The following is a 144,179-nucleotide window of genomic DNA, read 5'->3' on the forward strand; positions in this document are numbered from 1 at the left end:
TAATGTGACTTCCTTCACCTAACACAAATGTATTTAACTGAGTTTTGTTAAGAAAATTAATTATAGTAATATCTTGTAATCATAAATGTTATTAATAGTATATCTATGAGTCTTTTTGGAACTGGTCCATGAAAATTTGGCGTCATTTGTTAGTATGTAGACCTATCTACTTTAAACATAGTTCGGTATATATTTATATCTTAAAGTATTTTGTTGTATTTTGGTCACGCTTCTTAGCATGCAAACCATTAAGAAATACTCAATTACTATGTTCCATTTAGACACGTTTTGGTTAACAATGCTCTCAAACTTTTAATATTTCTGGCTTTGGAAAGTAAAATCATTTGTTTTATATTCATTTATACAAAGGCTATAGACTCTGTTTTCCTTTCCTTTATTCCAGTGAGCATTGAACGAAATTGTACTCTTTACAAGGAAAATCCTAGTTATTCAAAGTAGTGCCAGGTTTTCCAATAGTCTTATAACAGTCTTGACCAGTAAATGCATTTGAAATAGAATACTATTAGTCTGATTGGTAATTAAAAGCATAAAAATATAAAATCATAGTGTCAAAACAAATGAAAACCACCTTTTATTGTAATGACATTAGGTCGTCTGTAGTTAGCAGTTGCATGATTTTCATTATAAAATGACATTGAAAGATAGCCAAATTGTTATTGTTTTAACATGCATCAAAATTTCATTGTGCTACAGTAACTAATTAACAAGTATTAAGTTAAAATGAACGGATTTAGGAGATTTTAACAACTACTTTTAAAAAATATTCACTGTCCATCCACAATGTAGACACATTGGGCGATCCATCTATTACATTTCAGTTGAAAGTTTCAACATTCAGTTTGATGCTTGCTATTTTGAAGTGTTATATAAACATAAGCGATCACAAACATGTTTAACACCGCCACATTCTTTATGTGCCTGTCCCTGCAGGAGCCCATAGTTCAGTGGTTGTCGTTGGTTCATGTCTGTCATATTTGTTTTTCGTAAATTGATTTGTTATAAATTAGGCCGTTTGTTTTCTCAATTGAATTGTTTCATATTTTTTCATGTCGGAGCCTTTTATGGCCGACGGTATAGGTTTTTTTTGCATTGTTGAAGGTCGTATAACTGCCTATAATTGCTTACATCCACTTCTTTTGAACTTTGGTTGATAGTTGTCTCATTGGCAATCATACCACATCTCCTTATTTTTATATAAAGAATGTGGTATGATTACCAATGAGACAACTCTCTACCAGAGACCAAATAACGTAGAAGTTAACAACTACAAGTCGCTGTACGCCTTCATCAATGAGCAAAGGCCATACCGCATAGCAAGTTATAAAAGGACCCGAAAAGACAAATGTAAAACAATTCAACCGAGAAAACTAACGGCCTGATTTATGTACAAAACAATAAACGAAAACAAATATGATATACAGCAACAAACGACAACCACTGAATTACAGGCTCTTGACTTGGACAGATATATATATGTATATATATATACAGAATTTTGCGGGTTAAACATTTTTGCGGGCGTCCTCTCCCTTTATCATGGGACATTGGCAAAATAGCACAGCATAAGAACAAACTATAAAAAAAAATCAGTTGAAAAGGGCTAAATCATCAGATCGATAAAAAGTACAAAAACAACAACAAACAACTAACACATACACTAAAAACACAAAATACAAATCAGACAGTACTCGCAGTTACTAAAGGATAGTTCCAAGCCAATAAAAAAAATCAAAAAAATCATGTATCTAAGGCTAAAATATCAATAAGTACACATCCTACATCCAATAGATTCGGGTAAAGACGTCATTAACAGTGAGAGGAAAACATGAGCATGAGCAATGCCAGAATATATGTATCGACATAATGTTGGACCGTGAATGCTCATTTAGGTGTATAGCAATAATATTTAGTTGGGCTTAATTTATTGATAACAAAATCAATATTTATACCAATAAAAACAATATCAAAAGATCTAACTTCAGTGTTAGATTGGTAACCTTTTAGAATAAGTTTATTTAAAGGATCGACAAATCTACCCAGGATTGTATCTTAATTTAAGGGATCGATAAACAACATCACCCTAAAAATTATGATGTCACATTACTTAAAACCGTTTTCAAAATTCCATCGTAGATACAAATATTTGGTTTAAAAGCTTGGCTGTTCTTGTGTAGAAAACTTATTACAAACAAATCTTTGTATCTATGAAAGAATTTAGTAAAGATTTCAAGAAATTTGTGGTAACGAAATCCTTGGCTTAATAGTTTTCCAGTAAAACACAGATTACGTTAATTAAAATCCAAAACGTCACTACGGACACGGGCATAGCGAAAGAGTTGGGATATATAAACATCGTAAGAAGGGACCAAAGGAACATCACCATTAACAAAAGGGAAAATTAACAATAGAGAACGAAAAGTCGTCCCTTTGTGATACATTTGTAGAGATTCACGTGTTAAACTGAAAATATCTAAATCTAGGAAAGGACTGTTATTGTCGTTTATATTTGATTAACAAAAGTAAGTTCCTTTTGGTAAATTTGGGTAGTATATTTAGAGAATTCTTAATTAGTTAACGAAAAAATATCAAGATAACGGTCCGTGTTGTTACATCAAGAGATTTTTTATCAGATTTTCCCCGTTTACACCATTTTTGCAATAAAAAAATTATAATGAAACAACGTTTTTTAAAAAGGCCTGACGGCACTGTTCCTAAATTTGGAAAGAACAGATACTAAAGCTTATAATAAAGTTTACTTTTCAGCACATATATTGTTTTCATGATTAAGGAACAAAAATGTGGAAAAATGTTTCTACATTAAGGTGAATTCTGAAATGCAGTTGAGGAAAAAATATCTTAAGTTTGTAAAAATATTCTCTTTTGAAATTAAGTTACTAAGCAAATTCAAACGGAACTTATCCCGATGTAAACCTTGAATGTGAATAGATTCAGTAGACCGCAAATACATGTACGAAAATCAAGAGGACCTTTTCTTAAAATTGTTTTATAAAATAGTAAAAATCTTTTATATAACGGATAACCTACTTTATAAAAATATTTATCTTGAATTTTTGAACCTGCACAGACAGACTTTTAAATTGTTATTTTCAAGAAAAGACCATATTTCTATATTGAATTGTTCACGTCAGAAGAGCATATCGGTGTACTTGCACACTTAGATGTGGAAAATAGGTATATTTTGGGAAATTGTAACATGCTGAGGACTTTGTGGAACACTCCGAAAATTGGTTATCTGAAAGATCTTTAGAGTTTGTAAGTACATGATTTTTTTCCAATTCTTTTTTATAAATATGCAGCAAAGATTAACATTTTTTATATTTCAGTTTCACAAGTTCTAATGCAATTATCTCGTTAAACAATAAACATAAAACATCGTGTATTTGTTTGTATATTTCAAATAACACAGATTAACAAATAATTTCTTTAAAATGTACGATTGTTGTTTGGAATAACTTTTAATCAGTCGTTTCACCGACATTGTTTTATCATTGATTTTCTCGACTTCTTCATTTCTATTGTTCTCAGTCACTAGATTTCCCACTGTAAAGAGACTGAATAGTGCTTTTTGTATTTGCTCGGCTATTCTTTTCTTGGCTTTAACAAAAGAACTATTGTAACTTAAAGTAACTCCTAAATAAGAGTAAGCATGGTAAAACGTGATAAGGTTGGGTGATGTTTGGATTTTCTCTCACAAAAAATTACAAATTTCGTTTTATTTAAGTTAACTTTCAACTTCCAGTTCGTACAATAGGCTTTAAAACTATCCAAAGCGTTCTGTAAAGACTCCGTAGTTTCTGCGAGAATTGTGGTGTCATCAGCATAAAACAATGTTAATATTTTGACATACATATGAAGATTATCAAAACATAGACTTTCAATTTTTACAATTATCAATTTGAAGAAAAGAACTTCAAGGTCATTTAAATTAATTGCAAATAGGAAGGGAGACAGATTCTCTCCTTGTATTACTCCTATGTCACATTTAAAGAACGCAGAACATTCTTGTCTACTTTTAACACAAGATGAAACATTATCATGCAAATTATATTTGGCTACTTTTTTATGTCCTTTTTGGTTTATAGCTCTTCAACGTTTTCGGTCCTTATACATCCTTGGCTTTCAAATATTTGGCCTTGAGCATTCCTGATGAAGGTAAATCCAGAAAAGCGCTTCGAACGCATGAAATTAATAACGTGTTGTTTTCAATTTTTTTTATACAATACTTTGAATATTTTTGCATTTTGTATCTTAATCCACAATGAGACTTTGATATTATATCGAATGCCCTTTAGAAATCAACAATGTATGCTGTTATTACTAGCGCTGTGTGCTTAGCATATATGAATTGACCATCCTTTTAGATTAAAATCATTTTGGAAGAAACATATGGAACGCCACAGCTGTCTTATGTGGAACTCTGATATTACTTTATGTTGTTTTATTATTACTTGAAGATATTTTGTCTTTACTTAATATGGTTTTGACATTACGTAATGATGTTTTGATATAAATCAATATGGAATTGTCATTACTTAATGATATTTCGATATTACACGATATGGTTTCGTATTGACTTGATATAGTTTTGTCATTATTCAATATGGTTTTGTCATTACTCGATGTGGTTTCACCATTATTTAATGTGGTTGTGTCATTAGTCAATGTGGTTTTAACATTACTTGATGTGAATGTGACTTAACGTTATGTAGTTGTTTCATTACATGATGTGGTTTTGTTATTTCGTAATGATGATTTGCCTATTCTTTATATGGTTTTAACATTACGCAATGATGTTTCAAAATTTGACGATTTTACACTACATGATGTGTTTGTTTCATTATTTGATGTGGTCCTGTCATTCTTTGATGTGGTTATCCCATTACTTGATGAGGTAAAACCACGTGACCAATTCGGAAAAAAATATGTTCTATTTTTAAACAGATTTCAATATATCGTTTGTTTTATGTGCTTTGGATGGGTATCGCTATCCATTGAGTTAAAGTTCAAATTAAAGTTCGAGTGGTTGTTCAGAGTTATTTGGTATGAAAAAGGGGAACGGCAGACAATAATTAGAAAAAAAGTATTAAAAAGTTTACAGTATTTCGGACATAATTGGGATATCCCCAAACCACTTGGTCCTGTTGTTTTTATCCTAAGTTCTCAAACGGAAGCAGTATTTTTGTAATAAATTTGTAAAATATTCCACGGAACCATGCGTCTCGCCTGATATTGCTGCTGTAAGTGTAAAAGCGTCATGTTGATCGGCTGTACATTTATCTAAACATTTATCGGTAAAAAAAAAATAAAAAAAAAAATGTTTTTCTGTAGATGCTTTTTCTTGAAATTGAGGAATAACTCCTATACAAGTTTTAAAACACTTCATTGAGGTTTACAAATTTATCATGTCAAAACAGTTTAATTCGGTTTTATTTAACTAAAACAAAACTGTATGGTTTTCAACAATGAGCAAAACCCATACCCTATAGTAAGCTATAAAAGGTTCCGAAATGAAAAATGTAAAAAACTAGAAACCTAACGATCTATAGATACATAGATACTTTATTCTCTAAAAACTAAATACAAGTTTACAGAGAAACATTCAATATAAATACAGATACAATAGTCGAGGTAAAACAAATACAGTATGATATTCTAAAAGTACAAAATTATGATGGCATACATGTTTAGTAACATGTATAATGAAAGGTTAAACTCAATAGAAATAAAAAATGGAGATGGAGACGCCGACGCCACTATCGACGACGAAATATAGGTGTGTTGTGTCTCACTGCCGCTACATTGATGTCGCAGGCTCGACACAAATCAAAAGACTTGAACTTTATTGTTAACAATGAAACACTTCAAATCAACTCACACTAAAGTTACAGGGAAACGGGGCTCGGACTAAGCGACAAAGCAATCAATCCTATAAAATAAGAATTCTCCGAATTTTTTTTTAGCGTAAATGATCATTTGAACTTATACGAATATCAATCTTTTATTTGTAATCAATTGAATTCCCTGATCTACCTCGCACTAATTGAAAAATAAACTTATTGGAATATCGGTTTCACATGTGACGACGGACATATTCCAGTGGTCGTAACCATAATACCGTCATCTTTTCCTTGAATGTAAACTACCAAATAAAACCAAATCACTGGGTTTGTACTTTCTCGAATAACACGACGGGTGCCTTTCTGGAGCATCCGAGATCACCCCGATGGATTTATATTACCCAGTCATACCGATCTATTGAATCAGCCAAATGAAACTGTTTTGTATGCCACCGCAACTGAAAGTTGGGGGGCATATTGTTTTACCCCTTTCCGTCCGTCCGTCCGTCCGTCTGTCCGTCCCATTATGGGTATATAGTTATTCCGCATAACTCCTCCTACAGTTTGAAACCTAGGAAGTTTTCTCTTTACTGTCTGTTTGTACATATATTGAAGGTGTGCATGTGGTCAGGGTTTAATGTTTATTAATATTTGCTCTTTTGGGAGATAGTTGAACTTTGTAATTTTTTGGGAAATTTACTTGTATAAGAAGAGCGTTTCCAGATAACTCCTCCTACAGTTTGAATGCTAGGAAGTTTTCACTCTGCTGGCTGTTTGTACATATATTGAAGGTGTGCATGTGGTCAGGGTTTTTATTTTTATTATCTTTTGCTCTTTTTGGGAGATAATTGAACTTTTTTTTTCATTTTTGGGGTATAAGCGGTTAAATGAGTTGAGTGCGGGGGCATCACTTTGTCTAGTTTACATTTTTTTTTCGTGTTGTGCTGTTACACAACTGTAACAGTCCGATGTAAGGTTAGGATTTAGCGCTCACATAATGTTAAACTCCGCCACGTGCACTTTCTTTATGTTTCAATTGTTGTCGTTGTATAAATGTGTTTCATTTTTTTTTGTAGATTGTTTATTTATAAATATGACCGTTTGTTTTTTCATTTGAATTTTTTCACATGGTGCATGGTGGCCTTTTGTAGCTGACTAAACGGTGTGTTGAAGGCTGTATGGTTGCCTATATATTTTTATTTTAACTTGTACCAAAAACATATCCATAAAAAGTCTATTTGTGTTCTTATAATGTTTTTTGTATCAATGCTCAGTATGAGACTTTATCATGTAGTCATAGAAATATGACAGAAATAAGCGAAACAAAAAACTGTATGCTTGTATCATCCATTTGTGTTAAGAGGTTCATAAAACACTGATAACTTGTACAAAAATTCTGTACGAATTATAATTTGTACAACATTACAATTTGCACACAACATATATATTAACAAATGTAAATACGTTAACAAAATTTTGTTGTTTAAAAAAAAAAAAAAAAATGTTATGAACAGAATCACCCATAAGTCCCGTAAAGGACGAAAACGCTAGACTTTTAACAAATATATACTGTTTATTTTTAGTCTGTGGATGGCCACAGAAATACTTCTTGTATATAAAAGTAAATATGATAAATACTATTTTTAATTGAGTTTTTTAAAAGGTTTTGTAGAAAATGAGGCGGTGATCAATTGCACCAAAAAAGTACGTTCTTATTAAGATATCACACGCTTCAATCAATTAAACTACATCAATAGTAAAACAAATTTAATTTTTGGATGATTTATATGAAAAACTAAAAGATGTGATATGATTGTCAATGAGACAAATATCCACCAGTATATAAAACATCGTAAATGTAAGCAGGAATAGGTCACTGTACGGCCTTTAACGACGAGCAAAACCTTTACACTCTTGTCTAGTCACGCATCAAAATAACGCGTTGCCTGATCTTTCACGATCAATTCTGATGAAAAATTAAACAAAATACTTCTTTTAAACATATAATCTAAACCTTTCTGAAAAAAAAAATTCTTCCAATTTACTCTACTATCTAACACACAAAAGATTTAGTTTCAAATATAGCATGATTTATTGAAATTTGATAATTTGATAAAATACTTATTTTTCTTTAAAGAATCGCATAAGGTTATGTGTCGCCTTTTGTGTTTTCTTAAAAAGTACTACATTTTTTCTTTACCTCAGTGCGCAGTATTATAAAGGGAGTTTTATATCAGTTTGAAAGACATGATTTTGTCTGCCTTTTGATAACACAACGGATATCATATTTTACAGTTGAATTGTACTTAATTGCACTCACACTCCCATACCAGAGCTTTCACAATCCGATCGGAATGCTTGACCACCGTTACTTAATCATTCAAGATCATTTTTCTCGATATACCGAATGACAACTGTGAAACTGTAATTCGTTCGTAGTTTGTGATTGAAATATTTTTTTACATTGGATTTGAATGAAAAGAGATTGACAGAATACGTCAAAGAGGCAGAAACATAACGAAACATAAGATTATTAAAGACACATTTAGAGGTCAACATACTGTCTCCAACAATAGAAAGATGTCTCTACAATATGTCAAGGTATAAATATCTCCGAGTCTTTTATAAAAACGTTTAGATTAGAAAAAAAGAAAGATTTTCCATATACACTTAATATCCAAATGTCAAAAACATTAGACAGTTATCAATGATCTTGTACCTTTTAAAGCAAAATGTTAAAAAAAAATCATGAAGAAGGAAGATTTATATGCTTTTCCTTAATATCTATATAAAATTTTATATTGTGTATATATCAATATGATATTGTATGTACTTTATATAAAAATAAGAAGACGTGGTATGATTGCCAATGAGACAACTCTCCACAAGAGACCAAATGACACAGAAATTAACAACTATAGGTCACCGCACGGCCTTCAACAATAATTACATTACATGTATGTTTCATTATAGTACGTTATTTTGATTGGCTAACAGCAATTTCGTGTCATTTTGAAATTAACCTTCATTTCAAAATGAAATGTAACATTCATGATGACACGAGCTTCCACAATAAAGTGCACAGGTAAATAAAAGAAAAACTTGATAGAAAACGTGTTTTCATGATCCTAGCAAAAAAATGTAATTATAAGTATTGAATGCTTCTTTTGGTAATTCTATAGGGTTGTAAAAGCGTTGACCGTGCGCACATTTTTAGAATGAAGCGCTTCCGCGTTTCATACCAAATATATTTCGGTCAACGCTTTTACACCGCAATAAATTTACAAAAAGCATTCAATTCTTAAATAAAACCCATACCGCATAGTCAGCTATAAAAGGCCCCGAAATGACTAATATAAAACAATTCAAACGAGAAAACTAACGGCCTGATTTACGTTCAAAATAATGAACGAAAAACAAATATGATATACAGCAACAAACGAACCACTGAATTACAGGCTCCTGACTTGGGACAGGCACATATATATGTTATTATTATTTTGAGGACTCTCAGGAAGATTAGTTTTAACTAATGGGATTATCCTCTTGAAATAAAGATTATTTATTTATTTTATTTGTTTATGAAGCTCTAGATTTGGGGTAGGCATGCACACGAACATGACTGTGACAGTGCTAAACTAAGTTTTTAAGATCTCCGTTGACTTCCTTACAACGAGAAAAATACAATATATTTGATTGTGTTCGTTTAAACTACCAAAATTGCACAGGATATGGAAAACACTAATTTAAAATGAATATAACTATTTCATTTTAATCATATGCATACACCGATTTTAATTCATAAAGGCAGTAGAGAAATACGCACATGGAAAATACACTGAATTACGACCATACGAAAGAAAGCATCAGTTTATAGACATATCTGAAAACTGGCTGCTAGCGGACTGGATGCTAGCGAGCGGCTGCTAGCTTGAGTCTAGCGTTTTATTGGTAGAAATTATAATACAATAAAAAAACGTCGGAGTTTCCAATGCAAACCATAAGAAACGTGATAAGTTGAACTCTATCAAACATAACGTTAAGATAAATGTTATAACAGTAATGCTAATTGTATTACATGCAACATCAAGATAATTGACAGACTCATATCTCCAAAATATTTGTAATTTTTTAACCTACATGGAATATTTTGTAAAAGTATAATACCATTCCCATTTGCAGATTGAAGACTTCAAAATAAACGGCCAGCTACTTCATATTGATATAATAACATGCCATATATAACTAGCAATTTCTAACTCTGTCAATTGTTACCATGCTAGTCATTATTTTTCTGGTGTTTCCAAAACAAAAGCAATTCATTCCCTTGTTGCATTAATCACCGAACTGCCCACCATTCTGTACTTTAAAATCGACTTATTGGAAATACAATTATATTTGTTACTCGTTTAATTAGTTAACTGACATATAGGCATGTTTTATTAGTTTAATTAAGTCTAATATGGAAATATTCAAACATCCTTGGTGTTTGCATTGTCTTAAAACAATATATAGTCTGCCTCTGGCACCAGTTTCGTAAGACGGTAATTGTACACTATTATTAAATTCCATGCCGCTTTGTTAAAATGCCATTCTAAGTCTGTGATGAGGTTCGTTTTATAAATAAAACCAACAGGTTTGAAAACGTCAAAAGTAGTTATTCCAGCTTGATAATTACTTTATGAGAAACTATAGGTACAGCTTGCATGTCGACTGGCAAACAAAATTATCCAATTCAGCATTTAAATTAAAAGTCTAACTGTATTGCAAGTGATAGAAATTTAGGAAGTAGTAATACAGATAAAAAAAATCTTTGTAATAGTTCCCTATTTCCTTTGTTGGATATTTGTTCGTGCGTACAGTTGATGCGTATGTACAATCGTAGTGCTCTGATTGTTGATTATGAGAAAAGAGCTTAATTTTTTAATTAAGACAGTTAGAAGATTGAAAACGGTTAATTCTGTTTGTTAATTACGTTGGGGGGGAGGTATTTCTAGTTTGCCTTAATTTATGATTGTGTCTGATAATCAAGGTCATGATGAATTTGCTGCATTTGATGCGCTTTTTAGGTTTAATTCATCTGGAAATATTACGCCAAAAAATTGCACAACCAGTCGACGAAAACATGTAGGCCTAATGTTTTAATATGAATAAGAACCTACTATTTAAAAGTTATTCAGTATTCTTAAGTTTTGTTTGATTCTTATTGTTGTTACTAGATCAATGTTTAGGTTCACTTCTGGTTTTATGACGCTTTGTGTTTGACGGGATGTTGAAATTCGTTATCTTAAATTAAACCTGGTTGTTGGACGATTAATGAGGAGCACAAATGGCCTGTAACTGGTCGATGTGTTTACAGATGTCTACTCGGACTTCTCACATGTTTCCGTAAGACATTGTTGAAACATTCCGCTACGTTTTTCTCAGACTGTAGTCTTTAAATTCGAAGCCCCGTACTAAAAGAGTATCACACCATCTGCACGTGATTACAAATTATGGAGAAGCCCACTTAGTGACTTGATTTAAGAGAAGATTTGTGTTCTGAATACAAGATATGTTGTATGTAAATTTTGCTGTTCATTTTTATATGAAAGAAATTTACATGTACCTGTTGCTAGTGTAATAGTTAACATGAGTGGATTGTAAATATAAATAAGAAGATGTGGTATGAGTGCCAATGAGACAACTCTCCATCCAAGTCACAATGTATAAAAAGTAAACAGTTATAGGTCAAAGTACGGCCTCCTACACGGAGCCTTGCCTCACACCGAACAGCAAGCTATAAAGGGCCCCACAATGATCAACGTAAAACAATTTAAACAGGAAAACCAACGGTCTAATTTATATAAAAAACGAGAAACACTCATGAACCACACCAACAAACGACAACCACTGAACAATAGGCCCTGTAAGCCTATTTCTCTTTGTATGAAAAGCAAAATTACATTTTAAGCTATCATATACTAGTGCATTGTTTAGGATCATATTCTCAAAAATTGTAAAGCTTTAAAAAATGAAAACAACACGTCCGAAGCGCTTTTCTGGATCTACCTTCACCCGGAACGCTCAAAGCCAAATAATTGAAAGCCTAGGATATATATTAAAAGAACCGAAACAGTTGCAGAGCTATATGACCAGAAAGTACCAAAAAAATAGCCAAATTCACCTAAGGTCAACTTTATGGAACATGTCATACAAGTAATGCCAGTACATGTAAAAGGTTCATTGTTGTTATACTTTGCTAATCCTCAAGTATCATTCGGAAGTGTTCATATTAAGGGCATACGATACAGTTTTGATCCCATAATGAAATTTTAATGAAAATTTGCATATAGGCTATTTTTTACCTGATTTAATCAAATATGTAATAAAAAATATACCTTCATGTGCTACTTTTTGAGTAAATTGAAGTCGAAATTTCAGATATTTGCTCAAAATTCGGATTTGTGGACGTATTTTTCCTTTCGACAGAAATTCATAACTTTTTTGTTTTAAAAGATAAACACAAGCTGTTGTTTGTTAAATTATTTGTAAATTCTGTTTTATATAAATGTCCTATAAATTTGTACATTTTATTTTTACAAATAACTCATATTTATCAAATGTTCATGAATGTAGAAAAAAACTCATTTTTTGCTGTATATTTATCAAATTTAAAGAAATTGCATTATTGACTTTTTCATGAAAATTGGTACACATAATCTTCATACATTGGAGTAAAGACTATTTTTAGTCAATTCTAAAGTAAGAAATACCTTTCACGAGTGTGAGGAATGTCTTCTTTCGGCAAATGGATCACAGCGGAAGGCCTCCCAGAATTCTCATGGGAGCTTTTAAATTGATATAAAGTAATGGCTTATAGTTACGTTTTAACATTCTTTGAAGACGTCAGCATATGATGCATCTCAAGAAAGCTGAGCTATAAAAAAAATATCAGAGTGTATGTATGTACTTAATATCGGAGGGGGCAATTGGATATGTACTTAGTGTGACTTTCTATATAAAAAAAACTGTAATACTAATGACTTCAAAGCTTATATGAGTCAGTAACTTTCTAAGTATAGACATATTTGATGAAATACTTCATATACAGATTCCAATCTCAAGACGAGATATAGTGGTCAACTACAGCTTACCAGTGACTATTGAGACGGAAATTGAACGGTGAAAAAAAATTCAAAAGAAGCCAGAAAAGCATAAATTGCTAGATTGTTTCTGTCAAATAAATGGATTTTTTGTAACAATATTTACATAATTTGCGTGGAGTTTGTTATATAACATTTACATTTGTTTTTTATTTGATGACAAAAGCCATTAGATTTATTCTTTATGACGGAGAACGTCAAAATCTCCATTATTATGTCAATATTTTAAAAAAATCAGACATTATCTGAAGAATTGAAAATAAATGTACTTTAATATGAAAAAGTTCAAGTACTCCCATTCAACTAGATACCTACTTCGATAGAATTGTCTCCCCCGTTAAAATGATTTAGTTGTTGTAATTACGAAAACGGTAATCATTGTTCGAGATCACGTGCTGTCATGAGAGCCCCTGAAAATAGTTAATTATGTATATATTGTGTCAATACGTTCCTACATGCCTTCTATCGTTTAATATGATTCATATATAGTGTTATGCTTTTGTTCAAGTTCTATCTAAATTAATGTCTGATTATCAGAACAAAATTTTCGAATGTTAAATTACAGACTAAAGAATTTTCGAAATATTTCGTGAAAGGGCAGATTAAACCATTTCAAAATTTGAAGAACACTTATCTCAAGTAACATGCAGAAAATTTGAAAATTGTTTGGACGGATGCACTTTCCAACACCAACCTTCTTTCCCCGTTTTCGACGTTAATGTTCCTTCGATCCCTTCTTACGATGTTGTATATTTCACAACGTGTTCGTTATGTCCGTATCTGTTGAGACGTTTTAGATTTCAATGAACATGATTTATGTGGAAAATTATTAGGCCAGGGATTTCGTTACCACTAATAAATTAGAACTAAATTATTTCATAGATGCAAAGATTTGGTTTGAAAAATCGGCTGTACCTGTCGAATTATGACTAAAACGGTATTTTGCATCCTAATTGTTCGGTGATGTTATTTATAGAGCCCGTCAACTAAAATACATTCCACGTAAACTCATTGATCCTTTGAATAAACTTATTCTTAAAGGTTATCAATTTAACATCGTTGTAAAATAATTAAATATTGTTTTTGTCGGTACCAACATAGATTTTGTTTTTGAAATATTAAAACATAACTAAATATTTATGTACCGTATAGAGTACTACTCATGATACTACATTCGATACTGTTTACGTACAATTTAGCATTGCACAAGGTCGTGCGTTTCTCAGACTGTTTATGACGTCTTTAACCTCAATCAGTTGGATGTGTACAGATTGATACTTTAGCTTGGTAGAACATGGTTTATAGTTGTGATTGGCTTGGAACTAGCTTTCAGTTACTGCGAGTATTTTTATATCGGTGCTTTGGGTCTGTTGTTTTTATGTTAGTCGTCTTTATGCTTCGTAGCGATCAATTGAGTTAAGCCATTTGCAACAGATTTTTACAGTTTGTTTAACGTTGTGCTGTTACACCACTGTCCCAGGTTGGGGAGGACTGAGCGCTCACAAACATGTTTAACCCCGTCACATTCTGTATGTGTCTGTCACAAGCCTGTAGTTTGTAACTCAGTGGTTGTCTTTTGTTGCTGTCATATTTGTTTATTGTATTTTAGTTTGTTCTTGTGTTTAAACACGCCACATTCTTTATGTGACTGTCCCAAATCAGGAGCCTGTAATTAAGTGGTTGTTAATTATGCCGTTAGTTTTCTCGTTTGAATTGTTTCACACTTTTCATTTCGAGGCCTTTTACAGCTCATTATTCGGTATGGGTTTTTCTTATTGTTGAAGATCGTACGGTGGTTAATGATTGCTTGGGTATATTGTAATGTAAAGTTTGAAGGTTGCCAATTATCAAAATTCTGGAATCTTTAGCGAGGTTATGTACAAATGTTGTATGTTTATGAAAAAAATGGAAGCCATATTATGATGCCCTTAAATTCTCAAATCAGAACGGTGCCTTTATGATTCGTTGATTTATCTTTGATTAATAGATGTAACTTACTGTTTCTCAATTGATACCGTTCTAACAAACTTTACTAGAATTGGTATCAAATCATTTGAAATCCAATGGTTCCATTTAAAAGCTATGGAGTGTATGTTCCAAAAATACATAGTTGCTACGTACCTTTTTTCAAAAATATTTACCAAAATTGAAATTGAAAGAGACAATTTATTGTATAATCAATTTGACATATGATCGGCAGGAATAGCTAATTATGTGATTTAAAACAATTTGAACACACAATTAAATTTTTCCAACAGATTTCTATGAGAAACCCCATTCTCTTTTGACTTAAAATTCCTTACAATTTGCAACCTTCAGGAGAAATTGGGCTATGGTTTCTGAGAACTGCCACATACCAGTTCATGTGGTGAAAAAAGAAAGAATAATAATTAGAATTGCAATTTCAAGCCACTGCTGATTTCACCCGACCTTGCAGTTAATGGTATCGATAGCCTACAAACATTAACTGCACACATATGCAAGACAAGTCACATTTATGAAAAGTTTTATTTAGTTTGGTGCACTTCCCTATGTTTCACAATTTGGCTGTTTCCATTGCAATGTCGGCCATTTTAGAAATTCCAAACATCAAATTCAAATCTGAACATGACAGATCACATTTGTGCAAAGTTTCATTAAGTTTGGAACATATTTCAATTTTTCACATTTTTGCTGTTTCCATGGCGTTGAACAGTGGCTAAGTTTGATATTTTTAGTTTCATTTCAAATCTATACATTACAGTTAACAATTCCATAAATTTACAATGGGTTTGATGTAAAAAAACAAAATACGATAATGCTACTTTTAAGCATGTATTTGCATTTTTGTAGATCTTCTTTAGCTGATTTTTTTTTTATATTTACGGTTTCGGCCTTTCTATTATAGCTTTCGAGATAAAAGGCACAAACTCGAAAATTAATAGAAAATCGTCATATAGGAGCAATAACTCTTCCAGTGTTTCCATGGTAATGGTGGCCATTTCGGAATTTTTGAATACTGTCTACACCTCTACATATGACAGCCAACTTCCATTATAATGGTGGCCATTTTTTAAATTCCAAAGTCAAACTGCAAATCTACATATGGGTGGTTATCGTTTTGATGACGTGAGAGACGTCAACACTGGTCCAATAATCTTTGAGAACTAAGCAAGACAAAAACAATGAATAGCTCACCTGGCAAACATATATCTTGTTTTGTTGATCATTTTTGCTGTTAATCGGCAAAACCACAAAATTAGTCCAAAATCTTTATTGAACGACAGCAATTCCTAAAATGAGTTGACCAATGAATACCGTCATATGAGAATTTGTAGATCTTGTATCATTTTGGCTGTTTACATACCTATTATAACTTTCGAGATAATAGGCCAAAACTCGAGAAAAAAATAATTAAATATTGTTATTTAAGGACACCAACTCCTACAATGAGTCATCTGATGGTTTTGGTCATATTTGCATTTTTGTAGTTTTTTTTAAAGGTGTCAGACCACCAATTCAAAATCCCTATCTATTCAAACAAATTTTGAAATTTTCACAGCTTTCTAAATATTTTACCTTAAGTTTAACTTCAGAGAAACCAGGTATATCCTGAATTGTATATGTATCACCTTTCTACATGCCAATTTTTAACCAATGTTTAAAGTCTTGTAGCGAAATAATACCTTTCGGAAGTCAAGTACTACTAAAAACAACCCCTGGTTTTCTTGAAATCTTAAATAAGTATACTATGGAGCGCATTAATCCTCAATTTTTAATGCAAACTCATGGACAAGTAAATTGTGGCTCGAAATGGTCTACATATATTTCTCTTTCACAAAACTTTCATTTCTGCAAACTTGTTTGTTAGTTTAAGTGAACTATGACATCAAAAGCACCATTTTTTTTGTCAGGGAAGGGCTTCTTTTACATACATTCTAAATTGAAGTCGGTGAACTGGTGGTCTGACACCTCTATAGCTGATCATTTTTATATTTACAGTTTCTACCTTTCTATTATAGTTTTCAAGATAAAAGGCACAATTTAAAGCCATGGTGCCATATTTGTTGACTGACCAGAATAAATAACACAAAAGCTATACTAGATACCCCATGGATCATTCATTCCAAATTTTTAACAAGAGTGCACACGCTGAAATGTCTCACCTTCTTTACTTATCATTGATATTATGTTGATAGTCCTAAATATAAAGCTTTATTACAACTGTCACATAAACTTAACATTGACCAATGAACCATGAAAATGAGGTCAAGGTCAGATGAACCATGCTAGGCAGGCATGTACAGCTAACAATTCTTCCATACAACAAATATAGTTGACCTATTGCTTATAATTTAAGAAAAACAGACCAAAACACAAAAACTTAACACTGACCACTGAACCATGAAAATGAGGTCAAGGTCAGATGACACCTGCCAGCTAGACATGTACACCTTACAATCATTCCATACACCAAATATAGTAGACCTATTGCATACAGTATAAGAAAAACAGACCAAAACACAAAAACTTAACTATAACCACTGAACCATGAAAATGAGGTCAAGGTCAGATGACACCTGCCAGTTGGACATGTACACCTTACAGTCCTTCCATACACTGAATATACTAGACCTATTGCTTATAGTATCTGAGATATGGGCTTGACCACCAAAACTTAACCTTGTTCACTGATCCATGAAAAGAGGTCGAGGTCAAGTGAAAACTGTCTGACGGGCATGAGGACCTTGCAAGGTACGCACATACCAAATATAGTTATCCTATTACTTATAATAAGAGAGAATTTAACATTACAAAAAATCTTAATCTTTTTTTGAAGTAGTCACTGAACCATGAAAATGAGGTCAAGGACATTGGACATGTGACTGACGGAAACTTCGTAACATGAGGCATCCATATACAAAGTATGAAGCATCCAGATCTTCCACCTTCTAAAATATAAAGCTTTTAAGAAGTTAGCTAACGCCGCCGCCGGATCACCATCCCTATGTCAAGCTTTCTGCAACAAAAGTCGCAGGCTCGACAAAAATTGGTTCAATAGTTTCAGAGGAATATAGAAATAAGTCACCTGACTTTCATTCACACTGACATAATGAAGAAACAGAGGAATAGCAATACATGTATGTCATCCAACATTTGTTTTAAGGTGACATAATAACAAAGGAAAAGATCAGAGGAATGACAATAGTCAGGTGACATTATAATGAGACTTATATATGCAAGATGGTAAAACTACTATTTCCATTAAAGAAAAGGTAAATTTAGGAAGTGATATTGCCCTTTAAATCAAATCAGATGAAAGCTGTCTTACATAACTCACTCATGCATAACTTTCATTCCTTGTTCTAGTTTGGTTATATTTTTGGTCCTTTTATGTTATTACATCTCTTCAATGTTTGTATTAAGCTTTGGATTTTCAAATATTTTAGCCTTAAGCATCACTGATGAGGCATTGATTGTGGAAATGTGGACTTGGTGCAGAATAATTGGTAATGCTTTATGTAATTAATACTTAAAAAAAACAATCTTCAGAATATAGGCTATCCATTGGTTAAATTTTTAAACCAACATCGTCCAGGTGAAAAAATGAAACGTGTTGATAATATTAAAAATGTCAATAAAAAGTCTTCAGTCCTGTTTTGCATATTTATTAAAAAAATATATTCAAATAAACTTAAATAACTAGTTATCAATTGCATAATACAATGTGAGTTAAAAAAACTATCAACTTTTTTAACAAGATGAACACCTTTATAAATATAATATAGTATAAATACATGATCCCAAGAAGCTGAAAACTATTATAATATTCACATTATGAAATGAGCTGCATCGGATAGAAATTGACCTTATGCCAGTACATGTATACATGTATAGGTGTAATACCACCAAATCATAGTACGTCACATCCGGTTGCATACGAAAAATGGTAGAAAAAAATATTCCCTTGAATTTGACAGTAGTAGGAAATTAATCCTACATTTCATTGCAGTAAAAAATTTCTGAGTCATAAACATATATCTTGGGTGTTTCAAAGAACCCTTATTTTTTTATTTGGTATTTCTATAGAACATTTTGGAAACTTGAGGTTACATGGTTACTCAAGCTTGTACACAGGAAAAAAGGGGAGAAAATTTGATTGGTTTACTTCCAGTGATGGTTTTCTTATATGCAATGAAATGTTATGTGAAATTTTGTCTATAGTACTGGACAGGATAAAACTTTACTCATGCCAAGTATTTCTTTATTTGAAACAAAGATAAATTCTGTACAATTTTTTGAAAAGTGCAAATTTAACAAAGACTAATAGGGGAAAATCAATGGTGGTATTACACCTACTATGGGAAGCTGCACATGCACCTTTGACCTTGTGTGTACTCTCATTTGTTAAAATTTCATGCTATTTAAGTGAAATATTACAAAAATGAAATATTCTGAGTAGATCGAGTCTCAAAAACACATTTTATGAGAAAATTGCTTTGAAATAGGACTCTACCATGAATATTAGTAGACTGAGCAAGCCATACTCAATGTTTTGGGGAGCTTTTTCTGACTTTTTCTCCTTATTTCTTATATTTTGCTATAATAGAAAACTTTTTCCTAAGTAGTACTTTAATAAATATATAGTTATTAGTAAATGAAATTATTTTTGAAGCAGTAACAATAAATTATTCACTAAAAGGGAAGCTTTTTATGTCCCTCTCTGGAACGTGGCGTAAATTTAAGTTTTACGTAAAGACTTATTGAAACCTCCATGGAGTCAGTCAACTTTAATACGGATAGTTCATTCAGCTTGAATACTTCAATTACTCATTTATTATCACATTTCTTTCATAAATGAGTGAAAGTTACCCCAAAATTTTTATTTATTGGCCCAAAAAATTGAAATTTTGAGAAAATGAGAGGCATAAATGTACCAAAAGGGACCTTATAATGAAGACAAAGAGGTCCATTAGTGGTATTTATCATCCTAGAGTCATCTTTTGTATTCAACTGTTTGTAGGCAGATATGATAACTGTTTGATCATTTATTGGTCCACACTATATTCTATCATGATGCGGCTTGATTTGAAGAAATTTTGCAAATTTAACAAAGACTAATAGGGGAAAATCAATGGTGGTATTACACCTATAAGTATTTGATTGATTTTGGAACATTAAAATACAAAATAAAAGATAAATGTTTTGTAGGGTTCTTATATCAACTCAATTTTCAAACAGCTACAGATTTTGCATAGAGATTTTTTCAACCCAAAATAAGTTAACAGATGTATAGATATTCATTTGCATAATCTCGATTTCTATGCAAGGCAGCTCAAATCCTTAACAGATTTAATTTCCAGTCTTTCTGAATACATAAAATTCTATCTTAAAATTACAATGTATTGTTCAAAACAATATGTATTTATTCAAACTGGCAGAAATAAAGGGCTGTTTTCAGTTTTGGCATGATACCACTACAGCAAATCAAGATGGACTTCTTTTGAGTCCATTTATCTAAAAGCAACATATTAACAGATGTATAGATATTCATTTGCATAATCTCGATTTCTATCGGACACAGCTCAAATCCTTAACATTGTGGATTAACTAATTACCCCTGTATTTAATTTTGTTCATGTTTAAGACTGATTGGCAACTATATATCAATACCTATAATTGAACATAATCAACCATGATAAAATAGAGGAGCAATGATAAACAAATAGAAAAGTAAGGAGACTTCAAGACAGATATATTTTACCTTGTAGGTCATGTCAGAAGGCACACCAGATTTAATAGATCACTTTTATAATGCCTCCTAGTGATGCAAGTATCAATGGAAATGAAAACTAGGGGAGTAGTCATGGTAGCACAGAGTTACTAGCAACTCCCACCAAAACAACAATTGTAAATAAAATAGGAGAAACAATACACAATGTGTAAATGTCAAATATGGTGTGAAGTTAGTAAAAGAGGAAGACTGTTTTAAAATTGGAACACATAACCAAAATTTTTATTATTTATATCAACAAATTGAGATCAGGATATACACTGTATGATTATCAACAAGAAATAATTGAAATAACTGCAAGATCAAAAAAGTGATTGTGGAGAACCAGAAATGATTGTAAATAACCTTTTAAAATGTGATAATATCTATAAAAATTTACTGACCACTAATATCTAAACTAAAAGACTCCAATAGCAAAATATGTCTCAATCTAACTTATTCTGTTTCATGACCTCTTGCAAAAATTGGTTTGGTGATGGTAATCTTAGGTTACTGAACAGAAAACTTAAAGTTGACATAAGTGGTAGTCAAAAACTAAAATTATGTAATGTCTCAAGTTCATTAAATAGAAACTTCAAAATTATACTTCTTTTTAATATTTGATCCCATCACCAATGACCACCAGATTTATATGGACAAAAATATTTGAGTTTTAAGCCAATTTTATGGCAAAAGTTCCTTCAAAGAATCATCATCTTTCACGAGCAGCCATCAAATTTGTACAAAAAAATTTAAAACTAACTTCTCATACCATAAACATATTAAGAATTTTCAAGGAACTTTAGTTTTTTTAACCTTTTTGCTAGAGAATACATATATTTCCTTAAATAGTAAAATATATCTTAATAATAAAGAAAAATACTGCTCCCAAGGCCATGCAATGATAAAAGTACAGAGGACTATGTGAAATGTAAGCATATGTCTCTTAAATATGTTTCATGTATATTTTTACACAATTCAAAATGTAAGCATTAGGGAAGTAAGTCATAAAGCGAAAGAAAAATAACAATGAAATACAACAATAAATATTACATCATAAACACCAACATTTATACAGATTACCAAAACATACACCCAAAAATGAAAATAATCAAATTTAATATATATACCTGAAACAACCCATTAAACATAGATGTTATACATATAGCAAAATAGACTAATAAACAAAAACTTGTCAAAAACATATACAAGAAAGAAATACCAATTTATCCAACATTGCATGTATGTAAAATCATTATTTTTGACAAGTGTTATGCTTAATTTTTCTATTTATTTTGGAAAAATATTTCAATTTTCCTACCATCCATGATTGATTATACCTGTAAAAAATAACAATATATTACATATCATTTCACTGAAAAATCATAAATATGTCTGTGCAAAACCATAAAAATAAACTATCTAGCAACACTATTAAGTATGTATGTAATAACCACTCTTAAAGACATGTATGCTAAATAACTTTGATCCAGATATCACAGAAAGCGAAAAAATTTTCATTCATATCAAAATATTGTGCATATAAAAAACTAGTATACTAACAGCAATTATTCAATTCATACATATATTACAATCATGCTAAGTTTAACATTTTACAGAATTATGCTGACACCAGCAGTATATAGTATATCGCATAAAAAAGTCTCTTATTCCGAGAGACAAAATAATTTTGTATCTAGTATTTCAAAACTAGGACACAGAATCAATAAATGCAAAATAGAAAATCTTCAGTAGGTATCTAACAAAAAAATTATGTTGTAGGTATATTCAAAAGTTGTTGACAGCAATTGTCAGTGTAACTAAAAAGAACAACATTAGCATTGAATTCAAATATCCTTCTTATACATTACTACTGCCTATACTGACAATAATTCAATAAATATTGCAAGCCATTCCAAATAGAATGTTATGTGAAAACTGAGGACGGAATAAAACAGAAACTAAACAAATGATGTTTACGAAATCATCATAAATCTCCACTCTCTCTGCTTGTTTTTGGTTTAACTTTCTCTTGTTTATTATCAGTTTTTTTAGCAGAAGATATCTTTTCTGAATTTTCATTAGAATTCTTCTGATGTTGAGATACTTTAGATTTTTGAATGTTATCTGACTTCTTTTGATGTTTTGCTGTTTTATCGTTGGGTTTCTTGTCATCTTTATGATTTTTAGTACCAGATTTATTTTCTGCAGCTTTCTGATCAAGTGATAGCTGGTCAGTGCAGAGACAGGCATTCTTCTGAGCTTTCTTAAATGGTGTACAACCCAAAGCTAATGTTCCTCGGTACATGATTTCTGCTGTAGCTTCACAACCTACAATAATCACAGATACCAATATTAATATTGCTCAGATGATTCATTGTAACTGAAAAGTTTTAAATGGTTGAGATATTCAAACTAGGGAAAATCTTTATAATCAATTGATCAAATGAGACATTCCATCTCGTAATTGAATGTTTAAAAAATCTGACAATAGTTCAAACAGTTAGATTAACAGTACATGGAAAGTTTGTTAACAATTACTTGAAGCTATAATAAAATTTATGCATTTTTCAATGCATGTTTAAAAAATGCTGCATACGACCCTTTAATAAATTGTTGTCAATCAGGTTTTTTTAGCAATAGTAGGAAAAACATTTGCGAGCAAAATTAGAGCAAACAGAATTGGGGTAGAGACTAAGATAAGGAAACCAAGGAATAGTATGATTTGGCTAGATTAAAAAACATAATCAAAGGGCAATAACTTAAATAAATAAAGATATATGTATGATGAAATGAACCTCCCAAGACGATAACCAATTTTTATCAGCTATAGTTGGAGGAGAGGAGAAGGTTGTTGTGCAATGCTAGGTGGCTTTGCCATACAGGTTAGAGGAAAATGTATAGGTTCCATCCCAAGTTGGGGAGGAAGTAAAGAATCAAAACCACTGTAACATTGTTATGTTGATTTTCTAGGCACTATATTATGACATGAAACACATACCTTTTCCAAACATGTATTTTGGCACTTGGAAATCAAAAACAGGGAATACAATTAGTCAATTCTCATAACTTCCAAAGTATATACATGTACCATATAATGCCCTTATTTAAGACAATTTTCACAATTCAATAGAATAAAAAACTACCACTTTTGAATAATGCTTCTAAAGAAAGTGTCAGTATATCTTCAGTCCTGCAAATTCAGAATTTTTTTAGGATGTTTTTACTATTGCAGCAAGTAAACTTTCTCAAAAAAATTAAAACTTGTATCATAAATTTCAATAGAATTATTAATACGCAGAATTTTTAGAAATCAGAATAATAAATCTCATATTTTTGTTCTTTGTTCAATAATCACAATCATAAATGCATCAAAATATTCCTTTATTACAGGGATACATATAAAGATAATTAGGAGATGTGGTATGATTGCCAATGAGACAATTGTCCACCAGAAACTAAAGGTTAAGTTTGAAAGCAACTATAATCTTGTTTAATCTGCTTAAAGAGTAGCAGACAAAATCAAAGATTCAATTAAAGAAATAGTGTATATATGATAACAATATTATATGTCCAAGTTTAGAAATAAGAAGGTAAAATTAGCTTACAAATGCATTTTTGTAAACAGATTAATTTCAATCCATGTATTGAGCAAGTTATCAGTTCATTACGAAGTAAACAATCATCTACATTTATTATATAAATAAAATTATTTCTTTGCCCTTGCAGAATTCCACAAAATTTATTATGTGTGAACTTTTCAAGTACAATTGTGCTTGGATTTGATCTTTAAGCAATTCTTATGTAAACTGCAAAAAGATCTTATTACACAAATGTACATGTCCATTATGAACTACATATAAAGATCATCAAATAACAACATTTTTTTAATTTTCAGCATTGATGGCAAATTAAAATTTAGGAACAACTGTACATTTGAGAATTCACAATAGTATTTACATTAGATGTAGAAATTTAAGCTAACAAGTAAAGACTCTAACCTTCAGCCTCTTCTTTATTTAAATCATCCCCAAGTTTATCACACATCTCCATCAAACATTGTCTGAAGTCCTTATCACATTTCTCTTTATCAGTATTACATGTGTCATAACATATGTCATGTGTGTCACAACATTCTGTCATCTGTGGCAAGTTCCCTGTATCAAACTATAATATAATAAGAGAACATTACTGTCTTATTGTCAACAGGCCTTATGCTACATTTGTAGAAAATTAATGTTCAGAATTTTCAGGAATTAGCTATGTGCTTAATTTATAGTAAATAGATATAAGAAGATGTGGTATGAGTGCCAATGAGACAACTCTCCATCCAAGTCACAATTTGTAAAAGTAAACCATTATAGGTCAAAGTACGGCCTTCAACACGGAGCCTAGTGGCAAACAGGAAAACCAACGGTCTAATCTATATAAAAAACGTGAAACAAGAAACACTTAAGAACCACATCAACAAACGACAACCACTGAACATCAGGTTTCTGACTTAGGACAGGTGCAAACAAATGCAGCGGGTTTAAACGTTTTAATAAGCGCCAACCTTCACCCTAACCTGAAATAGTAGTGTAACATTACAACATAGAAAGACACACTATAAAATATCAATTGAAATGGCTTAACTCAATCAAAAGACATATTAACAAAAACAACGAACATACACTGAACGAATAAATTTGATCAATGACACAATGTAAATACAAAATTAATAAAACAAGGGGTTAGATGTTTAACAATATCAGAAAGACAACCATAACCTTGGACAAAATGTTGCCAAATAAAATAACGTACTGAAAGCTAGTTAAAAGCCAAAAACAATTAATAATAAAAAATCATGCATCAGAGACAAAAATCAACTAAAACACATCGCAGGGATTTAGTGTTTTAATGTCATGGACAGTCAAAGAAGACATGACTCGTGCTGTTCACAAGTAACATGAACAAGTCTTGTGCTAAATTTGTAGTAAAGTTCACAAGTTATATTTACAAGAATTAGCCTTGTGCTACATTTATAGTAATGTTAACATGCCATTAGGCTTTGAATTTGCCTTGTGCAAATTTGTAGTAATGTTAACAATTACATGAATTAGGCTTTGAACTTGCCTTGTGCTACATTTGTACATTGTAGTTACATTTGTAGTAATGTTTACTGTTACATGATTTAGGCTTTGAGTTTGCCTTGTGCACATTTGTAGTAACATTATGTTTGTAGTTATGTTCACAAGTTAAATAAATTTGCCTTGTGCTACATTTGTAGTAATATATATTCCTTATTGCCTCCAGAACGAGAATGAAAAATAAAGCAAGGAAAAGTTAGACAAATTAAATTAATTGATGTAAAAAACATAGATCAGCCAAAATTCAAGCAGTTGCTAGATTTTCTGATTTCCCCTACCTCAATTCCAAATGATCCACATCCATTAGATGTCGGTTTATGGTTAGGGTGTGGCTTGGCTTTAACTCCTGAAATGAAAAGAAAAATTGCTAAGGATTTACGTTTTTTTTGTAAGTAAAATTATCCTTTACAAACATGCTTAATAATATATATGTAGGACTCTGAACCGTGATGGTACTCCGAACCGCGATGGTCACACTAATGTGCGATGGTTTAACGCTGAAGTGTGTTGGTTAACACGCTGAAGTGCAATGGTGACATTAACTTGTTGATAACTACACTGAAGGGCGACCGATTACATGAATAATATTTTCAATATTTTTCATGTTCACGTCGATGTAGAAAATAATCTGATTGTTAGAAGCACGTTTTAAGGATTTGAAGTAAATCATCGAGAGTAGCAAAATAAAATAGGAAGATCTCTCTTTTTGTATGAAACTGTAACTAAGGACATGCATGATGTGAAATATATTTTTGTATTTCAAATGTTGCAAACACCGCTTAAGGAGGCGTAAATTAAAGATATATATGAAACTATAATACTAGCAGTGTACTTACCGGTATAGATGAAAAAATGTGATAGTTGTTTGAAGTGCAAATACTTCTTGGTTGGTCAGAACAAAACAAAATAAATGAAAAATCTATTCGGCTGCTGTGAATCAAAACAAGGAATAATATGGATCACCAATGTTTTTTACTGCAATGCAACTAAAGAAAATATTGAATGAATGGTATTTATATACTAACTTATAAAAAATTCAAGCTCTCATAAAAATTGTCCATCTGTAGATTTTAGACTAGCCATCACGCGTCTTATAGACCATTGCACATCAGAGAAAGGACCTTCGCACTTTGGCGCAGACCATCGCACTTCAGCGTCCCCATCGCACCTCCAAGTCCTACACACACATATATATATATACAAGTCTAAATTGAAAACAACGTTCAAACCTATGATTGCGTTGGATAAAAACCGCAATTTTTATAAGTGTGCATGCAAAACAAATGTCTTGTTAGAGAGACCAAAAAAGTGAAAAAGTATATTTTAACAAAACGCATTTGACTAACAGGTCTAACAACAAATGTTCTTAAACCCTGCTGACTGCCATTGGCGATTGCCAAATAAACGGATCACCGATGTAATAAATGGATCTTAATTATAAATTTAATACTGATATATATATAAATAGTACATTTGCAACATGAAAATTAGCATATTTCATGAAGAGAAACACACTCTTGGTTTAAAAGAGGAAAATTTCAGAAGTTGCATTTCAAATACATGTGGTATTGAAAATCATTCACACACTTCAACACATCTTCCATTTAAACTATCCAGTTAAATTTTAAAGACATGTACATGTATCAGATTTTAATGATTTATGATATACAGGAACATGTATTGTTATCTCCAATATTACATATCTCTAAATTTAGACCTGTATTTTTAAGGAGTAATATCATTTATGATGAATTTTTTAATCTGGACTGAATTTTTTCCCTTTTTTCTTTTCTGTTTTCATTGTCATGAATGTAGTTCTGTTCTGTATGAATTACTTATAATTAGTCCACATTGCACAAAATCAATCAATGTTTTTTAACATGTTCACAATTGTTAATCCTGTAAATAATCAACTAAGGAGTCAGTGACAAATATTGGAGTGTAAAATGGCATGATTTCCAGAACCTGCTCTTTGAGATTCCTTTCATTGATACAGCATTAATTAGACAGGTCAGAGTTGGTCCTTTACTCTTCTTCTTTGAATTAGGAACAAATAAAACATCATCCTGTTGTATTTTGAATAAGTGGATTTATAATATATATTTTTTTGGCACAAATGAAATCTGCTAGTTATTTTATTGATTTACATGTATCAGTGCTTTAATTATTTTTAATTAGTTTTGGATATTCAATTATTTTGGTCTCCAGCATCCCTGAAGAGACATTTATTGTCAGTGCATTTGGTGCAGTAACATTAGAACCACTAATGTTATTATATATAAACTGTTGACACAGAGATATGTCTCACCTGTCAGCACAAAATTCTGAAAAAGACAATCAATGGACAGCAACTGTCACATCGTTAAATAATTCAAAGACGCTGGACCATGAACTAGTGGGCAGGGCCTCATAATAGTCGACAAACTGAGATGAACAGACAGTAATGTAACTTTATAGAAAATATTGTTGTCTATTGTAAGTTGTTCTTATCGAACTAACTTAAGCAGAAAAATTAACATTGAAAATTGGTAGTTAATTGAAAGTCATTGGACCATGACCTACACTACCCTACTTGGAAAGCGCCTTGAAATAGTTGTCAATCTGATATGTACTGATAGTAATGCAACTTTATAGAAAATATCATAGATCTATCACAAGTAGTTCCTATCAAACTAACTACAGCAGTAAACTTAACAATTGTTGATGCCTATAACTTTGCCAAAAAAGCAATACCTATGTCTCGCCTTCCGCAACAAGTCGCAGTAGAGACAAAAATGCCAAAAATCATATACATTGTACACAATATTGAGTAATCCCTTTGATTTTCTGCCTTATACATGTACCTATAAAAGCTGAAGCATGTCAGTTCATTTTAAGTTTTCAATAAAATGCTCCGCTGGGGCGCAGCTTGATACGACCGCAGAGGTCAAACCCTGAAAAGTTGGGGCAAGTATGGACACAACATTCAAGCTTGATACAGCACTGAATTTGGATTGTAATTAAATATTTGACACAGCATAGGTTTCTGACACAGAATGAAAGTGGTCTAAGAACTTATAATTTTTTAATTTACCTATTCATACATGTGATGGACTGTGAAACTCAGATCAGGAGATTGAGAAATTTTGGTCAGGAGATTAGGACTCAGATCAGGAGGTTTTTAATCGACATAAATTTTGTCGTAAATGTAACCGTGTGCTGTAAAAATGGTCTTTTAAAGTGTGTTTTCTTCAACTTTCCATCCAATTTATTATGTTTATAGTACCCTTGTACTTATAAAGTTTCTCCATCTTTATATTTTACATGTTCAATCTAACATTTTTTTTTTCAGTATGTTCTTTAAATTTTTTACTTCATATTCTATAAAACATTTATTGCAACCAGAACATTTGTTTAACTATCTGCAAATAGCTTTTGTTTGCATACTCAGAAAATCATTCTAACTGTAAAACAAGGGTCATAGTTATTATATAAATTTCAATTTAAGCCTTGAAAGGAAGTATAGAATCCTCAAATAATTTTCAAATTATTATTTTTTTATTTGTCCTAAGACATTTAAAATCATTTATTTACCATCCTTTTATGATTATTTGTTCAATTTATATTTTATTTATATTCTTTTAAAAATTTTCATTATTAAAAGGAAAGTAACTTAAAACAAGATAAATCAAGGGAAGTAACCCAATAAATACACAGTTTTTGTTACACAACGGCAGTTAGCCTGAGGTAAAAAATCATTGATTACCAGTATGTTTGACACCCAAACTGACAAGTGAAGCCATATAATTATGCATGTTAATTGATTTACAGGTAAAATATAACTTCAGGTAATGTGAGTTACACCAGATGCCTGAGATGATATGTTGGGCAGAAATTTTTCATTCATGAAAAATTTCATACACGGGATTATAATTTTCCTCTTCAACCGGAAGTCGGGAGGAGACTCCTGAAAACAGGATTATTGTACTCCTGTCGGGAGGTTCACATGTATGCTATTCAAACCATATCATTATTATTTGCTTTTATATATAAATCAGAAATAACCAATTTAAAATGGAAAATTTTAAAGAAAAAAAAGGAAAAAAAAATCCCCCCCCCCCAAATTTTTTGAACCCCCTTATGATTCATCGCCCCCACACTCAATCCCAGCTTTCCCTTTGTGGTATGGTACCTTGCAGTACAATTTTAGAGAGATCCATTCACTTGAACACAAGTTATTGTCTGGAAACTAGAAAAATGCTTGTTTTTTTGTCCCTTTTTGGCCCCTAATTCCTAAACGTTTAGGGCAATTACCCCCAAACTCCAACCCAGCTTTCCCTTTGTGATATGGAACCTTGCAGTACAATTTCATAAAGATCCATACACTTACAAACAAGTTATTGTCCTGAAACTAGAAAAATGCTTGTTTTTTGCCCCTTTTTGGCCCCTAATTCCCAAAATTTGGAGGAAATTACCCCCAAAAATCAATCCCAGTATTCCCTTTGTGATATGGAACCTTGTGATACAATGTCAGAGAGATCCATACACTTACACACAAGTTATTGTCATGAAACTAGAAAAATGCTTGTTTTTTGCCCCTTTTTTGCCCCTTATTCCTAAAATTTGGAGGCAATTACCCCCAAAATCAATCCCAGCATTCCCTTTGTGATATGGAACCTTGTGGTACAATGTCAGAGAGATCCATATACTTACACACAAGTTATGTCTGGAAGTTACAAAAATGCTTATTTTTGGCCCCTTTTTGGCCCCTAATTCCTTAACTGTTAGTACCATAACCCCCAAAATCAATCCCCACCTTCCTTTTGTGGTATTGAACCTTATGGTAAAATTTCATTGAGATCCATTCACTTAAACTAAAGTTAGAGTGCGAAAACTAATGTGTATTCGGACGACGACGCTGGACGACGACGACAACGACGACGACGACGACGCCAACGTCATACCAATATACGACCACAAAAATTTTTTTGCGGTCATATAAAAATGGGTAACACTGGGCAAAAGAATTTTTTCAGCTTATTTTTACACAGATTGGTAGAGATACATGTAATGTACAATGTAGTTTCATAGTAGTATTGAGAAAGATTTATACATTGTACTGGCATGTTTGTCACTAATTAAAGTAACAAGAATCATATGTAAGGAACATTCCTATAATTTAACAATTTTTCATTGTTGCTAAAAAGTGTTTACACAATTTCAGAATACATTGTACTGACACGTTTTTCACTATTTAAAAAGTACATATAAATATTTAGATTATAATACCAATTTGTCTATATTACAATAAATAGTCTTTTCATTTCTACAATTGTGGGTGACATACCCCTTCGGGTGTTTATTTAGTAATATGATTGTATAACAATACAATACTCTTACAAAAAGTTTTTGACAAATCTGTGTTTATATAATCTAAATAATTTAATGTACTTATTAATTAGTGAAAAACATGTCATGATCAGTACAATGTATTCTGAAATTGTGTAAACACTTTTTAGCAACAATGAAAAATTGTTAAATTATAGGAATGTTCCTTACATATAATTTTTGTCACTTGAAATATTAGTTATATATTTATAAAAAAAAATTTGGCTTCATGTTAAAGTTTGACCAATTTAAACAGAAGGAAAGTTTCATAAATATTTTAGGATGATTGTTAACTATAAACAAAATTAACTAATGCTTTTAAGAAATCTTTTCACATTTGTCTATATGTGTGTTCTTGTATTTCTTAGCGTTTCTGGACCAATACATTCTCAGACTTGTACACTTTAAATAAGGGTCTCTAACAGGTAAACTTATATGTCATAGCAGGGACAGTCTATACCAGTCTATACTAAGTATAGACTGTCCCTGGTCATAGGTATCTTTTAATTGGTAACTGACTAGAACAACCATGGTCAAACTGGTACATGGTGTAAAAGACATAAGGGTGAAGTGGTGTATGGCCAAAATGTCTTAAAAGCAAGAAAACTTCCCATGGGTGCTTTTAAAACCTTAAGCACAATAACTTACTGGCTAGCACACTACTGAAATTGATATATAACACTGTTATCAAGACAGGAATAACTGATCTATGTATCCAAATGCTTTTGTGATCTTTTGGTCACCAAATTTCATAAATTGTATATGCCTTACATGCTATGAGAGAAGTAAGATTTGAAAAGGAATATTATTTAACAAAAAGTCAAATGCATTGTATCATAAAGTGTGCATTTGCTGTGAAATACAAGGATACAAGACTTTCTTACATTGCACTTGGATAAGAAAATAATAACTTTTCCATTTGACTTTGGTACTTGATTTACATATTTTTGTTAGCAGAGAATAACTTGCTGACAAAAAAAATAGTCTCATTCGAAAAAAAAATTGAAACAATCATTTAACAGTTATTCCATAATGAACATAAGTATGAAAGACAAAGACTTAGACACCAACATCTGCCTCTAATTCCACTGCATTGAACTTTTATTGACACTTATGCCTTAGGGAGCTACCATTTGATTTTTATGGGGGGGGGGGGGGCTAGGATGAAAAATGTTGTCCTGTTTTTTTTTAGTTGTAACCTCTGTCCTGCCTTTTTATTTTTAACTCTATTCAGTCCTGCCTTTTTTTTTATTACATGTAGTTTATCCTGACTTTTTTTACAGAAATTGTCATCTTGCCTTTTTTTATTGCCAAGTTGGTTGCTCATCATGCCTTTTTTTTTGCCAAGTTGCTCATCCTGCCATTTTTTTTACTCAAAACTCCTGTCCTGCCTTTTTTTCAAATTTCATCCTATATATATGTATATAGTGACTATTAATTTCATCATATATATATATATAGTGACTATTAATTTTTCACATCTTTATCTTGTGTCTGTGGATAATTATTTCAAAACTTCAAAGGGCTTTTCAAACAGATTGTATTTTTATAAGAATATATCCACCCACTATAACTTGATCTCAGAATGGGTCCTGTTGTTTTAAAATATAGAACTTTATCTTGTTTGGTATTTTTCCTCCACAATTACATGTACTTGACAAAAGCATAATTAATACTTCACTACTTCAGAAATATCAGAGAAATGATCATTAAAAATACTAATGATCAGAGGGGTCATAATGGTGAGGACTTAGCAATTTTCTTTACTTTTAAATAATCATCATATTGTGTTCACTGTTCGGTACATGTATATATTTCTCTTTTAAAGATTTTTTTAATATTTATAATTGTCCATTTACGAATATTCCAAATTCATACATGTAATTAATTGATACAAATTCTTCACAATGAATATAATTATATAGTTAAATTTTTTTCCCATTTGTTTCTTCACATCTGTTCGTGGAAACAATTTACTTTCCCTGCCTTATGACTAAAAAAAGCATGGCCGAAACATCTATGGACCACCTGGTAGTGTGGCCAAAACATCTTGCATCAAAGCAAATATTAACAGAAAAAATTGTCACTTAGTGAAAAATTCATGAAATCATTATTTGAAGAAGGAAACATGAAAATCAATTCAAAAGGCAATTACAATAATTAACTTATCACTAAACAATAAGTAATACATGTAATAGAATGATTTGTTTAAGTACAAAAATGTGGTTACAATATTATGATTTCCCGAGAACTCTAAAAAACTCAATATGAACCAGAGAACTGATAGATATAAACCAAAAACTCTATTTTATATGGTGTTATACTGCTTTTATTGATAATTATGACTTTAATTTGAGATATTTGTCTTTTTACTTAATAAAGTATAATTTAACTTTAGGAATTCAACTTGTGTGTCTTGAATGCAAGTTCCTTGTTTACTACAATGTGGCGGACGTAATTGTTCAAAAGGTACATGTAGGTAACCATTACATTGTGTTTATATGTTATAAATTTTAAACAATATAGTTATTCATTTTGATTAGGAATATTTACAACTACAAAGGTACCCTTCACATGGCACAAGCATACTTTATCAGTCCGTGATCAAGTTTGAATAAGTACGTCCACCTGAGACTGAGAGTCCAGATGGAAATTTGCATAAAAGAACACAAATCGTATTCATGAAGTTTAAATTGTACTCTTTTAAATAGAAATGACATATATCTCAAAATTATAGACTTTATTATCTATAAAAGCAGAATTATTCCATATATAGTAAAGTTTTCTGGTATTATGGGGATGAAGTCCCCAATAACAGTAGAAAAATCAATAAAAAAAAAAAAAATCAATCTACAATGTACATGTACTAATGAACTCAAAATCGCTAACTTTTTATTTTCTAACTTTTTTATTTTCCCGCATTTGCGCAGAAATTTCTTTCTTTCTTCCGGTCTCGTTTGTAAAATATGAAGGAGCATCATATTGTCTGCTTTTTTGGTAATTCTTTGATATGAAAAAAAAAATGTAACCTGATGATAGCGTTTCTTTGTTTACATTGAAAATGACAACTTAAATCTTAACAAAAGGACCCATACGTTTCTGTATTTCCGTTTCTTCTTTAACAGATTCGGAAGTTAAAATATGCTTAAATTAAAAAAATAATATAAGAATACAGACTTCGTCCCCTTTCACAGGTAACGCCTGCCTCATATTATCTATCAGTTCTCAGGTTCATATAGACCTTATCACTATTTGGATATCTGCAACACTTGACCTGGAAATCTGCGACACTTGAACTACTGACATCATACAACAATCACTTTTCCTTTGTGGCATCAGACATTTTCTATTGTGACATCAAATTTTAAGAGAACCTTTGTGAAGTCCACTTATGGCGGACAAATAGCGATAAGGTGTATTGAATTTTTGAGAGTTCTTGTCGTTGTACTGCAAACTGTAGTTCTTCTGACTGCTAAGCACAGGCATTTGTGTCATGAGATGGTTATTAAGGCCCATAGAGGGAGGGGCATTTACTAGTCCTATAATATATACCTTTGCATTATATTTTCGTTAATTAATGTTTTTTATACTGATATTTTCATTTTTTTTATGCGAGTGGCACATAGATAATCAGAAATTAGAAAATTAAAACTAAATAAAAACAAAATATCAAAAATAAACAGATATAGAAAAAAATGCCCCCGAGGTTTTATATAATAGGACTAGGGCTAGTTGTGGAACCATAGCTCTTAGACTTACATGTAGGTCCTTATGATATTTTTTGACAATTCTCAGATATTTCCTTATAGTGATTAACTTATACTAAAGGACCAGCTGCATGTAGATATACATAAAAGAGAACCGAATAGTCAACCTGATGACGGTGGTCACTAACCGGTAATAAAATAGAATTAAATACAGTACCGTTTCTACATTTGTATTTGCATTCGATCGTTTTCCCTTCAGCTAAATCAGCCAATCCGTCTATTGCCTCGCCAAACGAGGTCATGAGGTCTTCCAGTCCTTCTGTAAGTCCTCCACCTAAGGCCTGCTTCAAAGCATCCTCTTCATAACAGTAACAAGACAAACAAAAAATCGAGACAGTAAATATTTGCGCGTACATGTTGAGAGAATTCAAAACGGCCTTTTGGTTATTTGTCAGATTTGTTTACTTTTCTTATCATTGCGGATTTTAAAATTTGGATATTTTTTCCCTTTATCAAAAACGTCAAACAGACTCTGATTCGTAATCAAACGTTCTCAATTTTAATTGGCTACTGTGTGATGCAACTTAAACCCTACACGTTTAAAAAAAAAAAGAAGCAAAAGAGAAAGAAAACTGAACCGCTCGCTTGTATGGAATGTTTGAAACCCACACACCTCAAATAATTTACTTTAACCCAGTTTACAACCGTTGTCAGTGGTTGTAAAGGGTTATTTTCGTGGAACGTGTTTGCTATATCCATTTCCGTGACGTGTTTTCTTCTTCATCTGATACGGAAATCCGTCAATATTTTGAAGATTGTTTGAGGTTGGATTTAAAGTTAATAATTCTGTAATTACACATTTTCTTTTCTTTTTTGAAACCGTGTTTACAAGTTTTGTTGAACTTTTAATTTTTTTACATCATATTTTATGTATATAAAGATAAAAACAACAAGCACATTTAGTTTATAGATGAGAGAAAGTTTAAAGGAGGACCTCATGAGTGAGTCGAGTCCATCCTAAAAGTTGTCATTGAAATTTTGGTTAGAGATTTCGAGTTGTAGTTTATTCTAATCTTTTAAAATGAATGAGAATTTAAAACTGTCACGGCTTTGTTGCATTGAACTTCGGTTGTTGGTAAGAATAAGAAGAATAAGAATAAGAATATTTATTGAATCCAATTAAAGGGCCCGTTTCCGAGCATATACATATATATATAGTATTAACAGAGACATATAATACAATGTCTCTGGTATTAATTATACAGTAATTTTTAAGACATATTACATTTAAAATAAATGATTAAATAACTATACTCCATACCAGATGGTGTTTGAAAATAAATAAAATAGAATATTAACCCTCTCTAATACATAAAAATAAATAAACTACATCACTACTACATGAATATTTAGTTAGTTACTGGAATGCAAATTTTCTCTTATTTCAATACAAGTACTTGTAAATCTTGACACTGACATATTAACATTTTCAGACTCACGTGACATTAACCAAATAAATTGTTCATACTTTGAAATATAAGGGAAGTTTTTACATTGAATGCATGCTTCATTAAGAATAAAATTCCGTTCCTTTTCATATGTTGGTATGATTGTTGATGAGTTGATTTAGTGACTGTACGAGTTTATGCCATACGGTATATTTTGTTAATAGTGAGCAAAAAGGTAAAACATGCTACACAGAGGAACAAATGATAAGTATGCTGGAGTTTCTTATTGACAACATATTTGTTGAATTTGGAGGTAGACTTTTTCAACAAATTGTCGGCATTCTTATGGGAACGAACTGTGCGCATCTCCTTGCCGACCTCTTCTTATTTTCACATGAGTCGGAGTTCCTTCAGACACTTGTCAAAAACAAGAAGATCAAAGAAGCCAGATCATTTAATTTCACATTCAGATATATTGATGATGTTCTTTCCATTAACAATCCAAACTTTTCTGATTTGGTTCGATAAATATATCCTCCAGAACTAGAAATTAAAGAAACAACAGACACGGCTTCCTTTTTTAGACTTATACCTGTAATTTGACATAAGCGGTCATCTCAGTACCAAAATCTATGACAAACGAGACGATTTTAAATTATCAATCACCCCTACCTTAGAAGAAATATACCAACTTCACCTGCATATGGGATATACATTTCCCAACTCATTCGGTATTCAAGAGCTTGCAGCTACTACTCAGACTTTATAAAAAGTGAACAGTGTCTGAGCAGAGAGTTGATGAACCAGGGTTATGTCAAAGAAAGTCTCGTCCTTAAATGTTTCAATCTATTTGCCTTTGGCTAAAAAGATAATAATTTGTTACAATTGAAAATAGTAAAATTAACAGCTTTAATCATCTCATCACAATTGCAGATATGTGTAAATGTTATAGTAAATTCAGCCCGGTAGAAAAAAGTGTCAACAGACTTATTGATAGTACATGTTTATAATTTTACTAGGAAAATGAGTCCATTGTTAGTAAAATATGTCTGTCACTTACTTTTGTAGGCAATTTTTCAGATACTTCATTTTTTTTTGGCAAAAAAATGAACATGGACTGGTTACCTAGGAACGAAACTCCGGCTTCCTATTTACACACAGAATACAAAACACTTGGATTGCTGTTTATTGTTTGACAGAAATCAGTTTACACAGAAGTCCATGCCATCTTTTTTACTTGAAAATTTCTCCCTTTACAACTTGATTTAAGATAAGATAAGATAAGAAAAGAACATCTTTATTCAGAATCAAAAGGTCCACGTACTAGTAGTATACAGTCATTAAAGATGGCATATTTTGGTATAAATATTGATTTACTCATAGGGTCTTTGCATCGGAAATAAACACATTATTGGCATGATACGGGTTATGTTCTTCTCATATATTATATGATGGTATGATACTAAACCCTAACGGGAGGGATTGTGCTTGATTTTCATATGATGAAGACATAATCTTCCAATCAGTTTAATTGAGGTCTGGAGCTGGTATGTCAGTAACTGCTAGTAGTCCTTTGTTAATTTATGTATCATTGTCATTTTGCTTAGTTTCTTTTGTTACCTATTCTGACATCGGACTCGGACTTCTTTTAAACTGAGTTTTACTGTGCGTATTGCTGTGTGTTTGTTTAAACTACATTGGCAAGAGGTATAGGGGAAGGGTTGAGATCTCACAAAACATGTTTAACCCCGCCGCATTTTTGCGCCTGTCCCAAGTCAGGAGCCTCTGGCCTTTGTTAGTCTTGAATGTTTTTTAATTTTAGTTCATTTATATGTTTTTGAGTTTAGTGTGACGTCCATTTTCATTGAACTAGTACACTTTTTTGTTTAGGGGCCAGCTGAAGCCCGACTCCGGGTGCGGGATTTTCTCGCTGTGTTGAAGACCCATTGGTGGCCTTCGGCTGTTTTCTGCTCTTTGAGCGGGCTGTTTTCTCTTTGACTAATTCCCCATTTCCATTCTCAATTTTAAACATAACAGAAAATTTTCTGTCTAAATAGGATACAGTATTCAAATATTTACAGCATTAATTGTAGTTAAAAAATCGGATATAACTCATTGTACCATATTCTTAACCATGTTGAAGAATACAATTACGCATGTATTAACCAAATATTCTCAAACGATGCTACAGACAAAATTGAAACATTGAATTTCCCAAAACTTCCTTGAAAGATTTATAACCCCGCCACATTCTGTAGGTGCCTGTCCCGAGTCAGGAGCCTGTAATCCAGTTGTTGTCGTTTGTTGCTGTTTATCATATCTTTTTCGTTTATTGTTTTGTACATAAACTAGTTGTCTCACTGGCAATCATACCATATCTTTTTTATTTTTATATAACTTCATTTATGACAAACATATTACTCTCACTACATCTATATACAAATCCCAATAATATCACGAAAGCATCATTTTAAAATCACTCGCATTTGAATTACATTTAGACCATACAGATACAAGATAGACATTCATATAATAAGATTGAAAAAGTTGAATCTAAACACCCGTAGAACATTAAATTTGTTAAATTTTCGCTTCAACATATTAACCTTCCTTCATATAATTTGATAACAAACATCATTTAAATCATCACCAGCCGTATGTTGAAAATATTCAAATATATCAACATATTCTAATAAATTGCCACATGAATAAACTTTGTCCAAATTTTAAATCTTTTAAAATATACTTGTCTTGAAAATCATGCACATATATTTCTCGACATTAACACAAAATATGTTTATAAGCATATTCTTCGCAAATAGATACAAGTATTGTCAGCCCAGCAACTGTGCCATTAGCATAACTAAAATTATTCATTACTGTTCCATTTAAATAACAAACCAACGTTAGCATTTGCTAATCTAATATATAAAAATCAAACAAGTATGGTTCCATTAATGAACACCATATTACATTTGTTGAAATGATCTTTAATTTTGTTTTAAATTTGATCAATCATTGTTTTCTTAACATCCAGTTGCAAATATTCCATGCATTTTCAGGAAGATTTTTTAAAAAACATTAAAATATACTAAAACACTTTTGAAAATGAATAAATAGTTTGATAAATGAAAACGGAAAATTTAAGTTTCCTAGTTAGAAGAGTCCATATTATCAATTTCGCTTAGAAAATAAGTACCTTCAAATTTCATTTCTTTAAAATTCTGTTTATTTATTTTAAATTTGAATAGTAAAATAATAAAAAATAAGTTTCCTAGTTATGAACATGATAAAAGTCTATGTTTAATTTTACTAGGAAAATAAGTCCGAAATAATTTTAAAAAATTCAGAAACACGTTTTGTGGAAATATTTTAATGAAATATCAACGTATGCTTAACAAAATTTGGAAACATTGAAATGACACATTTAATTGTTAACATAAGAGAAAATAATACGAATAATGCATTATATATGACGTTTACATCTTCTTGATTTTTTTTTAGAACAAGAAATTTCCAGTAAAATTGAGGACATGCATGGATATATTGAACATAGGAAAATAAATCTGTGGACTTCTTACTAGGACGAATGTATCGCTTACATTTGAAATAACTAGCACAATTTCCCCTTTTCGGTACAGAACACCTGTTGATAATATTGTGTGGAAGTGTAATGTAGAGAGTCAAAAGGTCATAACTGTCATATCAACTAATTATCGTTTTAATTCATACAGTGTAATCTTCATAATTGTAGATGATTTAAGATTCATCAATCTTATAATTGTTGGTCTCCTTATAATAGAAAAAACAAAGAATATGGGGTATCCATCCATGACACAAAATTAGTACATGCTCAGCAAAATACACACAAAAAGCAAATGAACAGCGGTTTTATTGCTGTTCTTCATCTCAAAGTCTCAGTGAGGCCTTAAATACATAGCAAAAAAAAAAACAAAAAAAAAAACAAAAACTCTCGCCTCACTTGAAGTTTAAGATGGTACCTAGCACCGGTTTGAGCGGAAGTCTTTGCAAAACGAGTCGGAAAGATTTATAAGATGTAACACCACCAAATCGGACCCGGTAAAAAAAGAACATACTAGAAAGTAGTAGTGGTAAAAATAATTAAAATATAAATATATATTACAAATATATTGCATCTACACATTATGTCGAGATTGATATTTGATATTATGTTAAATTAATCTAAATTAATCTAATGATAATTTGTTTTAAATTTTCTTCTTCCTGACATTGTGGTGGTCATATTTGATGGCTGTTTTGGATGTCATAAATATCAATTTTCATACACATGTCACTGGAAGAATAGAAATGCCGTCAATTTACTCAAGTTAAAATTGCGCTATGTGCATATGTGTGAAAACAAAACGCTTAAAATAGTTCTATAGCTTATTGTTGACCTTGTACTAACTTAGAGTCAGTTGTATTTACTGTAATGCCCTCAGTACTTCAGTCCAGAACTTTTCCTCCTCGTATTGTTTTCTTGGCCATTCAATGTATGTTGTAGAATTAATTAGGAATCGCAAAGAAGGTGACATTAACTCTTTTGATACAGTCTCCAACATTACTACTATCATTGTGTCGGTTTCTTTATTTAGAAACTTTTCCTGAGCTATCCTCATTTCAAAAAGACACCAATCACTTCTCAGCATATCACGTGACATGAGAAGCAAGATTTTTCTACTTGCGGCTATGTTTTCTGCAATATTGTCAATTATAAGCTGCCCGGCCTTAAAATCGCGATGATGAATGCATAGTTTCAAACCTGATTCTTTTTCAACTTTGTCTATCAGTTGCGTTCTGACCCAGTTACTGTCATAATCACAATAAATAACAAACGCATCATACACATACTGCGAAGAATCTTCAGTAAGGGAATGATACACCAGACCCCTGCGCTTGGTCGTAGAAAGGTATATCCAATACCGTATGTGCCAACGACATCTATAAACAATACTAGAAACAATCACTACAACTATACCAATCACGGAAATTGACGTCACTATAATAAGAAAAACTTTATCTTCGTTATTACATTCTGTATTTGTAGGATTGTAATCTGTAAGATACGTCCCTACTCTATATGGAGGTGAGTAACATCTATATCCAGGAAAGACATCTGCAAACAACGACGGCCTTTTTCTGACCAAATTTCGAAACCACAGATTTTCACATGTGCATGAAAAAGGATTTGATCTCAAGTCTATTTCTGTTAATTGATTCAGAGTTCGTAAAGGGAAGAATGAGTCGTTAACAATACTTATAGAATTACTATCTAATTTCAACGTTTTTAAGGTAAAATAGTCTTTAAAAACAATGTTTCCATCCCATCCAGATATATTGTTGTTACTTGCAACGAATTCCTGCAAGTGTGGCATCTTGTTGAAAAAACCAGCGGGTAGAGTTGACATACCGCAGTTTTTTAACCAGAGCTTTTTCAGGAATTTTACCGGTAAAAGCATTATTGTTAAAACATCGGATGTGTCAACTATATTGCCACTTAAATCTAGCTCTCGTAAATTTGGAACTGATTTGAAAATATTATATTTGTCAAAATAAAAGTGACTGAAGACAGATTTAAACATGAATCTATTTCCAGAAAAGTTTAAGGAATTAAGACTTTTGCTATGGAAGGATAAACTTTTAACTGTATTCAAGCCGTTACCAAGGTTGGCAATAGACAAATATGAAAGTGAGGGAAGATTGATAAATGTATCGTTGGATATCCGCCTCACTGGATTGTTGTCAAGCATTAGTATTTTTAGCTTATCTAGGCAAGATAGTCGATTTTCTAGGTTAAGAATCATATTGTTCTCAAGCCTCAGAATTTCGATTTCAGGGAAATAGCAATTTGACTCCTCTCCAAAAAATCCTCTTCGGAGAGCGATGCCATTATTTTGAAGGATTAGTTCTTTTATATTCCTCAAGAATCCGGGTTCCACAAATTTGATACTTCCGTGGCTGACATCAAAAAATTGCAAAACTACACATTTGCTCATTTCGTTGAAAGACAATAATGTGGTGTATGAATACCTTAAAGATAGATGCGTTAAATTATATTTACTGCATAATTCATTTAATACACTGCCGTTTCCAATGAATATCCATGGATTTTTATTCAGTATCAATGTTGAAAACAATGTTGATCGTATACTCATAATAGCAGTTACAGCAACGCTTAAGTTCATTGGGTTTCGACTTAAATCAAGCAAACGGAGATACAATAAATCATTCAGTGAATCTGAATTTGCATGAAGTATATTATCATTTGCAAGCGACAGGTTTTCTAATTTGTGAGTTTCCAAGGTGGCGAATGTGCTTCTCTTTAAGTGGTATAGAAAATTCCCAGAGAAGTCTAGGGAAGTAACATAAGATGGTAGTACAGGAATCCTGAGAAGATTTGTGCATTTTGCATAATGACTTTCTTCGCTACAAACACACCGGGATGCATTTGGGCATGTTGTCGTTATTGTTTGCACGGTATGCGGTATGAAGACAAGGAATAAAAGCATCATGGTTGTCCTAAAAAGGACATATTAATGTACATTTATTTAACAATAATCGTTGGTGACGCCTTCTTCATATCTTTTCATATATATTTGAAATTCAACAGATGTTTTAATAGCTCATAAATATCACCAATTGCACTAAAATGGTATTTGGTTTAAACGATGAAATTTATTTGGCTCACTGAAAAAACAAAAACATTCTCACAAGTCCTTTCATGATTTAGCAATTAAAAAGTGTAGAATAAAAAAAAACATATTGTTAATATTTGCATTTTCCTTAGAGCATAAACATGAATACATTATAAATTATGCTCATATGATTTGATATGTACGTAAATAATGAATTACAAAAAATACTTACAAAATGAAATGAATTATATTGATATATTGATTTAGCCTTGTACAAATTATGGTAAAATTTTGAAGTGTTTGTTTCCTTGAAAGTCATGTGAAATACTACAATTGAATTAATTTCTGTGACAAGTCAAGTGATTAAAAGGGCAGTATTTACTAATATCAAAATATTATGATGAAGGGAAAGTACTCTAATATTTTTTGCCGGCTATAAGTATAAGTTCTAAATTAGTTTCTGAGAAAAAAATGAATTTCGACTAAAATGACACGCACTGAATGTCCTTCCCCTGATTTTTATAGTTTGTTCATATGTTGTGCAGTTACACCACTGTCCCATGTTAGTGGGAGGGTTGGGCGCCTGCAAACATGTTTAACCCCGCCACATTCTGTATGTGCCTGTCCCAAGTCAGGATTCTGTAATTCAGTGGTTGTCGTTTGTTGCTGTATATCATATTTGTTTTTCGTTCATTGTTTTGTACATAAACCAGGCCGTTAGTTTTGTAGTTTGAATTGTTTTACATTTGTCATTTCGGGGCCTTTTATAGCTGATTTTGCGGTATGGGTTTTGCTCATTGTTGAAGGCCGTACAGTGACCTATAGTTGTTAACTTCATAGTCATTTTGTCTGTGGTGGAGAGTAGTCTCATTGGCAATCATACCACATCTTCTTATTTTTACAAGTGTTGGTACTTACCAGTATACGGGTATCACATGTCAATTACAATAATGCTGAAACTGCAGCATGTCCTTATTGTTATTAATGTTTCTAATCTAGTATCCAGCCAACAGTGCATATATCAATATTTAAACAAGAAAAACGCTCAAGAACAGTCTTAACTATAAATTTTTCAAATACGGAAATTTAACACAAAGAAAAACTGTCAGGAAGAGGGCATATTTCTTTTGATACACATAAGTGTATTACACCTGTGTTTCATATCCATTGAAAACAATGTAAAATTTGACTAAAGATTTCCTTGTGATAATCATAAATGGGGAAGCTAAGATGTGCACTGAAAGTATTTTCATTATTTTTTCAATCAATTGTGAGTTCAAACCTTTTCATTGGAGCATGTAATACAGTGGTTGTTGTTTTTGCTGTATATCATATTTGTTTTTCGTTCATTGTGTTTTGTTTTTTCGTTTGAATTGTATTACATTTGTCATTTCGGGGCTTTTTATAGCTATTTATTTAGGTATACGTTTTGCTCATTGTTGAAGGCCGTATGGTGACCTTATAGTTGTTAACTTCTATGTCATTTGGTCTCTGGTGGAGAGTTGTTTCGTTGGCAATCATACCACATCTTCTTATTTTTATAAATACAATCTTCGACAAAAGACATTCTTATACAATATGGCAGGTTCTAAATCGTCCCGAATCTATTAAAGCTGTGACTAAATTTAAAAGAAATAATCAAACATGTGCCATCAACATCCAATTCTCCTAATAACGAAAATCGTTATGATATATATCATCATCGAATGCGACTTTCAAGTATCACTGCGTTTGCTTGTCACGAATAACACTACGATGGCGTTCACAACCGGTTCTTGTTAAGGTGTGTGTTGTTCAATCTTTTATTTTTTGGGGTTGTTGCTTGTCTTTTTGTCATTTTCTTTTAAAAAAGGACGCGAAGTGTTGTCTATCTTTTTTTTTAAATGATTTATGATTATGGATCTTATTACTTTTTTATAATAATTTATACGAACTAAAATATTTGAATTTCTTCAATCGCAGTCAATGAAATACACATGTATTGCAATACATATTAAAACGTTCAAAACACATATAAACATTACTATTCCTTATTCTTATAAGAATGTTTAATGCAAATACAAGATACAAGTTTCTTGTACCGGATCGCAAACAAAGATTTATTTTGTAAAAGCAAAATCATTGATGAAATTCTAGTAACAAATACACTGAACTAGAACTTTAAAATAGCTGGACAATTCTATTGAAGGTTTTTAGTTCAAGGGATTGACCTTTTAACAGAAATCACTGCTTCAATTTTAACTTATTGTTTGTACTGATGTAAACCGACTTGTTTCTCAAGTTTTACTTCTATGTAGCAGAATTTGTATTGAGCATTTTTAAAGACAAGGAGAAAACAAATAGCTAGCAAAATCGTTTTATTTAACTATCAGATGTATAGATGATTTCTTTTCACTCAGTAATAATTTTAGTGAGTACTTATGTTTCATACTATGATTCTAAAATATTGTCATTTTTAAAATTAATGTAAAACAGGATTTGTTTACCCTTTCGAAGCACAAGAGATGCCTCCTAGCTTTCGTTTGGGTTCTTGTTGCTAGGTCTTTTGTTTTGTACGTAGTGTTTGTGTACTTGACTTTTCGCCGTTTGTTTTTGTCATGGCGTTGTCAGTTTCACTCCGACTCGACTTAATTTTATGCTTTACTTTGGCATAAATAATAAACTACTTTTTCAAATTAAAAAAGTTCTATTTTCAAACGCATGTACAAGTCAAGACAACAAACAACTGTAAAACTAGTATATAAACCAAATACGGACTTATGCCGCAATACGCAAAACCCAATAACTGGTTAAGGAGAGATAACTCTCTTAAACATATGGTAACTTTGCAAAACGTCTTGACCATACCAAACTGACATTAAACATCCCCCCCCCCCCCCATAAAAAAATAAACAAACTCAATGGTCAAGACGTTTTGGTCATTTAAAAAATCTTTAAAAAATCCAATACTTTCATAAACAAGCATGCCTATAGTTACGTCTTCAATCTATTATTCATTATTCAATCAACTATCAAATGTATGCATGCTATACTCAAAATCACTATCTACGGCATATTCCACTATAAAATTGGTTATACAGAGCAAACTTTTATATATGATGACACCAGCAGAGACCTTGGCTCTTATTAAATGGAAATACAATAAAAGCAACACATTGAATCAGATACACTGCCTCAACAAATATAACCATAAAAAATAGGTTTATTTCTGGTATTGTTCACCAAATCAATCATTACAAATGACAACACTGTTGCTCTTGAAAACGCAGTATTTTTCTCTTTAATTGCTATAAATGCAATATTTTCTGTTTACCAAACATCAAAAATGACCATTCATTTAAAAACAAACTCTAAAATACAATTTCGCATTCAACAAAATGAATTACTAAAATTCAAAACTTTTACTACTAAATTTACTTCATGACTCTCAAATAGTAAGCCTGAAAAATATACAATTAAGAATAAAACTTCAACAAAAAATTCAAGAACAGTTACTTGAAAAAAAAAATCTTTTGAAAACTGCTATCATAACAATACTGAAGCAAATATTCTCTCAATATTTTGTTTAAATAGGCACTTATTACAGATTAATAATAAAACAAAACTATTCAGTACAGAATGTACATCTTTCCGCCAAACTGACATCCATTGCATTGTCAAGTACTTTATTCTTACAAATTTCACTTTCTATCTATCAAATGTCATAGACGTATATATACACATATTATTACTTTTAGACATAAACCAAAACATTGTTCTTTAAAAAAAAGACGGAATGCAATCATTTCCCGAATAATTCAACATTTAATATCTAGTCCTACAAATATTTCTTGAATGTTCTAGCTTTCACAAAATTAACATCTGTGTAATACGAGAAAAAAAATTCATATGAAGTATTCACGATAAACAAATCAGCATTTGCATAAAACACAAATGAACAATGTATTCAAAAGAAAATATCATTAAAATTGAGAATGGAAATAGGGAATGTGTCAAAGAGACAACAACCCGACCATAGAGCAGACAACAGCCGAAGGCCACGAATGGGTCTTCAATGCAGCGAGAAACTCCCGCACCCGAAGGCGTCCTTCAGCTGGCCCCTAAACAAATATGTATACTAGTTCAGTGATAATGGACGTCATACTAAACTCCAAATTATACACAGGAAACTAAAATTAAAAATGATACAAGACTAACAAAGGCCAGAGGCTCCTGACTTGGGACAGGCGCAAAAATGCGGCGGGGTTAAACATGTTTTTTGAGATCTCAACCCTCCCCCTATACCTCTAGCCAATGTAGAAAAAACAAACGCACAACAGTACGTACAGTAAAATTCAGTATAAGAGAAGTCCGAGTGCGATGTCAGAATAGGAAACAAAAGAAAATAAACAAAATGACAATAATACATAAATAACAACAGACTACTAGCAGTTACTGACATGCCAGCTCCAGACCTCAATTAAACTGATTAACCAAAAGATTATGTCTTCATCATATGAATATCAGGCACAATCCCTCCTGTTAGAGGTTTAGTATTATACCGTCATAAAATATATGAGAAGAACATAACCCGTGTCATGCCAACAACTGGTTTTAGAATAAATGTGTTTAATTCCGATGCAAAGACCCTATAAGTGAATTAATATTAAAGCCAAAATATGCAATCTTTAATAACCTGACAACAGTAATGTAACTATATCCCTTCTTAATAAGTCTGTTTAAAGGTTTTGTTAGCTTTTGAGGTGAATACTGACATTTTTGTGCTTTGTAAAGAATATTACCATAAAAGATTGGATGTGAAATACCCGAACGTATAAGATATCTGCATGTTGAGTTATATTTACGAATGATGTCCTTATACCGATGATAAAATTTAGTAAATGTTTTGACTAGTTTATGATATCGAAAACCCTGGTGTAATAATTTTTCAGTAATACACAAATTTCTCTCGCTAAAATCTCATACGTTGTTACATACACGAGCGAATCGTACAAGTTGAGATATATAAACACCATAAGATGGTGACAAGGGAACGTCACCATCTAAAAATGGATAATTAACGATAGCAAATGAAAAATCATCTCTTTTATCATAAATTTTTGTATTAAGCTTCCCGTTAATGATATAGATACCAAGATCGAGGAAAGGACAGTGGTAATTGTTAGTATTAGCTTTATTTAAAGTAAGTTCAACAGGATAAATTTCTTAATAAGAATATGAGGCAAAGTGGTATATAGGGTAGAAAAATCAAAACTTTGAACCGATTCAAAATCACCAATATTTGCATGCAATTTATAAAGTACTTCCAACGAGTTTTTGACACTCCAAAAGTAATTAATTCCACTATTTTCAAAGGCCTTATTTGAACAATTTATTATCAGGTTTTTGATTGTACCAAGTGTACTAGTAAGTAGAATAGACAATTTAGTAGTGGAACAATGACTTGAAGACGAAATAAATCTATATTTGTAAGGTGATTTGTGTAGCTTCGGAAGCCAGTACATAGTTGGGACTTTCATTGTATTTGGTTCTGCTTGTAAAGAAGTAGCTAATAGTTTATGTTTGTTACAGATATCGTTTTCTGAAAATGAAGTCAGTTGGAATGTTGGTGAATTGGTGATTTCATTTTGCAGAACCTCAATGTAAAATATACGTCAAACTATAATAATATTATTAGCAGCTTTATCAGCCGGGACAAAAACAAATTCCTTGGCTAGTTCTTTTAGTTTATGTTTGATACGAGAAATAGGATTTTTATGGTTGTTGTTAAGAGTATAATGTTCTTTAAAATGTTGTATACGTATATCAACTATCTTCATTATTGAATTAAAAAAAGAGTCCAAAGATTTTTTGTCAGCTTTTTCCCGTTTTATCCATTTCAAACAATAAGCACGAAGTGAGTCGTTGATGATATTGCGACACTCATTCCAATTAATAATTGACGGGAGACGATATTTAGGTCCTTTACTGAGGAATGATTTTAACTCTCGGTCGCGAACGATGTTAAGGTCTCCTGTTATAACATGGGAAATGGGGCCATAAGTGTTTTCTGAATTACTATAATTACATGACGTAGGTGTATTTTCACTGATATTTACATCTTTACAGACTTGGCTATAATTAAACACAAATTTCCGGGTAGATTTCTTGTAAATATAACAAATAAGAGGGAGTTCAGTATTATCAAAATATCCAGGAATTTGTTCTTTAACAGAATGGTCGTTAAAAATACCGGCAAAATTTACAAAATCAAAACCTTTATTGACATACTTTATTTTAATAAAATGTTTTTTATGATCTTCAGGGCGATCAATTTTGGGAAACACTTTAGAATAACAATATGCCATTATAATTTGAACGATTTCGTACTTAGGACTGCAATATGAAATTGTGTTGCAATCCTCTAAAATTTTATTAAATTTATTTATAGGTAAAGAGCAGAGCTTGGTTAATAGATAATGTCTGCCGTTGTTTTTTGAAATAGAAATTAGGTCCGAAATATTTGTATGGTTGGTCCGAAATTTTCTTTGATTGCGATTTTTTCTACTTCCACGAGAACGGTTTTTACGAACAGTTTTAGAAACTATATCCAAAATGTTAACAGAATCGTTTCTTGATATATTACCAATTCCCATGATATTATCATTAAGACCGAGAGGGTAGACTGTCTGTAATCTTTTAATCCAATTTAATTCAATTATTTTCCGTGATCGTACAAACTTTGAATGAGATTCACCAGGCTGCTTATTTACTACTTCTAAAGGTTGAACTGTTAAATATCTAATAGGATGATTGTGCTTTTTAAGATGCTGATAAATGATACTTTTGAATTTATTGGGTCTTTTAAAACGATACAGGTGTTCTTGCGTGCGTTTAGATAAATATCGTCCAGTTTCACCTACGTACTGAATACCGCATCCCGGTTTGTTTCATGTGAGTAAATAAATAATACTGTTTGTTTTTCAAGTTATATCAGTTTCAAAATTTAAAGAAAATGTGCGACCATTAAACGTAGACCTTACCGTATTGTTGGTGGAAAGACGGGGACATGTAAGTCATTTTTTGGCATGACACTTATCGATAGAAGGGTAACCACGATTTTTATTGTTAAAAATGTCAGCGATTGTAGTATTTTTAGATTTGTTTTTGGTATGTGGATTTCATTAGAAAGGAGCAAAGACTGGCGTCCAGAATATGAACCAGCACACAATAACTTGAATTATGTGAATATGATAAAACTGTTCGGCTAAAGACGTCAAACGCTATCCGTCATACTTTACCCGAAAAATAAAACAAAAGATAGGGTATATCAGGGTAGCGAATGACGTCTGACTAAATAGAAGAATGGGGCTGAATGTTGAAATACTACTTTTTGATAAGTATCCCTAAAGTAATGAACATACTTAGAGAAGTTCTCGCTCGGACACACATATGGCGGTGGTTTTGACTGTACAATCTTTTGAGTATGCGAATTTAACTGCTCGTATGGTATCCATAAGGCGTATAGTGCCGGTTTGCCCTTAAACTGCACACGATATTCTGTCTCATTTCTTTTCCGTTGAGCTAATTTTCACTTCACTTTAAAATAAGCGTCTGATTGTGTTGTAACTCCATCAGAAGACTTTGTATCCAAACGTGAACTTTGAAAACGTACAGGACGTTTTCGATTTCGTGTAGAACGACGTACAATCGGTTGAGTCTGTTCAGATTGTAACGGTGTAATAGCTTCTTTTTCACTGTCGGAAGTATAATAATCTGGTTCATGATTAATTTCGGCGGTGTGCACTTCTGGTAAAAATAGTCTGACGGATTCGGTACACGAACATATGCAACTTTAAGTCTATCTAAATGAGCATCATTTTTCCGAACTTTGCCAGGTAGACGGTATTCTTAGATTAACAATATGAGGCGACTTGATAGCATGCACAATAAAAGGTCCACTACATTTTGGCTGAAACTTGCGGCCTGGCCCGCACGGGTCTTTAAGCATGTAAACATAGTCTCCAACAGATAATTGCAACGGATTTGTCTTTTTACTGTAGCGATTCATCATCAATTCTCATGATCGTTGTGCATTTGTTCGAATTTCCTCTTTTAGTATATCGATCTTTTTGGCCTGTTTTTCTACATAGTCACGATAATCGTCAGGTAAAGTTGAGAAATCGGTTTGATGTAACAAACAAAGCGGAAATTTAGGTCTTGTACCTAATATGATCTCATAAGACGAATAGTTTGTAGAGGAATTTACTGATGCATTCATTGAAAACGTTACGGCAGTTAGCACACTGTCCCATTGCGTTCCTTTTTGAATGTACGGAGTAAGTCTCTCGGCTAACGTTCGATGAATTCTCTCACAGGCTCTTAAACAATGGTGTATCATGCTATGAGTAAAATTTTGCCGTATTTCTAACAATTTACAAACTTTCTTAGACCATTTTGAGATAAACGCGCTTCCGTTATCAGAAATAATTGTATCACGAACACCAAATTGACAAAACATATCAAAAAGAGCATATGAAAATGTCATTGCATCACGATTTGGAATAGGCACATTATATACAAATTTAATAAACATATCTATAACTGATGACATGTCTGTATACGATCTTTGCGATGTCGTTAAAGGTCAATTTCTTCTATTTTAAGTTTGTTCTGTCATTTCGGGAAAGATAGAACTTGAATTCTCACCGTCCACATCACTTTCAATGCAACGAGATAAAGCATCCGCTACTTGCATTTGCGCAGCTGGCTTGTAACGAATTTAGAAATTGTACTGTTGTAATATTGCAAGCCAACGATCATATATCGCTCCTTTCAGTTGTTTTTCAATTAGCGGTCGCAATGCCTTGTGGTCACACTCAACGATGAATCTATTGCCTCTTAGGTAACTTGAACAATCAGTAATGCTTGTAACGACTCCCAATAACTCGAGTTTGGTTGGACCGTATGACCTTTGCCAATGATTTAAAGCTTTTGAGCCAAAACGGACGACTCTAATTTTTTCAAAGTTTTTATTTTCATCAGGATGCTTTTGATACAACATATAACCTATCCCTTTTGAAGATGAATCAACGGCCAAATAAAACGGGAAGTTGAATTAAGGAAAAGCTAAGATTTCCGAGTTGAGTAAACGTGTTTTACGTTCATTTAATGCCAATTCTTGTTCTTTGTTCCATTGAAATAAGGCGCTTTTTGCAATAATTTTGTCAATGGTAGAGTTATTTCACTGTAGTTCGGAATAAACTTTCGGAACCATCCAAAGAAACTTAAAGCTCTGCGAAGTGCTTTCAAATTGCGAGGTGACGGATATGTTTGTAAAGCTTGTACACGATCTGGGGCGGTTTTATGCCTTCTACCGAAATGTGGTGACCAAGAAATATACATGACTGTTCTGCAAATTGACACTTTTTCGGATTCAGTTTAAGACCAGTACTTCTAAAACGATTGAAAACATTAGTAAGGTCATTAAGATGTTCTTGAAATGTCTCGGAACAGATCAATGCATCGTCCAAATAGCAAAGACAAGACCTGAAAGTTAACACGGACAAAAGTTTGTCTATCAAAAGTTGAAACGAGTTCGGTGCTGAGCTAAGTCCCATTGGTAATCGATTAAATTTATATGTCCCAAAACGTATTGAAGGCCGTATATTTCGAACTTGTAGGGTCTATTTTCATTTGGAAAAATCCGGAACTCATATCAATGGATGTTATGAAATATGGCTTTCTTTGTGAAAAAGATTCTGCTAGGTCTTGTAAATCAGGAATTTTATATGAAAAAATTTTGTACTTTGACCTATAATGGTTTACTTTTATAAATTTTTACTTGGATGGAGAGTTGTCTCATTGGCACTCATACAACATCTTCTTATATCTATTGACACTGAGAGTTCAAATATCTGAAGTCGCAGCAAAAACGAAATTGCGAAAGACTAGAGTCCTTGTCATATGGTGGTCCATGTTTTGTTCCATGTACACGCTTAGTAACTAACACAATCGGACTTGTTATTGGTAAATCCTCATCTGGAAACACAGGAGAAATAATTCCTTGCTCAAGCAAATTATCCAAATGATGCCTTAAAACGTCTTTTTTATCGGGGGACAAACGACAAGGTTTCTGATACTTCGGTTTGGCATCAGGTTTTAATAATATTTTATGTTTAACTAAATCTGTAAATCCTAAAGAAGGATCTGACTTTGGTCACAAAAATGTTTTTATTGTTGTACAAAGACTTGTGTAAATCGTTAAGCTGCAATTTGTCCAAATCAGACTTTTGAAACAGAAAATTGGCAATAAAATCCGTGAATGCATTGTCAAATGTACTGTTATTGTCAGATTGTACAGTAGAATCAAGCTTAACCAGGTCACTATTGTTTGGTACTCTTATATCGTTTACACCATTTGTATCATTTATCAAATTCACGTTTTGAACGCGATGGTTGCTAGTATCGTCAAACGGAAGCAGCGAGTGTTCAGATGTAATTTCGTCAAACATAGCTAATGCTTTTCCTTTATTCAAGTCAATACTACAACTGTTTGGATTTAATATTTTTATCGGAATAAGTTTACCTTTTGACACAGAAACTACTCCTTTAGAAATAACCAATCCTCTAGATAAAATATATTTATTAGACGTACAAATTCCTTGTTTTCCATAATAAATATTTGACGGAACTTTTCCCCATATAATTGTCTCAGTATTTGGTAGAATCGTTGTTCTTTTTGTACAATAAACATTTGCCATTTTTGGAACAGCGGACATTTCGCTAAAATCAATCAACATTTCATTCTCAATTAAATAATTTGTTCCCAAAATAATAGGATGTGATGACATTTTCAAAATAAAAGTAAAAACACGATGATTGGCTCTTGAAATATTCATTTGTATGAAAGCCGTACCAACAACTTCAATCTTTTGATTCTTATCTAAAACGATAGACTCACGAACATCTGCATTGAAATCTGACTTCTTGCTATACGGCAACGAATTGTAAAGTTGTTCTGAAATAGTGTTCACTGAACTTCCTGTATCAATCAATGCAGAAACTTTCAAAGAATCAAAACGAACAGTTAGATATATAAATTTCGAGTCCGAAGAAATAAAGGAATCAGTACCACAGTCATTTTCGGATGAAGTCATTACATTTTCATCAGTACATGTATTCTCAACACAAAAATCATTATTTACATTCATACATTTATTTACACGAGATCGAGATCTACTCCGAATCCTTGAAGCACTAACGGATGGTCTCCTAGTGGAGCGTGCTGTGTGGCCCCCAGGAGGAAAGATTTTAGCTTCAGAAATTGACCACATTCTTATGCCCCGAATGTCCCGTCTGTCTGCATATTTGACACTGCATCGTTGGTGTACATTATTTTGAGCTGTTTGTCCGAAAAGAATACACTGCAAAGCAACATGTCAATTTTGAGTACATAACTGGCATATGTTTTGAGGAGAGAGATTTCCCGTGCCGTTCCAATTACAGTTTCCTTTGAAATGTCCTATTCCATTACATTTATAGCAGAGCAAATTTCGGTGTGGTGCGCCTGGATATGTGTTTCGATAAAAAAAAACTATTGAAGCCCCCTGGTGGTTTTACATTGTTGTCTGTTTGTTTTAGTGTTTTCATGGCATTCATGAGGTCTGTCAGTTGATGCATTTGATGTTTTAAAAAATAGAAATTTCGGACTGGCTTGTTGAAATATTTCGTGCAGCGGCAACAGTATTTTCACATTCCCTATATTTATACGCTTCGCCGGATTTCGCTAGTGTCAAAGTGCCTGATGCATCTTTTGGTTTACTTGCGCGGACTTAAAATGAAAGTTTGTCAGGCAACCAATTAACAAATTTCGACATGACTTCATGTCCGGGTTTGGAAAACAAGTCCGCTTTTTCTACGAGCTGACAATAAAAATCTTCAATTTCTTGTCCGGGGTTCATTTTCAAACTATTGAATAACTGATTTTCAATAACAACGGATGGATTTTCCCAGTTAAATTTAACATATTTAGCGTTAAAAAGTTCTTAAATTGTGTTTCAGTCTAAACCAGAAGTTAGTCCGTTGTACCATGTTATATCATACATTTATTTACACGAGATCGAGATCTACTCCGAATCCTTGAAGCACTAACGGATGGTCTCCTAGGGGAGCGTGCTGTGTGGCCCCCAGGAGGAAAGAGTTTACCTTCAGAAATTGACCACATTCTTTTGCCGAATGGCCCGTCTGTCTGCATATTTGACACTGCATCGTTGGTGTACATTATTTTGAGCTGTTTGTCCGAAAAGAATACACTGCAAAGCAACATGTCAATTTTGAGTACATAACTGGCATATGTTTTGAGGAGAGAGATTTCCCGTACCGTTCCAATTACAGTTTCCTTCGAAATGTCCTATTCCATTATATTTATAGCAGGGCAAATTTCGGTGTGGTGCGCCTGGATATGTGTTTCGATAAAAAAAAACTATTGAAGCCCCCTGGTGGTTTTACATTGTTGTCTGTTTGTTTTAGTGTTTTCATGGCATTCATGAGGTCTGTCAGTTGATGCATTTGATGTTTTAAAAAATAGAAATTTCGGACTGGCTTGTTGAAATATTTCGTGCAGCGGCAACAGTATTTTCACATTCCCTATATTTATACGCTTCGCCGGATTTCGCTAGTGTCAAAGTGCCTGATGCATCTTTTGGTTTACTTGCGCGGACTTAAAATGAAAGTTTGTCAGGCAACCAATTAACAAATTTCGACATGACTTCATGTCCGGGTTTGGAAAACAAGTCCGCTTTTTCTACGAGCTGACAATAAAAATCTTCAATTTCTTGTCCGGGGTTCATTTTCAAACTATTGAATAACTGATTTTCAATAACAACGGATGGATTTTCCCAGTTAAATTTAACATATTTAGCGTTAAAAAGTTCTTAAATTGTGTTCCAGTCTAAACCAGAAGTTAGTCCGTTGTACCATGTTATATCATACATTTATTTACACGAGATCGAGATCTACTCCGAATCCTTGAAGCACTAACGGATGGTCTCCTAGGGGAGCGTGCTGTGTGGCCGCCAGTCTAAACCAGAAGTTAGTCCGTTGTACCATGTTAGCGCGGGGCCCTGAAGATGGAGGTGAAATGCAACTAAAACTTTGGCATCATCAAGCTCGTGGAGCGTAAAGAGAGGATTCAAATTCTTTTAAAAATTTTGAGCCGTTGTCTTTGGGGTATCCTGAAATATTTTTACAGGAGGCTTATTTATCCATTATATTTTTCTTTGGTGGTTTAATTTTGGATGGTTGTACGTCGTGTATAGAAAAAGCTAAATCATCGCAGGCAGGTAAAGAATTAGAATTTTCGGAATCATGATATATCGATGGTTTAGCCGTCAGGTATTTATCAACAAAAGTGTCGTCTAGAATAGTTATTTCTCGATGCGAGGGATTCGTGTACAATTCTTCCTCACTTCCACTGTATCTCAATTTATCATCATCCCAATCGTAATACATCGAAACTACAATTCAAAGCAATCTTTTCTTATTTTTCGAGGGAGACAAATTCACACAAGGAAATGCTTTCCACGTGTTCACCCGCATGGTCGTTTACATGCTGGCGATAACTTCACAGGATCGTGCTTAAATGTTGTTTTGTTTTAAGTATATTGTGTATAAATGTTCTTACTTAAAAACCGGGTGTTCCACCATTTTATGCTTTACTTTGGCATAAATAATAAACTACTTTTTCAAATTAATAAAGTTCTATTACACAAACGCATGTACATGTATGGTCACAATAAATCAAGATAACAAACAACTGTAAAACTATTATATAAACTAAATGCGGACTTATGCCGCAATACGCAAAACCCAATATCTGGTTAAGAAGAGATAACTCTCTTAAAAATATGCTTTACAAAAAGTCTTGACCATACCAAACTGACATATATCATTAAAAGTTTTGAATGTCAATTTGGTTTAGTTTTAGTTTAAACATATTTTATTTGCTAAAATGGATGAGACATTAGTTAATCATACGTATGAAGTTTTAATACAATAATATATATATAAGTATATATAATTAATAATAATATTATGAGCATGCATGTAAAACGAACAAATTCATTAGATATTATACGAACTATACATAAAAAGAAAAAAAGAAAAAGTAGCAAATCGTCTGTTTTCTTTGATGATGACTCTGATCATCAGTATACTATCAAAATAACTTCAAGATTACACTTTACTGATCAACATGATAGATTGTTTGTTTTTTTGTTTGTCACATTGTTGTTATTGGTAAGCAGTTCATATCGCTTCATATGCAAATTATTAATAAGCTCTCTACACACTACTTCTATCTGTTCAGCAATACTATGCTTAAGATCACTGTTTTGTTTATCTATGGCATAATAGAAAAGATTAACACTCAGTTGAATTAAATCTAAACTATCGCCAAAGCAAGATTTTGCTAAAAGTTCACTACCTCTACCAACTATTATCTACATCAATCTTTTCCTGTCTATTTCAAGTGATTCACACGTCAGTAGAAAATGTGATAAAAAATCAGGACTCTTGTTGCATAGCTTACATGTTGGACTGACCTTATTCTAATTGAATGCAGCTCGATTAGATTGAATGATATATGTTCCTGTTGCAATTTTGATTCGTGTAGGAATCCTTACAATGTCTCTATTGTTTGCTGTCTTTAGGTAATCAATTGGGGTATTTTCAGATGGTATATTGACAGTTCATACATTAAAGGGTTGTGTACATCTTTGCATCATCAAGAATCTTGTTGGTCCAGTAATTCTGCACTTTGTTGTTTATAAAAGATTTCCATTTTGTTTTTGTTAGCCGATTGTTCAAAAGTTTTCTATATTTTCTATCTTATATTGTAAACAGAGCTTTTTAATATCAATGAACCAACTATTACTGTTGAAGGACTTAGTTTTAGCTGCTTTTCTACCATTCTACATTCATTGGAAGTTTTTTATGGTCTAGTGATGGCCCCAAATAATGTCAAAATTTTTATATGTCTTTCATCTTCAATAGGTATCATGACCGAAAGTATATATATGGCTGAGTCTGCTGTATTAGTAGATAAAGATGGTAGCTTTTTTATTGACCTCTTATGATACAGATTAAGAGTTGTTAGTGATTTGCCTTTGGGAATCAATTTTTCTAGTCCATAAGTTAGAATTGGTAGTACAAAAGTTTTAACTAGTGACAGTTTTGTTCCTGGGTCTAATCCATTGGTGTCATGTAGATCTGATCCCATTAAGCTACATAAAGTGCAAATATTTAAAATTTTAACAGACGGTTTTATTTTTCCAATATTTTGTCATTATTAATCATTAAATTAGTTTATTTACTGACGTTGTATGTGTTTTCTCGATAAGACGTCCTTAACGATCCTGTACTAGATCTTTCACGATCCAATCGCAATACTTGACCACCGTTATTTATTTATTTAATCTTTCACGATCATGTTTCTCGATATACCGAATGACAGTCGTGACCATACTCTTAACAATGTTATACAATGTATCATGTATTAACCAAATGAGTTTCGAATATTTTCAAGCGACGCAACAGACTAAATAAAACATTACATAACTTCCTTGAAAGACATAATATGCTTAACTCCGCTACATTCTGTATATGCCTGTCCCGAGCCAGAAGCCTGTAATTCAGTTGTTGTCGTGTATTGTTTTGTACATATACAAGGCCGTTATATTTCTCGTATGAATCATTTTACATTTGTCATGTCGGGAGCCATTGGAGCTTGCTATGGAGTTTACTCATTGTTGAGTATGATGACCTATGGTTAATAACTTTTATGTGATTTGGTCTCGGAAGGGGGGAGATGTCTCACTGGCAATATACCACATCTTTTTATTTTTATATAATTTCATTCATGACAAACATATTATTCGCACTATATATAAATATATATAGAAATCTCATTAATGTCATGAAAGCATTATTTTAAATTACTCGCTTTGAATTACATTTAGACCATACAGATACACATGCAATAGAAATTCATACAAGAAGATTGAAAAAGTCGAATTTTAACACCCGTAGAACATTTGCTAAATTTTCGCTTCAGCATATTAACCTTCCTGCATCTAAATTGATAACAGACATTATTTAAATCATTACCAACTGTAATATGTTGAAAATATTCAAAAACACCAACAATGTCTAAAAAAAAAATGCCTCATAAATAAACTTTGGACACATTATAAATCTTCATATACTTTGTCTTGAAAATCATGCACATTTTTCTTCTTCTTGACATTACACAAAATATCATATTCATTAACATATTTTTCGCAAATAGATAAAAGTATTTTCAACCCAACAACTGATGGACTTATTATACACCTTTCATCAGCATAAGTAAAATGATTCATGACTGCTACAATCTAAATAACATTCCAACATTAGCATTTGTTAATCTAATGTATAAAAATTAAACAAGTAAAGTGACAAAATGCACCCTTGACGAACATCATATTGCATTTATTGAAAAAACCTTTAGTTCTATTTTAAATTTGATTACTCGTTGTTTGCTAAACATCCAGCTGCAAATATTATATGCATAATCATGACGATTTTAAAATTTATATCAAAACTATTTTGAAAATGAATAAATACTTTAAATGAAAATGAAAAAATTAAGTTTCATAGTTAGAAGGGTCCATGTTATCCATTTAGCTAGGAAAATAGGTCCTTTCAAAAAATCATTTATTTAAAATTCTATATACTAGTTCAAATTTGTTTAATGAATATTTGAATATTAAAATCATAAAAATAAAGTTTCCTATTTATAAACATGATTCAAGTCTATGTTCAATTTTGCAAGAAAATTAAGGTATAATTTAAAAAAAATACTAAACATGTTTTTTTTGGAAATAATGAAAGATAAATGCATGCCTACCAAAATTTGCAAACATTAAAATAAAATATTGCATTGTCTACATAAGGGAAAATAATACGAATAAATGCATTATATATGACTGTTTTCATCTAACTGAATATCTTTCAGAACAAGAATGTTTCCGGTAAAATTGAGGACATAGCTATTTTGTACATAGGGAAATAAATCTGGGAACTTTTATAAATGGCTTGAATTGAACATTCTTGTAAACTATGTCGCTGTTGACTTTAATACAAACAATTTATGTCCACCCAACACATCTTAGCAGGACTAATGTATCGCTTACATTTGAAATAACTAGCACAATTTCTTCTTTTCAGTACAGAAAAGGCTTTATATGATTTGCAGGCAAATGATTTTGCAATTCAACTTTTCAAGAACGTGTAATCTAGAGATTCAAAAAGTCATAACTGTCATATTAACTCTTTATCGTTTTATTCAGGTAATTTGAAATATGAAATACCTTCCTATACTCAATTCTTCATTCTGGTAAGTTGAGCTTAAAAGTCTAAACTGTTCACCTTCTTTTGTATGTTTTGGTTTAAGTGTGTTGTCAGCATGCTGTCTCATTGATTCATATCTGGATGTTATATTTTTTTACTTTTTTTGCTTTTGACCGATTTCTTGAAAGAATAGAATTTTTTTTTGTTACGACAGAATAGACGTGATATTTTGATATTATAAATATAATATAAATCTATTAAGATATGGTAAAAAAAATTAAAATATATATATTAGAAATAATTATTGCATCTACACATTATGTCAGAATGAATGATAATTCATATTAAGTTTTCTATTTCATGGCATTGTGGTGGTCAAATTTAATGACGGCTTTGGTTGTCATAATTATAAAAACTGTTGACTGCTCAACATATTTTCATACACATGTCATTGCAAGAATAGAAATGCCGTCAACTAAATCAAGTCAACAATGTGTGTTGGAATAAAAAGCTCAAAATAGTTCTACAGCTCCATGTTGACCGTGTTGTACTAACTTAGAATCAGTTGTATTTAACGTAAAGCCCTCAGTACTTCAGTCCAAAACCGTTCCTCTTCGTATTGTTTTCTTGGCCATTCAATGTATGTTGTTGAATTTATTAGGAATCGCAAAGAAGGTGACATTAACTCTTTTGGTACAGTCTCCAACATAACTACTATCATTGTGTCAGTTTCTTTGTTTAGAAACTTTTCCTGAGCTATCCTCATTTCAAAAAGACACCAATCACTTCTCAGCATATCACGTGACATCAGAAACAAGATTTTTCTACTTGCGGCTATGTTTTCAGCAATGTTGTCAATTATAAGCTGCCCGGCCTTAAAATCGCGATGATGAATGCATAGTTTCAAACCTGATTCTTTTTCGACTTTATCTATAAGCTGCGTTCTGACCCAGTTCCTGTCATAATCACAATAAATAACAAACGCATCATACACATACTGCGAAGAATCTTCAGTAAGGGAATGATACACCAGTCCCCTACGCTTGGTCGTAGACAGATATATCCAATACCGTATGTGCCAACGACATCTATAGACAATACTAGAAACAATCACTACAATTATTCCTGTAACAGAAATTGCCGTCACTACGATAAGAAAAACGTTGTAACATTCACTATATTTTGGGCTATAATCTGAGAGATATGTTACTTTGTATGGAGACAAGAAACACCTGTATCCAAAAGGAACACCTGCAAACAATGACGACCTTTGCTTGATCAAATTTCGAAACCACAGATTTTCACATGTGCATGAAAAAGGATTTGATCTCAAGTCAATTTCTGTTAATTGATTCAGTGTTCGTAAAGGGAAGAATGTGTCGTCAACAATACTTATAGAATTACTATCTAATTTCAACGTTTTTAAGGTAAAATAGTCTCCGAAAACAGTATTTCCATCCCATGAAGAAATATTATTGTTACTTGCAACGAATTCTTGCAAGTTAGGCATCTTGCTGAAAAAACCAGTGGGTAGAGTTGACATACTGCAATTTTTTAACCAGAGCTTTTTCAGGAATTTTACCGGTAAAAGCATTATTTTTAATTCGTCGGATGTGTCAACTATATTGCCACTTAAATCTAGCTCCCTTAGATTTGGAACTGATTTGAAAATATTATACTTGTAAGAGAGAGATTTAAACATGAATCGATTTCCAGAAAAGTTCAAGGAATAAAGACTTTTGCTATGGAAGGCTAAACTCTTTACTGTGCTCAAGCCGTTACCGAGGTTGGCAATGGACAAATATGAAAGTGACGGAAGATGGATAAATGTGTAGTTGCTAATCCATCTCACTGGATTGTTGTCAAGTAATAATATTTTCAGCTTATTTAGGCAAGATAATCGATTTTCAAGGTTAAAAATCATATTGTTCTCAAGCCTCAGAATTTCGATTTCAGGAAAATAGCAATTTGACTTCTTTCCAAAAAATCCTCTTCGGAGAGTGATGGCATTATTTTGAAGGTTTAGTTCCTTCATATTCTTCAAGAATCCGGATTGAACTAATTTGATACGTCCTTGACTGACATCGAAAAATTGCAAAACTACACATTTGCTCATTTCGTTGAAAGACAATAATGTGGTGTATGAATAAATTAAAGATACATGCGTTAAATTATATGTAGTGCATAATGAATTTAATGTACTGCCGATTCCATTCAACGTCAATGGATTCATATTCAGTATCAATGTTGAAAACAATGTTGATCGTATACTCATAATAGCAGTTACAACAACGCTTAATTTCATGGGGTTTCGACTTAAATCAAGCAAACGGAGATACGATAAATCCTTCAATGAATCTGAATTTGCATTACGTATATTGTCATTTGCAAGCGACAGGTTTTCTAATTTGAGAGTTTCCAAGGTGGTGAATGTGCTTCGCTTTAAGTGGTTTAGAAAATTTCCAGAGAAGTCTAGGGAAGTAACATAAGATGGTAATACAGGAATCCTGAGGAGATTTGTGCATTTTGCATAATGACTTTCTTCGCTACAAACACACCGGGATGCATTTGGGCATGGTGTCGTTATTGTTTGCACGGTATTCGGTATGAAGACAAGGAATAAAAGCATCATGGTTGTCCTAAAAAGAACATATAAATGTAATAATCGTTGGTGAAGCCTTCTCCATATCTTTTCATATATATTTGAAATGTATATATAGCTCATTAATGTCTACAATTGCACTAAAATGGATTGGTTTAAAAGATGAAAATTATTTAGCTCACTGAGAAAAAAAAAAAGGAAATCATTCTCAGAAGTTCCTTCACGATTTAACAATTTAAAAGTGTAGAATAAAAAAAAAAACATATTGATAATACTCGCATTTTACTTAGACCATAAACATGAAGACATTTTATGCTCATATGATATAATATTTACGGAAATAATGAATTACAAATAAATACTTACAAATTAAGATGAATTATACTGATATCAAACAATATTGTACAATATAAAGGTATTGATTAAGCCCTTGTACAAATAATGGTAAAATTTTGAAGTGGTTGTTTCCTTGAAAGTCATGTGAAATACTATAATTGATTTAATTTCTGAGAAAAGTCCAGTGATCAAAAGGCAGTATTTAATAATATCAAAATATTATGATGAAGGGGAAATAGTTTAATATTTTTGTCGGCTATAAGTTAAAGTTCTAAATTAGTTTCTGAGAAAAAATTAATTTCGACTAAAATGACACGCACTGAATGTCCATGCCCTGAATCAGATTTTTTTTTGCAAATCTTTCAGATTGGACCACTTTGAGCTAAGCCGCAACTTCTATATTACATGTAATTTAATACGTTCTATGTGATGTAAAAGCTTAGTACTGGGAATGCTAACTTGCTTTACTAAACTTTAGAGGGATATATTAAAACACTAGTATTCTACTTGACACTATCATGACTAAGGAGATACTGTGTCACTTGACAAATGATATCGTCCTATATCAAAGCCACTTTCTCGTCATCCTTTCCTAATTAATGATTATGAAGAAAAAGAGATATGGTGCATACGTAAACGAAACAGCAATCCAAAGACAACCAAAAACATCTTAAAAGAATACAAATACAATCTTCAAAAATAGACATTCATATACAATATAGCAAGCTCTAAAATCGTCTCGAATCTATAAAAGTTGTGACTAAATTTATAAGAAACAACCAAAGATGTACCATCATCACCAAATTCTCCAAATAACGTTATGATATTACATCATCTAAAGCGACTTTAAAGTGTTTGCTTGTCACGAATTACACGATGGAGGAGGCGCTCACTGCCGGTTCTTGTTCAGGTGTCACTTGTTTAATCTTTATGTTTTGGGGTTGTTGCTTGTCTTTTCATCTTTTCCTTTTAAAGAAAGTTGTTGTCTTTCCTTCTTTAAATATGGTTTATGACTACCCCATGAATCTTGTTACATTTTATACAATGATTTATACGAACTTAAAATATTTGAATTTCTTCAATCCGTCAATGAAATACACAGTATTGCAATTCATATTAAAACGCTCAAAACACTAATATACATAACTATTCCTTATTTATTCTTATAAGAAGTGTAAATGCAGATACAAGATATAAGTTTCTTGTACCTGATCGTAAACAAAAATTTATTTTGTAAAAACAAAATCATCGATGAAATTCTAGTAACAAATACACTTTAAAATAGCTTGACAAATCTATTGATGGTTTTTAGTTCAGTGGATTGACATTCTATCAGAAATTAATACTTCAATAACTTATTGTTTGTACTAATGTAAACCGACTTCGTTTTTAAGTTTTACTTATATCTAACAAAATTTGTATTGAGCTTTCTTAAAGACAAGGAGGAAACTAATATCTAGCAAAATCGTTTTATTTAACTATCAGATATATAGATGAGTTCTTTTCACTCAGTAATAATTTTAGTGAGTATTCATATTTTATACTATGATTCAAATCAAGAATATTTTAGAGATCAGTCTGTTAGCTTCATATCTAAGTCATATTTTTGAAAATATTGTCATTTTTAAAATTGATGTAAAGCAGGATCTGTTTACCATTTCGAAGCACCTGAGAAGCTCCTAGTGTTCGTTTGGGTTTTTGTTGTCAGGTCTGTTTTGTGTACTTGACTTTTTTCTTCTTTTTTGTTTGTTAATGAGAGTATTGTTCCTGGGTCTAATCCATTGCCATGTAGACCTGGTCCAATAAGATATATAAAGTGCGTCTTGCTTTTTTGATGTTCTCTTCAACTGAATTTTTTCTGGTTTATGTATTTCAATGTGTGTTGCTGTTTTATCTGCTGGAATTGGCTTATCATCCATAATCCAAAGTCCTTCTCTTTTTATTGTTTTGAGGTTGTTCTTATTGGTAAAATTGCGCTTTTAGTTGTTTGTAATAAATATCCTTCTCTACGACTGAAATCAAAAGCAATATCAACCATGGACTGTATTTCTAGTGAATTTGATGTTTTAATAGCACATCATAAGCACAGGTAGGTGCATAACAGTTTGATTTACCAATCTTTCTGGCGAGTCCCGTTTCACACAAGAAGTCCAGTAAAAGGTTCATATATATTTTATATAAGTCAGCAGATACAGCTCCACCTTGACGTACTCCTTGATCTACCATGAAAGGTTCAGAAAGGTGAACATTCCACTTAATACATGTAGCAAGTTTGAACGTTAAATTCAGTTGCCTTGTATGTCTGTGATGTATGTTTACACAGGTTTGGCTGCTGGATCCCATTTATGGCCACGTGAACCAACTTTGTCTGTTTGGGTTACTCAGCCAATTTGGAAATATTACTGAACATTAAACAACTGTCATATGAGTGGGCGTTTTAGGTAGCTAGACAACCAGGTTTAACCCACCATTTTCTTAGGAAAATGCCTGTGCCAGTCAGGAATATGACTGTTGTTTTCCTGCGGGTTGTTTTTAAACGATGTTTCGTTTTTTATTTTGACAAAAATCAACAAGGATCCTCATTTTATAGATATGACTGTGCATAAAAACTAACGGAAATCAGATGAAACAATCTAAATCTTATAGTTTGTTCTTATGTTGTGCTGTAACACCACTGTCCCAGGTTAGGGGAGGGTTGAGCGCTCATAATCATGTTTAACCCCGCCACATTCTTAACATATCAGGAGCATGTAGTTCAGTGGTTGTCGTTGGTTCATGTCTGTCGTATTTGTTTTTTCGTTAATTGTCTTGTTATAAATTAGGCCGTTAGTTTTCTCAATTGTATTGTTTCATATTTTTCATGTCGGAGCCTTTTAAAGTCGACTATACGGTATAGGTTGTTTTATTGTTATATACGGTTGCCTTTAATTGCTTACATCCACTCCATTTGAACTTTGGTGGATAGTTGTCTCATTTGCAATCATACCATACTTCCTTATTTTTATATTAACTATTCATACGACATAAAACATATGCAGGACGGACAGAACGACTTATATTGCAAGGCAACTACTCGGTGTGGTATTATCAAATAATCAGATCCAATGGCAATGAACCATCATTGCCCTATGCACAAACAAAAGTGAAGCGGAATAAGCCATGCAAATCCACCTTTTGCTATACCAATTACAAATTTAAATTATCATAAAATTGAGAATGGAAATGGGGAATGTGTCAAAAAGACAACAACCCGACCACAGAACAGACAACAGCAGAAGGCCACCAACAGGTCTTCAATGCAGCGAGAAATTCCCGCACCCGGAGGCGTCCTTCAGCTGGCCCCTAAACAAATATATATACTAGTTCAGTGATAATGAACGCCATACTAAACTCCAAATTGTACACAAGAAACTAAAATTAAAAATAATACAAGACTAACAAAGGCTAGAGGCTCCTGACTTGGGACAGGCGCAAAAATGCGGCGGGGTTAAACATGTTTATGAGATCTCAACCCTCCCCCTATACCTCTAGCCAATGTAGAAAAGTAAACGCATAACAATACGCACATTAAAATTCAGTTCAAGAGAAGTCCGAGTCTGATGTCAGAAGATGTAACCAAAGAAAATAAACAAAATGACAATAATACATAAATAACAACAGACTACTAGCAGTTAACTGACATGCCAGCTCCAGACTTCAATTAAACTGATTGAAAGATTATGTCTTCATCATATGAATATCAGGCACAATCCTTCCCGTTAGGGGTTTAGTATCATACCATCATAACATATATGAGAAGAACATAACCCGTGTCATGCCAACAACTGGTTTTTAAATAAATGTGTTTAGTGCCGATGCAAAGACCCTATAAGTGAATCAATATTAACGCCAAAATATGCAATCTTTAATGACCTGACAACAGTATCGTAACTATATCCCTTCTTAATAAGTCTATTTAAAGGTTTTGTTAGTTTCAGAGGTGAATACTGACATTTTTGTGCTTTATAAAGAATATTTCCATAAAAAATTGGATGTGAAATACCTGAACGTATAAGAAGTCTGCATGTTGAGCTATATTTACGAATGATGTCCTTATACCGATGATAAAATTTAGTAAATGTTTTGACTAGTTTGTGATATCGAAAACCCTGGTGTAATAATTTTTCAGTAATACATACATTTCTCTCGTTAAAATCTAAAACATTGTTACATACACGAGCAAATCGTACAAGTTGAGATATATAAACACCGTAAGATGGTGACAAGGGAACGTCACCATCTAAAAATGGATAATTAACGATAGGAAATGAAAAATCATCTCTTTTATCATATATTTTAGTATTAAGCTTTCCGTTAATGATATAGATATCAAGATCGAGGAAAGGGCAGTGGTCATTGTTAGTATTAGCTTTATTTAAAGTAAGTTCAACAGGATAAATTTCTTTAGTATACATACTGAAGTCGTCATTATTGAGAGCCAAAATATCATCCAAATATCTAAAAGTATTATTAAATTTGTGTATCAGATGTTGTTTCGATGGGTCTTTACTGATTTTTGTCATAAATTGTAACTCATAGCAATACAAAAAAAGGTCCGCAATAAGTGGTGCACAGTTAGTCCCCATTGGAATTCCGATAACCTGACGATATACGGAATCTCCAAAGCGAACAAAAATGTTATCTAGTAAAAATTCAAGGGCATATATAGTATCAAAGCATGTCCAATTGACTTAGTTTTTTTGTTTATTGCTACTAAAAAATGACCTAAAAGAGTTTGAACATATATATTCACATTCTGACTTTTTAAATGCCCATTTAATTAGGTGTGTGAATTTTTTCTTAATGAGAATGTGAGGCAATGTGGTATATAGGGTAGAAAAATCAAAACTTTGAACAGATTCAAAATCACCAATATATGCATGCAATTTATCAAGTACTTCCAACGAGTTCTTGACACTCCAAAAGTAATTTGCTATACCAATTACAAATTTAAATTATCATGACTGTGTTTAAAGAATGATTTGCTCGTTTCCGTGGAATTTTGCAATAACGAATAAGCGGCAACAGATTTTTCACGATCCCTTTCACGATCTTCAAAAAGTGGTACCCGATCTTTTACGATCTGATATATAAAATGTTTGCAAATATTTCGATTTTTGCAAATTTTCAGTTTTAACTGAAAACAAATTACTATAAGAACTAAATGAAACAGTAATATGGAACGATATCTTTAGGAGAAAAGTAGTTGATGCATTCAAAATATAAAAAAAAAATCATGTTTGTTTACATTTCATTTCTTTGTAATTTTGATGAGCAATCTGCCTTTTGTAGTTTTGTAAAAACGGTGTACTTTTAAACATTGATTTTTCTCGGATACTGATCATAATGTTGAACAATTTTGACAGACAGTTTTATTTTTCCAATAGTTTGTCATTATAAATCTTAAAATTATATTATTTACTGACGTTGCATGAGATTTCCTTAAGGTTCCTTTACAAGATCTTTCACGATCCAATCGCAATACTTGACCACCGTTATTCATTAATTTATTCTTTCACGATCATGTTTCTCGATAGACAGAATGACATACTCTTAACAATGTAGAAGAATACAATGAATTATGTATTAACCAAAAGAGTTTCGAATATTTTCAAGTGACGCAACAGAATAAATTAAAACATCCCAAAACTTCCTTGAAAGACATAACATGTTTCACTCCGACACATTCTGTATGTGCCTGTCCCGAGCCAGAAGCCTGTAATTCAGGGGTTGTCGTTTATTGTTTTGTACATAAATAAGGCTGATAGATTTCTCGTTATAATTATTTTACACTTGTCATGTTGCTCATTGTTGATTATGATGACACTTGGTTGATAACTTTTACGTTATTTGGTCTCCCTGTTAATATACCACATCTTTTTAGTTTTATATAACTTCATTCATGACAAACATATTATTCGCACAATATCTATATACAAATCCCATTAATATCACGAAAGCATTATTCTAAATTACTCGTAATTGAATTACATTTGGACCATACATATACAAAATAGATATTCATACAATAAGATTGAAAAAGTTGAATCCTAACAACAGAACATTTGTTAAATTTTCGATTCAGCATATTAACCTTGCTGCATCTAAATTGATAACAGACATTATTTAAGTCATTACCAACCGTAATATGTTGAAAAATCAATTTCTAATAAATTGCCACATAAATAAACTTTGAACACATTATAAAAATGAAAACAACACATTTTAAAATCTTCATATACTTTGTCTTGAAAATCAAGCAAATTTCTTTTCTTGACATTAAACAAAATATCATATTCTATTATATTTCATAAAAATATTTTATTATATTTCATTAAAATATTTTTTTGCAAATAGATAAAAGTATTTTCAGAAAACTTGTCTTCAGCATAACTAAAATTATTCATGATTGCTACTATTTAAATAACAAACAAAGATCTAATATATAAAAATTAAACAAGTACAGTGACAAAATGCACCCTTGATGAACACCATACTGCACAAAACCTTTTAATCTATTTTAAATCTTATTACCGATTGTTTGCTTAACATCCAGTTGCAACTATTATATGCATATTCAGGACGATTTAAAAATTTATATCAAAACTATTTTGAAAATGAATAAATACTTTAAATGATAATGTAAGTTTTCTAGTTAGAAGAGTCCATATTATCCATTTCGCTAAGAAAATAAGTCCCTTTTCACATCTTTAAATCCTATATACTATTTAATTTTTGTTAAATGAATATTTGAATAGTAAGATAACAAAAATAAAGTTTATAAACATGATACAAGTCTATTTTCAATAAATCCGGTTTTATTCTAAAAAAAATACCGAAACATGTTTTTTGGAATTAATGAAAAATAAATGTATGCTTACTAAAATAAAATATTTCATTGTCAACATAAGGGAAAATTATACGAATAATGCATTATATATGACTGTTTACATTTAACTGAATATCTTTCAGAACAAGAATTGTTCCTTTAAACTTGAGGACATGGACATTTTGTACATAGGAAAATAAATCTGTGGTCTTTTATAACTGGTCTTTATATGATTTGCAGGCAAATGATTCTGCAATTGCACTTTCCAATGGACAATTTATTTAAATAAGAAAACTTCTGTTGATGGGATTGTGTGAAAGTGTAATGTAGAGAATAAAAAAAGCCATAACTGTCATATTAACCCTTTATCGTTTTATTCAGATAATTTGAAATAGGAAATACCATCCTATACTCAATTATTCATTCTGGTAAGTTGAGCGTCTAATCTGTTGACCTTCTTGTGTATGTTTTGGTTTAAGTGTGTTGTAAGTTTGTTGTCTCAATGGTGTATAAACCGCATATTTTTTTCATATCTGGATGCTATATTTTCACTTTTTTGCTTTTGACAGATTTCTTGAAAGAATTGACATTTTTTTTACGACAGAATAGACCTGATAGCTTTTATTTTGACAATATAAATCTATGAAAATATGGTAAAAAAAACCAAAATATGAATATATATTACAAATACACTACAATTACACATCACATTGAAGAATTGAGAATGAAACGGGGAATGTGTCAAAGAGACAACAACCCCACCAAAGAGTAGAAAACAGCCGAATGCCACCAATGGGTCTTCAACGCAACGAGAACTCCCGCATCGGGGTCGGGCTTCAGCTGGCCCAGTAAAATGTCAAGATACATATTTAATATTATGTAAAATGAATCTTCTGATAATTTGTTTTAAATTTTCTTCTTCCTGGCATTGTGGTGGTCACATTAGATGACGGCTTTGGTTGTCATAATTATAAAAACCGTTGACTGCACAACATATTTTCATACACATGGAAGATTAGAAATGTCGTCAACCTAGTCAAGACAACAATGTGTGTTGTAATAAAAAGCTGTAAATAGTTCTACAGCTTCATGTTGACCGTGTGGTACTAATTTAGAATCAGTTATATTTAATGTAACGCCCTCAGAACTTCAGTCCAAAACCGTTCCTCCTCGTATTGTTTTCTAGGCCATTCAATTTATGTTTTAGAATTAATTAGGAATCACAATGAAGGTGATACAGTCTCTAGCATTACTACTATCAATGTGTCGGTTTCTTTATTTAGAAACTGTTCCTGAGCTATCCTCATTTCAAAAAGACACCAATCACTTCTCAGCATATCACGTGACATGAGGAGCAAGATTTTTCTACTCTCGGCTACGTTTTCAGCCATGTTGTCAATTATAAGCTGGTCGGCCTTAAAATCGCGATGATGACTGCAGAGTTTCAACCCCGATTCTTTTTCAACTTCATCTATAAGCTGAGTTCTAACCCAGCTCCTGTCATAGTCACAATAAATAACAAAAGCATCTAACATACTGCGAAAAATCTTCCGTAAATGAATGATACACCAGTCTCCTACGCTTGGTCGTAGATAGATATATCCAATACCGTATGTACCAACGACATCTATAGACAATACTAGAAACAATCACTACAACTATACCAATCACAGAAATTGACGTCACTATAATAAGAAAAACTATATCTTTGTTATTACATTCTTTATTTGTAGGATTGTAATCTGTAAGATACGTCCCTACTCTTTATGGAGGTGAGTAACATCTATATCCAGGCTAGACATCTGTAAACAACGACGGCCTTTTTCTGATGAACTTTCGAAACCACAGATGTTTACACGTACATGAAAACTGATTTAATCTCAAGTAAATTTTTGTTAATCGATTTAATGATTTTAAATGGAAGAATGATTGTTCAATAATACTAATAGAATTGCTATATAATGCAAACGTTTGTATAGTACAGTTGTCTCCAAAAACAGTATTTCAATTCCATGCAGAAATGTTATTGTAACTTGCTATGAATTCTTGTAAATGTGGCATCTTGTCAAAAAACCAAGTTGGTAGAGTGAACATATATAACTTGGATGGAGAGTTGTCTCATTGGCACTCATACCACATCTTGCAATGGACAACAGGGAAAGTGACGGAAGATACTTAAATATTCCGTTAGATATCTGTCTTACTGAATTGTTGTCAAGTATTAGAATTTTAAGGCTATCTAATCACGAGAATCGATCGTCAAAGTCATAAATGTAATTGTTCTCAAGTCTTAGAACTTCGATTTCAGGGAAATAACAATTTGACTTATTTCCGAAAAACCCTCTTCTGATAGATAAATAATAGATAAATAATTATTTTGAAGGTTTAGTTCTTTCATCTCATGTACGAAACCGGTACTAACCGGATACTTCCGTGGCTTCCATCTAAAAACTGCAAATGCGGAAAAAAATTTGCTTATTTCGTTTAAAGATAAATTTTGCAGATATAATTATTGATATATATAAGATAAATGTGTTAAATTACTAGTATATACATTGCATAACAAATTTACTATAGTACCGTTTCTACGGTATCTCCACGGCATCATATCCAGTATCAATGTTGAAAAAAATAATGATCGTAAACAGTTACAGCAATGCTAGATGGCATGCGACTATTATGACTTAAGTCAAGCAAACGGAGATGCTGTAAGTTGTTAAGTGCATCTGTCTCTGCTCTTGATATAAAATGTTTGCCAAGCAACAGACTCTCTAATTTGAGGTTTCCCAAGGCAGTGAATGTGCTCCGGTGTAGCCGATTCCCAAAGAAGTCAAGAGAGGTAACATATGATGGTAGTTCAGGTGCATGGTGTCGTAAATGTTTGTATTGCATATTGTATGAAGACAATGAATAAACGCATCATAATTGTCCTAAAAATAACGAATATATGTACATTTATTCAACAATACTCATTGAAAAAAGAATATATAGCATTTTCTCGTCATGTTGAGCTATAAGTTTAACAAAGCTATACATTTCATATCTTTTAATTCATTTAAATGGCATATCGTTTGCAGTTCGTATTTCGTGAAATTCTTCAGACTTTCTTGTGTAGTATAAACCATAATTTATTCTAAATCTGCCAAATTACAATATACCGAAACTATTTGACGTTTAATGTGTGGTTTTGATAATATGTTTCTCGTAAAAAGAGAGAGAAGATACAAAAAGGCGGGTGATTACAATAATTACAGACATGACTAGAAACGACGAAAAGTCAAAAAACAATAACAAAGACAGTAAACTAAAGATTGATTTACACAAAAACTAGGGGTGAACTCTAGCGCTCGGAAGGATAAGCAGTTCCTTCACCAGTAGTGGCACACGTTGTGTAACTCATTTCAACTGAATTACGGTGACAAGTCTATTTCGGTAAGTGATAGTACGAGGTTCTAAAAATCCGCAAATGCAAAAGTTAAACATTTTAAAGCGCTTTGGTGCGTTTCATTACTAGCTCACTGTGAACAGAACACGTTTGTTCTACTTTCCTAATGATTTTGATTTTAAGCACTGCAGCAATGTTTCAATACAGTATATCATACATGTGCTTTTCAGATTGAGTAAAACGAAACAAACAAATATAGAAAAAATATAAACCCTAAAACATTTCTTAGATATTTTTTTCCCACGATTTCGTTTTTGAGAAGTGTAGGGTCAAAAGCATTGCAGTATTTGCATATAATATATAAAATATATATATATACAATAAGATATTTTATGATTTTTTTCGTAAATAAAGAATTATTTAAAAATTACTTACAGGTTGATTTGAATCATATTGACACTAAACTATAATGTACAAAATAAAAATATTTTTTATAACTATTGCACCAATAATGGTAAAGTTATAAAGTGTCCGCTTCCTAGAAAGTCGTATGAAATATTTTTGCGTCTGTCATTTATTGGAAGATGTTCATTGTTGTTCTGCGGTTTGCATGTTGTGTCGACTATTATATTATTTGTTTGTGCGTTTCTCTGTGATGTGAGTTCTTGCGTGTGTTTGTGCTGCATTTCTGTCACGTAGTGTTGTCATTTTAGCGATATTTTTTAACATTGCCATAAAAGCGGGAAGCTTGGCTAGCCATAAAACCAGGTTCAACCCACCATTTTTTCTGAAAATGTCCTGTACCAAGTCAGGAATATGGCAGTTGTTATCAAATAGTTTGTTTCTATGTATGTTGGTGTTTGTTTTTGTTGCACTTCAGTTTTCCTCTTATAGTTTTTCCCTCGGTTTTAGTTTGTAACCCGGATTTGTTTTCTCTTAATCGATTTATGACTTTTGAACACCGGTATACTACTGTTGCCTTTATTCGTGACAAGTCCAGTGGGGAAAAAGGACATTATTCCGGATTTATTGATTCAAACTGGAAGTACTTTCACATACTTGTCTACTATGTAAGTATTATTTCTAATTTAGTTTTTGAGAAAAAGATGATTGCAATAAATTTTCGAGAAAGTGATACGCACTGAATGTCTCTCCAATGAATCAGAATCGTCAACTTGCAAAGCTTTCACGTTGAGATAAAGTTTAGCCACTTTGCCGTCCTCTTTGTCTAGATTATGATTATGAAAAAAATTAATATACGTATATGTGGTATACGTAAATGAGACAGCAACACAAGAAAAATGAAGAAAAAAACCCGAAACATATCTGGAGGAGACATCCAATCTTCAACAATGGATATGACAATAGAATTGATGGTACTAGTTTTTGGCACCAGATGCGCGATTTGCCAATCAAAGTCTCTTCGGTTGTGCTCAATGCCAAAATATTTAAAAGTCCAACTACTGATAAAAACGTTGAAGAACAGATAAAACCGAAATCAAGGATAGTTAAGTAAATTGACATTTTCACCTGTAAATGTTAAAGCTTTTCAGTTTTAATAAACTGAATCATCTTTTTATATAAAAAAATTAAATCGGAAAATATTGATTCGATTATTACTTGATACTCTACAATTAGTGCAATATCGTTTCGACTGTGCCTATAAAAAACCTATAATTTTACCGATATTCATTCGTAAATTGGTATGTACTACATAACCTCATCTTGCTCAAATTTGTTTTTTTTAAAGTTTGCATTGATTTCAGTTTATCTCATCTGGATTGCGTTGCTGTCGTGAAGTATATGGAGTAATAATTTCTGTAAAGTTATACGAAGGCAGCTGGATTGTACCTTGGAACACTACAAACATGTTTAAATCAAGAAAGCGATTTGAACACAAGAAGTTATAAGTAAAACATTGTTTTTAAGCCAACATTACAATATTTCATAAAAAAAATATAAATAACAACTTATGCATTTCTCAAAATTGCAGACATGTGGGTAAAGATGTGTGCAAGATGCAGGAAAAGGTAAGCAGCAAACATCAAATTAACAAGAAGGAATGACTCGGGAAGAATATACTAAAATTCATAATGCTAAGATGAATTATGTCCGAAATAAATGAGCTGAGGGGCACTAGTACAATGTGTAAAAATGGCATTTTTAGAATTAATATTGATTCACTCATATGGTCTTTGCATCGGAAATGAACACATATATTCTAAAACCAGCTGTTGGTATGATACGGGTTATGTTCTTCTCGTATATTTTATGATATTATGATACTAAACCCCTAACGGGAGGGATTGTGCTTGATTTTCATATGATGAAGACATAATCTTTCAATCAATTAAATTGAGGTCCGGAGCTGTCATGTCAGTAACTGCTAGTAGTCCTTTGTTAATTTATGTTGATCATTGTCATTTTGCTTAGTTTCTTCTGTTACCTATTCTAACATCGGACTCTGAATTTTACTGTGCGTATTGCTGTGTGTTTGTTTATTCTACATTGGCTAAATGTATAGGGGGAGGGTTGAGATCTCATAAAACATGTTTAACCCCGCCGCTTTATTGCGCCTGCCGAAGTCAGGAACCTCTGGTCTTGTATGGTTTTTTTTAATTTTGGTTCATTTATATGTTTCGAAGTTTAGTGTGACGTCCATTTTCTCTGAACCAGTATACATTTTTGTTTATGGGCCAGGCTAAAGTTGTGTTGAAGACCCATTGGTGGCCTTGAGCTGTTTCCTGCTCTTTGGTCGAGTTGTTGTCTCTTTGACACATTCCCAGATTCCATTCTCAATTTTATGTTGATCATTAATCCCTGTAACAGTTTCTTATATTGTTCAGTCATCATAACGGCATTTGTATTCTGACAATGTTATATGTTGCCGTTGCCTGCCTTTTGATTTATTTTTAATTAATCAACTGGTTTAAGACAGACACAGCTCTACAGAATTTTCACTTTTTTTAATGATTAAGATGGGAATCTAAAGTATATTGATTATGAATAAAAAATGCAGATATTTTGTTTAAAACAAAATAATTAAAAAGTTCATATATTCAAATGTGTCTTTATATTAAGTGATGAAAAATCCCCGAGCAGTGATGTTGATTTCACACAATTATAATTCAATGCATCTTGGAATGCAAATGTCAAGTAAAATGTTGCAGTGCTATATAAGTTACTGTTTACAACTTTTTTAATTATTTCGCACCTCCAGTCTTAAAACATAAAAAAACATTACAAATATATAGTTTTGAAAAAAGCAAATAAATAAAATAATTTTGTCTTTCTTACAAAACATATGGAACTGAAGACGGTATGAATGTGTTTGCACAAACTGAGGCTTCAGAATAAAAAAGAAATCATTATCAATGCGTTGTGGACTCTGAAGTCTACTATAAATCATATGTAGACCATAACTGAATTTTATTGAATTTCTATTTTTAGAGTAATATGAATAATGGTAATAATGGTAATTATTTCTACCAGAGACCGAATGACGAAGTTTTAAGCAACCTAAGGTCACCATGCGACATTCGATAATGAGCATACCGTATAGTAAGCCATAAAGTGTCTGTTTGATAAATATGAAAACAATGAATTAATTTGATTTACAATTGAGAACGTGAATGAAGCAGAAATCCCATTTGAACCAAAGCCGACAGCACAACATTTAGTATAAACAACGCAAACCTCAAGGAAAATGAAAATAATAAGAAAATGTAAATGTAAAATAATTTCCCTACAAGTTGTTTTATCAAAAACACCCACACTTTTTTTTTCTCTTCATCATATTCAGATTTATAAACTTGTATTCACTGAGATAACAAAAAATGTTATTGCTGTAACTTGTGTTTGTTTTATTGCATTAACAGATGAATATTTGACTCAGTCAATGCACTAACCTTAGTTTCGCCTTCGGTTTCGTATATGTTGAAGATGACTAATACCAAACCTGTACAAGGAATGAGCTCTAAATTGCCCCGAATGTAAAAAAGTTAGAATACATTTTACAGGAACAATCAAAGATGTGCAATCAACACCATATTCCCCAAATAACGAAAAAGAATAAGATATGACTTCACCAAATGTGACTTACTAGTATCACTGGTAAACTTTCTTGAGCATATGATGTTTTATTGCTCCATGGTGTTTCCTTAAATTTTTATATAATTTATATGACAATCATTTTGAATTATTAGAATATTCAATTCAATCTGTTGATACCGATATTTTGGCATTGCACAAGGTCGTGTTTTTCTCTGACTGTTAATGATGTCTTTACACTAAATCCATTGGATGTTGGATGTGTACTGATTGGTATTTTAGTCTTATATACATATTTTTTTATATTAATTGTTTTTGGCCTTGAACTAGCTGTCAGTAACTGCGAATACTATCAGATCTGTACTTAGTGTCGTTTTTGTTGTTAGGGATGAGGGATGGATGAATACTTTGCCACGTCCTGTCTGTGTTTTTGTTTGATGTTTTTCTCCTTTGTATCGATCTGGTGGGTTAAACCTTTTTCAAATGATTTTTATAGTTTGTTCTTATGTTGTGCTGTTACACCACTGTCCCAGGTTAGGGGAGGGTTGAGCGCTCAGAAACATGTTTCACCACGCCACATTCTTTATGTGCCTGTCCCAAGTCAGGAGCCTGTAGTTCAGTGGTTGTCGTTGGTTCATGTATATCATATTTATTTTTCGTTAATCGTATTGTTATAAATTATGCCACTAGTTTTCTCAATTGAAATATTTCATATTTTTCAGTCGGGGCCTTTTAAAGCCAACTATACGGTATGGAGGTTTCTCATTGTTGAAGGCCGTACGGTTGCCTATAACTGCTTACATCCACTTCATTTGAACTTTGGTGGATAGCTGTCTCATTGGCAATCATACCACATCTCCATATTTTTATAATCAGTCAATAAAATACACAGGTATTGCAATACATACCAAAACGCTCAACTTTAAACACTTAGAGCGTATTTGTCGCAGTCAAGCTAGTTTCAGTTCACGATCTCGGTTTTTAATGTTTTATAGCACATCTATCCGCACCTTGTCAAAACATATCAGAAAATTTTCTAGCTGTGGAACCGCAGCTTTCTAGTATGCTGCTAGAAAGTTGTGTAAAAAGTTACAAAATAAAATTTATAATTCTGTATTTAGTTATATGGAATTTACCTCATAATGGTGATGTAAAGAAACATTTTTCAATGGAGAATTTTTTTTCTAGAAAGACATATTTTCATAAATATTTATCTCACGGTGAGATTTCTTTTCATAGGATTCAACTTTTGAATGCTGGCTTGAAACCTCAGTTTTCTCTAACTTCTTATTCTATTTATGAAATTAAAACCTCATGAAACTACTGACTTTGTAAGTCGATTCACTATTTCAAACTTTAAATTAAGGTACACAACAGAAAAAAAATATAGATCTGGACGACCATTTAAAACTATTACGATAGATAAAGTGTGATCCAATAATATAATAATTAGGAGTTAGATGAAAGTGTTTTCCATCTTTAAATTTGATGACATTATTTAACGACTAATCGGACGTATGTATTGAGTTGATGTCTCATTGACGTTTACCCTACAACATAAAGCTACTATTTTAAATCTCTACATCACCCGTCATTTATCGATTGTGTCCAATTCCTGACTGTAACATTTTCACTGTGTATGGAGTAGCATGGATGGTGATGCATACATAGCAGGAAACGCTGACACTTTCGACGCAACTGGTCTCGCTCCTTTGGAAGTTCATGTTATTCCCTCAGTTTTGCGTTTTACCCTGATTTGTATCTTCTTATTTATAAGATTTAAACATAGGTAAACTACAGTAACTGTTGCCTCTAATTCAAACGAATCCAAGATCATACCAAATTTAAGGTGTCAAAGCAAAGAGCATGACAACACCGGTTCTAATGTCAGATTGACATGACAGATCTATAACAGAGTAAAACAAATAAGAATTCACCAAAGGGGCAGTAAAATATATGTCGATGAAAGAAATACAGCTTTAATGAGATAAAATTATAAAAAAGAAACACCATTCCAGAAAACTAAACAATGAAAGCCATGACACAGTGTCTCCTTTATACGGACTTAAAGATGTTATGAAGTGAATTTCCCTATTGTTATATATCAACTTTTCTTGCGTATGGACTTTACATTTCGCTGTTTATTTACGATTCAAGAGATTTTGTGTCAAGTACTTGTCATACGTACATCGATCTTCTTAAACTACTGGCAGGGTTATATTTACACGACTACGTAAATGTCCTCAACGAAAAACTTCTATTGTCGCAACAACAGATGTTGTATTCGAGGCAGGAATTCTTAACTATTTTCATTCGATCGTCACTGGTGGGTCTTTTATAGATGAAACGCGAATCTGTCGTACATAATTTTGAAGCCTGTTGGATTTTCTAATATTTTGGCCTCGAGCATCACTAAAGAAACATTAATTGTCGAAATGCGCATCTGGTGCAGTAAAGTTCGTACCGTTTATATTATTACTACCACTGGGACGATACCTCTGCTGGTGGCCTGTTAGTCCCCGAGGTTATCACCCGCCCAGTAGCCAGTACTTCAGACTGGCATGAAAATACGGATATTGTTTTGATTGAAATTTTCTGTTATAAAATTTTAGAAATCATTTTCAATTAAGGAATATATCTCCCTCATGCAAAGCTCTGATTCCTTGTCCGGTTTTGGCTATACTTTATGTCCTTTTGGTTGATCAGCTCTTCAACGTTTATATTATAGGGTTTGGGTTTTCTAATAGTTTGGCCTCGAGTATCACTGAAGAGACATTATTTGTTGAAACTCGCATCTGGTGCAGTAAAATTGGAACCTTTTATATTATTAACTATAACTACCCACCCGGTTTACCCAATATCACTTTGTTTTTGCGAAAGTTGGCATTGCCAAGCATAGATTTGCCTGGAGTCTATCTTTTGTATTCATGTGGTAGTCTTTAAGTTTTTAGCTGCCTATGCCGTTTATATTCCTGTGAATTCTGATATTTTTATATCCCTGATAACTTTTCCTCTTTGCTCAAATCGCTACAAGTTATTTATTTTGTATAAATGTTTGATCTGAAATCTTTGATGAGAAACTTATTGAATAAATAAATGATTTTTTTACTATTATGTGTATGGTTTTCTTTTTTTTAAATTGACAGTTTTTACATTTATTTTTTATCAATGTGAAAAAAACTGAGAATAATAATGAAAGTAAATATAACGATGACGAAGAGAACATTTAAGTAATATGTATAGTGTAAATAAGTGTTAAAGGAAACACAAATCTACAAAAAATATAAAATAATCAAAACACCAAAGTGGCAACGCCCATTTCTTTACACTTGTTGAAAGGTTTCATTCTATATACTTTAGAACTCATGTACCCTAGTAGTAAGATCAAGACATCGGTTTGTAGCTTAGAATTATGTTTTTCCACAATCCCGTCTTTTTTCCCTGTTCGTGACTGTTGTTTGTGCGCTTGTTTATACTTCTGTTTTTGTTTTCATGTTCATTAAACCTTTTTATTTACATGACAACAAACTGAGAATAACAATGACATTATAGTTATGGAAGTTTCACAACTATCATACAATTGGGAGGTTTAGCTAGCAATAGAACCAGGTTTAACCCACCATTTTCTTCGGAAAATGCCTGTACCAAGTAAAAAATATAGCAGTTTTTTTCAACTGGTCCTGTTGGTTGACAACGTTTGATTTTGTCAGTTTTTAAGGAAATTCCCCTTTTTTGATTTAACTTAAAGAGTTCGGTATTTTGTTATACTTTTTTTTCTTGATAATTGATATCTGTATGTTACGTTTATATTTTAATTAATTGGTTTCGAAGGCAAAAGAGAGTCTTTAGTTTTCTATGTTGTGATTTGCATACTGTTGTTTGTCTTATGGTCGTTTTTCGTTATTTTGCAATGGCGTTGTCCGTTTGTTTCGAAAGTCAACTTATGAGTTTGAATGTCCCTTTGGTATCTTTCGCCTGTCTTTTAAAATTAATTCTACAATTATTTTATTTACGGTTAAGCAGATGTAAAATTATTGTCATCTCATACTTTATGAAATTTATCTGAACATTGAATTTTATTCTTTGCCTTGCTTTAGTGGTAATCTAGTTTGAATTGTTGCCCTTTGTACATGTTTCGTGCTTTGTTAAAATTAAATTTAACATTTGAACTAACTTGGTCGGACTTCTTTTAAATGTTACTGATAATTTTCATATTCACTATTCAATGTTAGTATGTTTTTCCATAATTACAACAAAATTGAATGATTGAATGTTCATACATGTGACATTATAAGCAGAACGGATTTTTTTTATGGAATTGTTTGTGGTCATTTTTTTTCAAGAATCAATTATATTGTGCTTGTAGAAAAAAGAAATTTTAAGTATGTATTGTAAAAATATATCAAAGATCCCAGGCTTATTTCTTAGGACACCAAACACGTGTTTCGTCTACACAAGACCCATCAGTGGTGCTCGACTAAAACAGTTGGAAGGCCAAATTAAAAAGTTAGTTGACAAGCATTTAAAACCAAAAATTTTGAAACATTGTGCCAAATACGGTCAAGGTAATATGTGCCTTGGGATAAAAAAGCCTTAGTGTTTCGAATAATTCAACATTTTATAACCGTAAGTTTACAGAAATTGTACATATCAATAACAGTCCATGTCAACACAAAAATGTTGACTATATACTGGAATGGTAACACCCTTGGAAACGAAACGTCCACCAGGAGTGGCATCGACCCAATGATTCTAAAGACTCATCAAAGATGCAAGGCTTATAACTTGCTACGCAAGTATCGCGCTTAAGGTAGAAAAACATTAGTGTTTTGAATAAGTCAACATTCTATAAACAGAAAATTTACAAAAATTCTTGCAAAAAATGCTGTTTTAAAACTAATATAAAGTCAGGATTATTTAAAAGAGTTGGTCTAAAAATGTGATTCCTTGTTCTGCGCAGAGTGATAATTTGGAAAAAGTTATGACTAAACAATAACTTGCTACTGGATCCTGCTTTAAAATCGCATGACAGGTAAAGCTTAGCCTGTCACCACACCTTGTAATGGTTTTTGAGGGTCGTATGATTTTCAATGTTTATCTGTCCGTTAATAACAGGAATCATTAGATTGTCAATGTTTATCTTCCCGTTCCTGACAGGAATCATTATATTGTCAATGTTTATGTTACAATGTTCGTGCAAAGTATATATTGTCCCTGATGCTTATACAGTTTATTCCTGATTTGGTACATACTGATCCCTTCAATTATATACATTACATCAAATTATTTGCAAAATAAATATATATATATATGAGCATGCTTTTTTGAAAGAAACAAGTATATAAAGAAAGTTAACAGCATAAAACTGCACAGTGCGATTTTGAAAATGCTAAACAAAAGAAACAAGTCTTACCTCAAAATAGTTTAACTGCATTTCTATGATATATATTCAAAAAGTTAAAATTTGAGTGTTCTGCAGAATTTGATTACCAGTTTAAAATAGTCACGATTTTTCTTCACATCTATAGTCATTAATACGGCAAAACACCAGTTTAAAATGGTTTTCATTTATTTTGGTATCGACAGGGTATCTTGTGTTTTATTCAATGATACCGGATGGAAAGTCTTCCTTTGAAATAGGATTAAATTTCCTAACACTCGAATACTTGATCAGTACAGTTAATTTTGGGAACCCCAAGTGTGGATAAGTATAAAAATATGGTCATTCAGGGTCTTCCTCCGACCGACAGTAAAACCCATACCAAAATAGGTATTCTGTTTGCCTATGCGGGATATATAAATACACAGCCACGTCCGATCAGAATGGGGACATTAAATCCGATGCCTCATGTAGAGACAGTGCTTTCTACTGTTGAAGAATCATTGCAACAAATCTTTTAGTGGTCTGTAGGTGGCCTGTTGTTAGGCAAAATTTCTGGCTTAATCGAATAAACTCTAATTTTTAAAAGGTAGTCAAAATTTCCCGCCTTTCATCCCGATTGACACCTACCTTGCATAAACTACCTATTGCTTTTGTTGTAAATATGCGCTTGTCCTGAACATGAAAACAATATTTGCCACTGGATGTGAAGAACAATAATCAATCAATCAAAGCCGGGCGTCAAAGTTATTGTGAAACTACCTATTCTAGAGGTGGCGTGAATCAGATGTGGATACTAAAAAATTCCAAAGCTCTTTTAGAGTACATACAATCCTAGACTCTTTCATCTTGCAATAGTATTAAAACATTTGACTTTTCTACACTTTACACATGTATTTCCCATTCCAAACTAAAAGACAAATTGAAAGAGTTGGTCATGCTTTGCTTCATAAAAAACGTAGATACAAGTTTCTTGCCTTAGGGAGGGATAAATCGTACTTTGTAAAAAAATTCACTCTGATTCAAACAGGAGTGTAAAAATGGGGTAAATTATTCAGGAATAAATCTCATGGTCAGGATTGATTTGTATTCGATTGACAGAAAATTTCACATCTGACAGTCATCAATATAATGAGCATTTCATTATCAGAACCATATTAAGGGGATGGTAAATTTTTCCTGAGAAGTGGCATTAGAAAACTGTCAAAACATGGAATTTAAGATATTTTATAAAAGACAGATTTTCGGTCTTGAAAGACAAAATTGCACTCCAGGGATATTGTTGTGATTTCTAAGGAGGGTTCAAATAATGTCATGGCAAATTGACACAAGTTGTTACAAACAGGTAATAATAGCCAACTTGAGTGAATGGTTCCAGCTATTCTTAGGAATAAAGAGACATTTTTTTTATCATACCATTTTTGGTTAATGTAAAGCTACTTAAAGTTTTACCGTTCTTAATAATACAACTTATATCATAAACAAAAGTTTAATATTCACATGCCTATCACTAAAATGTCCACTGTACACAACCGTGAACTGAAGCTACTTAGGCTTTCAACTATATGTTAAAAAATTACAGAGCAAAAATGGATGTATTCCTGCAATAAAATCTTTACTTTGAATATAATTCCATTATGACAGTTTCATGCATTCTAATGTTTTCTTTTTATGTTATAGATGTTGGAGAAATAACTAGATAACATCTATACAGGATGAATAAAGAAAAAAGATGATATTTGGTATTAGATTTAATTTTTAAATATTGTTAATGTTATTTGCATGAATTAATTACTTTATCAAATAATAAAAAAATGCTATCAAATGTATCTAACCTGCGCAATTCAGCAATTGCATTAAAGAAGAAATAGCAATTATGCCATTGTGTTTTAATACTTTATGAAGTCAATCCAAGATTTCACAGTCACAAAATATGTGACACAAAAACACTCAACATTGGTCTCTAATTTTTATATTTAGATAAATCAGATTGATGTGTGTGAAAGATGATATATTCTTTGGATACGTATACACAGAATATTTAAAACAAATATGATATAAATTAAGGATTTGTCGCATATTTTTCAATTATTATATATGAATATTTTAAGTATGACATATAATAATAAAGGTTGAATTCATTGTCAAAAGTCAATATCCTCCCTTGATTTTTGATCAGTTAAAGATAATTAAGGTGCTTGTATTTCAACATTATTTAAATTTTATTTTTAGTTATACATTTTGTACTTATAAATTATTAACCTTTACTGTTTAGTCCATTTTTGGTAATATCCTTTTGGCGTGGATCGGTACTTATACATCCCGCCATTGTGCTATGGTCATTTTTTGTATTCTTGTTTTTCATTTTTGCTTATGTGCTTTGTCTATAAGCCATTTTGTTGTTTTTTTGTTGACATATTTGTTTGTTTTTATAGTGATTAAGTTTATAACACAATGTTGACTGTTGTACCCCTATGTTTGACATTTTTACCTGTTATGTCTGTTTGTTTTATTCACACATTGTTGTCAATATAATGAAATTTTAAGCGACTGTCATACAAGTGTGAGGTTTAGCTAGCTATAAAATCAGGTTTAATCCACAATTTTCTACATAAGGAAATGCCTGTACCAAGTCAGGAATATGACAGTTGTTTTCATTCGTTTGATGTGTATGAACTTTTGATTTTGTCATTTGATAAGGGACTTTCCGTTTTGAATTTTCCTTGGAGTTCGGTATTTTGTTATTTTACTTTTTATTACGTTGGAAGGACGTGTTTTTCAACAAACAATCGGCATTCCAATTGTGCTCCTCTTTTTGTCGACTTGTTCCTTTATTCATATGAGGCCGAGAGGCCTTACAGGAACTTCTTAGGAAGAAAGAAAAGAATGTATCCTTTAATTTCACATTCCGCTATATAGATGATCTTCTTTCACTAAATAATTCAAAGACAAAATAGATGATTTCAGCTTCCATTTCTATGTAGATATAAGAAGATGTGGTATGAGTGCCAATGAGACAACTCTCCATCCAAGTCACACTTTGTAAAAGTAAACCATTATAGGTCAAAGTACGGACTTCAACACGGATCCTTGGATCACATCGAACAGCAAGCTATAAATGTAGCAACGTATACGGAGTATATATCTCCCAGTTGATACGATATTCCGGGGCTTGTGTTTCCTATCATGATTTCCTTGATAGAGGGTTGCTGCTCACAAGGAAGCCATTAAACCAAGAGTTCCAAGTGGTGAAGTTGAAATCATCCCTTCGTAAATTTTACGGGCGCCATCACGAGTTGGTTGACCGTTATGGAATATCTGTTTCACAGAGGACGAAGGATATGTTCCAATCTCGTCCCCTTTTCCCCGTATGTGACCTACCGAATTAGAAATATCAGCGGGTTTGTACTTACACGAGCAACACGACGGGTGCCACATGTGGAGCAGGATCTGCTTGCCTTTCCGGAGCTCATAAGATCACCCCCAGTTTTTGGTGGGGTTCGTGTTGCTCGGTCTTTGGTTTTATATGTTGTTGTGTGTACTGTTGTTTGTCTGTTTGTCTTTACTTTTTTTAGCCATGGCGTTGTCAGTTTATTTTCGACTTTGAGTTTGAATGTCCCTTTGGTATCCTTCGCCTATCTTCTTGGACTTTAACTTTCCTGAGCTGATAAGTATTAGACAAAAGCTTCAATTTCATAGCGTTTTTCTTTCTTTTTGATAATTTCTTGGACTTTAACTTTCCTGAACTGATAAGTATCAGACAAAAGCTTCAATTTCATAGCGTTTTTCTTTTATTTTGATAGCTTCTTGGACTTTCACTTTCCTGATGTGATAAGTATTAGACAAAAGCTTGCCCGTTTCGCTATAACAGTCATGGGTTTTGTCGTAAATTCTTTTTAGACGGCTACTTTATCTTCTGCTTTTAATCAAAATTTCTTTGACCCAAAACTTACGATAGCGCTTTGATTTGCTTGTTTTTTCCAATAGAAAATTCTGCGGCATCAAGAACGGTTTTTTTCCCATTGACCCTATTAAATATCAGGAGACATCTTCATAATAGGCTCTGATGCCTTAAATTTTTGTTTTAGGTATGCCAATCAGTACTATCGTTAATTTTCCAAATGAAAGCAGATCACTGAACTAGTATATATATTTGTTTAGGGGCCAGCTGAAGGACGCCTCCGGGTGCGGGAATTTCTCGCTGCATTGAAGACCTGTTGGTGACCTTCTGCTGTTGTCTGTTTTATGGTCGGGTTGTTGTCTCTGTGACACATTCCCCATTTCCATTCTCAATTTTATTTGTTTTGGTTTACTTTTTATACAACACATATTTGTATTTATTTCAGTCTGTATTATAACCTGTCACTAATAGTATATAAATCGAAACTGGTCCGTGTAGTGCTGCACAGGGAAGAACGTAGTCAATCGCGCACTTTTGGTTGAAAGGAATACGCGTATACAATCCTTGACAAACCAAGAGTTTGAATGATAATGAAGCTTCTTCGATGTTAGCTCTTTGAAACAAATGTCAAAAAGATTTGCGTTTTATAGACAAACGCGACTAGGCCATTCATTCGCTTGCAAAATGAACTCTTTCAAAGAAATATATTTTTGTTCGTTTGCTAGATAATTTAAAGTCTGAACTGAAAGATCTTCCATATGTTATCATACATTTTAATTTTTTGTTCTTAAAACTGTTGGAAATTGCATAGTTATGAAAAATATATCGTGATTGATAACGATCAGCACTTGCAAGAATGTGAAAAGTAAGTCACCATACATTTCATATGCGAGGGATGGATTATTTCTGAATTTTTATTTTTTGAAAACAATTCTTGTCTCTCACCTTTTTTGACGCAAAATAACTATTACTGTACAAGGTAAACACCGACAAAGAGATGTTCATTTTTTATATGTATGAGTCGACTATGGCTAAACTATGTAGACATATATTATGCTTGTTTCATTACAATATAAACTTAAGGATTGAACGTCTTTTATAGCATCCTATACAGTATGGGTTTTACTTAAATTGTTGCAGGCCATGCGGTGATACATCCACGCCATTAGGTCTATAATGAATAGTTGTCTCTTTGTATTAAAAGTACGTGTTGGTTATTTTAAAAATTTTAAAAAACACCCAAAATAAAAGTGATTAACTTATACAAGCAAATATGTAATGATTACTTAAAAAAAATAAATGTCAGATGTGATTGCCAGTTGTATGCATCACCCATTTATTAGACAGACTGAAGACTTTATTTTGTCTTAACATCAAATGTAAAAGTAAGGAGATGTGGTATGATTTCCAATGAGATAACTATCAACCAAAGTTCAAATGAAGTGGATGTAAGCAAGTATAGGCAACCATAAGGCCTTCATCGATGAGAAAACCGCATATCGTATACACCCGACATAAAAAAAATATGAAACAATTCAGTTGTGAAAACTAACGGCCTAATTATAACAAAACAATTTACGAAAAACAAATATGACATACATGAACCAACGACAACCACTGGACTACAGGCTACTTACTGGCTTGGGACAGGCACATAAAGAATGTGGCGGGGTTGAACATGTTTTTCAGTACTCAACCCTCTCCCTAACCTGGGACAGTGGTGATGCAGCATAACATAAGAACAAACTGTAAAATCAGTTGAAAAGGGTTTAACTCATCAGATCGATACTAAGCAGAAAAAAAACACCGTAACAAAAACACAGACCGGATGTTGCAGGGTACTTATAAATCCCTAACAACAAAAAGGACACATAAAGTACAGATGTGAGAGAACTCGCAGTTACTGACAGGTAGTTTAAAGCCAATAATAACTAATAAAAAGATTATGTATCCTAAGACTAAAATATCAATCAGTACACATCCAAAATCCAATGGATTTAGTGAAAAGGCGTCATTAACAGTCAGAGAAAAACATGACCTTGTGCAATGCCAACAAAAAGGTATCGACATTCACACACAAACACAGGTATGAAAAATGAACTCGTGTGGTATAGGTATTTTAAACTATTTTCTTCACTTGTTTTATGATGAATTTCGGGAAAAAAGATCATTTATATCTTAGATATTTCAATGCACGAGGATGATGAAAAATCTTTCTTGTTGCTTGTCCCATAACTGTCTCATATTACTTGGTCGGTGACTATATTACAAAGACAAACGCTGTGGTAATTTATGTAGTACGTACTAATCGCTCTCCTTCGAATCAAATAGCATTTGAAATACGAAATGTGTGTATTTTTACATACAAAAAACACATTTCAACAACTGGTATTTAAACTGACATTATAACGACTTGTATAAGTCGTGACATCATATCTCCCAAAGTACCGTTTCTGGTTTAGTCTCTTGTCGTATTGAAAAGGGCATATTGAAGATTGTTCAATTAACCGTATACATTTCGGCCAAAAAAAAATGCCTTCATTTCATCAACTAATCTTTCGAAATTTCTAAACTTACTCTGCCAGATGAAGTTCCGCATTTCAACTCATAGAAAAGGCATATGACTCAATCTGGCGAGAGGGACTATTAGTGAAACTACACCACCTGGGTATTCGAGGAAAAAAATGGGCCTGGATTAAAGATTTCCTAAATAACAGAATGGCAAGATGCATCTTTGAAAACTATGTAGGCGAAGAATTTGAAACAAGGATAGGGCTGCCACAAGGGTCAGTTCTTGCTCCCACATTATTCAACATCTTTATCAACGACCTACTGGGAGATATTCTAGGAGACTGCACTAAATTTACTGATGATGGAACACTCTGGCAAACTGCTAAACAAGACCAGATAACAGAACTTAAGGATAGAATGAAGGATGACATCACGAAGGCAGTGAAATGGACTTAAAAATGGAGAGTAAACATCAACCTGGACAAAACTGAAATAGGCATTTTTTCAAAAAAGAAAATCGATGAAGAGGACAAACGCATTTTGATTCAAGGTAAAGAACTCAAATATAGCTCAACCCCAAAGCTCCTTGGAATCATTATGGACGAGAAAATGACTTAGCAAACATATTGATGCAATTGAAAAGAAAGCAAACCGGAATTTAACTATACTGAGAGAAGTGAGACAGATTAGCAAAGTAAGGACGGAAAAGCTATTACAATTATACTACAGTCTAGTTAGATCAGTCATGGAATATTGTAGTCCAGCATGGCAAATAGCAGAACCAAAGGACCTGCAAGGGGAGGGGGGGGGGGGGGGGCAAGAGGATTTTGAAAATAAATAACTCAGCCTTGATAATAACAAAAATGAATGGTTTGTTCTGTGGTAGTTTGAAAATAAATAACCTGACTTACAATGTATTGAAAATAACTTGGCAGGTCTTTTAAGCCATATTATAAATGCTATTCTGAAGTATGAGATGGCACCAGATTCTTCCAAAATTCGTCTTTTTTCATATTTTTTCGGAAAAAACTTCCCAAATCTTTTAATAATATAAATATGAATGTATTTGAAATGTTTGAAAATGGGTTTCATTTCACTTGAGGTATATTGTCTCGTGAACATTTACCTCACTTTTATTACAGGGCCGTAACTACATTGAGGCAAATGCCTCATGTTGGAAATTTCAAAACAAAAGCTTGTCTTCATATCAAATTGTTTTCACGGCTAGTGTCTTGCAAGAAGCAAGTTCTGTTCACCCTCTGACGTAGCCCCTGTTTTTTGAGATCCATGTTTCTCATTTATTTTTATTTTTCAGTGTTGATTGTCTATAATGTTTGTCGTTTTGTGTTTTATCTGTTCCCAGGTTTGTCTTTTGTTCATTGATTGCCTTTTTTATGACTATTCTCTTAGTGTTGCATTCTATTTGTTATTTAGTAAATATGTTTTAAACTTGAGTTTTATTATACTTAAGGACCTTTTGTCTATTACAATCTACTTTAAATTGTATCCCTGTTAGGAACTACATCAAGTTGTATTTGAAATGTGTTATAAAAACTGACTTGACATAGTTATATCAATGATAATCAGCCCCCTCTTAACTTAATTTGAAAAAAACATAATTGACAGGCATAAAAGGTTTTTCTGCAAACTGAAATATTTTTTGCTTTGTCCTACATATTGGTCTTTTGATGTTGTCCCTAAAAACTAAAAGTCTTACACTGAATCTATATATTTTGCTTTGAGACCAGAATATTGTCAAAAAATTAAAACAGAACTTGCGTTTCAGATTAAGAAAGGGTCTGGGAAATGCGCATAATGCATGATTTTGCGCCATTTTTTCTATAGCTTCTTGGGGCCTTCAGCGAACCCCAGACTATTCGCTGATTTTTTTTTTTACCACCCCCCCCCCCCCCCCCCAGAATATCAAATGGTTGTCCCCTAAGGCTGGAACAAATAGCCATAAAAGAGATAGCAAAGATTAAATCCAAATCTGCAAAGGAACCCATCAAACAGCAACTTGTGAGATATGAATACCAGGACACCTATGACAAATACCAAACACCAATGGGCAAAGCATTAAGCCAAGCAGCAGAAATGGACAAACAGACAAAAATTAACATCAACCTCATAGAACCTGAATTTACCTACAGACTGGGCGAAACTCAAATGACCCAATCAAGACCATCATATTGGAGTCGATTAGGCAACTCAAAATCAAGAACAAATGAGCAACAAGAACTTTGCCAGGAAACCATTAAACAACTCATGGGAGATTGCACACAAGAACAAGCAATATCGTTCACAGATGGATAATGCTTAGGGAACCCAGGACCCTGTGGAGCAGGAGCGATTATCTATGCCGAGCACATAAAACCTGCTACACGACTATATAGACCCGTGGCACAAAGAGGGTCCATCCTCCTGGCAGAACTCATAGCGATTCTCATGGTCCTTGAATACTGCATTACAGAAAACATGTACAACGCAATACAGAAAATCAAAATTTTCTCTGACAGTCAAAGCGCTGTAGGACTTCTAACACTGAACTGGGCCACAAATAGCTACATTTCCGTAATAAGAGAAATAAAAGAAAACATAGAACATCTTAGGCAAAATGGACTAAGTGTAATAATATCATGGACACCAGGACATGCCAATATAACTGGCAATGACGAGGCTGACATCCTTGCAAAAACAGCAGCACAGGAAGCAAAAGAACTACCACCGGAAAATAACGTTATAACACTTCAGGACGTCAAACAGGCAGCCTATAAAAGTACAGGAGAAAAATGGCAGAGAAGATGGGAATTATCTGAGAGAGGCAGGGACCGGTACGAAAAAATACCAACTACAAAGCACTCAATTATGTATGATTTCCCTACTAAAAGACATTTCAGCATATTCGTCCAACTAAGAACTGGCTACACAGAACTCAACTACTACAAGAACCGAGTAGGCCAAACCAACGCCATAGAGTCATGCAACTGTGGAGCACCTGAAACACCTCACCATTTCCTCCTGGAGTGTCCTTGCTATGAGAACGAACGAGTAGATATGTTCCATCAAATATCCAAAGAGGTCGGGATCAGAAACCTGAAATAAGCTACTATGTTAACCAGACTAGAAGGCGAGAACATCGAAGAGACGAAAGCCAAAATACGAACAGTGGCACATTACATTGACAGAACTGGCGGATTTGATACTACTGTTCCTCAATCCCAATCTTAACCAGCACATACCCATTTAAAGCACAGAGAGGAAAATACGTTGAGCAAAACGCACGAAGAAGAAAATCTGCACATTCAGACAATTTGTGCCAACAGGCCTTAAGATTGAGGATTGAGGAACTCTAGGTAACATGCATAAGTACAGTAAAGGCAATTAGATTATCATGAGAGCCTATACAAATATGGACTTTTTTTACTACCATGCATTGAAAGATATCTTTGATTTTTTCGACATCTCAAACATTCTTTTTTCAGCTTCAGAATGAAACAGCACTAAAAATAATAGTCGCATATATCTTATGCAAGTTAACAAGGATGTGAACAACCACCCACATGTCATCGCATGGTTTCAACAATGAGCAAATACCAAACCACACGAGTTCATTTTTCATACGTTTGTTTTTGTGTGAATGAGGGGGTGTTTTTTCATTTTTTGTTTGTTTTTTGGAATAGGTTCAAATAATATTGGATTACATCCAATAGTATTCGATTTGTTGCACTCCATTTCCACATGCGAAATAAGACTCCTTTTTTCAATTCATTGAAACATTTTAGATCTTAAAATCGTTTTTGTTCGAGGTATACAATTGATAAATAAGCCATGGGAGTTCCTCTAAGTAATAAGAGCTGTAAACTGGAGATATGAATTATTAAATGTAAGCATTCATACAAAAAAACATAATATTATAAATCATAGTGTTCAAATTTTTAAAGGGCGGACTAGAAACTGATCAAATGTACCGACCTTTTTACTTATCAAGATATCAAAATATGAGTATCAATTAATCATAAACCAATATAGGTCATCAGAAAAAAAACTTTTAACACATTTACTTAATTATTCAATTTTTAAATAAAAGTGAGCTATATGTGCAAGGAAAAAAAATGGTACATTATGAAAAAAAAAATCCTGATATATAACATCTATAAAAACTTTTAGCCCAATTTTAGTCCTTACAAATAGTAATGTCAAATTATAAATTTCGTATCATGTATATATGAGATTAAGACGAATTTTTTTTACTGTATTTTAAAATTATATCAAATATAAGAAGTCTGTCCTTAGATGACGCCAGATAACACCATATCTATGCTAAACATGGGATTATCATATTATTTTTACAGACAAAACAATATGTAATAATTTTCTTTTTTTTGTAAAAGTGCTGTAAATAAATGGATATATACTGCCAGTTGTAGTACTCGAATTTATTCTAAACTGTTGTTTTTGTTTGGGTTTTTTGTGATCAAGAATCATGAACTAATTCTAAACTTTCTTTGTGATACATGCATGAATGATAATAAGAAAATAAAGTGTAATATATATCATCTAAAATAAAAAAAAAATAAAAAACTTCTATACCGATCGAATATTGTGAGTACAAGAAGCCCAAGAAATCAAAAACTCAGTTCCATTATTGTGTTTTTTTCAACATTCGCATGTCACATTGTCTTAAAGTAAGGCAAGCACTTAAAACTAAAAAAAGGACTACGGTTTACATCAAGTGCAATAATAAAACTTAGATACCAGGATTAAAATTTTGTACGCCAGACGCGTTTATCTTCTACATAACACTCATAAGTGATGCTCGGATCATTAAAGTAAAAATAACCGTCTGTACCATTTGCCTAAAATTCTTATCCTTAAATCGTTCTTTTCTCTTCCCACTTCCTGACTTAGTGCATGACATCATGATTTTTTGGAGAGGGTACATCTTTTTGTCTTTCCTTGTGCGTTGTTTTTTTTAAAGTTTTTAACTTTAGACCAATGTATTTGTATTTATGGTTGTTGTGGTGAACTTTGTATTTTGACTTTATATTGGTTTTAATTCTATTTTATTTCATTGGAATATACATTATTGTGCGTCGTTGTTTCGAATATTTTTTGTTGGTTTTAAGTCCCAATTTAATTTAATTTGGTATGCCGATGTTTGAGATTGAGTTTATGTTTAGTGATAACTTAAATGACTTACGTTTCATAAAAAATGTTAATTAATATTTGGAAAGCCATGGTGTTGTTTTTTTTTAATTTATTCGTGATTGGTATCTTTGCTCCCTTTTTCTATTGGTTTCAGATCACAGTTGACATTACATGTCAGTACAGTATACAATTCGAACCTACTTTCCATAGTATCCCAAATTAATCATCAAAAAGGGTCTTAACAAACTATATTACACATGCTATACATGTAGAATGGACAGTCATATTCTAATCTGGAAATCAGAAAAGCGACAGCAAAATTTATGTCTTCCGTATTTTAGAATAAGTCATAGCTGGGACTATATATTATACTAATATATTATGTCCCAGGTCATAGCAACAACCTTTGTGCAAAATGGAAATGACTTCACAAATTGCACTTAATACATTTATAATTGGAAAATGAACAACAATGTCCCCCTCCCTGAAATTGCAGAATATCTTATCGTAATATTTAATATTGATAACTGAATAGAATAATAATTGCCGATCAAGTGCAGAAATGTCAGTTGTGATGCCATTGTTACGTCTTAAACATGTTATGCTTAGATATTGATATGGGTTTTAAAGCTTATATCTCAATAGCATTACAATATTTCCAAATGATACTATTTTAGTAGTTTTACAGTGTTTCCTTTTATTGCCAGAAGGTAAAAGACACATGTTTGATAGACTTGTGTCTTGAGGACATAATTGATGACACATGATAGGTTTGTAATACTTTTTAATCATAAAATCTAGTGCCAAACAGTAGCTTTATCATACCTTCTCCCTTAACCAGAAATAAAGGGACTCATCATTGATGTGTTATCTATTTGTATATATGTCACAAAAAGTTTCACAATATTGTATGATGTTACTATTTTTTTGCTAGCGAAGATGTGATTTGATTGTTCTGTGTATTGCTGAATGTAGCAATCGTTTAAATCTATAGGGTGGATGAGGTGCGTATTCAAATGTCTAGTTATAGTCAGCCATGTTTATGTCTGTCCGAAGTCAGGAACTCCGCCAGTGGTTGTCCCTGGTTTTCTATGTGTTTGTTTGTTTGTCAGTTGGTGTCAGATCTTTGGCTGGACAACTTGTGTCGACTTTGGGCGACCTTTAACTGAATACATGATGTGTGCACTGGTCAGCAGTTCTGTTGTTTGAACATTACAGTTGAATTCAATTAATGCTATGTACCATATTTTTAGAAATGGAAGAATAGTTCTTAAACACGATTTTTTTTGATTTAAGAGAAGGAACTACTGACCTTTCCGGAGTACCTGACTTCATTGCGTCGCTTGATGTTTGTGTTCCTCAATCATTAGTTGTGTGTGTTGTGTTATGTGGATACATGCATGAACGATAATAAGAAAATAAAGTGTAATATATATCATCTAAAATTAAAAAAAAAATAAAAAACTTCTATACCGATCGAATATTGTGAGTACAAGAAGCCCAAGAAATCAAAAACTCAGTTCCATTATTGTGTTTTTTTCAACATTCGCATGTCACATGGTCTTGAAGTAAGGCAAGCACTTAAAACTAAAACAAGAGGCTCTCAAGAGCCTGAATCCCTCACCTGTATTTCAGAGCAGAAGAATTTTAAATGTTAGCAAACTTGATGAACAAATTGTGTAAAATTGTCTTTAAAGGGCAATAACTCCTTAAGGGGTCAATTGACAATTATGGTCATATAAACTTTTTTGTAGATCTTACTTTGCTGAACATTATTGCTGCTTACAGTTTATATATATCTATAATAATATTCAAAATAATAACAAAAAATGGCAAAATTTGTTAAAACTACCAATTCGGTGGCAGCAATCCAACAATGGGTTGTTCGAATCGTCTGACAATTTCAGGGCCGATAGATCTTGACCAATTAAACAATTTTACCCCATATCATATTTGCTCTAAAAGATTCAGTTTTTGAGATATAAGCCAAAAACTGCATTTGACCCTTATGTTCTACTTTTAGCCATGGCGGCCATGTTTGTCGATGGATACAAACTTCGGATACAATTTATAAACAAGATACCCTAAGGAGCATTTAGTTACAGTTTGAAGGTAATTGGCCCAGTAGTTTCAGAGGAGAAGATTTTTAAATGTTGGCAAACTTGATGAACAAATTGTGTAAAATTGTCTTTAAAGGGCAATTACTCCTTAAGGGGTCAATTGACAATTATGGTCATTTAACTTTTTTGTAGATCTTACTTTGCTGAACATTATTGCTGCTTACAGTTTATATATATCTATAATAATATTCAAAATAATAACAAAAAACTGCAAAATTTTGTTAAAACTACCAATTCGGTGGCAGCAACCCAACAATGGGTTGCTCGATTCGTCTGAAAATTTCAGAGCTGATAGATCTTGACCAATTGAACAATTTTACCCCATGTCAGATTTGCTCTAAAAGCTTTAGTTTTTGAGATATAAGCCAAAAACTGCATTTGACCCCTATGTTCTATTTTTAGCCATGGCGGCCATGTTTGTCGATGGATCAAAACTTCGGATACAATTTATAAACTAAATACCCTAAGGAACATTTTGTTAAAGTTTGAAGGTATTTGGCCCAGTAGTTTCAGAGGAGAAGATTTTTGAAATAGTTTACGACGACAGACGACGACAGACGACAACGACAGACGACGACGACAGACAACGGACGACGACGGACGCCAAGTGATGGCATAAGCTCACATGGGGCCCTTCGGGCCCCGGTGAGCTAAAAAAGGACTACGGTTTACATCAAGTGCAATAATAAAACTTAGATACCAGGATTAAAATTTTGTACGCCAGACGCGTTTATCTTCTACATAACACTCATAAGTGATGCTCGGATCATTAAAGTAAAAATAACCGTCTGTACCATTTGCCTAAAATTCTTATCCTTAAATCGTTCTTTTCTCTTCCCACTTCCTGACTTAGTGCATGACATCATGATTTTTTGGAGAGGGTACATCTTTTTGTCTTTCCTTGTGCGTTGTTTTTTTAAGTTTTTTACTTTAGACCAATGTATTTGTATTTATGGTCGTTGTGGTGAACTTTGTATTTTGACTTTATATTGGTTTTAATTCTATTTTATTTCATTGGAATATACATTATTGTGCGTCGTTGTTTCGAATATTTTTTGTTGGTTTTAAGTCCCAATTTAATTTAATTTGGTATGCCGATGTTTGAGATTGAGTTTATGTTTAGTGATAGCTTAAATGACTTACGTTTCATAAAAAATGTTAATTAATATTTGGAAAGCCATGGTGTTGGTTTTTTTTAATTTATTCGTGATTGGTATCTTTGCTCCCTTTTTCTATTGATTTCAGATCACAGTTGACATTACATGTCAGTACAGTATACAATTCGAACCTACTTTCCATAGTATCCCAAATTAATCATCAAAAAGGGTCTTAACAAACTATATTACACATGCTATACATGTAGAATGGACAGTCATATTCTAATCTGGAAATCAGAAAAGCGACAGCAAAATTTATGTCTTCCGTATTTTAGAATAAGTCATAGCTGGGACTATATATTATACTAATATATTATGTCCCAGGTCATAGCAACAACCTTTGTGCAAAATGGAAATGACTTCACAAATTGCACTTAATACATTTATAATTGGAAAATGAACAACAATGTCCCCCTCCCTGAAATTGCAGAATATCTTATCGTAATATTTAATATTGATAACTGAATAGAATAATAATTGCCGATCAAGTGCAGAAATGTCAGTTGTGATGCTATTGTTACGTCTTAAACATGTTATGCTTAGATATTGATATGGGTTTTAAAGCTTATATCTCAATAGCATTACAATATTTCCAAATGATACTATTTTAGTAGTTTTACAGTGTTTCCTTTTATTGCCAGAAGGTAAAAGACACATGTTTGATAGACTTGTGTCTTGAGGACATAATTGATGACACATGATAGGTTTGTAATACTTTTTAATCATAAAATCTAGTGCCAAACAGTAGCTTTATCATACCTTCTCCCTTAACCAGAAATAAAGGGACTCATCATTGATGTGTTATCTATTTGTATATATGTCACAAAAAGTTTCACAATATTGTATGATGTTACTATTTTTTTGCTAGCGAAGATGTGATTTGATTGTTCTGTGTATTGCTGAATGTAGCAATCGTTTAAATCTATAGGGTGGATGAGGTGCGTATTCAAATGTCTAGTTATAGTCAGCCATGTTTATGTCTGTCCGAAGTCAGGAACTCCGCCAGTGGTTGTCCCTGGTTTTCTATGTGTTTGTTTGTTTGTCAGTTGGTGTCAGATCTTTGGCTGGACAACTTGTGTCGACTTTGGGCGACCTTTAACTGAATACATGATGTGTGCACTGGTCAGCAGTTCTGTTGTTTGAACATTACAGTTGAATTCAATTAATGCTATGTACCATATTTTTAGAAATGGAAGAATAGTTCTTAAACACGATTTTTTTTTAATTTAAGAGAAGGAACTACTGACCATTCCGGAGTACCTGACTTCATTGCGTCGCTTGATGTTTGTGTTCCTCAATCATTAGTTGTGTGTGTTGTGTTGTGTTGTGTGGACTGTTGTATGCAGGTCTTTCCGTTTTTTTTTTGTTTTTTTTTTATTTTGACTATTAAATTTTCAGTATTTATTTTGGTATCTTCTAAGTAGTTCAGTATAACATAGTTGTCATGAAATTTGATTTCATACAGAACAATATTAAACGATATATCAAATTATCTACCAAACTCTGTCACTCTCTTAAAGTTTCAAAATGTTAAATTATCTTTATGATTTTTGTTTTTTGTTTTATCTACATCAATAAATTTGACTTTCATCACTTTAACATTGGTGCAGGTCAGTTGTACGTTAGACACAGATACACCCTGACGCCTAGGAGGATTATATCGACTTGAAGCTCAATTGTATAACATGATCTGACATATGACGAAGATCAAACCATTTTTAAAGTCATTTATCATATCAAAAATGTCTGTTATAGATGTGAATAATGCATAAAACAACTAAAGCAAATTTCGAACTGGTGCAGGGCGACAAAAAAGTTTGAAGTGAAGCTGATTACACAAAAGGAGCTTATTGTAAAAAATGACTTGTACAATTAAAAATACATTCATCAGATTTTTAACGCTAAACCTCATGATGGATGGGTAAACAAAATTTGTTTTCTAATGCTTAATTAATTACTCTGTTGGATTATACCGATTACACCGTTTTATTGAAATCTGTCTGCATAGATGAAAAGCACAGTGTTGCGCTTTTCACAAGATATTTTACATACCAGCGATTCTAAGCTGTAAATCTAATGTCCCATATACCGATATTCTCGGACAGTGTTAAACTCAGTTCTGGTACTTTCTATCAACATTTCCGATTTATCCTTATCTTCATCATTTGATATAATAAGGAAATAGTAATACAAAATAACAAATACCAAATACTAGCATAACACAATACATTTTAGGTATAGACTTTGTCCTATTTTCAGGCAACTTCCAGATTTTTGTGCCAAAGAAATTATTTATACACAGAAAAACAATTTGATGTTCTCGATCACTTTGATTCTTGGTATAGCATTGTAGTTAAAAAGTGTTTAATTGTTCTAATTGAAGAAGAACATCTATAACACTTTTGTTTGTCCACTTGTGCTTAAAAAGTTCTCTGTGTCCGCTAAAGGATCGTCATTAAAAGAAATGTGTAAGCCTTAAATCTGCGATTGACGTTGACAGTATACCGTTTTGAATGTTTCAAGTATTACAGTTATAACTGCTGATCTGATAATAGTCGTAGTTTTGCCCGTCATTTTGTCAAATTTTACTAGTAATTGGCAAAAACGCATCTAAATTTGTTATTTCTTAATCTTATGTTGCATTTTCCTGGTGTAAGAAATTAATTGATAGTTGTTTGCTAAACGTCTAGTTAAACGGTTAGTATTTAGAAAATGAGGTGATATTTGTTTATTAGTACATAATACAAAACCCGTGCAAGCACATAACAGCATAACACAAAACCCGTGCACGCACATAACAAATCCTAAAGCATAAGAACGTAGCTTTTTATTGCTGCTGTTCATCTTCAAGTCATAGGGAGGACGATAACACTGAGCAAAAGCTAATAAATTACTGTAAGCTCAAGACGGCGCTAAATCATCGGTTTGAACGGAATACTTACGGACGCACGTTAATATCAATCCAGTACAGGTTAAAACCAGACTAAAGAAATATAACACGCTACTGCTATAATCTCATGGCAAATAACCAAAACAATACAAACATTAAGACAAATCAAGTATCAATTTCGGTAACAAACCTCAGAAACTTTTTCGAACTTTACTTTTTTTAATTTATTATGTAAAAAGCAAAATGTTAACTAGTTAGTGCGTTTAAATTAAGTCACTGTATGCATGTGAAAGTCGAGAATGAAACAAATGGCAAATATAAGGCTAAGCTGTCGCGTAGAATTCGCTCATATCAAGTGTAGATCATGGGTTCGATGAATCCAAAGACTTAACAATTCATAGTTGCTGCTTCTCCGTCTAGCACACATACACTAGGAGTGAAAAAATAGACTGTTCGGCACGGAGTCAGAATATATGACTGCGAAAGTTGTCATAAGTCTTCCTGTAAACTGTTTGCTTGAGGGTTAGAACGTTGAAAATCCAAAATTCCGGCAATCTATCTTTCAAAGTAGGTTATGTATAATGGGAATGTATAAATACCCTGCCACGTCCGATCTGTGTTTTTTTTTTTACTTGTTTTTATGCTTTATATCGATCTGATGAGTTGAGCCCTTTTCAACTGATTTTCTAGTTTGTTCATATGTTGTGCTGTTACACCACTGTCCCAGGTTAGGAAGAGGGTTGGGCACCCGCAAAATGCTTAACCCCGCCACATTCTGTATGTGCCTGTCATAAGTCAGGAGCCTTTAATTTAGTGGTTGCCGTGTGTAGCTGTATATCATATTTGTTTTTCGTTCATTGTTTTGTTCATAAATCATGTCGTTAGTTTTCTCGTTTGAATTGTTTTACATTTGTCATGTCGGGTCTTTTTATAGCTGACTATGTGTTATGGGTTTTGCTCATTATTGTAGCCGTAAGGTGACCTATACTTGTTAACTTCTATGTCATTTTGGCTCTGGTGGAGAGTTGTCTCATTGGCTATCATACCACACCTTCTTATTTTTATATATAGTCGAAACTTCTTAACAATTTTTGTCGAAAACGAGTCCGATTTGGTGGTGATACATCTTACAAAGTCTATCCGAATCATTTTGCAAAGAATTCCGCTCAAACCGGTACTTGGGGCCGTCTTAAACTTGCAGTGACGTGAGAGGGTTTTTTCTCCGTGTTGAAGGCCTCACTGTGACTTTGAGATGAAGAACAGCAGAAAAAGTAATGTTCCTCTGCTTTTTATGTGTTTTTTGAAGTGCATGTACTGATTTTGTGTCATGGATGGAAACCCCGTATCCTTTGTGTTTCTACTATGTAGAATTGGACAATGGACGTTGAGTATCCATTAATCAATCAATCAATCAAAACATGAGATAGACAGGTTTTAAAAAGGTTACATTTAATATTGATTTTGACGGCAAAATTGAAAGCATCTATGAAATATATTATCTGATAAATAAAGGTTCATTTTTTCAACCGGCAGGTGTTGTAAAATATAAGTTGCTCTTCACAATATCCCTTCTTTTTTTAGCCCGTTCGATGTGCTCGTCCTTGCAAAAACATTAAATCGTTTTCCCGGTTGCTAACATCCATATTGAATTGCAACTGATTTTTAGAGTTAGTTCTTATGTTGTGCTGTTACATCACTTTCCAAGTTTGGGAGAGGGTTAAGCGCGAATAACATGTTTAACCCCGCCACATTCTTTATGTGCCTGTCCCAATTCAGGAGCCTGTGGTTCAGTGGTTGTCGTTTGTTCATGTCTGTCATATTTGTTTTTCGTAAAGAGTTTTGTTATAGATTCCCCCATTAGTTTTCTCGTTTGAATGGTTTCACATTTTTCATGTCGGGGCCTTTTATAACCGACTGAATGGTATAGATTTTTCTCATTGTTGAAGACCGTATGTTAGCCTATAATTGCTTATATCTACTTAATGTGAACTCTGGTGGATAGTTGTCTCATTTGGAAATTTTCGTACCACATCTCCCTATTCTTATATCAGATTTACAAAAGTAAATCAAACTGTACTAATATTTAACGATAACTATATAGTAAAACTTATTGTACCATTTTACCATTATTTTAATAATGTAATCGATTAGCGCAATGGATAACCTGTATAGTCTTTTTTTTCAGATTTCCCATGATGTTTTGCGCGGTGAATATCGATTTTCAACATTTGTTTATGCTCCCCGGAAAAAATAGGGATCATATATAGAGTAATCGCTATGTCCATGCGTCCGTGTGTCCGAAATTTTTTTTTTACCGGATTTTACACGAGTTTCTCTTGCATGATTGAAATAAAACTTATACAGATGGATGGTGGAGGGAAAGGAAAGAGACGAAGCCTATTGGTTGTCAGGTCAATAGGTCAAAAGCAATGTCATTGTTACTAGAAATAAGATTTGTTTTAAATGGTTTCCGGATGATTGCTTGTTTTTCCCTCACTTGATTGGAATGAAACTTATATAGATGGAAGATATATAAAAGGGAAAAAAGCCTTTTGATTTTAGGACCAATAGGTCAAAGGTTAAGATCACTGTTAATAAAAAAAAATGAAAAATAGAAAAATGGTTTTTGGATGGCAACTTGAGTTTTGAATTTTTGGGTCAGACAAGTCTAGGTCACTGTCACTAAAAATAGAGCATTTTTAATTTGATTTTCAGGATGGTATCCCACTATGAATTGTAACGCATTAAACAGGTGAAAAATTAGCAATAAAACTAGTCTACATGTGCATGTTTAATAATATGAGATTCTGGCTCACTGCTCGGCGGTATATTCGAAGAGGAGGTTTGTGCAAGGATTTTAGCTATGCTACATATAAATAAGAAGAGGTGGTTTGAGTGCCATTGAGACAACTATCCATCCAAGTCACAATGTGTAAAAGTAAACAATTATAGGTCAAAGTACGGCATTCAACACGGAGCTTTGGTTCACATCGAACAAAAGGGCCCCAAAAAGACTAGTGTAAAACAATTCGAACAGGAAAACCAACGGTCTAATCTATATAAAAAACGAGAAACGCAATACATGTTTATTTGTTACTTCAAGCATACCTTTATTTTGAACCCTTAAAATACATATTTCTCTCAATAAATCTGCAGTTCGGGGAACGTCAGCTTGCGCACTAGAACTAACTTTTTACTTATTGATCGTGTAAATACGCTGTTTTAGTTAAAATCCAATTCGTATAGAAAAACCATCTAAAACAATACTAATATGGAAAAATGCCCAATATCGACAGGGGCGCCACGAATGTATTATCCTCTGCTTATTAGAGGGCCATTAAATTTGATATTCTGGGGACCAGGAAGATTTCTTGAGGAAATTTGTTTCACTTTCGTACACAATTATTTCCTGCATTTTGTTTTAAAGAATATCTATTTTCATCGAGTCTTTCACGGGCAAGAATATGTACTTTCAGTTCTTACCAGGCCAGGATATTCATTTTCAAAATCCTCTTCCTTCCCCCCTGAAAATGAAATGGTCGTCCCCTTATGAAGTGCTTATCGTGAAATTGTGCTATTTATTCTTAATTAAGAGATAAAAAAAAAAAGTTATCGGATAGTGAGATGACAATATCGAAATTCAACGATAAACGACATAAGAATGATTTGAATATCAACCATGTACCTTAGGCATAACACTTCAATGGGGACAACGACGTGGATATCAATACTACAATTCCGACTCATCGACTACCATTGCCCCATTTTTTTTAACTTTTGACCACCACAGAATAATGTAGTGGGATTAGATTTATTTTATGAATGCCCAATCCTACCCATGAACTAGTAGCAAAACAAGTGCAAACAATTAAATGCCTGATGCAAATTATAAAGAAATTGCTTAAAAGGTGAACACTCCAATAGAACAGTCAAATATAAAAACATGCTGAAAACTTAAAGCATCGTCTGATGAATTTTATAAGAAATTGTGTTTATGCATAATACTGTTTGATTTTCTGCTTTTAATTTATCAGATTTGAAAGTGCCAGGACATACTCGCAATGTCTATACCAAATATATATCATTGGTTTAGTATCTTATGAAACACACTTAAATCTTAATGAGGGACTATATACATACATATAAATTATATAAAATATCTGTGGTTAAAATGTTTAAATGGAAGATAATTTGTATCTGTCGTATATTCAGTTCAATACTCTTTTATAAAAAAAAAATTTACGCATTTGATCTTTATTTTTTAACCCAGAGTAATTTGTACCTCGTACCCTTGATAATTTTCCCTATTGAATTTCATTCTTTCGTGTACTTTGATACAACATGCAAATATTTGTAATTCCGTCTGATCACGAGAAATTAATTGGTATAAAGGGGATCGTTGGATTTAGAATTTTAATCTGTAACATTCGTTTTACTTTAATTATCATCCAATTAAATTCACATTAAAGTTTCAAACTTCATTCAGTTACTACTACTAGCACAGAACATCTCACCCAACTAAAGTATCTCTACCGTCGTAAATATTAGAGTTTTCAACCTCCTCATCAAAGAAAGGTTACGATTGCTTTTTATTTCGTCACTGAATTGTAAATTTATAGATTAGTCGCACACCAAGTTTATAATATACGGGTTACGAGCGGCGCCGAATAAAATATAAATAACACCAAGACAATATGGCCACCGTTGCATAATTTATGTTCAAATAGCATGTTGATTTGGTGTTTACATGCTTCAATCCTCTTGTACAAATGCGCGCTGACTCGGAACTACTATCTCTAGATTCATCTTTCATATCAATCAATTTGGACGAAATTTGATAAAAAGATGAATCGGTGAAATTTCATGGACATTTAGACATCTTTGAATAGTCCAATAGTCAAAAGATCGGTAGTTTTGTTAAATTGTTTTAATATACTACATCAAAGGAGATGGGTCATGTACATAAACTGTAGTTACTAGTAAATTAAATCATTTTGACAATTTTCACAAACTTATTAAATTTCTATTTGACAAACAGCTTCCTTTTGTATCGTATTTTTTTCTACCATATTGTATACACCAAAGGAAATTATGCAAAACTATGAAATTCGTCACTGTGAAAAAAACCCATTGAAACTCATAAATATTTTTTTCCATCATATTGGTATATTGGTGAGATGTGCTGATAACCGTAGTCATAAAAAGTAAACGAAACGAACCCAATTTATTCACTTAATAATAAGTAATAAACATATATATAAATTGATATCTTGACATGCTCCAACTAATTTGGTTCCATTCAATAATTCTTAGCAGTATATCCACAAATAAGGAACATAATATTCTTATTTAAAAGTAAACTGTTATAAATAAAATATTCAAAAATCATGCAAGCTAGTTGCAGATACATATACCTTCTAATAATACATTTGATATGCTGATAATCAAGAACCGACGTCAATAATAACTCAAAATGTAACCACATCGATAAAATAAAAAAAAATAAAACTTTTTTTGTATTAAGTAAATTTAAGAAGCCAAAATGCTTCTGAGTAAAAGGAGAGCTAGACAAGTTGCGAGCCAACAGTTTTTATGTAATCAACAACACATTTTGACAAGCGAAAAAACAAACAAACAACCTGAAATATAGAAACTAACAATATTAAAAAAAAAGTTTGTCTAATCTGGAAGGCGCCGACATGACAATAGGTGCAATATTTCAAACGGAAAAACTAAAGGCCTGATTTAAGAAAAAAACAATAAACGAAAAACACAAATATGACAGACAGCAACCAACGACAACCCCTGAATTACAGGCTTAGGACGAGCACACACAGAATGTGGCCGGGCTAAACTTGTTTGAAAGAGCTCAAACCTCTCCCTAACCTGGAACAGTGGTGTAATAGCACAACAATAGAACAAACTGTAAAAAAAATGTTGGAAATGAAAAGACTCATCAGATTGTCACGAAACACAAAAACAACTGATAAAAGAATACAGATCTAAGAGAACTTCGCAGTTACTGAAAGCTATGTCAACGCCAATAACAACTAATAAATAAATCATGTTTTCCCGAGACTAAAGTTTATCCTTTACTAGCAACATTCCAGCAGCACCTGCATATGGAGTATAGAACTCCCAATTGATACGATATTCCACAGCTTGCATTTCCTATTGTGATTTCCTTAATAGAGGGTTGCTGCTTACAAAGAAGCTGTTAGACCATGAGTTCCAAGTGGTGAAGTTGAAATCGTCCCATCGCAAATTTTACGGACGCCATCAAGAGTTTGTTGACCGTTATGGAATATCTGTTTCACAGATGACGACGGATATGTTCCAATTGTCGTAACCACTATCCCGTCCTCTTTCCCTTGAATGTCATCTACCGAATTAGATTAATCACCGGATTTGAACTTACATGAGCAAGACGACGAGTGCCACATATGGAGCAGGATTGGCTTACCCTTCCGGAGTACCTGAGATCAGTGGGTGGGGTTCGTGTTGCTCAGTCATTAGTTTTCTTTGTTGTGTTTTGTGTACTATTTGTCTTTTCGTTGTTTTTCGTTTTATTGCCATGACATTGACAGTTTGTTTTTGACTTATGAGTTTGAATGTTCCTTTGATATATTTCGCCTCTTCTTTACAGATACAAATTACTTGTTTTAATTTTAATCATGTAAAATCTTACTTTGTGTAGATCCACAATGATTCCAATAACAAATACACAAAAGATGATATCATAAAAATGTTGACCTTTTTGACAATTGTTAACATATTTGTTTAGTTGGGTGGATTGATATTTCAATAGACAGTTGATATTCCAATGGGTAATTATTTCGCACGATTACAAGCCGACTTTGTTTTTGCTCTCTTAAAAACTTTCTTTAAAAGACAAAATGATAAATTATATCTCTCTCATGCAAAGCTCTGACTCCTTGCCCGGCTTTGGTTTTACTTTTTGTCCTTTTTAGTTTTATCAGCTCTTCGATTTTTGAATAAGTTTTGGATTTTTAAACATTTTGGCCTCGAGCATCACTGAAGAGACATTTATTGTCGAAATGCGCATCTGGTGCAGTAAAATTGGTACCGTTAATGTTAATAAAGATATATTGATGATGCCCTATCACTCAACAACACACATTTTATCTCACATATCTCAGTGAACTTGAAACTAAGAATACTACAAACTAAAAGGTCTGTTTATTATATAGATCTTTTCCGCAAAATCTTTATAGATGGACGGTTTCAAACTAGAATCTATGACAAACGTGTTGATTTCAACTTTTCAATTGTCCACTCTCCATTTCTAAGCAATAACGTTCTAGCTTATAGTTTATCTAAGTTAATACGTTACACTCGTGTATGTTCACACTACAAAGACTTGATTAACAGAGGAGTGCTCCTTACACAAAAACTGCTCCAACGAGTTATGAGGAAGAATGCCTGAACAAGATACTACATCACATCACAAATTGGTTGACCGATAAGATTCATCTATGTCTCAACTCACTAGCGAAATGCTTTCTCTGTCTTATGTCTCTAGCTTTAAAGATAGTCGACTAATTTGTTAATATACCGATTGTGTCCTTTTCCAATTTTGCCTGAGTTTTGATTTGCATGGCGGGCGATGTATGCATAGCAGGAGACGCTTATTCTGTATACGCATCCAGTCTCTCTCCTATTGAAGTTCATGCTATTCCCTCTGTTTTTGTTTTATTTTACATTGATTTGTATCTCTTAACGGATTGGTGAGATTTGAACATCGGTAAACTACTGTGGCCTCTAACTTGTCGACCATCGCGTCTCGTGTATAGTCAGTGATATGTCGGCTGTTAAAACTATCATGCTGGTTTGCTCATATCAGGCATTATGATAACGACACATTTCTTTTATATTGCATCTATATATGAATGAATACATAAAAAAGATACTAGAAGTTACCAAAAATCATAAACTCCTTGGAGAAAATGTTTTCAGTATGACATGTAATTTAGTTCAAAAGCAACTGTATCTTATCTATTAACGACCGTTTATAAATTGAGAAATTATTAAGAAACTAAGGTTTCTACTACCTCAGTCAAAATTGACCTTGGGTGGATTTGGCTGTTTATTTTTATGTCCTTTTTTATCATATTGCTCTTCAACTGTTTCGGTTCTTATACATTCTTGGCTTTCAAATATACGGCTTTTAGGTTCCTGATGAAGGCAAATTCAGAAAAACGCTTCCGACGCATAAAATTTATATATAAAGTGTTGTTTTCATTTGTTTAACACCAAGCCCATTTGCAATCATTTACTATTGCTGAAATTTTGAAAAATTATTCAGTATAAGTATTTGACCCATTTTTGTATTGACTTGGACTAATTTAACAGTTTAAATCATTTATGCTTACGAAACATTGGCTAATCTGTCATTTCAGACGTTGTATTAATTTCATCTGGGGGAATTTTTAGAACAATTATACATAGCATTGATGCTTGACTGAAAAAAAGAAGAAAGGTAGGTGTGTGTTATAATATCAATAGGTACAAATCTCTGTTTGTATTAATATTTCATCTATAGGTTCCTTTCTGTCTCAAGGAAATTAATGAACTGTTATTTAAGTATGCACAATGTATTTGTTATGTTAATTGCAACTTTGGTGTTATAATAGTTGTAATTAATGAATAAATAAAATAAAAGGGCGACCACAATCAACAATTAGCACTGTGTTATAAAATACACCATACTTGTCAATTCTATATTTTCAGATAATAAATTATACACCGACTTAAAAGTCTACTCTAATGTAGCAAAGTTAAAACTGATACTATCTCAAGAGTCGTCGACAGAAGTCTTAACTATATGTTTACTAGTGTCAAATATATCTTCTTACTGCGAATAAATCATCACTATTGTCATAAAATGGAATAGCTGATAAAGGATATTTCTTTTTATAGGTGTTATATGTTTAAATTTTATGAATGAATACTTACAACAGCTTCAATCATGCACATATTGATAGACAAATAATTAGTCACATTTGAAAATGTTAAAAATAAGTCTGAATTCTGGTAAATGAACTTCGAAAGAAAAAAGACAGGAAGTATTGATTAATTATTTATTGTTTGCTTAACGTTCAGTGGCAAATATTCCATGCATTTTTGGAACGAGAACAATAAAATCGATGATTACGTTGTGAAGTTGGTCGACCGAGATGGAAGTTGCGAGGTTTGATAGTGGCAGAACATTTGCCTTTATTTTTCAAGTTAATTTTCTAATAGTTTATTCAACACATAAAAACAACTGGTGGTCATTAAAACAGTACGAGCAGATTATCGATTATCAGATTAATACAGTATGCAACCCATTAGACCTCATTCGCTGCACATACCCTCCAAAAGGCTTCGTATTTGGAGTTGCAGCGGATTTTTTTGTTACAATAATAGTATGCATTATATAATGTATTTTATAATCGGTCTTTTTTCCGTTTTTCTTCTCACCCCAATGGTTGACATAGGTATAGAAATGTGGTCATTCGATAATAAAATCTAGGCTAGAAGAGAGGCGTCCGTATGGCTATGCTGTTTGTATAAATACGCAGCCACTTCCGGCCGGAATGGGGATCATTCAAGTGAAATCCGTTGTTCATGTTATGGGCATAGGGAAAAACGTTGTTTACGAGAAGCATCCAAAAACCGATCGTGTGCTGCTTCAAGAATGTTTCATCAAAATTGCATTGTAGATTTTTTTTCTGTTTGCATTTGTAACAATAAACATACATGTAAAATTGTCTACGGCTTTCTATTACCAATAATTGTAAGATTTCACAAAAGTATTACAGGCCTGGAAACTAAGTTACTGCTTGTCAAAGAACAGGTAACAGTTTTGTTATTTTTTCGGAAGAGTGTTGAAATAACATGAAAAAATCAAATTGGAACATTTCCAAGAGTAAGTCTGAAGCCGGAATATTTTTCTTTGCATATTTCGAGAATGCACATCAACATTGACAAGGGCAAATACATGTGATCTCTTCTGTATCGTATACGTGTGCCCTTGAAAAAAACCTATTTAAAACGATCCTTCCTTGCAAAAACATTTTAGGAGGCATGTTCCAATGCAAAACTATACCCCTACCAATAACCCTCATTTTTCCCAGTGGTAGTCCTCTTTCCCGCCGGAAGACCAACTATGCTGAAGCTACCAGTTGTATTATTGTTTACCTGTTATCTTCCTAAATATGCTTGATCTGTTTCCTACTGGACGTTAAGCAAACCACAATCAAACGATCTTTCCAACCTTTGCCTATTTGATGTAAAACATTTAAAAAAAAATCTAATTTGAATAAGTACGATTTTTTATTTGTGTAATTGTATACATGGATGGTCAGCTACATGTATATTGATGACAAATGTTTGATTAAATACATTTATGGACTATCATTATCTACATCACTAGTGCGATAGGACCAAATCCTGTAATGATTTCATTGACTTTATTAAGGACCTACCATCTTGTCAAGTTAATATTATCTTGTCAAGTGTCAAATAAATGACTCTATTATATAACCAATTTATTCTAATTCATTAATTAAGAAATCTTAATTGTTTTTGACGTAAATCATTGTTTATGTTTACTCTAAAGACAGTGACAAGTTAAGTGTAATAAAATGCAACGTCATTAGCAGAAGATCTTATCGAAGATCACTAATCTCAACCATTAAAACGACACTAGATATGTCACACGAGTTTATATTCCCTCTTAAATCATTTTTGTATGCTTACTATATGTATATTCATGGTATCAATAATCATGCCATATAGCAATATTGTCTCAAGGATTGTTAGCTTTTTATTGCTTACTTTACTCTGATATTCATTCATTCATTCATACATTCATACAGATATATGAAAGGTTTTGTTTTACTGTAAATTGCCCGCATCATTTATTAAAATGGCAAACCCCGGCTGTACGTATTCCCTGCACGCTGGTCAGTTTGATTAAGATTGGCAACCTATTTACAGACAATGAACATGCGACTGTCTATGCGTGCAGTGGAAACCTTAGCGTTGCAGCCCACTGATCACCTCATTTTGATTTTTCATTAAAAAAAGTAAATTACAAATAATGTAGAGTTATCGACTACAGCAAGAGCTCCACTCAAACCGGTGACGGGGCATACATGGACTTGGAGTAAGGTGCCCGCTTTTTCTCCGTGTTGGAAGGATCGCCATTCTCCTGAAATGAAGAACTGCAATAGAAGCGTTAATATTTTGCTTTGTCCATATCCCTCCTTTTTAATTTCAATAATGGTCTTGCCTTGTCAGTGTTAAGTAATTTGCAATCTGCTTAATTGAACTGACCTCTGTCTGAATGAAGAATTCAATCTATTAAAACATTAGGCAAAACTTTTGTGAACGTCGACAAGAATTGTCCGAGAAAGTAACAAATTGTGATTTCTCCAAAGGTTTTATAAAAAGATGTGGCACAGAAGCCGTAAAGTTTGCCACAACGTGAATGGTATAAAAAAACTACTTTCAATAGTCTTGCGAAGTTTCAAAACTTTTTGCAACCGAAGGTTTTAAAAGACAATTAATTTAGATATATGTTATTTTCTTATTTAATGTCCAGTGGCAAAAAGTAATGCATATTAAAAATTTAGAATTTTCAGTACAAATTCACATTATTATCTTTATGGTATTGCGATATAAAGTGAATCTTAGCGAATGTATTTTATCCTCGTTAACATGAATTGCGACTCAGTTCATCCTTGGAAGTATTAATACTCCTTCAATGTATTTGTGTACAAAAGTCTTTACTTCGGGTGTTTAATAAAGAATGATCGCAAATTCTGTCGTTTATTTTGTCCGAATAATTGCATATATGATATATGCAATTGTGGAAACAATTTTTTCAAACATTAATATGAGTTCAGTTAGCATTTTTTCCGACTTTATAAAGCACAAGAAATACTGCAGTTATTGTAAACAGAAACAATCTAACCAGGGGAAGTTGTGATCAGAACCCCACCCCTTTTCCCACATCACTAGCCGCCTAGCCCGTAAAACGCCATTTTTCTTGTATGGTTGATTGGTGTTTGATAAACGTTTAACGCTATGACAATATGATATGAAAATACTGTACTTTGTACTAGACTGGCACGTAAAATAGATTAAAGTAATTGTCCGTGAAAAGACCTGCAATCTTACCAGACACATCTTTCAAGATGGATGATTGTTTTCATAACATTATGTTTGTTACGTATGATGGACTTATTTTTCAGCAGACAGTCGGATTTCCCATGGGAACAAAATGCGTTCCTCTTTTTGTCGTTTTTTTTATTCGCATGAAACAGGCTTCACATAGGGGTTTCCTCAGTAGAATTATAAAGAAGCTAGAATTATTCTTTATTTTCACGTTCCGCTATGAAAATGTGTGCGTCTGTTGAGAACTAAACTTTGGAACAAAAGAAATAATTTCAATTTTCCGATTGTGTACTTTCTATTTATAAGTATCTACATTCCAGGTATATGAAATATCTCTCGGGCAGTCGATACGAGGTTGACTGTACGTTATGGAATATCTGTGCCACAGATTACCACGATAATGTACCACCTGTATCAATCAGGAACCCTTTTCTTCGGCTATTAAAGTTATAACAGAATGCAACTTATAGCCAAATTTAAAATTGCCACAAGCAACACGACGGAAGTGTGAAGAAGGAACTATTTATCAATCCAAGCATCTGAGTTCACTTCCGATTCTTGTCAATCTTTGGTTTTTCATGTGTAGTGATCACATTTCTGTTTCTCCTTGTGTTGTCGGTCTTTCTAAAACTTTTGGTTGTATCATTTGTATCTACTTTCCCTTTTTACTTGACGGAAAAGCAGCAAATACCAACTTTAAAAATCTTAGGTTTGACCAGGCAGGGGGTCGAACCTATAACCTTACGATCTTGAGGCGAGCACGATATTACAAAAAACAGTTGCTTCCCGTGAAAACACAAGTATGATAGTTCTATGAACTTAATTGTGAATTATATCTCGTGTCTTAAACTGTCACGTATAGTTTACAATAAATGTAGAACATAGTTGAACGGTACAGTAACCTTTAGATCAATGCATCATCATACGTTCTAGTAGAGTGTGGATGATTTAATTGGACTACGTACTTAAGCAATGAATTAATGTCCGTAAAAAAGTGCACCTCGTTCTAGTATGTTGATTGATACTATATTGAAGCCTTACAAGATGATCTAATACTTTTTTCTACGACCCCTACAGCATATTATTAGATCATCAGTATGACATTACGACAGAAAGTAGGTACATTTTTTAACAGTATGTATACAGTGGCTCAACATATCAATATAATAGGGAATGGGAACGGTGAATGTGTCAAAGAGACAACAACCCAACCAAAGAACAGAAAACTGCACTAGGCCACCAATGGGCCTTCAATGCAGTGAGAAAATCCCGCACCCGGAGGCGGGTTTCAGCTGGTCCCTAAACATTAACGTATAAACAAACAAGACTAACAAAGGCTAGATGTTCCTGACTTGGGAAATGAGCAAAATGCGGAGGGGTTAAACATGTTTTGTGAAATCTCAACTCTCCCCCCTATACCTCTAGCCAATGTGGAACAAACAAACAAACACACAGCAATACGCACAATAAAACTCGTATATTTTATGTGCAGAAACAACTACTGGTCTCAAATTATAGAAACGTATTTTGTGTGTCCCTTGGTAGATTTCTGTTATAAGACAGGCTGATACGGTATTGACGAAATATCAATTATGACATTTTTTTCTACCTGGAGGATGTTTTTTTTTAATTCTCACTCAGTATCTAATATCTGTCTCCTGATCTTCCTTTTTACGTATTTTATGTAATGAACCTCTTGATCTTTACGAAACTTAATTCAGTAGTATGTTCTAGGTCATAAAGATCAAGGTGTTTATTACATGAAATAAGTTAAAAGGTCAAAGGTAAACCAGAAGAATGATATTTGTGTTTTACTTCATATATGTTCGTCAGATTTAAATATGAAAAAAATTTAATCAGTTAATATTGCTATATTCGGGATGTTTATATCTGTTCATGTATTTTCTCATTAAACGCTTTTATTATATCATAATGATATGATTTTCAAATGCCATTGTTATAAAAAATTATTTTCATATGGATCGATGATTATTCTTGTAATAAAGAAAGAAAATCCTATTTTTTTTTTCACTGTTTATTATGTTAAGAAGACATAAAAGAGATACACCTACAGTAAACAACATTTGTAATGTTGCATGTAACAGAATAATTTGCAATTGAGTATACTTTTAAAAATGCTAATTTTACACTGGTTGTAATTTAATTGGTCCCTAATTATCCACTGATTTCACAACATTAAATGTGTTTATATAACATTCAACCGATGATAACATTTTTTATGTATTTTTATACCAAGTTTTAAAATGTTGACAGTTTGGATGAACCAATTATGCAATCACGTCTGGTCGGAATATAGGGCACATTAAATTCGATGCCTCGTGTAGGAAGACTGTCATACTATTTTTACATTAAAGAACCCTTTTACTAAACAACTTTTAAAGTTAAGAGGTCCGTAAGTGGCCTGTTTCAAGTGGTTGGCCCACTTTGCAGAAACAACCGTCTAGTATTAGATTTGTCGTTTATGCGTTCTCATCCTAAATATGCATGCACTATTTGCCACTGGACGTTCAAACAACAATTAATAAAATAAAATTTATTATTAGTCAACTTTAAATTAAATTAATTCTCTCCTTAAACTTTCGGATGCAAAATGTTTTGAAACTTTGTACGAATTTTAAAAACTGGGAGGCTATTTTAAAATTTTACTATTCCTAATGTGGCAAAAATTGAGGCTGCTGTGTTACAATCATTTTCAATTAGAAAATCTCGATTGTTATTTTGAATTATATATAGTTATCAAAATATATGCACATAAATTTACTTTGGACGTATGGAATCATGTTCTTATTAAAAAAAACAAAAGGTAAAAAAAAGAATTGCTGTAAATAGGACCATTAGCGCACGGAGTTCAAATCTGAGTTTACGCGGTAAACTAGCGACCTTCAGCGGAGTTCACGCGGTAAACTAGCGACCTTCAGCGGAGTTCACGCGGTAAACTAGCGACCTTCAGCGAATAATTGACCCAACTATTTCACATAAGATCTGCATAGATCACTTACTCAGCAAAGTTTGAATTCTTTCATTATTGTCTGCTAATACCATGGGATTTTTTTTAACAGTTTAAGCAATGCATGTGGTATGTAATGGTCTAAACCACACTGCAATAACACAAGTCTGTTTTACTTTTCCAAAGCTATTAGTTCGTATTATTATAGTTAAAGGGGCATTAGCTACGAATTAGAAAAACAATCAAAATATGATTATTTTTGTTTTAAACATTTATAAAAGCGGAATATAGAAATGATATTTCGCTATAAGAAGTCAGTATGGTTCAATTTATTCAAAATAAGGTAAAAAAAAAATCATCGCTGATGTATCAGTGGCTAGCAAGTCAGTAATTCAACCTCATTTGAGTCCATCTTAATTTGAACCTTAGTGGAGACGGGTTGCGCATGTGTTCAGCAAGTTGGCGTCTATATATACACACCATTCCCTGAAGGAAAAAGTATTGACTAGTCAAACTTGTTTTATTGAGTACTCAACCCTTCCCCCGTTAATTTTGACCAGTAGATTAACGAAAGGTTAAAAAAGAACGCACAAAAAATCAGAAAGAGCATATATATATATATATATATATATAAAATTTCGATATTATGGACGACATTAAAACGTGTATCAAATAATACTAGCAAAAACTGTAGGCTCAAAATACTAACCCTCGGGTATCAAATAATACTAGCAAAAACTGTAGGCTCAAAATACTAACCTCGGGTATCAAATAATACTAGCAAAAACTGTAGGCTCAAAATACTAAACCTCGGGTATCAAATAATACTAGCAAAAACTGTAGGCTCAAAATACTAACCCTCGGGTATCAAATAATACTAGCAAAAACTGTAGGCTCAAAATACTAACCCTCGGGTATCAAATAATACTAGCAAAAACTGTAGGCTCAAAATACTAACCTCGGGTATCAAATAATACTAGCAAAAACTGTATGCTCAAAATACTTAACCTGTTGGTATATAGAAAACACGATTTAGCGTAATTATGCTAAAAGTCGTGTTTTATACTGTACATAAGCGAATTAATATGAACCTCCCCAATAAGTACAAAAGAGCGTATCAGCCGAAAAGTGACAATAAGAATTTGCTTATAAACTTCGCCACAAATGCTATTGTCCGGATTTTTTTACGTGCTGAAAGCATTTTACTCTTCGAGCACTTGCTTTGGAGACAACGTGGATAAGACGACTTGTATACATATCACACAATCAAATGGGCGTTCTCTCTCTGGTGGCGTTGTTTAATATCTATGCCTTGAAAAAAGTTTGACATTATATCATATACATGCATACACAACTAGTCTCAAACAGCAATATTGATTAGTCAACTTTAATTTAAAATTATATTCAACATTTTCTGCATAAATATCGAAAACTGTTAAATGAAACATGAATACAAAATTTATGTATAAAAAAGAAGATGTGGTATGATTGCCAATGAGACAACTCTCCACAAGAGACCAAATGACGCAGAAATTAACAACTATAGGTCACCGTACGGCCTTCAAAAATGAGCAAAGCCCATACCGCACAGTCAGCTACAAAAGGCCCCGAAATGACAATGTTAAACAATTCAAACGAGAAAAATCTGGTTTTATAGCTAGCTCAACCTCTAACTTGTATGACAGTCGCTTAGAAATCCATTATATTGACAACAATGTGTGAGCAAAACAAACAGACAAAACATGTTTAACCCCGCCGCATTTTTAAAGAAAAAATGACCGATAAAAAGAATAGTGGCACTTTGATCCTAAACAACTCTCCACAAGAGACCAAATGACACAGAATTTATGTACAAAAAATGAACGATAAACCAATGGGTCTTCAACTCGGCTAGAAAATCCCGCACCCGAAGGCGGGCTTCAGCTTGTCCCTAAACAATAATGTATACTAGTTATAATATTTATAATTTTAATTGATAAATAATTTGTTGAATTTAAGCATGACTTTGATGATTTTGGAGCATTTCTGCTTCCGCAAAACACGTAAATCTTCTCGTTGGACATTATTTCGCTATATGCAAGCCCCTTTTGGAAAACCCAAAGAAAACTTGTATCGAGGGCCCACGTTTACACTTTCGTGTCTACTATCCGGAAATATGACGTTGTTTCGCCCATAATTATAGGAGTGAGTAATTAGTCCAACAAATCATATGCACTGCGACATTTCGAGATACGAATCCTGTATTTGGGTAATCTCGTAAAATTGTGTTTTTGAAGTAGACGATATTTTTTTATCGTATCAAGAGTGAATTACACTAATAAACCTTTTGATATTGTCTGCTTTTCTCGGAACGAAAATAATATAAATTCTTCCGAAATGACTCGGAATTTCAACGTAAATAATTTTTACAAGATGTATATATCCTATAATGTTATGAAATGTAAACTGTGGATTTGATGGGAAACTGTCCAATGGAAAATCGTTTTACATAAACCTTGCCATTAAAATCTAAGTTGACACCTCGCACGATTGGATGATTATTTTCGTTCGATTTGACATACAAATATGAAGCAATTGTAGACTGAACGACATCATTCGTCAAATGTATCTTTACATTGTCTAAAGATAGTATCAGTATATCCTAGGTTTAGCTATTAAAATAAAGCTCGATTTCATCAAAGAGGGAATTTACCGTTCTAATAATCGGAAGGATAGGGGGTAAATTTGTTGTCCTTATATCAAAATTATATATTTGGTTAGACTGTCAACCTATCACTAAGTTGTTAAATGTACGCTTATGCAAATATTACACAAAATTCAAGATTATCGGAATCGGTGGATTGTCACGCACATTTAATTGCACTACAATAGAATGGAATGTAAAAATGGTGACATGATACCTGTATTGAGTACATGTATACATTGGGATTCTCTTGACTGTTTCTTATTTTGTTTAATTTTTGGTATGACTATTTTTTCCTGATTAAACAATACACTGTCGAAAGTATTCTACAGTTCATAGTTTTGTGCGGTCTCTTGAGCATTTACATATAGAATAATGGCATTTTTGACTTTATCAGCAAGAATATCAAGCGAGCCCGCTAGGCGAGCTGATATTCGAGTTGATGAAGTCAGTATAAAAAAAATGCCATTATTCTTTTTATCGGCAATATGTCTTAATAATATGTTGGTTTTTTTTGGTTGAGAATATGAAATAAGGTGGATTAGTTATATAGTAAAACTACTTTACGCGTACAAAACGTTGTGATAGTTGTTCGGTTGTATGAATAAATTCGCGTGCATTTCATTGATAAATCGACGCGGATGGAGATGACCACGCGACTTGCTGAATGATCTGAAAAAATTAAAATAGCAAAAATACCGAAATCCATTGAATTTCAAAACGGAAAGTTCTTTATCAAATGGCAAAATCAAAAGCTCAAACACCTCAAACAAATGGAAAACAACTGTCATATTCCTGACTTGGTACAGGCATTTCCTTATGTAGAAAATGGTGGATTAAATCTGGTTTTATAGCTAGCTCAACCTCTAACTTGTATGACAGTCGCATGAAAATCCATTATATTGACAACAATGTGTGAGCAAAACAAACAGACAAAACATGTTTAACCCCGCCGCATTTTTGCGCCTGTCCCAAGTCAGGAACATCTGGCCTTTTTTTTTTTTAATTTTGGTTCATTTATATGTTTCGGAGTTTAGTGTGACCTCCATTTTCTCTGAAACAGTATACATTTTGGTTTAGGAGCCAACTAAAGCCCGCCTCCGGGTGCGGGATTTTCTCGCTGTGTTGAAGACCCATTGGTGGCCTTGAGGTGTTTTCTGCTCTTTGGTCGAGTTGTTGTCTCTTTGACACATTCCTCGTTTCCATTCTCAATTTCATAATAGGTAAAAATGTCAAAAATTGGGGTCAGCAGTCAACATTGTGTTATGAACAAATATTAGGCAGTAGGATCAAAGGAAAACTCTACAAATTGCCGATAAATGTATGTGAATGTATCGTAATTTGTACGTTTTCCCTTTGATCTTACTGACTTATATTTTTCATGGAAGGACCTGATACTCGAAAATATTAGGCATTGACGTCACGTATAACAGTGCAGAAACGTCACCCATTATGTCCATCCGCGTTACTTTATCAATGAAATGCTCGCGACTTCATTCATACAACCGAACAATTAACTACCACAATTTTTTGTACGCGTAAAACAGTTTTACTATTTCATTTTATTTCATATTCTTCACCAAAAAAAAACATGACCGATAAAAAGAATAGTGGCACTTTGATCCTAGCGGGATCGCTTGATATTCTTGCTGATAAAGTCAGTATCAAAAACAAAAATGCCATTATTCTATGTATGTATGAAGGTCCATACAATCAAGTCCGGGTTCTTAAGTATGAATATTCACTTATGTTTAAATATTGGTTACAACCCGGGTCTTACATGTATAGTAATAAGAAGACTATATAATTCCTGAACATATTTCAGCGTGATAAGAAGGTGTCTAGATTAAGTTTGACAACAGACTTTTTGTACCCATCTAAATCCTTGGTAAATCCTTCAGAATTAAGCAGTATTTACAACAAGGTGTGATAATCTCATGGTGAGACGTATCGATCTATACTCTAAAGAAACCGTAAAAAGTCAAGTTACAAATCTATTTGTTTGTCAGTTTTATCAATTTTTCAATTAATCGTAAGAAATTCCATTGTATTATGAAACCATGCATTGTTTGGGTTTGGTATTTTTGTTAGTTACACAATTTTAGGTTGCACTCGATTAGACGAATTACCTAAATGATAGCAACAAATGATGCTATATGCGTCTGGTTGCTGGTAATGTTTTAAAATTAATGAACAGTAAAATGACTATTTTAGAAACAACGTTTTGATGTTTGTCCTTCATTATGGAGGCATAAACAGTGTAACACTGTCACCTAACTAACAATCAGCGTGTCTTAAATTTCCTTCAACTTCTCCAAGGAAAATACAACCCTAATTAAAAAATAACCATTTTCCTTTGAACAAATTTTATCGTTCAAATATGTAGTGACAAAACTTAATTATCTCCACTTTGCCAAGTATGATAATACAATTCATTATAATAGTGCAGTTAAAACTCATGATAAGACATGAACAAACATTCAAATCGTACAGAGATGTTCCTTTAGCACTGAATGCATGCACTGTATTCCCTTTGATCTATTGTGTTGTTAAACAGTCTCAAATGCTTAATGAAGACTACTGGCAACATCTCTATGTTTGATATAACACATATGGCAAAATCAAAGGTACTTTATTTAAATCATTTGCACCACGTGACTTTGTCCCTCTTGATCAAATTACTTCCCTTAGCTTAAGATTGAAAATATAATTTATTATAGATTTGCGGATAATCCAGTCCTTTTCCGTCATGTATCTAGAACTAATGTATCTTTAAAAACTTCCTTTGGCGGATATTTACAAAAATGCTGTGTAATTCTAAGGGAAAATGCTTAAAATTTGACTTTTTACGAAATGGGAAGGTTGAAATCATCATGTTTTTAAAAGAATTTGGCCGAAAACTTAAGAAAGCAGGTAAGCTAAAAGTTATTTAACTTTAAAATTCAACCTACAAGGTGTTTCCCTATATGCGAACAAATAATTAACAATATCTTCTTGCATGTGTATTTCTGTTTTGAATCTTGCTATTTTACGATTTTACGTCATTTTATTTGATCTTATATAGCAATTACACAATGGTTACGCTTCCGATTTTTAAACTAAAAAGGCCGAAAGATTTCAGAGTAGACAATGTCCATTTGTACACGAACAGAAGCCTAAAAACATGTACAATTCACCTATATGCGAACAAATTGTTCATTCGACATAGGTATTTGCATATTGGCATTTTTATTAAAAGGGCTTATATAATCCTATTGTAATGGCTGCCGTCATGATAAGGCAAAATGGCCGCTATGCAAATTAGCAAATTACCCCAAATTTTGCCATATGACATGATAGGTAGTCTTCCATTATTCAAAATAAAAAAAGAAAAACACTGTCCGTACACTTTTATAATTAAAAGTTATTTTCTTTTATTTTCTTTCAAAATCTACAAGGGTGCATACGTTCAATGTTATGCAATGTTCTTAAAAAGTAAGCTACACAAACTTGAACGGTCATTAGATTTTAATGAAATTATACAAGCAACTACAGCATGTGGACTTACATTTGACTGTCCTTAACATGTCTATTTTTAAATATATAAATTTGGTACTGAAAATGTATTAAAACATTATCATCACCAGAACAAATAAAACCATAGGTAGGTTCGATCGACAATGTGAATGAAGGGCGGAAAATTTAGACTGACATTAGAAAAGTAGGGTATGTTATAGGTGAAGGCCGAAATTAAACTTCGCAATAAATCACACATGAATCCCTCAAAAAGTTATTGCCAGGTTTTTTATGAGCAGTGTGCGTGGCACTCTTTCAACACAGGTCATCTGAATTAACGTCGTTCAAACTGGACATATAGCAAAACATATGTCCCCTTCAGCACGGACCTTAATGTCAGAGGGGATATTAACCAACAAAACTAAGTGGAAACGGACGTTGACTTGAGTGAACTTTAATTTATACAAGCAAGTTATATGAAAATAAGATGGTTTGTGGAATCAAACAGATTTTAAATGGAATCGACGTTTCTCTAATTTTTTCACTATTTTCACATTTCCCAACCGATTGTGAAAACATTGTTCCCCTCACTAGTGAAATAACTGTTCTCGACAAATGATTGGTCGCAATTTAATTATGACGTCAAATTTTCTTGGTTTCTTCTGAATTTCCTAGTGTGACGTCATGAAAAAAGGCGACCATGCCTGATGACGTCACATGTAAAGAACACAACTTTCTGCAAATCTTTGAAAAGGAAGGATAAAAATCATTAGAGAAACAGATTCCACCACTATAACTCGTGTATTACGACATTTCTCCTCTCTCAACAGTTCAATTGAAATTATCTCGGCAAGCCTCGCGCTTTAAATATTGAAATTTAACTGTCTCGAGTGGAGAAATATCGTAACACACTTGTTGCAGTGGTGAAATCTATATTTCCCCGTCAAACGTTTCTTCCTTTACATTTCTTCGTTTTGTACTCAATTATTTAATTTTACTAGAAATAAAAAAAAATATAAGGCTGTCAAAATCACAATATCATAAAGAAGTTTTAAACACTTAAAATACAGTGTTTGGTGTTTTGATGTTTATGCTTCTAATAGATGGTGTGTTTATTAAATAAAAAGTAAGAGGATTCCGAAGGGTAAATAAAAGCTCAAAGTCGAAGAGAGGCCGACAAAATCCTGGCAAAGAACGAAAAACGACCAAAATAGAAACAAGTCTACAGAACACTACATAAAAGACTGAGCAGCATGGACCCCATCAAAAACCGGGGTGATAGATGCTCCAAAATGGTAGGCATATCCAGCTCCACATTTTGCACCAGGCATGTTACTCTTGGTAAGTACAAATTCGGTGTCCAGTTTCATTCGGTGATGTCAGAATCGATAAATCAAAGAGGCAACAAAAATTGTAAGTTTTATTGTGTTTCTTTTTGTGTTTTTTTTTCTGTTATAGAGATTGCACTTTATTGACTGCACTTATATTCTAGTACATAATATCTCTGCTTCATATCTGTCCATAGATGATTACGGATGTATCAGTTTTAAATTAGAAAATAAACTTGACTTTTAGCAACTATAGTAGTAAAGTTCAAAACTAACAACAAGACCACACAACAAATCTTGGACATGTTCAACATCATATCAAAATATTGGCGCAGTATCATCATTATCATAACATCAAAAGAATATAAACCAAGTAATGAGCCATGCCCCATTTGATTTATTTATACCATCATACTCTTAGTTGGGACTCCAGTTCGGAGTGGTTAGGGTTCACTTAAAGTATGCAGAAAGACGTTTTTTTAATTCTTTATTTATTACTCGTATTTGCTTTAATCCTTAGCGATTTACCGTGAAGACAAGATTTTTATGCCTTTAAATACGAAGAAAAAAATTATGTTTTTCTTTTTTATATATATGTTGTAAAATTTCATGAAATCTGTAATAATATCTAACTATGCTATACAATCTATACTACGTAGGTTGTGTTAATATTGTTTCTATCCTGTAACGATTTTGTCTATTATGTCTGCAGAATATAGGTTTTCATTTTAAAACTTCTATAGAAGGTCATTTACAAGAGACGTTTACCAATCCGCGATTCTGTTACACCTGTTCCAATGTTTCATCAACTGTTTTTACCTGAGTAACATGGGAGATGTTTCTGGTAAAGCAGAAGGGGGTTCGGTCCGTCTGTGGCCTGTCGCAAGGGACCATTTCTGGTCATATCCATCAGTTCGTTCAGCAGAAGCATTTGAAATTGTCATTCATTTCGGTCGACCCTTTTTGCAAAACCGACCTATTGGAATACCGATAATTTGTTCTCATCCTGAGTATAAATGCAATGTTTGCCATCACAGGTTAAAACAAATTACAGTACGTAAGATAATTGCGATGTCAATTTTTTTGAAGTGGATAATTTCAAAATAGTGGAATTAATTGACAGTACAATGATTAAGTTATAACACTGTGAAGAAAAGACTATTATTCTTCATACTATTTCAGAAAAAAATGAGAAAATCAATAACCTGATTTATGATAAAAACAATAAACGAAAAATATGGCAGACAGCAATCAACCACAACAACTAAATTACAAACTCTAACCTGGGACAGACAAATGTGGTGGGGTTATTATAACAATTAGATTTGCTACGATTTCTTTTGAGACAATTATTCACAAAAGACCAAATAACGTGGATGCAAGCAACCGTAGGTCACCGTACGGTCTTCAACAATCAAAGACCATACCGTATAGTAAGTATAAAAGGCCCCGACATGACAGAATGTTAAACAAACCAACAGCCTGATTTATGATAAAACAACAAGAAGAAATCTAATATGGCAAAAAGTAATCAACGGCAACCACTGAATTACAGGTTCCTGACTAGAGACAGACATATACAGAATGTGGCGGAGTTAAAACATGTTTAAGAGCGTTCAACACTCCCCATTATCTTGAATAGTGGTGTAACAACACATACGTACTGTAAACATTCTGTTTCAAAGGCTTTGATTCATCAGATGGCCACGAAGCACAAACTATCAATTATCAAAAAGACAAACGACACAAAGCACCAACAAAAAGAAAAACAACGGCACCGATCTAAGAGTATGGCCGCAGTGTCTGCAAGCTAGTTCAAAGCTCATTTTAACTAAAAATACAATGATTTCCCAAACCAAAATAATAATCAGTGCACTTCTAACGGATTTAGTGTAGAGTCGTCATAAACAGTCTGAGAAAAGCGTGAATTAGTGCAATTGCCAACATGTTAGTATCGACAGCATGTAGGGCCATAAGTGTAGCAGTACACATTTAGCTATGTTTTATTTTATTAAAAAACAAAATCAGTGTTAGTACCGATAAAGACATTATTCAAAGATCTTATACAACAATGTTAGAATAATTACCTTTCGGAATAACTTTATTCAAATGTTCAATAAGTCATCATGGAGATATCTATAGGTTTACGTTTTTTTTGTAAATCACCGATAAATCTAGATTAAATACTAGTAGGTATAGCCGAACCACATTTTAATTTGTATCTATGAAAGTTTCGTAAATGTATTGTGTAGATTATATATGATGTCGAAACCCCTGACTAGACAATTTACCAGTTATATATAGATAACGTTCATTAAAACCAAAACGTCACTACAGACATGGACGAAGCAAACGGTTTGGGAATATACCGTGAAAAAGGGTCACGGAACATCAACGTCTAAAAAGGGATATTAACCATTCCGAACGAAAATCTATATTCGGACTCATGGAATTTATAAAGTGTTGTTTTCATGTTTTATTGCTGTTTATATTAGATTTCTTTAAAGTGATTAGTTCCGTTGGGCAAATTTTCGCAGTATGCTTACAGAATTAAAATTTAGTTAAGAATTGCTAGACTGTGCACAAACAGATTGATTGATTGATTGATTGATTGATTGATTGATTGATTTTACTTTATGCCGTCTCGACAAGCAGCAACTAAAACATCAATAAGAATGAAGCATTATTATGTATCATATTGTAAGTTTTTTTAAGAAAAGGAATATACATAGCGATTCCTATGTCCGAAATCTAAATTCAGAATTAAGTCCCCTTCCCCTTCATTTGTTTTTCTTTCTCTTTCATTGTAAAGCAACTAATAATTTAACTGTTTACATTTGTTTTAAAAAAAGAATATAAAATGTATTTGAGAAACTTATCACAGTATCAAGTAGATATCAGAAAAAAATCAAAATACGGCGAAAACGTTGGTTTCGCTTGTCATAATACATGTATGATTTTTATATTGACCTAGTGCCATCCTAAAACTTTTTAAATGATTCCTAAATAGAAAATCGTTTTTTTAATGCTTTCACACAATTTTCATGTTCATGCTTTTATTTGCAAATTACTCAAGAATTGAATTCACAGTCAGCAGATACAAACGAGACAATCAAAAATCATAAGAAGGAAAAAAAACCAGACACCACCATAACTAAAAAAATTATGAAAAAGACAAGCAACAGTCTAATAAACACTACGCAGAAAACTAAAGACTACAAGTAACACGAATGTTTAAATATACCACTGGTCACTTTTGAGAAAAATTTTCATTGCTGGCGATTGGTTCTGATGGATGAAAAGGGCTCTTCTTCCCATGAATATTTTTCCCTGTTGATTATTGATTTTTGCATAACACGAGCAACATTGCGGGTTCCACTAGTGGAACAGGATATTCTTAACCTTCCATAGAACCTTAGTTTACGCCTAGATTTTATTTGAGGGGAGACGTTTTAGTTTTGCTTTAGTTTTCTGTATTATCTTTTGTGGTATTTTAATGTCTTTGTCGTACGAAAATGGTTTTAATTCAAATTATTAACATATGGAGTAGGAGACTTTACATGTTCCGATGTTTTATTTGGTTTTATTTGGTTATGTCTTATGTATAGATAACGAGGAAATTTTATCTATCTGTAACTTTATGCTTCATCATACCGGGTTGTGACTCTACGACTGATTTAAACAGGCGTTACACGACGACTCGCTAGTTGAAATGGAAAAAAAAACACTCATTTTGAACTGCTTACCCTTCCAGAGCACCTGTTTCGCCAGTTTTAGTTTAGGTTCGTGTTGCTCAGTTATGTAGTGGTCTGTGATGTTTTTTTGTGGTGCGTTTTTCTTTTTGTCTCTTGTTTTGTCATGTCATTTTTTGTCTGTCTTTTTTTTTTTGGTATCTTTTATTATATGTTTGTTTTGATCAGAAAAACAAACTTTGTTTTTTCTTTCTCCAAATAATGAGTCATGAATTTTATATGTTGCTATAATAGGATGAACTTTAAAAATATCTTACAAGAGTTACTTATCAAGATAACATATAAAATACAGAATAGAACATCTTGCTGGGTAAAAGGCATTCGATGTTTATAAATCGTCTAATTCACGAGATACGATAGTGAGTCCACGTGACAAATTTTACTCGGATTATGATAAAAAATAAAAATTGTCATCATAAAGTTCGGTTAAAAGCTTGACACGTTTTCTGTTTATCGGTGCTATCTCATAGACATATATACCCATCGTCGGTTTTTAATTCAAACCTTCCATACATATAAAACGGAAACGAGCTTTAACCTGCTAGTATACAATAATTGGTTAATTTTATAATATTCAAACTAACATGTAGATTTAATCTTACTGAATAATTCATGTATTTTCAAATACTTTTTTAAATTTCCAACCTTATGAAATAACGAAAGACTCTAGTGCATCTACAGAACACACGAACAAAAATTTGTCATACCATCAGAGGACGTCATGAAAAAAAATAAAAGTTTGTCGGACAACTGTTTCAAAGAAGACGAAGTTTAAAGTGGAAAAGTTGACTCAAGCATTCAGTGCTGAAGTATGTCATTCTTAAAACTAATCATCAAATATTTGTTAAAATGTAACATTAAGATCAAAGACAATGGTCAAATTAAATACTAGTCATTCAAAAAACTCCTTCAAATAAATTCAGTACTATTTTAAGTATGTTAAAACTGTAGTCCAGTAAAATCGTGATATATGCTAAGCTACTGGCGCCCGCCTTACACATTGATTTTTTGCCTTTTTAATAATTTAAATATAAAAAAATTACAAATTTGGAAAGCATATTTGAAGTAGCTCACTCAAAATAACTCATTATGACGATATTGAAGAACTCATCGATATATTACTTTTGTATGGTTATAATTGGCGTACTTGAGGTTTGCTTACGTAACTGATTAATTTTTTATACCTGAATTTAAAACCTTAAATGGGCGGTGCATATTTGACTATCAAAGATTTTGCATAGTATCAAATTTGTTTAAAATGTATATTAATAATAATTTTCGTTATCATTTTTTTGCAATATCACTATTTACTTTAGTCACGCTACACTCTCTAAATAAATATTATATATGCCGGGAGTGTAATATAATTATATCAAATATATATGATTTGCTGCAATACATTTTTAGATAACCTATGAATTATATCAATTCTTATATCTTGTTTCTGACTTTTTGGTGGTACAAGAGCTATGGAAACAAAAAAAATCATTCCTTTACTGCAGTTATCTAAATGTAGGATTTTTACAATGTAAATTTAAGATAATGATTTCCAAAAATTACTATACGTTGAGGAACTTCAAAAGAACAGCAAAAAACTGTCCAAAGTAAATTTTGAAACTTAAGTTTTACTACATTTACATGATTATTCATAATCATATGCTCTTTGTATAGATCTCTGATGAATTATAAGCCATTTTCAACTGATTTTTATAGTTTGTTCTTATGTTGTGCTGTAACACCATTGTCCCATGTTAGGGGAGCGATCACAAACATGTTTAACCCGCAACATTTTTTATGTGCCTGTCCCAAGTCAGGAGCCTGTAGTTCAGTGGTTGTCGTTGGTTCAAGTTTGTCATATTTGTTTTTCGTTAATTGTTTTGTTATAAATTAGGCCATTAGTTTTCTCAATTGAATTGTTTCATATTTTTCATGTCGGGATCTTTTATAGCCGACTATACGGTATTGGTTTTTCTCATTCTTGAAGGCCGTACAGTTGCCTATAATTGCTTACATCCACTTTATTTCAATTTTGTGGATAGTTGTCTCATTGGCAATCATACCTCATCTCCTAATTTTTATATTGTTATAAATTAGGCCGTTAGTTTTCTCAATTGAATTGTTTCGTATTTTTCATGTCGGGGCCTTTAATAGCCGACTATACGGTATGGGTTTTTCTCATTGTTGAAGGCCGTACAGTTGCCTATAATTGCTTAAATCCACTTCATTTAAATTTGGTAGATAGTTCTTTCATTGACAATCATACCCACATATCCTTATTTTTATAAAAATGATGTTAAAACACTTAATCTAAATCATGCTTATACCCTAACACTGGCTCGATATAATATCAGGTTTAATGAAGGAAGTAAGTTTATTTTTTATATTAATGGAACTTAATTCGTTAAAATAGACCTCTGTTATATATTATACTTGTAAATTTATTACATGATGTTAGGAAAACGTTATGCATCTTCAGACCTGAAAGTAAAGTTTGACCATGGATTTTGTTGAATGTCTTAACGGTGACCTATATAGCTTACATCTACGTCATTGGTCTCTGGGGGATAGTGGTTACAGTTCAAATTGAATTCAGTTTTTTTTTTTTTATTAAAATTAGATTTGTATTAATTTGGAAATCATATTTTTTTATAGAAAGTCTAAAAAAAAATTAATAGAAAAATTTAATTAATTAATTCGCGCAAACGTACTTACTTTTTAACAAGTAAATTTCGCCCAAATGTAACGAGTTTAGTCGCTGAAAACGGGTTTTTTTTCGCAAACGTAGGACAAATTCGCTCAAACGTAACACGCCGAATCAATTTATATGGATAATGCGTAAAAAATAAAATCAATAATTTTGTTTTCTATATTTTGTTGTTATGTTGTTCCATCATTTACGTTGACACCTCATATCCTAACTTTATATTACTAAATATACAGTTATCCATACCGTATAGTAAGCTATAAAGGTCACCGACATGACAAAATGTAAATCAATTCAAACGAGAAAACCAACGACCTGATTTTTGTTAGTAACAATAAAAGAAAAATAAATATGATCGACAGCAACCAACGACGTAACTCATTTGTCTAAAAAAATCCGTAAATCCAGGTTATTCTCAGGATTAAAATACAGGTAAATTCGCGTAAACGTAATACTTGTCAAAATTCAAATTCGCGCAAATGTAGTTCGCCCGAATTATCTTACTAATCACAGAGTGTCTTCGATATTGCCCTCGAAGTTATGTTGCCTTTGTCCAAAACAAACCATTTAACGATTTTAGGGAAAACACAACAAGACGAAATTGAACTAGTTTCATTTTGATTTTGATGTTGGCTATAGTATTAATTTTCATATATGAGTATTGATTAAAGGTTCTTTTTGACAAAAGTCGTGGTCATTTGAATTTGTCCTAAGATTGACAGTTTACTCTGTGGGGTGAAACATCAGATGTACAATGCTTTATAGAAATAATCACAAATAAAACAAAAGCAACAAATAAAATGCAGCTTATACAAAAACCTATAACGGAAGTATATAATTTCATTTATAACATCACATGTTGGAGTTTTAGAATAAATCAAACTCATTATTGGATAGATTAATTTTAAGGATTGTATGAATATACAAGTGCAGCAAAAATTAACAAACTTTAATTATGAAAAGGACGCCGAAGTACACTACATGTCTATATTTTACTAAACCTATTCATGTAATTAATAAAAAAAATGTTTCGGTTAATAAGTACATGTCGTCACAACTACGAATACTGGGCGTAAAAAATGATTCATGTCTATTATACAACGTTCATTTAGTTGATTGAGAAATTCATTACTAATAAGACTGGGCAATAAAAAGTCATATACTTACAAATTCATATTTTATTTGAAGCTCTTTTCTGCATTGAAACTGCATTTAGGATGGCGTATATTAGTCTAGAACGGTATAGAAAGTTTTCTGAGTAGACCGACTTAATTATAACGGCAATACAAAGGTTACGGAGACGTCAATTTGCGCGTCATTTCACTTATAGAAGTGTCTTAATATTTGTTGATTCTCAGGAGGTCACACAAGTTGTTAATTTCGCCTCCTATTTTCCTGATATTTCTGTAATATATTTTGTTTGTTTGACCGATGTCAGTACTGGGGAAAACGATTGACGATGGAAATTTCTGATATATGAAATTATTAGATTTATTCATGTCTGTATGAATGACTGTTCGATGTAATTAGGAAGGTTTTTTCGACATTGTAATTTGAAACGTATATACAGTTTTGGAGATGGTCAGCAGTTGTATAAACATAACATTTCTTTAATAAGAGGACATCTGTCTGCACTTGATGTGCTGCAGTAATAAACTTTTTCTTTCGTTATTCGTTATTTTAATGTTAACTTTTCAAACGCATTGTGGCTTAAGATCAATTCTGTGAACTTCTTATATAAATAAATAGCAACTTTGGGGGAAAACATTGGTTCTCTGAAGATTTATTTTTGAAAGTTTTATATAATAGACAAATACTATCAGACTAGAAAGAACTACGATGGTCATATCATAGTCGGTATATATAAAACAGTTTATCTGGAATGTTCATAAGAATACTAAAATTAAACCTACTAAGTATAATGTTAGAAAGTGATATAGACATGTAATAATGATGAAAATCACGAATATTCTGGCTAGTTTTTACGTAATATGACGAATGGCGTTTAGCCCTGCATATTTCAGTTTCTGAAATCTTTAAAGCTTAATATCCGATCTGATCGAACTCATCAAATCGTTATGTTTTAACTGTATACTACTGGGGCAATACCGGGACTGGCCAAGATCAAATTGTTTGGCAGTACAATCTCAAGCTGGGCTGATATTTTTTTTAACTATTACAGAAACTGTTAATATAAAAATAAGAAGATGTGGTATGATTGCCAATGAGACAACTCTCCACAAGAGACCAAATGACACAGAAATTAACAACTATAGGTCACCGTACGGCCTTCAAAAATGAGCAAAGCCCATATCGCATTACCGCATAGTCAGCTATAAAAAGCCCCGAAATGACAAATGTAAAACAATTCAAACGAGAAAACTAACGGCCTAATTTATGTACAAAATAATGAACGAAAAACAAATATGTTACACAGCAACAAACGACAACCATTGAATTATAGGCTCCTGACTTGGGACAGGCACATACAGAATGTGGCGGGGTTAAACTCGTTTGAAGGCGCCAACCCTTCCCCTAACCTGGGACTGTGGTTTAACAGTACAACATAAGAACAAACTATAAAAATCAGTTGAAAAAGGCTTAACTCATCAGATGGATACCAATAGAAATACATCTAACAAAAACACAGAGTGGACGTGGACGGATACTTATACATCCACACAAGAGAAAGACACTAAGTACAGATCTGAGAGTACTCGCAGTTACTGACAGCTAGTTCAAAGCCAATAACAACTAATGAAAAAAATCATGCATCTAAAACTTAAATATCAATCAGTACACATCCAACATCCAATGGATTTAGTGTAAAGACGTCATAAACAGTCAGAGAAAAACATGACCTTGTGCAATGCCAAGATACAGGTATCGACAGATTGTTGAGCCATGAATGTGCATATGTATATAAAAATAATATTTAGTATTGATTTTAATTTACTGATACCAAAATCAATATTAATACCAATAAAAACAATATTCAAAGATCTAATTACAGTGTTGAATTGGTAACCATTTAGAATAAGTTTATTTAAAGGATCGATAAGTTTACCCGGATAGTTTTCAAATTTCTGGGCTCGGTAAACAACATCTCCGTAAAAATTAGGATGTGCTATCCCGTTTAAAATAAGTTTTCTACAGGTACACCCAAACTTCAAAAACAAATCTTTATATCTATGGAAGAATGTAGAAAAGGTTTTAAGTAATCTGTGGTAACGAAATCCCTGGCTTAATAATTTACCAGTAATACATAGATTACGTTCATTAAAATCCATCTTTAACGTTACAACAGACACGGTCATAGCGAACGAGTTTTTGATATATAAACACCGTAAGATGGTGCCAGAGGAACATCACCGTTCAAAAAAGGAAAATGAAAAACTTGGAAGAATCGTCCCTTTTGTCGTAAATTTTAGTGTAGAGTTTCCCGTGCAAAACTGAAATATCTAAATCTAGGAAAGGACTGTTATAACCGTTTATATTGATTTATTTAAAGTAAGTGCCTTGGGTCAATTTCTGTAGTATATTTAGAAAATTCTTGGTTATTTAACGAAAAAATATCATCAAGATAACGGTAAGTGTTGTTGAATTTATCAATTAAATGCAATTTACACGGGTCTTTACTGAGTTTGGTCATAAACTGTGATTCATAACAGTACACGAACAAGTCTGCCATTAAAGGGGCACCATTTGTGCCCATAGGAATACCTACAACCTGTCGATAAACTTTATTGCCGAAACGTACATAAATATTATCAAGGAGAAAATTAACAGCTGCAATCATCTAATCACACCTCCAGTAAGTATATCTAGCATATTTACCTTCTCCTTAGTACATTTCTCGCTGTAAGATTTTGTCGTAGAAAGCCTTGACGTTTCCTATATAGCCATTTTGTAGTAACTCTCAGAATATAGACACATGCATTCCTTGACAAAGGTTAAATATAAATACAAGAATTGTGCATAGAAAGCAACGACATTGGTTAAACTTTCATTTACTAAATTTGTTATCCATAGCCTATTAGTACAGGGTCATAAGCTTAAAGTTCAGGAGTTCATCACGTATAAATGTTGGAATATAACTGAATTATGGAATTTAAAAAATGGCTTACATTATATTTAGTCATCAGTGGTTGTCGTGGTTGCTGTCTGTGATATTTGTTTTTAATTAAGCGTTTTTTCATAAATCAGGACGTTGGTTTTCTGACATAAATATAGGAAATGTTTTGTATATACTAATATGACAGCAACCAGACAAGAAAAATTGCCAAAAGACATCTAGATGGCAGCATAGTATTCAACAAAAGACGCATTTGCAGGCGTCTTTACAATATTTCAAGCTCTAAATCATGCGGAGTATGTGCATATAACACGTAGTTAAACTCGTTCACAGAGAACTGCGTAAAAAGGGAGAAGATAATCTCAAAAGCATATGTGTTTGATCACTGAATAAACTGCATTCATTGTTACTGTAAATGTTTACGTCAAACTTAGACAACTTTATCTGTCAGTTTGGGAATATTTTACCTGTTTGTTTGATTTTTTTATAAATCATTTGTGTTTTCGTATTTATACAAAATTGTAGGATACAATTTCATTCGAATTCCAAACAAACATTCAAAAATAGGTTCAGTACAAAGAAAAGAATCTTCATTAACACAGGTATTCTTATTGCTTATTTATCGCAAGCATGCTCGTCAAATTTTATCTTTTGTAACACAAGTTTACTTTCGCCGCGTGGGACGGCGTAACTTAAGTTTGATTTGTTATAAAACTGTGATTTGTATCTTCAATTTATTGTTTGACAATGAACTAAGATATAAGGGGTTCTATTTATTTGTCAAGACATCGCTAGTAATAAGTCGTTCGGAGCCGTCAATTGCCAATTGTAGTAGCTATAGAAATATTTGTGTCTTTCTTCCATGTATAAGAATTACCCGTATTTCACACCACCTCAGCGATTCAAGTATGTTAAAATGTGTCATACTCCATACTCACAACAAACTTGATGATTTATTAGATATTAACAACTAGGTAAAGAATTTATAATGTTTTAAACTTCAATACAAACCTGTAAAAGGTCTTCAGGTTTGTTTGATAGGGCAAAGCCCTAAAGAGTTTGTCGTAGGGTGATGGCACCATTAAAATCCTTCATTTTCCTTATTAAAACATGGTGCCTTCTCGAATAGATAAACATGCTGTGCAAAGTAAACATTTCATATGATTATGCAAATTCATTATCGATTCAAAATGATTATTAAACCTATTATCTTCATGTAAAGCTTTTCTTTTCAAGTTTTCCTTTATCAGTTAATTTAACCTGGTTTTTAAAGATATAACTATGATAATGGAAATAAGATGTTATGCACAGAAATATTGGTCAAGGCATACTCATTTTGCAGCAAAGACAAAAGAAGAAATGTCTATTTTCAACTGATTTCCCATAGTGCTATTTTTGACGCCTGGTTCTGTTATCATATTCTTCCCCAGGACTAGTAAGCTATAGGTTAATATACGGTCATAAAAAAAACGGCTGCCTATACCAAATATCAAGATGTGTATTACACTAACAAATATCATAAAAGATATGCCATCAACGCCGAATTAAATAAAACCAACAAAAAAAACATTAAAATATATCACGAGATAACCAATGATGATGGCCCGGTCTAGGGACAGCCTGGTATGTGAACAAAGTTTTCTTTCCTCTATAGATGGTTTAGGTAATTGTTGGTTTTCGAACGCATGTTATAACATTATCCAGCTTAAATTAAGGTTCCAACTCCCTCAGGCAAAGTTGACCTTAAATTGTCCCCTTGGAATCAAGTGTTTCTGTACTTATACATCCCTGGCTTTCAAATATTTGGCTTTTAGTGCTTAAGACACATAGAATTTATAAAGTGTGATTTTCATTTTTTAATCGTTGTGTTTATTTGGGGTAATTTGTGGCTTTTTATCTACTTATTTATTAAACCTGTTAATATAAATGAATTATTATATATTTTGTTAAATTTACATTGTATTTATTTATTTTGCTTGTTTGTATTTTTCATAGATTTCATGTTACCACCTATAGCTTATAAATCTTGCAGTAACCAACTGATTCAATAGAAATTCACAATATATGAAAACATTCAAACCACAATAAATGTTAACAAATATCAACTTGTAATTTATATCTGATAAAATACTAGCCTGACCACAAGTCTTTATAAATAAGCATGTAATTCAAAGTTTCCTCACATTAAATTGCTATATTACAGTCCATGATTCAGCAACTAGCCAAATAACTGATCACAAATATTAAACATTATGCAAATATAAATAAAAAATCAGCTTATCATCCAATAAATTTCTATCTCACTTATATGCTAAAATCATTTCATACAATACTAGAAGCAGTTTTAAATTCACAAATATACTATGACACTGCTGTTTACAAGCATGTTATTAACGAATTAGTATATTTATGTGTGCTGCGAAAATATCTTTTTAAAGAAACTTGTGGTTGCAAATCCTCTAAACACATAAAATACTGAAAAGGGTATATCTGCATATGTCATAGGGTATTTGCTTTCACACTGTTGACATTTTAAATATCTCGCTTATTTACTTTTTTTCACATATTTCGTTAGGTTTTCATTTACCCATGCAGATTTTATCTATTTGCTCGTTCTCTCTTAGCCAATTTTATGTTTTTCTTCAAATATTTATCAATTGATTGATTGTTGGTTGCTTAACGTCCAGTGGCAAATATTTCATGCATATTCAGGACGAATTTTATCAATTGTCTTTACGAAATAAATAAATAAAAAAAAAATACAACATGCTAATTCATGTCAATATAAGCAAAATATTAAATTATCAACCCGAACGAAAGCTGCATGCATATATATCTCAACTTCTTATCCGTCCTATACAGTAACTTAACGTATTCTGTAAACCAGACTCTAAGAGTATATGGCAGTTTTTTGTTGTATTCGTAGTATAAATACGGAAAATGCGTCAAGTCGGGTCGACGAATCCTGTATTGTAAAAGAATAGTAAGATTATTACAAATAATTTTGTATTAAAACATGTAAGCATAAGCTTAAAAGTATTATCCAAAGGCGTTAATGAGAGGCATATTATTGGATCTTAAAATGATTATTATAAATTGTTTCCCCCTTTCATTTCCAGTAGCAAAACTCCTTAATCTATGTCGTTTTGTTGTACAATGAATTTGATATTACACACACACACACACGCGCGCGTGAGCGAAAGTTAATAGATATTTTTTTTCGTGATGAAATGCTTTCTGACTTACAAAAACATAAACAAAGGATATTTCAGATATATGTCAATATGACAGCAACCAAACGGCACAAAGTCCCAAAAGAGATATACACGATAATATAGTAATAGACACATTGGAGTTCGGTATTTTTGTTATTTTACTTTTTTTGGCAGGTATCTACAATGCGTCTAAATCATGCAGAGTAAAACAAAATAGAAACAACAAAGATGTGGTATCAATACCAAACTCTCCAAATAACAAAGCTAGAAGCTCTAAAGATCCTGCGTCACTCACATATGTCTGTGTGCATCTCCATCTTTGTAGACTAAAATATAATTCATGACAAAAATCTCTTTTGTTTTGATCTTGTATTGTAAATATTTAATCTGTTTACAATTCCTCTCTAACGTCTTAAGTTTTGCAAAAAAGGGTGAAATGGTCATTAAAACGCAATAAGTCCTTTTAAGACTCAAATAACAATTTCGGCAAAAGGAGTAACTTCACGAAGGGTTAAAATATCCCTTCAACTTTGATGTTTTATTTTAATCGGTCCAAATACTACAAATTTCACATAGAAATAGTTGTGATATAACTATTAATACAACATAACTTCTTTTTGGCACATTACATTAAAAAAATGACGAAGAAATGGTCCCTCGGGTATGCATTATTTGTGTTGTAACGTCAGTTTTGGTCAAATTTTCAATAATTCTTAACAATTCTTAACATTATTTATTTTGGCCGCCATCCCTGATCCAGAAAGTTTTTGTGTTTAGGGATTCAATATCGTCATTGGCAACTGTTTGCTCCAGATCATTTTGGATCCTATAGGTGGCGGCCAAGGGTTTCCTCAAGCTTTTCGGTCTGAAAAATGCACACAATCATCGTTTTTTGACAATATATCCAAAATGTGCTGACTTTGAATCCTAGATTATACGCTAATGACGATATTTGATTAACCTAGTAGAAGGCTTTTGAAATGAACCCATTTTAGAACCAATTTATCGCCATTTTGAAATTTTATGATAAAGTTAACGTTGAAATTAAAGGCCGTATTTGGCCTAGAGTTAAGATTGTCCTTTGACTTATTTGTAGATCTTGTCTTGCTGATCATTACTACATTTATAAAGTGTCTATCTATCTTTTATAGTTTTTACGATGTTAGGCAAAAACGCAAAACAAATCGGTAAAAATCGTCTTTATAGAGACATTACGCAAAGAAGGAGTCGACTGACAATTTCATCGATGTTGACTTATTTGTAGATCTCGTCTTGCTTCTTGTTAATCATTTTCGAATTTAAAGTTTCCATCTATCTATCATAGTTTTTAAATATTAGGCAATAACACAAAAAAAAATAATAAAAATCGTCATTAAAGGGCAATACCTCAAAAAATGAGTCGACTTAAGATTTCGGCCGTTGACTTAGCTGGTAAATTTGTCATTTAAAGGCAATAACTCAGGACTATAATAAGTCGTCTGAAAGTTTTGATGCAAATAGACAGTAGGTAGATCTCAACATTCTGAACATTTCTGCCTTGTCAGCTTTTCTCTATATATAGCGATATTCAAGTTAATAGACAAAACTTGCATTTTACCCCTATGTTCTATTTTAGCCGTGTAAGCCAAGATGGTTGGCATGCCGGGTTATCAATAATGATTGTGGCCAAGTTTGGTTAAATTTGTCCCAGTTGTTTCAGAGAAGATTTTTGTAAAAGTTAACGGACGACGACGACTGGCAACGATCGCCAAGCGATGAGATATGACAAAAGAGTAACCACTGACGAGGTTCCTGATGGGCACACGGATATGTTTCGGCTTAAAATGGGATATTTTTAGATCTCGACCCCTTTTTTAATTCTCTTTCAGTTGAAAACATGCAATAAAATGTACATAAAAACCATAAATAAATATCAGTGCAGGAAAAGCATATACTGCTAAAATAACATTTAACTACACTAGAATAAGAAAACCAAGTACAAAAATATATAAAGTATACCGTATTAAATGCTTGTATAGTGTGACTGAAAGCAAGCTCAAAGTATAAGCATAAGCTTGTTTTATATGTAGCATACCTGTCCTCTCAGTAAATGTTCGGTTTGTTTTGATTTGATTTTATATAAAACAGGGAAAGAAGACCAACAATATTTATCAAGTCAGAAAATATTCTGTATAAGGTAGTCTTTGAGAGATAAAATATTATTGGTTTTGCAGATGTCGAATTCATTATCAATGAAAGGAGCGGGGACAATTTAATGTGGTTCGTCGCCATTGATATTACTTCTAGGGAGCCAGCCAGAGTAAAGTTTTCATTATAATGATATGCATTAGACGATAATTGGTAACATCGGAATACAAAACGTTATTTTGTAATATTGTATCCTGGGTACTTCATCAAAGGGGCGGTTGTACCCACTGAGAAGAGCGTAGGTCCGTGTCAGGTGAATGTTTGATCTAGATCTTTTGGCGCACTCTCGTCGTTTCTGTGGTATCGTGTTCCTGAAGACCTGTTATTAACTTTTTATAATTTTGACTTATTTCTGATGTATAAATGGAAACGTCTAATTTTTAACAAAAAAAGTTTGGATAGATCGAAAATGATTTGTATTAAAATTTAAAACCTGTCATTCCATCGGATAATATAAAATTAAACAGTATAAAATGTCGGAGGATTAAAAATGTAAAAATTTGTGACGCCAAGAGTTTCATTTTCTCGATCTACAATTTTACCGGCTTGTCTCAATTTAGTACAAAACAAAAGTAAAGTTAAAAAATAAACTGTTTTGCACTTTGAGAAAGTTCAAATGGATTCATTGACATACAATTACATCGAACCAAGTTATTGAAAAAGTTAGTGGTTTATTTGATAAATACATAGATAGATATAATCGTATTATATGTTTAGTATTAACTAATTACTTGTGACATAAATGTTATTGTCAAATAGCCGTTGGCGTGCCGGAAAACAAACGTGTTCTGTCCGCTCGTCTCCATATAGTTGTCACACCCGCATTTCTAACACCAGTCTCGCGCCATACCATGTCTATATTAGAGTAAATCGGAGTCTAATAGCTGTACAAACAGATTCAATCGGATGTTAGACAATAATAAGCTTTTAATAAACTACAGAAAGTCTATTTATTTTCAAAAATATTATATGCTAGTCGACTTATTGTCTCTTTGTCCCGCAATAAAGCATTATAGTTGATGTTTAGTAAATAAGGATCGACATTCTCACAGAAAAATGGCTTATATTAAAATGTCATATTTGTAAAAACTGTGTACTTAGGTATTGTCTCCCAAATTAATGAGATTTAATGTAAGGCGGTTTAATAGCTTGTCAATAACTGAAAAGAAAATACGATAGCAGGACAGACTCTTGGACTTCGTATGTAAACTTGATTAACACAATAAGTCTTGTTTAAGTATCTTTGATGATTTATATAGGCAAGGATGTAAATGGCTATTCTAGTATCTACACTATCAATAATCAAAATTAATCATACTCCCCCGGCCATATATACAGTCAGATATAATATTCAAATTTAAGAAGCAGTTAGTTTGATTTCAATTATCTTTTATGTAGACTATTTGTCCCTTTTTATAATTTTGTGGTCCAGGTGCAGCAAAACCTTTTTTTTTTGCATTTTGATTTTTTCCCATCGTCAAACTCATTGTTGCTTCTATGATAACAATAAATGGATAAACAATGTGGGTATACATCGATGAGACCGATACCAACCTAACATCGATGAGACCGATACCAACCTAACATCGATGAGACCGATACCAAACCTAACATCGATGAGACCGATACCAACCTAACATCGATGAGACCGATACCACCCTAACATCGATGAGACCGATACCAACCTAACGACACAAAAACTCAGCGATATATTTGGTTGTTTTATAAAATTATAGACGTGTGGAAAATAATTCTATGACCTCTCCACTCTTCAATAGTGTCTGTACAAGCATCAGTCTAATTTAGATAATTTATTTTGAATGCGAAAGAAAAAAATATGCTCGTCATTATTATCTGAGCACCGAGAACTTAATCTTTGTTCTTTTGGTATATAGTATATCAACAAATTTATACACACAATTTAGATAACAGGCGCCTTATTTAATACTATTTTTCTATAATATAAATATTCATCTAATTTCATATCAGGTTTTAGTTTACTAATGGTTTATAAACGCTTGAAAATTTAGACAAAATGTCCAAAATGTCTAATGCAATGCCATTTCTGAAACGACGTTTACACTTAGGTTTCTTTTTGATGAAACTAATATTTTGTTATTTTGGGGACTACGCCTCTAAAAATGCTTTCAAACATGAACACCATGAATATTTCAGTTAAACTAAGACGTCCGAATTTATCGAAAATGAAAATATCACTCCAAGAAAAATAATTAGGGGTGAATTTAAAAGTATGCTGACTGCATTTCATCGTTTTCCTTTATGTAACTTTTTTCTTCCAAACATATTTTGCAGAACCTGAACTATTAGATTTATTGAGTGTATATATATACAGGAAAAATTTGCCCCTGGACGTTAATGTCCCTGTATACAAAGTGTACCCATTTAGCAAAAATAGCACCGGAAATCTTACAGGTTTTCATAGAGACTAAACAATTTGTTTTTTAACGATTTGACATAATGCACGTCTTTCAATATAGCTAAATATGCATAAAACGTTCACGGTATATATCAACAGATGAAGTATTCACAGGAAAAAAGTAAAATCTACGGAAACGTCGCCATGCGACGTTCACAAAAAGGTTTACTTTTATAAATGAGCAATTAAAATATGTTACAGGCATCCATTTCTTAAAAAAATGAATAGCAAACATGGAATAGTGTCAAATTGTTGTAAATATTTGGAGAAATAAAACAAAACTACAGTTATTCGATTTTTATGGATGTGAATTTAAGCATGGATGCAATTTGGGTACACCTCATTACAGATTCATGGATCGTTTGGAGGTCGGTTCAAACTCATTTTTCTGTGATTCAATATGGATTAAAAATTAGATTGTTGGAACTATATACATCTACAAAATAAACATAGAATGGAAACTTTTGTCTGGATCAAAAATAAACGTCAATGAAAACACTGTCAAAATATGTGCAATTTGGGTACCCTCACTTAAGGAAAACAACAATCAATACATCAGTAAATGTATAGTGAATGATGAAGTTATAGGCAAATCAGTGTCGCCTAGTTTGAGTGATATTAAATCATATAGCGCCAGAGTTTATTTAATTGTAAATACATAGTGGTAATAATATTATCTAAATTACAATAACAAAATTAGATTAAAGACGGGGACGTCAAATGAATGTCAATCAGCATGAGAAAACATCTTTCAAGTGTTACCTTTTCACCGACAATTCAATTGTTATCTTTTTACACCTATTACCTTAAACAACCATAGTTAATCCTATTGAAAGTATGTCTATATAAAACATAAATAGACAGTCGATGAAAAGTACATGTATTAAGAGTATGCATAATGCAGAAGGTAGGGCGAACTTCTTTTTATTTTATCAGTATAGTTGCATCAAAAAAGTCTTTGAATCCTTTACCAAAATCCACAGTATCAGCTTCATTGAAGCTTGTACTTTATGGTTTTCGGATAACTACGTTTTTTACGGAATAATGTCTAACATAAAGGTTTTTGATATTTGAATACATAAAAGGCAAAATTGGCAAAATTACTTTGTGCCGGGAAGATTTTAACGATTAGAAATTTTTTGACGCATTTGATCAATGCGACGTTCTTTACGTGAGAGTTAAGACAAAGAAAATTAAGTTCTATCTTCTTAATATCTAGTACCATCTACCCGCCTACCAAACTCAAGCCAGTATTTATTAACCGATGTTTGAAATTTCGGATTTATCTATACAGGAGTGTATGTAGAAACATTGTATGTTATATTAATTGCGGTCTTGGCATATACTGCTACATTATTATGTTCAGAAAATATTTATCTTCAGAGTGAAACACGTCATATTTCTGACCATCTAATTAAACCAAGAACGGATTAAGAAAGCTCAAAACTTATTTCTTAAATTGTTGGAAGGACACTTTAACTACCATATATTTGTATATCCAATGTAAAGCTGCATATCAATTTTCATAACGTAAAATTTGCAATATATTTTATCAATCATGTTTCAGTAGTAATTTGCTAAGCTTTATAATATTTCCACATTTGTAAAATTGTTGAAAAAAAACAACATTTAAACAAACAATAAGGCCCTCAATATTTAAACTATTTTAACAAAAGATTTCTTCAACTTTTTGCTATTGACTTAGTGTTAAAATCGTTCTCAACGAGCATGAAATCATGATTTGCAACTGGACATTGAGAAAATAATTTATCAATCAATCTTGTGGATGTGAAATACTAGTAAAATTGGCTATATCACTGTACGGTAAAAACACTACTATTCTACTTTATACATTAAACTTTCAGAAAATGAAAATCAAATGCGCCCAGATGTCTCAGATAACGTCAACATGTATATTTATTTTGGCCTGAACGTCTTCCCAATCAGCATTTATAATTAAAAGACAATCAATCATTTTAATGATAGTTGTTTATAACAAATTACACCTATTAATAGATACACAGTCTATTTTTATATACGAATAAAACTTGCGGTCGACTAATACAATAACATATTACTGTTGAGGAATTTGTCAATGGATTCATTTCTGAACAAAAAATCATATGAAATAGTAACAAACTACCTTGATGATGGTACTTCTTTGAGAATAACTGTTCAATTTATTCACGATTTTTAAGACTCGAGGTAATTTCGAGATTGACACATTGTATAGACACCTGTCTATTTGCTGAAGAATTTATGTTGTCCTCTAAATGTCAACTCGAATAATACAGCGCCCTCTTGCAGTCAGTGTCCTCCAGAGGAACTAATGGAGTGATCATAATGA

At 32.4% G+C, this 144,179-nt stretch overlaps 1 protein-coding gene and 1 pseudogene across 3 annotated transcripts; both read right to left on the reverse strand.

The window, feature by feature from the left end:
* Window positions 1–18,656: 18,656 nt before the first annotated feature.
* LOC127709878 (group XIIA secretory phospholipase A2-like) lies at window positions 18,657–35,462 on the reverse strand. 3 transcript variants are annotated; one of them, XM_052215559.1, is made up of 6 exons: window positions 35,198–35,462; window positions 26,185–26,252; window positions 24,779–24,944; window positions 23,779–23,802; window positions 22,971–23,108; window positions 18,657–22,117 (listed from the first exon to the last, which is right to left on the reverse strand). In XM_052215559.1, exons 1-6 carry the CDS (start codon window positions 35,394–35,396, stop codon window positions 22,095–22,097), a joined length of 618 nt encoding a protein of 205 aa, XP_052071519.1. In that variant the 5' UTR covers window positions 35,397–35,462; the 3' UTR covers window positions 18,657–22,094. The 3 variants fall into 3 exon arrangements, with proteins under 3 accessions (XP_052071519.1, XP_052071516.1, XP_052071517.1); XM_052215556.1 differs by having other exon boundaries at window positions 18,657–23,108; XM_052215557.1 differs by lacking the exon at window positions 23,779–23,802 and having other exon boundaries at window positions 18,657–23,108; window positions 35,198–35,461.
* A 4,929-nt stretch (window positions 35,463–40,391) lies between these two features.
* On the reverse strand, window positions 40,392–62,156 carry LOC127709584 (toll-like receptor 13; annotated as a pseudogene).
* Between the last annotated feature and the right edge of the window lie 82,023 nt (window positions 62,157–144,179).

Source organism: Mytilus californianus, unplaced genomic scaffold (genome assembly GCF_021869535.1).
Source record: "Mytilus californianus isolate M0D057914Y unplaced genomic scaffold, xbMytCali1.0.p SCAF_7, whole genome shotgun sequence".
Classification (NCBI taxonomy): Eukaryota; Metazoa; Mollusca; class Bivalvia; order Mytilida; family Mytilidae; genus Mytilus; species Mytilus californianus.

Coding starts and splice junctions, on each gene's coding strand:
- LOC127709878 (XM_052215556.1), bottom strand. CDS start 35,396: ATGTACGCGCAAATATTTACTGTCTCGATTTTTTGTTTGTCTTGTTAC. Junction 26,253..35,197: donor CAAATACAAATGTAGAAACG/GTACTGTATTTA, acceptor TTTTCATTTCAG/GAGTTAAAGCCAAGCCACAC. Junction 24,945..26,184: donor GTGGATCATTTGGAATTGAG/GTAGGGGAAATC, acceptor ATTATATTATAG/TTTGATACAGGGAACTTGCC.